The 136,295-nt window shown below is 35.4% G+C and overlaps 2 protein-coding genes, 1 long non-coding RNA gene and 2 pseudogenes across 4 annotated transcripts in view; 3 read left to right on the top strand and 2 right to left on the bottom strand.

The window, feature by feature from the left end:
* Window positions 1-17,300: 17,300 nt before the first annotated feature.
* LOC125920403 (ferritin light chain-like) lies at window positions 17,301-17,949 on the bottom strand (annotated as a pseudogene).
* A 37,394-nt stretch (window positions 17,950-55,343) lies between these two features.
* ABCD2 (ATP binding cassette subfamily D member 2) lies at window positions 55,344-121,443 on the bottom strand. Its single transcript, XM_049625282.1, has 10 exons — window positions 120,166-121,443; window positions 118,417-118,597; window positions 107,663-107,784; window positions 104,167-104,335; window positions 103,432-103,526; window positions 99,170-99,315; window positions 75,496-75,641; window positions 68,512-68,596; window positions 64,442-64,567; window positions 55,344-58,918 (listed from the first exon to the last, which is right to left on the bottom strand). The coding sequence occupies exons 1-10, from the start codon at window positions 121,102-121,104 to the stop codon at window positions 58,699-58,701; spliced, it is 2,229 nt and encodes a 742-aa protein (XP_049481239.1). The 5' UTR covers window positions 121,105-121,443; the 3' UTR covers window positions 55,344-58,698.
* Window positions 60,660-63,356, top strand: LOC125918959 (uncharacterized). The gene is made up of 2 exons (XR_007456639.1): window positions 60,660-60,841; window positions 62,714-63,356. It is a non-coding gene; the product is annotated as an uncharacterized LOC125918959 (long non-coding RNA).
* On the top strand, window positions 83,161-83,240 carry LOC125920598 (uncharacterized; annotated as a pseudogene).
* Window positions 121,444-125,615: 4,172 nt separating the features above from the next.
* Window positions 125,616-136,295, top strand: part of CB4H12orf40 (chromosome B4 C12orf40 homolog) — a 101,960-nt gene continuing 91,280 nt past the window's right edge. For both annotated transcript variants that reach the window (XM_049625283.1, XM_049625284.1), the window contains exon 1: window positions 125,616-125,768. In XM_049625283.1, coding sequence (XP_049481240.1) covers window positions 125,746-125,768 — 23 coding nt within the window. In that variant the 5' untranslated portion in view covers window positions 125,616-125,745. The remainder of the gene's footprint in view (window positions 125,769-136,295) is intronic.

A 136,295-nucleotide genomic window follows, 5' to 3' on the forward strand; every position in this document is an offset into this window, starting at 1 on the left:
AGGTAAAAACAAGTCTCATTGTGTTTTTGATTTGCATTTCTCTAATGGCTAATAATGCTGAACATTGTTTTATGTACTTATTAGCCATTTGTATATGTCTTTGGAGAAATGTCTATTTAGATACTTTGCCCATTTTTAATTGGGTTATTTGTCTTTTTATTGTTGAATTGGAAAAGTTCTTTATATATTCTACATGTAAGTGCCTTGTGCTATATATAATTTATACATATTTTCTCCCATTCTATGGGTTGTCTTTTCACTTTCTTTATGATGTCCTTTGAAATACAAATTTTCTTAATTTTGATGAGATTCTATATTTCTGTTTTTTCTTTTGTTGCATGTGCTTTTTTCTCTGCCTCTGTTTATACACAAATGCAATCATACCATACCCATTATTCCTCAACTTGCTTTTTTTAAATAATAATTCTTTGGCATCTTTCCACATCTTTCTCTCTCCCTCTCTCATATCTATCTATACTATATATCATTTTATAGCAGCATAGTATGCTATTTTATGTAGGTAAATAACAAGTTCTCCATTGATAAATATTTAGGTTTTTAAAGCTTTTTGCTATTATAGTGCCAAAGTGAACACTCTGAGAATATATCTTTATATACATATGTTAGTATACCCACACTGTACATTTCTAATTGTGAGTGTTGGCTTAAAGAATATTTGTATTTGAAATTTTGAGAGATATTACCAAATTATCTTCAATGATGTTATATATCATCCTCTAGTAGTATTTGAGAATGTTTTGCATCCACAGGGTACTACCAAACGTCTTAGCTTTACCCATCTAAGTTGCTTTGCCTTTGTTTGTGTTTGAAGTTGACTACGTTTTATATGGTTATTGGACATTTTTATTTCATTTTGTATAAAGTGTTCCTTTATAGCCTTTGCCCATTTTTCTAGTGGGTTATTTGTCTTTTTATTGAATTTTCAGAGCCTTTTGTATATTAAGAAATTTTATTTTTTCTCAGTTATATAAGTTGTAATATTTTTCTTATTTTGTTATTTTCTTTTGAATTTCCTTCTGGAGTTTTTGATGTACATAGGTTTAAGGGGCTTTTGTAGTTGAATTTACTACTCTTTTTTCTTATGAACTTTAGCAAGTCTTTTTTTCCCTTTTTCTTAATTTTTTTTCTAAGGACTTTCTCCTATTCTTCAAATTTTGGAGAATCTGAAATCATTGGCTATTCTTTTCCTTGACTTAATTATAAAAACCACTGCACACAATTCTTTGAAAATTTAATTATTACCTAGAATAGTGGCATGTACATAAGCCCATTGAATAAATATTATTAATAAAACTTTCAAATTCATATTCAAATTTTACACTTTTTCCATTCAAGACTATTTAAATATTTTTTTTTAAGTCAAAGCTTAAAATAAAATTGGTTTGGCATATCCCTTTACCAAATAAAGCCAACGCAAAATAAAGTTTTAAGCATAACAAATTTACATTCCATAGAACACTTGCCATCTTACCAACGAAGTTAAGTGGTTTGTTCTTGTTCTTGTTGTTCACACTGGTAGATAGCAGTTGCTTCCTGAGGGGCTGAGAAGTAACAACAGACATTTGAGCCCTTTGTATTTGGAGAGAACCCCTTTGTTCAGTCCAGAAGCCCTAAAGGTTCCCAGGCACCAGTCAGAAGGGGTGTTTCCCAACCCTGAGTGACACCTGAATACATGTCATCCACAACAAAAGTAGAGTTTCAATGTGTTCAGGCAGGAGATTAAACAGAGAGTCTTTTCAGAAATGAACAGAAGTGCCTGCAATTTAGAGTTCAATTCATTTAACCTGTTACCATAAGTCTGCTAACTTTCTTGTTTTCTGTTCCAAGTCATATCTGCAACAATTGTGACAAGAATAATTAAAGTCAGCCATTGTTTCTGTGATCTTGATCATATATCCAAACTCCTGTAATTATGCTTACAAAAATGCAAGTCTTGAATTTTGTTAATAATGACATTTTGAGTTGCATAGGAAGTTAGTGATATTATTTTTCAGAATTTTGCTTTTAAAATTAAATAAATATATTAAAGGCATATAATTATAAAAATATTCACAGCAAAAAAAAAAACTTACAAATGAAACTATAAGGGAAGTCCACATAAAAATATACAACTAAGAACTAAATAATGAAAAACATTTTCAAAATTGTTATAGGAAATCTGTATAGAATAGAGTGAGGAAGCTGAACTGGAAAACTTCTGAGCTGATGCTCTATAACTTTTTTTCATCTCAAGAAGACTTTATAGAAAGAATAGGATTCAGCCTATGTAAAGGGATAGTTGAGATTTATACACATAAAAAGTTACAAGGAAAACATCAGCTCAGAATATAACTAAAAAGTACAAAGTGTGTGTTTGGAAGAGGAGGAGTGTTAACAGAGATTATAAAAAGATATTGGCAGGTCACTGGTGTTTATTGGACAGAGCTGTAGACGCTGGCAGGAAACTGGTTACCCAAAGCTTTGAGGTTGAAACCAAGATCAGAATCTGATCTGCATGACCCAAACTGGATGATATCTGGGAAAACAAATTTGATTATGTCACACCCAATCTTACATTTCTTTTATCATTCTTCACTGTCTAAAAAGTAAGTCCAAACCCCATAATAAAGTCTGGCAATGCCCTTCATGTTCTGAACAGAAGTCACATTACTATATTTATCTTCCAACCCTAAGAAAGTCTGCACTCCATCCTTTCCAAATTTGCCTCGTGCTCTGTCCATGCTATGTTCTTTTTATTCCTCCATATCTGTCCTGCATGGTTTGTATGTGTGTTTTCTTCATCTCACTTAACCATCTTGCAAACTTCTATTCATCAAACTCAACCTTAATGGCTTCTCTTAGGAAGTCTAGCTATTCTCTTAGAGATAGCATTCCCTCTTCTATTATTTTGTGACATTGTTCATTCTAGTAGGAATTATAGATATTCTTCCCCTGATAGTTGGAGCTACTCAAACTGAAAGACCACCTCATATTTATGTTTGTATTTGAATGGGTTTAAAATCCAAGTCATCTGATAGAAAGAGCTCTATATTAATATTCATAACACTTCATCTTAAAAATAAATACCTGAGAAATTAGATTAATCCATGAGAAGCTGTATTTATCATTTGGATTCTGTAGAAGTAAGCCTCAAAGGTGGGACCTGCTATCTTCTGCCAGTGTAACGGCACAATCACTCTTCATTATAAAAATCTAATTTGCAATGATGTTATGGGCAAATTACATAATGGAGTTGTAATTTATAATTTATTCTTTTTCCCAGCTTCTTTGAGATATAACTGACATATAACATTGTGTAAATTTAAGGTTTACAATGTGATCCTTTGATACATGTGTATATTGCAAAATGTTTACCACAATAAGATTACTTACCACATTCTTTACCTTACATAATTACCATTTTATTGTTGTTATTACAATGAGAACATTAAAGCTCTATTCTCAGAGCAACTTTTTACTAAGATCTGTATATGTTATTAAGATTATTGACTTGGGGGTTTATAAAATTTGTGATTATTTCTTCCAATATTGTAATTTTCAAATTATTTGAGAATATTCAATTACGGTCAAAAGGCAAGAAAACAAATGGTATGAGTAAAACTCATAAAAAAAGTGTAAAGCATAGATAGTAAATAAACTATTAAGTTATGACATATAGTTTAAGTCTACAGAAGGTAAGTGTAGATAATGAGTAAACAAGTAGCATGTAGAACATAAGCAAACTTAAAATATATATGAAATATCAAGAATGAATTACTAATCTTTAACATATACCAAAGATAGATAAAATTGATAGAAATTGTGATGGGAAAAAAAGTGTTAAAGACAGAAAAAAAAGCATAAAGACCAGTTCATGATCATGACAACCCCTAGATAATAATAACACATAACAATCCCATTTTGGTCCCAAGTGTTCTTTTCTCAATCCAAGAAACACAAATAAGAACCATAGTGGCTCAACAAACTAATTGGCCTGAGTTTTCTGATAGAAGAAATGTGTATTGTTGCCGCAGACACATCCTATCTGTGGGCACCTTGTTCAAATCTCAGCTATGATTCTCATAATCACATTGTAAACCAGGAGATCTAATGCAACTGAGACGCAGGACATATGAACTTTGCATAAGGAATTCAGATAGTTAGTATTCTCACTCACAACCTTTTCTAAGGGCATTAATGTAATCAACCTCTTTTTTTATGGTTTCATGCTGGTATCTTTAAATGATTTAATAAACTATAATTTGAACACCTTAATTTTGTCAGTAAATCTTTCTGTTCCATGGCCCCTGGGATAGGCTGCTTGGTAGTATACTTGGAGGCTACCATCACATCAAGGTAATTCCCCATGTGATCAGTAAAACTGTAGATTCTACTGGATTTTATGGAATCACATAGCTGAAGTTAAGAGACTAAATAAAAGAGTAAATGACACAGCCAAGAAAATGATCTTTTCAATCAAGAATAAAATATTTATGCTAGCTAAATAATCATGAAACATTTTTTTTAAAAAGTCATTGTGATTGAGGAAATAATTTCCCTGTTACATACTAAGAGCTATGAGCCCTATTGAAAACAGTCAAAAAGGAAATGGTAGAGTGGAATTGGTGAATCCCTAACCTGGGGAGCAAAACATGAACTCTAATCTGGCTTCTGCCACTTCTTAAATGGGAGACTGACTTGAGTTACTTAACTTTCCCGAGCCATGGTTTCCTCATATGACAAGTGAGAAAAAATAAAATAAAAAGAACCCAAGAAGGTATTTTGTAGATGTGATTAACATCTACAATCAGTTGACTTTAAGTAAAGAAGATTACACTTGATGGCACAAAAATAGACACATAGCTCAATGGAACAGGATAGAAAGCCCAGAAACAAACCCATGAATATATGGTCAATTAATCTTTGAGAAAAGAGGCAAGAATATGTAATAGGAAAAAGATAGACCCTTCCACAAATAGCGTTGGAAAAATTGGACAGCTACATGCAAAAGAATGAAACTGGACCAGTTTCTTACACCATACCCAAGAATAAATTCAAAATAGATTAAATACCTGAATGTGAGACCTGAAACCATAAAAATCCTAGAGGAGAGCACAGGCAATCATTTCTCTGAAACTGGCTATAGCAATATTTTTCTAGAATTGTCTCCTAAGGCAAAGGAAATAAAAGCAAAAATAAACTGTTGGAACTGTGTCAAAATAAAAAGCTTTTGCAAAGCCAAGGAAACAACAAAACTAAAAGACAACCTACTGAATGGGAGAAGATACTTGCAAATGACATATCTGATCAAAGGTTTGTATTCAAAATACATAAAGAACTCATACAACGCAACACCCCAAAAACAAATAATCCAATTTAAAATGGGCAGAAGAGAGGCGCCTGGGTGGTTCGGTCGGTTGAGCGTCCGACTTCGGCTCAGGTCATGATCTCACGGTGCGTGAGTTCGAGCCCCACGTCGGGCTCTGTGCGGACAGCTCAGAGCCTGGAGCCTGTTTCAGATTCTGTGTCTCCCTCTCTCTCTGCCCCTCCCCTGTTCATGCTCTGTCTCTCTCTGTCTCAAAAATAAATAAACGTTAAAAAAATTTTTTTAAATAAAAAAAAGAAAAAATAAAATGGGCAGAAGACATGAACAGACATTTCTCCAAAGAAGACATACAATTGGCCAACAGACACATGAAGAGATGCTCAACATCACTCATCATCAGGGAAATACAAACTAAAACTACCTCACACCTGTCAGAATGGCTAAAATCAAAAACACAAGAAACAAATGTTGACAAGGATGTGGGGAAAAAGGAACCCTCATGTACTGTTGATGGGAATGCAAACTGGTACAGCCACTCTGGAAAACAGTATGGAAGTGCCTCAAAAAATTAAAAATAGAACTACCCTATGATCCAGTAATCATACTACTAGATATTTACCCAAAGAATACAAAAACACTAATTCAAAAGGATATATGCCTTTCTATGTTTATTGCAGCATTATTTACAATAGCCAAGATAATGGAAGCAGCCCAAGTATCCATCTGTTGATGAATGAATAAAGAAGTGGCAGTTTATATATATATATATAATATACATACACACACACACACACACACACACACACACACTAGAATATTATTGAGCCATAAAAAAGGATGAAATCTTGCCATTTGCAACAACATGGATGGAACTAGAGAGTATAATGCTAAGGGAAATAAGTACATCAGAGAAAGACAAATACCATATGACTTCACTCATTTATGGAATTTAAGAAACAAAACAAAGGAACAAAGTGGGGAAAGGAGAGAGAGACAAACTAAGAAATAGACTCTTAATTATAGAGAACAAACTGATGGTCGCCAGAGGGGAGGTGGGTGGGTGATGGGTGGAATAGGTGAAGGGGATTAAGAGTATACTCACCAAGATGAGTACCAAGTAATGTATAGAATTGTTGAACCACTCACTATATTGTACACATGAAAGTAATATAACACTGTATGTTAACTATACTGGAATTAAAAATTTAAACTTATATAAAAAAAAGATTATACTTGATGATGTGGGTGGGCTTTACCCAATCAATTGAAGGCCATGAGTGTAAAACCCAAGATTTCTCTGAAAAGAAAGAATTCTACCTCAAGACATAAAAATCCTGCCTGAGTTTCCAGCCTGTCAGCCTGTCCTACAAATTTTAAGCTTGCCATTCCCCATAATTGTGCGTGCCAATTCCTTAACCTTAATCTATCTACCTACGTCTATTATCTATCTATCTATCTATCTATCTATCTATCTATCTACCTATCTATCTATCCATGCAATCTATCCCCTGCTCGTCTGTTTTTCTGGAGAACCCTAACTGATACACCTTTCCTACTTCTATGCCACAGAAATGGGAAAGTAATTTGAAAACTTCAAAGTGCTATGCCAATTTAATGTATTATTATCCCAAATGTAACTCAAGTTTGTATTTTATTTTATTTTATCTTATGTTTATTTATTTTTGAGACAGAGACAGACTGAGTGGGAGAAAGGCAGAGATAGAGGGAGACACAGAATTTGAAGCAGGCTCCAGGCTCTGAGTTGTCAGCACAGAGCCCGACGTGGGGCTCGAACCCACAAACCACAATATCATGACTTGAGCCAAAGTCAGACACTTAACCAACTGAACCACCCAGGCGCCCCTCAAGTATAATGACTGCAAATGTATTTATTATATGTTTCTGAAAAGTTCTTCTTGTTTTTACAAAAATATACCTTAATTGATAGTTTGAGCAGAAATGCCAGTTTTCAAAAGGGAAGACAGTTGGGAGTATTTGAATGATGCCTGTGAACGATTGGTTTAATTACTTATTTTGTGAATCTTAATTTAATAACATAGGTGAAAGGGGGAAGAACAGTGTCATGATTTATTGGTCCTCATCATTCAATATAATTGAGTAAACTATCTATTTTGATTTTAACATAAAGCTTTCGGTCTCAAACCTTTCAGTAAAAATGAAATTTTAGGTTATTCATTTAATCTAAAAATACACAGAACCTTTCCCTATATCACCATAATCCCCATTTTTCTCTTTGCTCTTTGTCCCTCCATAAAACTTACCGTTTTGGTTAGTCCAGTTCAGACAAGTAGGATTGCTCCACCTGAGTGAGTATGTCCTCAAATAAAAGCTCAACTATGAATTCGACTGTTTGTTCTGCAGAGTTCACCATGAATGTGTTACTCTTCCACCATCAGTTAGTAATCTAGCTGATCACCCACTTAGCATTATCCAAGCAAATCATTGTGCAACATGCCTCTCCTATCATCACTCCTCCACTTTCCATAAGTCTCATATCAGAGTTAGTTGTATTACTTTAGGGACAGCTCATTTTGGATTATAAGCAATCTTTCTTGTTTATAAGACTTGGCTTGATGATTTTAGCTTTACTGCAAAAATTAAACCACCCTTAAAGGGAAAGTTTCACGAGCAGTAAATGTTCAAAAATACAATTCAGAGTTGGAAAGCCATTCCCAAATGAGCATCTCTAAAATTATTTGTAACAGTAACGTTAATACATTAAATAATTGGGCTTGATGCTATACAGTGATCATGTGAAAAAGAATAATGCATATTGGAATGTTTATATTATGATAGGGTCATTTAAGAAAACTCAACCTAATAACCATACCTCATTATTCATTGATTTTAAAAGAATATATATTCTTGGGGCATGTGGGTGGCTCAGTTAGTTAAGCATCTGACTTCAGCTCAGGTCATAATCTCATGGTTCATGAATTCAAGCCCCGCGTCAGGCTCTGTGCTGACAGCTCAGAGCCTTGGAGCCTGCTTTGGATTCTGTGTTTCCCTCTCTCTCTGCTCTTCCCCCATTCATGCTCTGTCTCTATCTCTCTCAAAAGTAAATAAACATTAAAAATTTTTTTTAAAAAGAATATATATTCTTTTTGTATATCCCAGAGTCTATGGACAGTACAGAACAATTCATCTGTTAGACGCTTACAGATGTAATAAAAAAAAAAAAAAGCAAATTGTGTTCAGAACAAATATTAACTACTAGTTGAGTGAACTTGCACAGAGTTAAAATCCAATTTTCTTCTCTAGTCTTTATAAAATGTTCATTAACTTAGAGTTATGACAAAAATGAAACATCTATTTACTGTTTGGAACAATAATAAAAAAAAAACTTTTCTACAAGTTTTTGTTTTCTATCTTTGTTCTTGGTCCTTAATTCTCAATATCCTTCCTTGAATTATCAAGCCTGTTAGTGTCACATCTCAAAAGATACAATTTCTCATTGTCAGACTTTTCCCATAAAGTGCATTCTTCTGGGTAAAGTCTTGATAAACCTTGAAAATCTTGCAACAGACAGAAAATTTAAGTTTTAATCTCTAGAAATTTTTTGAATATTAACTCTGCCTAAATTCTAATAAGTCTTCCTTAATTATGTGTTATTATGTGTTATTTTTTAAATGCTATAAAAACTGTCAAGATAAATTGAGATGTACCTCAATCTACCTCTCTCTGCATTTTGCTATGTAGCCTTATCCTCAATATTTTTCTCTCCAAAGAGCTCATTACTCAAAACTAAAAATATAAAGATAGCAGCAAGAACTGTTATGCCTGGATAATTTGGGGCAGATAGTTGCAGGGTATTCTTGGTTTGTTTTTGTTTAGTTTTGCTTTTACAAATTCCTGGAAATCTGAAGTTTCTGCATTATGTATGAATTGCTAGAATTGAAACCTATAAGGATGGGGGCCGTGTTCTTCCCTGTCCCAGCATTCCACCCAGACCTCTGGAAATTAGAGAATGAATTAAAAGGAAAGAATATATATATTTTTTTTTTATCAAAACTTGGTCTGATTCTGTATGAAGGCCTAGAATTCATAGACCACATCTATCTTACTTTCATTGCCTCTTATATGGCATCAATAGGACATCTCCGGAGTCATAGGTTACAGGAAGGTCCTTCTGTAAAATATCTTCACTTCTCTCTCTCTCCTTCTCTTTTTTTAATGTTTATTTATTTTTGAGAGAAAGAGAGAGTGAGTGAATGCAAGCAGGGGAGGGGCAGAGAGAGAGAGGGAGACACAGAATCCAAAGCAGGTTCCAGGCTCTGAGCCGTCAACACAGAGCCTCACTCAGCGCTTGAACTCACGAACCGTGAGATCATGACCTGCACCAAAGTCAGACACTTAACTGACTGAGCCACACAGGTGCCCCCACGTGTCTTGATTTCTTTTTATATGCGCTCCTAGAGGACTTTAAGGTACTGATTAAGATTATGAGGTTCTAGAGTTGATAGACCCAAGTTTCAACACAGTTTTATCATTTATTGCAAGTGTGACTATGGACAAGTTACTAAACTTCCCTCTATTCAATTTACTCATTTATAAAATAATAATCCCTATTCCAGAGATGATTAAATGAAATAATTTATCTAAGACATTTAGTGCTAGTTGGCACCATAGGAATCATTCAATAAATGTTAGGCATTATCATTATTATTACTACTGCTATAATTATATTTCTATTTAACTTATAAGCTCCATGACAGCAATAATCACCCTTTTTTAAGCTTTTTGCTTCCAATACTTAGCATAGTATTTGATATGTGTTTTTTGAACTGAACTACTTTGATGATCTACAGAGACAAATGTAAAAAAAACAAATACTCTTCTTTTTTCCTGGTTGGGCATGGGTTAGGGAAGAGGTAATATACAATACTCTTAGCTTATGAATCACAAACAGTGATTGCCTGATCTATATTTCTAAACTAAAACTCAAATGCCCAGATTTTAAAGGGGGAGAAAGATTGGCTTATAACTTTAAACTGAGAAAAGAGAAATTTGAGCAAAAGCTAATAAGTTGCTTAAATGTTTGTGTTCTGCTTTTTTGTTGCATATGCTGCTTGGTTTTTAAAAGCAACACAGGTGGAGTACCTGACTAGCTGAGTCGTTAGAGCATGCGACTCAATCTGGGGTCATAAAAGCAAGACAGGTAAAGCAAGAGATGACCAAAAAGAGAGGAGAAAGTGCCAGAGAAACATTAAGTTTATTTACTGTATTTCACCCTATTATTATTATGTTGAGGGAATATTCCAGTTGTCTGTTTACAAAGTAATTTCCCCCACCCACATAGAAAAGTTTGGTGATTCTTCAACCATGGCTAAATGTCAACCTTTCCATATTACTTGGAAAAAGTTTCCAAGAAGGCTTCCTTAAAGGAATTCACCATGTAAATGCATGATGATAAAAAGAATTGTAAGATCATTAGGGCTTCCTCCTCATTGAGAATTTCTTGCTAAGTAAAACTTTATCGTGTGTCTGCATGCTTTTTTTTTAAATTTTGTAATGTTTATTTACTTTTGAAGGAGAGAAACAGAGTATGAGCAGGGGAGAGGCAGAGAGAGGGGGTCATAGAATCCGAAGCAGGCTCCAGGCTCTGAGCTATCAGCACAGAGCCCGAGGTGGAGCTCGAACTCATGAACCATGAGATCATGACCTAAGCTGAAGTCAGACAGTCAGTCACCTGAGCCATCCAGATGCCCCTGTGTGTCTGCCTGTTTTACACAGCACACACCTTGCCATAGTAAGCACCATAAGTGGGGAGAGATAGTGCTATTTTTCATTTGGAATACATTGGAATGTTGGTTTTTCCAAATTCCTCATGCAGCATAATAAAAGGATTTAAAATCTCATATATAGGCCACTTTGAGCACTTCTCTTGGTGCTGTCAGCCCAGAAATCAACTGATAAAATGATTCCACCAGACAAGGTGAGGCCTATTAAAACATTACATCATTTTGTATGCACCGAGCCAAGGAAGGATCTTCTCATATGGCACTTCCATGAAGAGCTTGTCCAGTGAACATTTCAGTGACTCAAGTGGTTATGATTCTACCCTTGCTTGAGAAAATATTTTGTAAGTTACTCATCCTGCTCTTAGGAAATTTAGACATATAGAGCGAGCCATACAAAACATTTGAGATCACCAAATCCAACCCTCTTGTTTTTGAAATTCATCTAAGATCTAACTGGTGGAAAACTGGAAATAAACCCAGGTCTCCTTTTCACTACCTCACACTGATTCCTAGTTATTTAATGTAAAAATAACTAATTTTATTTTAGGAGCACTCTTCTGTTCCTTCTGTAGTATAATTAAGGATGTATTTTCCAAGCAACGGTTCTCATGCCAGAAAGTTTCTCGATTTCATATTTATGTTCTTGATGTTATAGTATCTATTTAATTTTGTAAAATATATAAGCAAAACATTTAGGATTTCTCTCTTTCAGAGAAATTGTAACTTGGTAAAAATGTATTACATTTAAGTTTTTCAAAATTGTAAAACTAAGTGAAGTTAGTGCCACTTGGTGAAAAATGTCAGTTATTCATTTTGGGAATATAGCTTAACACCCATATTTAAAAAAATTTTTTTTTAAGTTTATTTATTTATTTTGGACGGGGTGGAGCAGAGAGAGAGGGAGAGAGAGAATCCCAAGCAGAGTCCACACTATTAGCACAGAGTCTGACATGGGGCTCAATCTCATGAACCGTGAGATCAAGACCTGAGCCAAAATCAAGACTTGGACGCTTAACTGAGTGAGTCACCCAGGCACCCAAGATTTTTTTATTTTTAAGTAATCTCTACACCCATCAGGGGGTGGGGCTCAAAACGTGGGGCTCAAAATCACAACCCCGAGATCAAGAATTGCATGCTTCGCCAACTGAACCAGCCAGGCTTCCCAAGACCTATATTTTCATCACAGGTAACTGTTTCATTGTGCAGTGAGCTAACAACTCCATACTTCTACAATGTAAATATAATTTCATTCCTTTTAAGCAGTTCCTGCTGCATTAGCTATTAGATGAGTTACTATGTTATTTCTCAAAACTGTTCATATCGAGTCCAATATTTTTCATGTGACTGTCATAACAGGAATTCATGAGGGCCACAAGTCTTTCTCTGCTTTGGGGAAGTTGGCTCTTGAAGTTACTCTTTCTTTTATCAAGTATTTAAAAAAAATTTCTAATGTTTATTTTTGAGAGAGAGAGAGAGAGACAGAGTGCAGGAAGGAGAGGGGCAGAGAGAAAGGGGGAGACATAGAATCCAAAGCAGCCTCCAGGTTCTGAGCTGTTAGCACAGAGCCTAACATGGGGCTCAAACTCACGAACCGTGAGATCATGACCTGAGCCGAAGTTGGACACCCAACCGACCGAGCCACCCAGGTGCCCCGAATTTACTCTCTTTCTTTTGAAATTCTCTAGGACTCTTCACTTAGGAACAAAATCTGACTACTCAGCCTAAGAGACAAAATGTCACTGAAGAAAACTTCCAGGGAATTAATTGTCTTCTTTATGCTTAGCCATCATCAAACAAGTTCTCTTAGAATAATATCAAGACCTAGACTGGCTCATATCCCTGTAACCTAGAGTGACAACTACAGGGTTTTTAAATCTGTGTTTAAACCCTAACTCTGCCACTGAACAATAGCTCTATCACCTTGGGCAAATTAAGGAACCTTGCAGTGCCACTGTTTGCTTATGTGTTAAGACAATAATTCCTACCTTTCAGTGGTGTTGTAATGATTGGATAAAGTTATATATCTATCTATATCTATCTATATCTATATCTATATCTATATCTATATCTATATATATCTATATATAGATATAGATATAGATATAGATATAGATATAGATATAGATATAGATATATGTAAATTGCCTCCAGAGAATGCCTAAAACATAGTAGGATTTGAATAAAAGGTACTACTTACAGTATTACCCTTCAAACAAGAAGTCATTCCTGCCCTGTAATTCTTTAGGTACTTACAGATTCTCATATTTCAAATGACCAAAACCAATGCTGATTGCTAGGTGGTCATATTTTCTCAGTATAACTTCTTAGGCTAATTTATCTTCCTTTTCAATTTTTGTATGTAACCCATAGTTATCACATTTCTGGCATGTGCTCATTATGGTTAGACTTTCCAGCTTAGTGCTTTCCCTCCCTAGAAGATCAGAACCCTTAATTATGCACTTTTCCCCTAGCCACATAGCCAGGGATTTAGAGCTCCTTAAGAAGATTAATTAAAACTGCTGCCATTCCTATAGCAAAGCTTCCTTTATTTTGGACTGCTGAACTGAGGGTTAAGTGCTTTATCACAGAGCAAATCAATGGCAACACTGGATGTGGAAGCCAACAAGCTAGATTACCAGCTCTTTGTGCCACTGAAAGAACACTTCCATTGACTGATTTTTTTCTTCTGTGGGATTTCAACAATACCTTAGTGAGAATCTGCCTAGAGACAAGAGCACCTTCCTGTACTGTGATATGATATATCCGCACACTCAAAGACAATTCCCCATTGATCTTAACTGTAGAAAAGGGAAGCCTGGCACACTACTTAAGAAGGGCAAGTCAACCTAATTAACAATTGCACTTACTCCCAGCTTTTTTACATCAACAGTGCTTTGTCTATGTTGCTTAACCCTTGAATTCTTACAGGTGGGTTTCCTGCTTACAAATAACTAGCCAATATTTATCTAACTTAGGTTTATTAGATAATTTAATTTTGTCTATTTTTCCAGATCATTCGTATAATAAGTAGTCTGGCTCAAATATCAATGTATTGCTCCTTGACACATAAATGAGAATACCTCCATATTCTTTGGTACATAGCATTTGTTTGTTTGTTTGTTTCCTCATGGAAACTGAAAGCAAGAGAAAATATATCCTTTTAATAAGAAATGCTTTGTGCTTTGCTTTTATAAAAATTTTTGTGCCAAAGCCCAGAATGAATTTACCTTATAAACCAATCTCTGAAATTATGAATTTAATTGTTTTAAAAGTTGATTGTTATTAATAAGAGTGATAGAGAAGAGATTTGAATAAAGAAAAATTCTCAAAATTATCAAGTATAGCATGTATAACATATAAGATACATGCAACTATTACCTGGAATGTGATGTGTGTGTGTGTGTGTGTGTGTGTGTGTGTGTGTGTAAAAGACACTGCTGAGGTAAATTTTGAATCAAAGCAAAATGTAATCCTAATGTATAGACTGCTTATAAAGATATCTTACCAGTGAGAGTTTATACACCATTTTTATGGTATTTTGATTTGGACTCTTCAATAATTAAAAATATTTTCCCCCTCAATATGAGCTCAGTTATTAAGTACAGTATTTTAAAAATGGAAGACACAAATAGAAAAATAAACCATAGGTTGTACTGTTCAACCATCATTATGTGCTACCTCAAATCTTCATCTTGATGAGCACCTTTGCTTTACAAAATCCTTCAAACACTCTAGTATGTGTATCTTCAGTTTTGGAATAAAAAGGAAAATGTAATTGAAAAATAACAGAGTTTATGTTTAGCAATTTGGAGATTTTGGATTACCCATTCTAATATATCAATTTCAGTTCATATTTCACTCTTTCTCATTGCCAGGTAGTATTCCATTGTGTATAGAAACCACAATTTCTTTATCCATTCATCAGTTGATGGACATTTAGGCTCTTTCCATAATTTGGCTATTGTTGAAAGTGCTGCTATAAACGTTGGGGTACAAGTGCGCCTATGCATCAGCACTCCTGTGTCCCTTGGGTAAATTCCTAACAGTGCTATTGCTGGGTCATAGGGTAGATCTATTTTTAATTTTTTGAGGAACCTCCACACTGTTTTCCAGAGTGGCTGCACCAATTTGCATTCCCACCAACAGTGCAAGAGGGTTCCCATTTCTCCACATCCTCTCCAGCATCTATAGTCTCCTGATTTGTTCATTTTAGCCTTTTGTAGCAACGTGGATGGAACTGGAGAGTATTATGCTAAGTGAAATAAGTCATACAGAGAAAGACAGAAACCATATGTTTTCACTCCTATGTGGATCCTGAGAAACTTAACAGAAGACCATGGGGGAGGGGAAGGAAAAAAAAAAGTTAGAGAGGGAGAGAGCCAAACCATAAGAGACTCTTAAAAACTGAGAACAAGCTGAGGGTTGATGGGGGGTGGGAGGGTGGGGAGGGTGGGTGATGGGCATTGAGGAGGGCACCTGTTGGAATGAGCACTGGGTGTTGTATGGAAACCAATTTGACAATAATTTTCACATTAAAAAATAAAATAAAATAATAAAAAAATTAAAAATATATTCGTTCATATTTAATAATAAACCTGCAGAATTCCTGTGGCTGTTTATTCTTTGTGATGAAATTCAAGATAGATTGTACCAGAAACAGTTTTCTTGACTATTCATATATATTGAGGGTGAGAAAAAAGATTAAGTTGAAATAGAGTTCTTTACAGTTCATGTTTCTTCTCATCTAATGATGGCAAACTGTGAAAACATTACCCAAGAGCATGGTTTTCTAGCTAGTAAACCATGTTCAGAAATGTTTCCCAGTTTAATACAAATACATTCATTCAGAAAAGGAAATTGCTGCGTTGATATGTCCCAGGCAGATTGTTTCCTGTTTTGGAAACCACTGTGTTCAGTTATTCAGAGCTGAGATGGTTCTATTCATCCTCCATAAGGGGAATTGGCCAGCTCAGTGAGAATGACTTCCAAATATTTCAGTAGAATTAAAGCTTAAATTCAGTAGAATTTAAGACTCACTGGATAACTAAATATAAAACTTTTTTTCCCTATAAATTAAAAATGTTTAGGGCGCCTGGGTGGCTCAGTTGGTTAAGCATCCAACTTCAGTTCAGGTCATGATCTCATGGTTCGTGAGTTCAAGCCCCATGTCGGGCTCTGTGCTGATAGCTCAGAGCCTGGAGCCTGCTTTGGATTCTGTGTATCCCTCTCTCTCTGCCCTTCCCCTGCTCACGTTCTGTCTCTCCCTCTCTCTCAAAAATAAAGAAACAAAATGTTTTTTAATGTTTATTTTTATATGCTATGATCTTTTATTTTTTTCATACTTTGTATCTGCATGCCAAAAGAATTTGGAGTTTCAATTTAAATCCCCATTTATGCTATCAATCTCATGAAATCTCTTCTGGTAAGAAGAGACATAATTTTATAGTTAGAGGAAATTCTTAGCTACTCCCATTAGAGAGGCACAAAGTTTTGGAAATTATGTATTAGCCAGTAACTCCATTTTTCCCAATCACATTTTCCATATAACCTGCTACTAACAAGTAAAGTAATTGATCTAAATTTTATATTACTCCCAAATTTTACTATGTTAATCACTTTGTGCACCCAACACTTTAAACTCCCTTCCTTTGGTGCATGTACCATAATCTTTTTTCCCCCCACCTTCTGTATAACTTTTGCCCTGGCCACCTGTTTAAAGTAGGAGTTTGCAAAGGTATTACCACCTCCAGTTCCAGTGATTGGACCAAGCCAGGCTAATAGCAGGCATTCCCAAGATTTTTCTAATTTGATGAGGGAAGGGACCAAATGAAAGGAGGTATTTGTTTACTAGATGTATTAACTAATTTGGGATTTATTTGTGGTCATTTATTTAGTGTTTTTATAAATTGATTTAAAAATTCCTCCTTACAAAACAAAAATAGAGAGTAACCTATTGTTACATTTGGATCATATAGTAATATGGAGTTTAACATTTTTAGGTAGCCAAACATGTTTTATTCTATCACTGTTTTTCAAAAATTTTTTAAGTACAGTTGACGTACAATGTTATATTAGTTTCAGGAGTATAACATAGTGATTCAACAATTCTATACATTACTTAATGCTCACTATGATAAGTGTAGTTTACCATACAATGTTATTATAATATTACAATATTATTTTGCTGCTAAAAGCTTTATTGTTTCCATTTGATCCATGCCTTGGGAGGGCTCCAAGATGGTTAAAAACCTACTTAGTGACTGCAGAGAGAGGCTCAGGCATAAGCCCTGGCACCAGAGGGACGCCAGAGGGGCCTCTCAAAGGCTTCTGGGCTTCAGAGGCTTCTAGTCATGCTTGAGGGTGAGCCTTTCAGAGACATACTCACCCAGCCCAGCCTGGGGGCCAGCTGGCCTGTGGAGGTTAATCAGATGGTCGCCCATCTTCTTGATGAGTTTCACCTCCTGATCTAGGAAGTGGTTCTCCCTGAAGTCACAGAGATGGAAGTCTGTGTGGCAGAACCCTGACCATGCATATCCAAAAGGGCCTGGTTCAGGTTCTTCTCCAGGACCATGGTGGCTTCCTTGGTGTTCAGGGTTTTACCCCACTCATCTTATGATGGCTTCTGCATGTCCTGGAGGAGAGAGCAGTTGCAGCACTGGTTTTGCACCTTTAAGAGACATTCAGCTCCCTCACACTTCTCCTCAACCAACTCGTAGATGGAATGGCTCACTCTCTCCAGAGCCACTGGAAATAGAAGCCCAGAGAGAGGTAGGTGTAGGAGGCCAGCAGATGCATGTTGACCAGATGTTTGACAGTGTCTCCCACGTCGGTGAAATAATTCTGACAAATATGGGAGCTCATGGGTAATCAGTAATAAGGAGTTATGTTCAACATAGGGTGTTGGCTGGTCCTAGAGGCAGACTGGCTGAGAATATGGCTCCAAAGTTTGTGACTGGAAAAAAGGTTGGAAAAAAGTTTGGATGCTGGTAGGAGGCTGACAGAAGGGGCATTCCTGGGTCTGTACGGTTCAAATACTGTTGAAGCAAGAAACAGATCTGCAGGACCCTGGACACACAGCCTATTATAGTATTATTGACTATATTCCCTATGATGTTCTTTTTTTTTAAAGCTTATTTATTTATTTTGAGAGAGAGAGAGAGAAAAAACAAGTGGGGGAGAGCAGAGAGATCTGAAGGGAGACAGGAAGACAGAGGATCTGAAGCAGGCTCTGTGCTGACAGCAGAGAGCCCAATGTGGGGCTTGAACTCACAAACCACGAGATCACAACCTGAGCAGAAGTTGGATGCTTAACCAACTGAGACACCCAGGTGCCCCCCCCCACCCCCTGGGCTGTACTTTTCATCTCCATTTATTTTATAACTGTAAGCCTATACTTCCCAATTCCCTTCACCTATTTTGCCCATCCCCCACACACCTCTTCTCCGTCAGTCACTAGTTTGTTCTCTGTATATAAGACTCTTCTTGTTTTTCCTTTGTTTGTTTTGTTTTTTAGATTCCACATATGAATGAACTTATATGGTATTTGTTGTTCTCTGCCTGGTATATTTTACTTAGCATAATACCCTCTAGGTCCATCCATGTTGTTGGAAATGACAAGATCTCATCATTTTTTATGGCTGAGTAATATTTCATCGTATATATATGTATGTATATATACATCTTTTTTATCCATTCATCTGTCAGTGGGCACTTGGGTTGCTATCATATCTCAGCTATTGTAAATAAAGCTATAATGAACATAGAGGTATGTATGTATCTTTTTGAATTGGTGTTTTCATTCTCTATTGGTAAATACCCAGTAGTGGAATTACTGGATCATATGGCATTTCTATTTTTAATTTTTTGAGGAATCACACTGTTTAATTTTTTGAGGAATCACACTGTTTTCCACAGTGATTGCACCAATTTACTTTCCTACAATAGCACACCAGGTTCCTTTTTCTCCCCATTCTTGCCAATATTTGTTGTTTCTTGTCTTTTTGATAATAGCCATTCTGACTGTGTGAGATGATATCTCATTGTGGTTTTGATTTACATCTCCCTGATGATTAGTGATGTTGAACATCTTTTCGTGTGTTTGTTAGCCATCTGTATGTCTTCTTCAGAAAAAATGTCTATTCAGGTACTCTGCTCATATTTAAATCAGATTGTTTGGTTTTTGGTGTTGAGTTGTAAAAGTTCTTTATATATTTTGGATATTAATCCCTATCAGATATATCATTTGCAAATATCTTCTTGCATTCAGTAGGTTGCCTTTTTGTTTGGTGGATGGTTTCCTTTGCTGTGCAAAAGCTTTTTGTTTTGGTTTAGTCCCAATGGTTTATTTCTGCTTGTGTTTCCATTGCCTGAGGAGACATATCCATAAATATGTTCCTAAGCTCTTGCTGTTCCTGTTTGTAGTCTCCTTGCTCTAGTGTTTGATTAATGCTCTCAATAGTACATCACACAATTACTTTCCGAGTTTTGAGCATTTGCTCACTACTTTTGCCAAGCCTATCATGTGCTTAACCTCTGCAATGATAGAGAATGGCAATTGTTTTGCTGAATTAACTCTGGAAAGTGACCATTCCTAATAAGCAGAATTAAATGACAAGGAGATAATTTCTTTGCTGCTTTGTTTTGTTTAAGGCTTAGGACCACCTACTGAGTGGATGGGGGTGGGAAGGCTATTTGCAATTATTTTTAAAAAGGAAAAAGAATCTGTGCACCTGTCACACAGCTGTAGTGACAGCCAAATAGGGACAAAGCATGCTGGGAGTGTGCTCAGCAGTTATTTCTCTTACATGAGGTGTAAATGCTTTGCTGTTTCAGGAATTCCTATGAAAAGCATCAGGCCTAACAGTATCCTCAATGAATTATTTTGTGAGAGATTCTCTATCCTGATTTCATTTTAATTTGTAGAAAGTGATGAAGAGTAGCTTATTTGCAAAGGCAGTAAACTTTATAGAATATCTCATAGAACGAAAAATTTTAAAAGGGAAAAACTGAGATGAAAAGAGAGTGATTTTTGAGCCATTTCCATTATCACAGAAAGCTCTGTTGAGCAATGTTGCTCTGGAGATCCCTATTCTATAAAAATACAGTTTCATATAAAATTTTGGATACAATTATCAGGTTCACACCAAACTGCATTTATCTTAGGTCTGTTTTTTTTTAATGTTTATTTATTTTTTGAGAGAGGGAGTGTGACTGGGGGAAGAGCAGAGAGAGAGGGGGAACAGAGGATCCAAAACAGGCTCTGTGCTGACAGCAGCCAGTTCAACGTGGGCCTCGAACTCATGAACCCCAAGATCACGACCTGAGCCAAAGTTGGTTGCTTAACCAACCGAGCCACCCAGGCACCCTCTTTTTTTTTTTTTTTAAAGTTTATTTATTTTGAGAGACAGAGAGGGTGAGAACAGGGGGAGGGACAGAGAGAGAGAGGAGAATCTCAAGCAGGCTCCACACTGTCAGCACAGAGCCCAACATGGGGCTCAAACTCACAAAACTGTAAGATCATGACCTGAGCCAAAATCAAGAGTCAGAGCTTAACTGACGGTGCACCCAGGTGCCCCTACCTTTACCTTAGGTCTTAAAACTATATATATACATATACCTATACGTATACATATATGTATATATATAAAGTTATTATCATAAAATCATAATAATGGTTATATCTAAAGGAAAGGGGGGAGGATACACTCTTTTAGGCATACATGGGTGCACTTCTAGGTTGCCAGCAGTGTTCTATTTCCTAATATGTGAGGTGGTAACATTTGCATTTTTCTATAGATTCTCCTCAATGTGTTATATTTTGCAGTAAATATGGGCTAAAAATCACTGTCACAATTAATTGCATATGCCTACATCTTTGAAAAAATCAAATCATTTTTCAACTGATACCACTGAGAGATTATTCATAACTGCATGGAATCTAGATGAGTGTACAAGCTACATTGTTACCTTTTAGTAATGAGAGGAAATTGTTAATTGCAAAATGTTGGCAGTAGATTGTGGTAGACACACTTAAACAAAATAACATCACTTTTTTATTCCTTGGGGGTATGCATAAACTAGATGGCATATTTTTATTCTTCAAATAGCTGGATATTTTAAATATCTTTGCTGAGTTTGCTGTCATTTTGTTCTAGATATCATGTCAAATAAAAGATTAATGGAGGTGTTTATAGATTTAGAAGTTGATACTGATACTGAAGCAGTTATTAAGGACAAGTTAGCACAAACATTTTCCTACTGCCACTAAATCCAGACTAGGTTCAAAAATTTCAGTTGAAAATGTTTCAAATATTCAAAACAATCTCTTATGCTATTATAAATTGGACAGGTTTATAAGCTTTATCTTCAGATACTTGTACGGCAAGAAGGATAATTCATACTCAATTATTCCTAGAACCTGGGGTTGTTGTTTATAAAGTGATAAACATGGACAAATATCAGACTGCTATAATCTGGAGTCTGACTACACCTCCTAATTAATATCTTTTCTAATTATTAATGTCATTCCAACTTAATGCTCTGCCCCTCTCCGAGTCTCACTACAGAGTTAAGCTTCTTGAGGTTTTTTATCTCCATGCTTTCAATTGTGTGAAGAGTCTTTTGATTACTAGTTACAAAAATCAATACAAGCTAGGTTAAGAAAAACAAAAAAATTTTTGAACTTAAAAAAAAAAACAAAAAGAAATTAAATACTAACTATACAATTTCAAACCCAGAAGAAGGAAGTACTATTACAATTTGGCTGTCAGGGGCACCTGGGTGACTCAGTCGGTTGAGCATCCGACTTCAGCTCAGGTCATGATCTCACAGTCTGTGGGTTTGAGCCCCGCGTCGGGCTCTGGGCTGATGGCTCAGAGCCTGGAGCCTGCTTCCGATTCTGTGTCTCCCTCTCTCTCTGCCCCTCCCCTGCTCATGCTCTGTCTCTCTCTGTCGCAAAAATTAAAAAAAAAAAAAAAAACACATTAAAAAAATTTTAAAAATTTTGGCTGTCAGTCATTTCAAATTTTATGCATACCTGCACAGAAATTTTTTTCTTCACATGAGATGATACTATCCATATAACTCTTCCAGTGCCTTTTTTTTTCATTTAATGAATAATCTTGCAAAATAGTATTAAAGAGTAAATTAGAGTGCTTCCCAATTTTGCAATGGCTGCATTATGTTAAATATTTAGAATATTTCCAATTTAAACAAGAATTTATGGACATTATGCTGGGACCATGAGTATAATCTGCCATACAGAATCCAAGGAAAAGTCTAATAACCATTCACAGGAATGGAGGAAACAAGGCAATTCTACAACAGGTATCCTTTGACTTTCCTTCCAGAGCTCTGTGATTAATATGTCTCTCAAGTTTAAATTCTCCAGAGAGTGTATCAGATTGGTCCCGCAGGAGTCAGGTACTACATTTGGTCCAATTAGCTTTGACCAAGGGGCCAAGATCAGGTAAGAAAAAACATGGCTGCCAAGAAACAACCTTGGTTTGTGGGATGCACAGCCCATGTCATATTTGATTTTGTCTTTCTGGTGCTTATGCAGTGTCTTACCGTCTCCACAGAAAGAGTTGTGACAAAGTAGTTCTCTGTAATAAGTTGTCTTCCTCTCATTTTCCCCCTTTATTTTCGTATTATACTGACATTACATGCTAAGTTAAAAGATGATTTGTGTGACAGGCCCTAAGTGAAGTTCAGGTCCAGTGGGGCCAGCCCCATGGAGGTACAATGAAAGGAGGAAAAGGAAGTCTGTGTGAGACCTGAGTCACAGATCCCTTGCCTTCAGTATCCAATGCACATGACCCCATGCTTGCTTTCTCTAGGTCCAGAATTGCATATCTAGCTGCTTAGCAACAATTCCATCTAGACATCCATTGGACACTTCAAATCAGCATTTCCAACACTGAATTTACATTCTTCTCACAGACTTCCACTTGTTCTGGCTTACCTTAATTAATAGCATCTCACCCTGTTTTCCAGTCAGTCACCAACTTCTGTCAGCTCTTCCTTTAAGTTCTCTCAAATCATTCCATTGTTTTCCAATCCACTGCCACTGCCCTGGCTTAGGCTACCATCTTCTCTAGCCTGCACAACTGCAAACTAATTCATGAAACTTCTCTTTTGCCTCTAGTCTTTTTTTTTTTTTAAGAGAGAGTGCACACACATGGGAGCTGGGGGGGAACAGAGAGAGGGAGAGAGAAAGAATCCCAAGCAGGCTCTACACTGTCAGCACACGGCCCCATGTGGGTCTCAATCCAACAATCAGCAAGACCATGACCTGAGCCAAAATCAAGTGTTGGATGCCCAACCGACTAAGCCACCCAGATGCCCTTTCCTGCCTCTAGAATTACTTTTACAGTCAGTTTTTGACCCTGCACCCAGTGAAAGCAACACCTTTCCTTGCAACTATTCTCTGTTCAGAATAAAGCCTGAAGTCCTTAGCATAGTTCAGCACAGGATAGCACTGCACAGCCTGCTAGGCGTTTCGTGAATTGTCCATTTCTTCCATCTTAGCCACTCTATCCTCCTTACCCATTTCCTTTTCTCTTTGTTTTCTTGCAGCTCCCCGATTTCTTGCCTGCAGAACAATAGTTTTGAACCTTGAATGTACATTAGAATCATCTGGAGAACTATAAAAAATCCCATTAGTCTAGGCATCCCAGACCAATTAAATCAGAACTCTGGGGGTGGGACCCAGGGCTAGGGATCAATATGTTTTTAAGCTCCCCAGATGATTCCAATGTACAGCCAAGTTTGGGAGCCTCAGCAAAACTTTGCGTAGGTTCATTTCCTCTCCTTGACCTAATCCCTATCCCCACTTTGTTTATTCTTCACTCCTTCTTCAAGATGCCTAGCTCATACTCATCCTATTTATCTGACAAACATATATACAAGGAAACCTTTCCTGACCACATAATATAAATTATGTGAATAGATGCAGAATTTTGAATGATGGGACTCTCAAGATCTCTGAATTCATATCTCTAATTATCCTTTGGACCTTTGATATCTATATAATAAACATCTGGAAGATGTAACTGTGTTTGTCAGGCTAATAATATACATTCATTCATTAACTACCACTGTCAGAATTTGTGCTAGTTGTTTGTCTAATTATCTTGTTTCATCCTTTCAGTAATTTTTAGGAAGTATTCAGATCCCGTTTTACTGCTAAGAAAGCTAAAGCTTAGACAGTTTAACAAAAATGGACTAAATATAAATTTGTATATATTATATATACATATAATATATTAATTATTATATATTTTAAACATAATTACTATATGTATTATAATTGTAATTATATATTATTTAGTATATAGTATATATATTAATATATATACTAAATATGTAATATATACTAAAGCTAAAGTACAGATACTAGTATGAATCAAACCAAACAGAATATGAAATATTCCCCAAGTTCTTTTTTTTTAATCAGCATTATAAACAAAAAGTTTTGAAATCCTTTAAACAAGAAACTGTTTGGAAATGTATGTTTTAAATTCTGCAGATGCTTATGGAAAGAACTATTCAGCAGCATAGCAGAAATTAAAAAATTGGAAATATCAACAAATGGTTTTGTGCAAACAATAGTTTCCAATCAGCACATAAAGATTCAGATAAGAGAAATGGCAAATTACTTTATTTTGCTTTAAATTGGAAAATAGTTCTTTGACAATTCTAGTGTATATTTAAGAGAATACATTTCAAAAGCAACAGTTAGGAACAAAAGCTTAAAGGGGATTTCTAGTAGTTTCAATGCTACAGAGATCTTTATATCTACTGCATGGTTGACAGATACTAAGGTTTCAGAATCAGAACATACACCACACCCTTTTTGTTCACTATCCCTTTATCTCTTCACTTCTCCCCTCCCATCCCCTCAAATCACAACCTCTCTTTATTTTTCCAGCTTGCACTGTGTTCATTCACTTCCTGTGTAATTACCATAAATAATCAGCAAGATAGGACCTGTGTGGTACAAATGCCACACCTTGGTTGTTTTGTGAGCAACCACTTGAAATGGTGGCAACCTAAACATTTGCACACTTTTTAAAGCCACAATGTCCTGTGTTTAAGTATTTCACAAGTAAGTCTTTTAACACCCAATAGGTAAAATATCTGAATGTTGTTCCACTGTTAATACCTGACCCAAAAGTCACCTTTTGGCTGGCCACAACACTTGACTCTACATGCCTGGGATGGGTGTTGACTGCAGCTCAGAATGATTCCTACAAATTAAAAACAAAACACAAAAAAACAATTGTTCTTCCCTATTAAGAACTGAGCAGGGGAAAACAAAAGGCTTTGTTCAGTTGTAAATCATGTAAAAGCAGGGGTATGTTACCTGCTTCTGCCAAGACTAAAGTAAAGCAATCAGCAACATGACTTCAGGGATTGTAAAATTCCAGAAAATGACTATTATGGTACTTTATTGAGTCAGATATTAGTGACATTTATTAGGAAAAATAAAATAAAATAATAATAAAATACAATAAAAAAAAAGAAGTTCCCAAGAAATAATAAGATAGGTAGGAAAAAGTCCCCTTATGGGTTCCTTTGGCCCATCCCTTCTTCGCTGCCAGACTCAGCCTCCAATAAGTATTACTTTTCCCTCGGGCTTAGTTGTGTGCTCTGTGGGTCTTACCAGCTTCAAGACAATTTTTCATCCCCATCTTCCCAAAGAAAGTATGAGGTTATTTAGCATGTAATAATGAGTCCTCAGTTTTGGAGAGTTACAAAACTCTGATTTCCAAATCACAAATACCACTTCCTGCCCAGCCCCTTACATATATGGGGCCTGAGGTGTGCAAAAAAACAAAATTATACCATTAGATGGTACTGTAAAAACCAGTCCATTTCCGTAACTTAAAAGTGAAGAAACTGAGAGTCAGAAAGAATTCTTTTGTTCAAATTCACACTAGTTATTGGCAAACTAAAATAGAATTCAAATCTCATGAGTTCCAGTCAAGCATATTTTCTTATACCTAATTATCTGTCTTTAGTAAGTTTATTTTGCTTACAAAATTTCACAACACTCTTTCAGATAGCTGGAGATACCTGGAGTATCATAAAACTAAGTGGGATCATCACCAAAGAGAAGCATAGAATTTAATTGAAATTCCTAAACATTCATTTTGTAGTCTACTTAATCACAAAGTTCACAGATGCCAGATTTTTTATTTCAGTTATCTGGCTTTTGCTAGCACAATCTCCCCTGGGTAATCTGTTTCTTATCATAATTTTGCAACGTAATTTTAACTGTTGCCTTTTCCTTTGATTTCGCACTGTCATCCTTTCCAATATTGACTAACCATTGCACGTTGTTTTCAAACAAGATGGTACAGCTTTTCTGAAGGAACTAGTGAGAAAATTGAGACAGATTAGCTGCTCTAAGATAGCTGCTTCTTAACTCTGTGTTTTATGCAGCTTTCCTTCTCGACCTAGGTAGGTGGCTTCTGGGATGAGCTCAACTCAGCCAAAACCATTCTGATAACTTGTCTTAAGAGATCTTGTATCAGGTTTACTTCTCACTCACTAGCCAAACATCAAATAAGTCTCTTTTTCTCCTCTTCTTCAGGTGCTCCAATGACCAATGAATTTACATATAAACTTCATGAAGTCAAGGCATAATTGTTCTTACTTAGTAGCACTTAGTTCAGTAACATAGCCATGATATGCCATTAAGTGCTAATTCTTTAAGCACATGTGATTCATCACCTAAATGCAATTGTAAGATACAATCCTAGGTTCTTCAGGGTCCAGGGCACCCAGACATTACAACCTGTTACTTAGCTGCAGACTGTGCTCAGGCCAATTCTGCTACTTCTTCAATCCCAACTTAAGCTTTATATTGGAAACTATATTTACCATTTCTCCCCATTTCTAAGTTTAGATAGAACTAAAAATATTGCATGTGCATCTTTCAGACTGTGAGCCCCTTCTGGGCAATGACCATGAAGTATTTAATGTTGACTTCCCAGTGACTAATTGCCTGATTCTTCATGGTTATTTAGTAAATGTTTAATCAATAAATGAATGAATGAATAAGAAATGAATGAATGTGCTCCAAATCCTTCCCATACAAATATAATGCTGTTGAGACTGTACATTAAGGTCAATTTTCTCTATTGTGATCAACGTTTCCTTGCCCTTTCCCTAACTGCAACTCCTTTTCTTCATCTCTGCCTCAAAAGAAACTATCCCTTTTCTGCTATGGCCCAAGATTATAGGGAATTGCAAAGATTGCAGAAGATGCTGATCTCATATATCAAAGTAACAGGATACTCATTGGCATGTCCCAGTACATTATTGGATATTTATTGGGGACAATGATCAGATTCCAGTTTATAAGCAAAACTGACACCATCTATTAAGAAATTATCTGACGCCTGGGGTGCCTGGGTAGCTCAGTTGGTTGAGCCTCCAAATCTTGGTTTAGGCTCAGATCACCATCCCAGGGTTGTGGGATCAAGTCCTGTGTCAGACTCGCCACCAAGAGTGGAGCCTGCTTAGGACTATATTTCTCCCTCTGCTCCCTGCTCCACTTGTGCTTGCTCTTGCTCTCTCTCTCTCTCTAAAATCAAATTAAGGAAAAAAAAATGGGGGGTGCTTGGGTGGCTCAGTTGGTTGAGTTTCTGACTTCAGCTCAAGTGGTGATCTTGCTGTTCCCAAGTTCGAGCCTCACGTCGGGCTCTGTGATGACAGCTCAGAGCCTAGAGCCTGTTTCTGTGTCTCCCTCTCTGTCTCTGCCCCTGCTCCACTCTTGCTCTGTCTCTCAAAATTATCTGTATTTTCTGGGGCCTGAACGTTGAAAGGGAACACACCACTTCAAAGTCCAGAGGCTAGACTGGAACTCAGCAAGGAAAGGAATTGGAAGAGTAGGAAGAAAGTATAAAACCAGCTGGTGCTAAAATAGACATGAGCTTCTGAATGCAACCACAGAAGCAGTTCATACCTTCTCCACCCCAACCCCCTGCAATGAGCCCTGGATTGTTGACAGTTGTTCAGCAACTATGCATCTTTCCACTATCTTTCAACTATCTCAGTTGCTTCTAAAGGATTTGTGACTTTTTTTTTTTTTTTGCCTTTACCTTGTAGGACTGTCTTTAATAGTCAGTTATTAATCACATTTCAAACGTCAGCAAGTGTACTATTTGTTCTAAAGTCTGAACCCTACTCAAGACAGCCCATTTACTACAGAGAGTTCTGTGTCACTGACCCCACAGACTAATCGCTAAGGCAGCATGTTTTAAATATACAAATCCTTTATCACTGATTCCACTTCTAAGAATTTAACCTAACAAAATATTCGTAAATGTGCTGATATTTATCCCTTCTTTACAATGTCAAAAAAAACTGGGTTTCAAGTTATACATGAGAGATTGGTTAAGTAAATAATGATACATCCATATAATGGATACCTTCAGTTAAAAATCAAGTTGTAATGGGATATCAACATTATTAATATTACCATGAAAATGAGTTCATCATATATTCTTTTAAAGTACATGCTGTTTAGCTATTTTTATGTATGTAATTATGTGCACAAGAAGAGTAAAATGTTACTGTTTTACTCTCAACAAAGAGCTATCTGGATGTATTCTTTAGAAAAATGTCTGTACAGGGAGGTGAGTGGGGTGGGGAGTGAATGGGCTAAATGGGTGATGGACTTTAAGGAGGGCACTTGTTGGGATAAGCAACAAGTTATATGTTATATGCAAGTGATGAATCACTAAATTCTACTCCTGAAACCATTATTATACTCTATGTTAAGTAACTTGGATTTAAATTTTAAAAAAAGAAGAGAAATGTCTGTTCATGTCTTATGCCCATTTCTTAACTGGATTATTTGGTTTTTGGGTGTTGAGTTTGATAAGTTCTTTATAGATTTTGGATACTAATCCTTTATCCAATATGTCATTTTCAAATATCTTCTCTCATTCTATAGACTAACTTTTAGTTTTATTGATTATTTCCTTTGCTGTGCAGAAGGTTTTTATCTTGATGAAGTCCCATTAGTTCATTTTTGCCTTTCTTTTCCTTGCCTCCAGTCATGTCTAGTAAGAAGTTGCTACAGCCAAGGTCAAAGAGGTTGATGTCTATGTTCTCCTCTAGGTTTTTGAAGATCTCCCATTAGGACTTTTATTCATTTTTTATTTGTTTTTGTGTATGGTATAAGAAAGTAGTCCAGTTTCATTCTTCTGCATATCACTGTATAGTTTTCCCACACCATTTGTTGAAAAGACCGTTTTCCATTGGATCTTATTTTTTGCTTTGTTGAAGATTAGTTGACCACAGTGTTGTGAGTCCATTTCTAGCTTCTCTATTCTCTTCTATTGATCTATGTGTTTGTTTTTGTGCCAGTACCAACTGTCTTGATGACTACAGCTTTGTAATATATCTTGAAGTCCAGAATTGTAATGCCTCCAGCTTTCCTTTCTTCTTCAGGATTACTTTGGCTATTCAGGGAACTTTGTGGCTCCATACAAATTTTAGAATTATTTGTTCTAGCTCTGTAAAAAAATGCTCGTGTTATTTTGATAGAGATTGCAATGAATGTGTAGATTGCTTTAGGTAGTATAGACATTTTAACAATATTTGTTCTTCCAATCCATGAGCATGGAATGTGTTTCCATTTCTTTGTGTCTTCTTCAATTTCTTTCATAAGTGTTCTATAGTTTTCAGCTACAGATCTCTTTTACCTCTTTGGTTACATTTATTCCTAGGAATCTTATGATTTTTGGTGCAATTGTAAATGGGATTGATTCCTTGATTTCTCCTTCTGCTGCTTCATTATTTGTGTATAGAAATGCAACAGGTTTCAGGGCACCTGGGTGGCTCAGTCAGGTAAGTGTCCGACTTCAGCTCGGGTCATGATCTCATGGTTCATGAGTTTGAGCCCCGCATCAGGCTCTGTGCTGACAGCTTAGAGCCTGGAGCCTGCTTTGGATTCTGTGTCTCCCTCTCTCTCTGCCCCAACCCCACTTATGCTCTGTCTCTCTCTCAAAAATAAATAAACGTTAAAAAAATTTTTTTTAAAAGAAATGCAACAGGTTTCTGTACATTGATTTTATATCCTATAATTTTGTTGAATTCATGTGTCAGTTCTAGCAATTTTTTTTTTTTGGAGTCTTTTGGGTTTTCTACAGAGTATCATGTCATCTGTAAAGAGGGAAAGTTTGACCTCTTCTTTGTTGATTTGTATGCTTTTTATTTCTTTTTGTTGCCTGATTGCTGAGGACTTCTAGGGCTATGTTAAGCAACAGTGGTGAGAGTGGACATCACTGTCATGTTCCTGACCTTAGGGGAAATGCTCTCAGTTTTTCCCCATTGAGGATGATATTATCTGTGGGTCTTTTGTATATGGCTTTTATGATGTGAAGGTAGGTTCCTTTTATCCCTACTTTCTTGAACATGGATGCTGTATTTTGTCAAATGCTTTTTCTGTACCTATTGAGAGGATCATATGGTTCTTATCCTTTCTTTTATTAATGTGGTGTATTACACTGATTGACTTACAGATATTGAACCATCTCTCTAGGCCAGGAATAAATTCCATTTGATTGTGAATTAGCATACTGTTAAATTCAATTTGCTAGTATCTTGTTGAGAATTTTTGTATTCATGTTCATCAGGGATATTGGTCTGTAATTCTTCTTTTTAATGGTGTCTTTGGTTTTGGAATCAAGGTAATACTGGCCTCATAAAATCAGTTTGGAAGTTTTGCTATCATTTCTATTTTTGGAACAGTTTGAGAAGACTAGGTATTACCTCTTCATTAGATGTCTGGTCAAATTCCCCTGGGAAGCCATTTGACCCTGGACTTTTGTTTGTTGGGAGATTTTTGATTACTGATTCAATTTCTTTGTGGCTATGGGTCTGTTCAAATTTTCTATTTCTTCCTGTTTCATTTTGGTAGTTTGTATCTTTATAGGATTTTGTCCATCTCTTCCAGATTGCTCAGTTTGTTGGCATATATTTATAATATTCTGTTATAATTCTGTTTGTATTTCTGTGGTGTTGGTTGTGATCTCACCTCTTTCATTCATGATTTTATTTATTTGGGTCCTCTCTCTTTTATTTTTGATAAATCTGGCTAGAGGTTTATCAATTTGTTTATTCTTTCAAAGAACCAGCTCTTAGTTTCATTGATCTGTTCTACTGTTTTTTTTTTCTTTCTATATCATTTATTTCTGCTTTAATCTTTATTATTTCCCTTCTTCTGCTGGCTCTATGCTTTATTTGCTGTTCCTTTTCCTGTTCATTTAGGTGTAAGGTTAGTTTGTGTATTTGAGAGTTTTCTTGGTTCTTAATATAGGCCTGTATTGCCATCTACTTCCCTCTTGTGACTGCCTTTGCTGCATTCTGAAGGTTTTGGGCTGTCATGTTTTCATGTTCATTTGCTTCCATTTACTTTTTTATTTTTTTTTAATGATTATTTATTTTTGAGAGAGACAGAGACAGAATGTGAGTGGGTTAGGGGCAGAGAGAGCAGGAGACACAGAATCCAAAGCAGGCTCCAGGCTCCCAGCTGTCAGCACAGAGGCCAACGCAGGGCTCGCACTCACGAGCTGTGAGATCATGATCTGAGCAGAAGTTGGACGCTCAACCGACTGAATCACCCAGGTGCCCCCATTTACTTTTTTATTTCCTCTTTGATTTTCTGGTTAACCCATTCATGCTTTAGTAGGATGGATGCTCTTTAACTTCCATGTACTTATGATCTTTCCAATTTTTTTCTTTTGGTTGACTTCAAGTTTCATAGTGTTGTGGTCAGAAAATATGCATGGTATGATCTCAATCTTTTTGTACTTGTTGAGGCCTGATTTGTGACCCAGTTTGTGATCTACTCTGGAGAATGTTCCACTTGAAAAGAATGTGTATTCTGCTGCTTTAGGATGAAATGCTCTGAATACATCTGTTAAGTCCATCTGTTCCAGTGTTATTCAAAGCCATTGTTTCCTTATTGGTCTTCTGCTTAGATAATCTGTCCATTGCTATAAGTCAGGCGTTAAAGTTTCCTTCTGTTATGGTATTATTATCAATGAGTTTCTTTATGTTGATTATTAATTGTTTTATGTATTTGAGTGCTCTCAAGTTGGGGGCATAAATGTTTACAGTTGTTAGATCTTGATAGATAGACCCCTTAATTATGATGTAATGCTCTTTTTCATGTCTTGTTACAACCTTTAGTTTAAAATCTAGTTTGTCCAGGTGTCTGGGTGGCTCAGTCAGTTAAGCATATGACTTCTGCTAAGGTCATGATCTCACAGTTCATGAGTTTAAGCCCTGCATTGGGTTCTGCCCTGGCAGTGTGGCAGTGGGAAGCCTGCTTGGGATTCTCTTTCTTAACTTCTCTCTCTGCCAAAATAAATAAATAAATTAATTAATTAAATATATTTATTTACCAAATATAATAATAATAAATATAATAATATGTTATATATTATATATAATAACATAACAATAATAAATATTCTAAATATATATATTTATTTATTTACCAAAAACTAGAATGGAGGCCTTGACATTTTTTTTTTAAATTTTTTAATATATGAAATTTACTGTCAAATTGGTTTCCATACAACACCCAGTGCTCATCCCAAAAGGTGCCCTCCTCAATACCCATCACCCACCCTCCCCTCCCTCCCACCCCCCATCAACCCTCAGTTTGTTCTCAGTTTTTAACAGTCTCTCATGCTTTGGCTCTCTCCCACTCTAACCTCTTTTTTTTTTTTTTTCCTTCCCCTCCCCCATGGGTTGCTGTTACGTTTCTCAGGATCCACATAAGAGTGAAACCATATGGTATCTGTCTTTCTCTGTATGGCTTATTTCAGTTAGCATCACACTCTCCAGTTCCATCCACGTTGCTACAAAAGGCCATATTTCATTTTTTCTCATTGCCACGTAGTATTCCATTGTGTATATAAACCACAATTTCTTTATCCATTCATCAGTTGATGGACATTTAGGCTCTTTCCATAATTTGGCTATTGTTGAGAGTGCTGCTATAAACATTGGGGTACAAGTGCCCCTATGCATCAATACTCCTGTATCCCTTGGATAAATTCCTAGCAGTGCTATTGCTGGGTCATAGGGTAGGTCTATTTTTAATTTTCTGAGGAACCTCCACACTGCTTTCCAGAGTGGCTGCACCAATTTGCATTCCTACCAACAGTGCAAGAGGGTTCCCGTTTCTCCACATCCTCTCCAGCATCTATAGTGTCCTGATTTCTTCATTTTGAGGCCTTGACATTTAAAGCAGCTTTTTCTTTGCTATTTGCTGAAATGACTACTTTTTTTTTTTTTTTTTTTTTTTGTCTCTTGTTCTACTGGGATGAGATTGTATCATTGGATTTACACTAATTAATGTATTCTGTTCCTGTGTATAAGGAATAACAGTTTGGAGTTATAAAGTAAATAAGTATATGGAAAAAATCAAAATATGCCACTCCTTTATCTATTTATTGTAGTCCTTGATTATTAAATGCAAAATAAAAAGTACAAAGTTGTGTTCTTTTTTAATGATTTAACTTATTTGACAAATAATACAAAAGTAGAACTTAATTGTAATGTTTGTCACTCATATATCCATAAATATTTTTTACCTAAGAGAATAAATAGTTAAGGAGAGCTGAGGGTCATGAAAGTGAGGATGGAAAGGACGTTTTCCCATCTAAAAGAAGTTTTCACTGATACAATGGGCCTTACTATCACAGCAGCCAAACCTACTATTTCATTGCTGTCAGAATTCTGTTGAACTCACATATTGGAAGGACCACAATGAGAAACAAATATTCCAGTCATTAAAATGGTACACAAAAAAGATAATTTTAAAATTCTTACTCTATATGTATTTGTATATGTGTGTGTTTCCTTTTTTAAAAATCTGGAACCAGCATTTGATTTTTAATTCTAGAAAATGAAGCAAAAAGTTTAAGAATTATCATATTACCTTTGGCTTATAATATAATTTGTTAAGTGGGAGAGTTTTTGAGATCAGATTTAAGCCTCTTTCAAGACCCAGTAGAGCAGATTAGTAAATATCAGTGACTAACATTTAGACTTTAATCATGATCATGACAGTTTCAGGTAACCTTTATTAATCATTTCTATTGTAACTCTCAAAGCAAAGAATCTGAGTTTCAGTGCCACTTAGAAAAAAATGTTTTATTTTTGCTTCAACATTGACACACAGAAAATGAAAGCATTATGTGTGAGACTTTTAAATACATTAGTCAAATGAGTGTATGAATCAGTTACACTTGGAAAACTGGGGAAAAGGGTGCACATGAAAAAACTCTGAGTTGGAGTAGACTGACAGTAAAAATAATGCAATTAAGTAAAATAAGTTTTGTCAATTCAAAAAAAACGGTCTATTTCCAAGTTTTGGGAGATGTTTTCTGAGGTAAAGGGCATTTAAAAAATTGCTTTCAACACGTTTTTGGAATGTTTACAAAACTTCTTGGAAAAGCCAAGCTTGTGTTTCATAAGCAAGGAACAGGAAGGAAAATAAGGGACGTAGAAAGACTGTTGAAAAAAAATTTTTGTGGAGAGTCAAGTATGAGGTATTATCAAAGGGAAAGACTGGAGTTGGACAGATCAGGTTTGAATCCTAGCTCCGCCATTTCGTGTCTGTGTTATTTAATCTCTTCATTCTTCAGTTTCCATATTGCTACATGGATAAAATACTCTCCAGGATTTTAAGTATTAAATGAAAAAGAACTTGGCATAGCACATGGCATTTAACAAACTGTCAATGAATGGTGATGATGGTGTTGATGATGAAGATAATGATGATACTATTTTGAGGAAAGTAGGCAAGAGTAGAGCAGTGTTTCCTATAACTGGCTTATCAGTGCTTAGGCTGCAGCACAGATCTTCAGGGGTTGGGGCCCAGAAATATATATTTTTAAAAATCCCTGGTGACTGTGTTAATAAGCTGATTTTAAGGACCACTGAAATTCAGCAAAAGTTGCTGCCATTTTAGTGACTTTTGTGGTGTGAAGGAAGGAAACCACAATCCTGTGATATCTAAAAGTAACCAAGAAAAGAACTGTGAGTGAATTCTTAAGTGAGCTTACATCCTTTATACCTCTGTGATCTCCAGACCTCACGTGAGACTACCCTCCAGCTACCTGTAATGCTAGCATGCTAGTTTAAATAATCTCTTCAATTAAAAAATAAGTAAATAAACAGATGTTGATAATCTCTGTAAGACTGATAAATCCATTGAAAAAGCAAATAGCTAAACTTATGTTGATCCATAAACAATATCTCTAAATTCTGAAGGTATCAGCTATGGATTGTTTGGGACTCAAGTGAGACCTGAGGCAGAATTTCCAAACTCTATTTGCATTCCTGTTCCTATTAGTGGTTCTCTAATCCTATTTCAGAAAGTGAGATGTCACCGTGGGGTACAACCCTGATTCTGATTCCACAGTTTTCTACTCTGAAAAGTAAGATGGACCCATGATACTTCTCTGTATCCTTAAGTTGGTAAGACAAAAGCTAGAGAAATAAGTGCTAGTAAGGGTGTGGAGAAAAGAGAACACTTTTGTACTATGGTGGGAATATAAATTGGTGTAGCCACTATGGAAAAAATATGGAGGTTCCTCAAAAATTAAAAATAGAGCTGCCATAATGATAATCCAGCAATCCCACTTTGGGAATATATCCACTTTAGGGAATATATTCAAAGAATATAAAACCAGGATTCAAAGAGATATCTGTACTCCACGTTCATTGCAGCATTATTCACAATAACCAAGATGTGGAAATAACCTAAGTGTCTTTAATGAATGAATAAATAAAGAAGATGTGACATATATATACACACACACATACAATGGAGTAATGGAGTATTACTTAGCCATGAGAGTGAAAGAAATCCTGACAGTTGCAACAACTTGGATGAAACTTGAGGGCATTATGCTAAGTGTACAAATCAGGCAGAGAAACACAAATACTGTATGATATTACTTATATGTGGAATCTAAAAAAAATCGAACTAAGGGAAACAGTAAAGTGGTGGTTATGAGGGGCTGGGTGTGGGGGAAATGGGAGATATTAGTCAAAAGGTACTAACTTCCTGTTATAAGATTAACAAGTTCTGGAGATCTAATGTATAGCATAGTGATTAGAGATAATAATGCTAAGTTATGTACTTGAAAGTGCCAAGAAAGTAAATCTTAAATGTTCTCACCACAAAAATGGAATGATAATTATGTAACAGGATGGTGATGTTAGCTAATGCTATCACAGTGATCATTTTGCAACATATAAATATATCAAATCAGCAGGTTGTACACCTTAAACTTACACAATGTTATTTCAGTTATACCTCAATATAACTGAGGTAGAAAAAAAATATGAAGCTCTGGGATACCAATGGATGTTAAGCGGATGGTAGAGAAAGCAAATGAAATTTCTTCACTTATTAAAAATGACTGAGAGGATTTCCTGAAATCTATACATTTACTTTCCTTCTTGAGTCCATGAAATGTATTTATTTAGGTACTTTTTGCAATAATTTGTATTCCCTGGACTCGTTAGTCACATGTTCTGAGATATAATCTATACAGGAGCATTAGCTACTGTGATATGCTCAAGTTTATCACCTAGGACATTATATGACACAATTTTTCAGTATGACCCCTGGGAAACTGACAGGGAAATAGACAATAACCCTTTAAGCAGCACTTTTTGGAAAGTATCAAAGGCAAGACAGTAATAATAATAATAATAATAATAATAATGCAACATTTATGTAACACTTTAAAACTTAGAAAAGGCTTAGCAAATACTGTTAAATTTTAAGTTTTGAGAAACTTTATTTTATTTAGTTTGATTTTTGTAGTCAAAATAAAATAAAAAGAGAGTAACAAGAAGGAATTACTTGCCCAAATATAAACAGACGCTAACTGCGGAAGTTAGAGTTTTTGTTCCAATGCTTTTTCACTGAATGATATTCATGACTTCAAGTCTACTATTCTCACTGTAAAAAGCTGATTTGATCACAATTTATATGTAGTAAAGAAATACTGGCTCATTGCAATTTTTGGTGTTGATTCTAAAATTAAGTACAATAGTTCCTTTACAGAAGTTGTTACTAATTGTGTCAAGGAGCTAATTTATTGACTCCTCAGGCAGAAAATGACCTCCTATTGTAGTCCTTAGTCTTTCATAATATCTTCTGGGTCCACACAGTATTCTTCATTGTTTCAATAGTCCTTCTTTAACAGATAGTTAGAAAAAGAGAGCTACTATATTTACCACAGAGATATATTTCAAAGTTTCTTTTATGAGGAATAAGGTAGAGGAAATGGGAAGCCTTATATAAAATCTGCAGCCATAATTAAAGGGGTAATAATAAAACTCTCATTGGATTACATAGGATGAGACTCAGACCAAATAACAATTATGCAGTGTGTTTTAATAACACTCTACAATCACTAGATAGTCCAAACATCTTCCCTATGAGGTAGGATGAATATTGTCATTCCTTTTTTGCCTATGAGGAAATAAAAACGCAGAATGGTTCCATGACGTACGTGTCCAGAGTCATACAGGTGAGTCATGGTTAAGCTGAGATTAGAATCCAGAGCTCTGTTATTCCTACAACTTACTATTCTTCTTTCACAGGTTAATGCTAAAATATTGTTCTGTATGGTTTGGGATTATCATTTCTGCTTAAATGTTTTCATAAAAATAATGCTACCTCATTGCATTTATAGCTTGTTTCTTTTTTCTAATTTAAAGAATTTGATAGACATTCATTAGGCTGTCTGTCATGGTCTTATAGCCATGTGTCCATTGCCTGATAGGTATGGAGGTGAATAAAGGAGATAACAGGACAGGTGTAGAGAAAATGAGATTTACACTATAGGGTATGTATACATATATAAATGTTTGGGTGGGTATGTACACCTATCCTAAATCATGAAAACACATATTCACATGTATACATACCCTGGGTAACCCATAAGGTCTCTCAGAATGGCCAGTTTGAACTGAAATTGTTAAGAACTAAAATGGAGGCACCCAAAAATATTTATAGAAATGAATTAGATAAGAAATAGCAGCTACCTTAGACTGAACTAGATAGAACAGAAAATCAATTTTGGTCTTAGTTTCATTGTTAGCACAGTCATTTAGCCCCAACAAGCCCCCCTTTATGCACTTGAACCAAATGTGAAATAGTCACATTTCCTGGATTTTGAGTGTAATTTCACCCTTCTCTTCCTTTTGTCATATTGTCTTTTACTCATTATTCTATCAGCAAAAGCATAGTCATCCTTCAAAACCCAACTTAAACATTACCTTGCCCATAAATGCTTCCTGAATAATTCCAATCAGGATTATTTAGTGACTGTTCATTTCTATATATGTTGCTTTTATCTTTTTATGTTTTTTATTTGATTCTGGTACATGTAGTTGTTTACATATTTATCGTATGCCTTTCACTAGATAGTGAACTGGAGATCAGAGCTATGTCTTTTTCATCTTTGAGTTTTTGTCTCAAAGATGGAACACAGCACCATGCCTTGAATACATCTTCTAAAATGTATTCCCTTTTACTTATTTTACAGCACCCTATTCATTTTTTCTTTATTGATTATCATAAGTTGTAGTTATTTTCTCTATTTATATACAAACTTACTATCTGAATCCTTCACGAGAATACAAAGTCCACAAGGGAAGCGATCATGTCTATCCAATTCATCATTGTTTCTCTAGATGAAATGGGAGCTAATCAATAACTTCTTGCTTTTGGGTAAATTCCGCCTCTAGATTGTCACTTCCTTGAAATTATGGACTAATGCACAACTCATCTTTAGATTATTCCCTAATGTATAGTAAATAAACACTAATTGAAAATTAGCTGTAAATTATGTTTAAAATGTATAGATGTCATCAAAAGGAAAAATACATAAACAAAAGTAGTTCTTAGATAAGAAATTTGTGGAGAGTAGTTTTTTAAAATTTATTAAATTTTAATAAATTTTTTTATTTATTTTTTTGAGTTCTCCCAGGTGTTTTTGGGAAGTAAAAATTCAGAAGAATGAAATATGGTAATTTCAATGTTCAGAAAGATTTACACAGTCTTACTTCTAATTCCCATAAATTAGATAGTACATTTCCAAATGTCTGAATGGAGGGGCAGCTGGGTGGTTCAGATGGTTAAGCATCTGACTTTGGCTTAGGTCATTATCTTGTGGTTTGTGAGTTTGAGCTCCATGTCAGGCTCTGTGCTGACAGCTTGGTGCCTGAGCCTGCTTCTGATTCTGTGTCTCCCTCTCTCTTGACCCTTTCCCTGCTCATGCTCTGTCTCTCTCTCAAGAATAAATAAACATTAAAATTTTTTTAATTAAAAAATAGAAATAAATAAATAAATGTCTGAACATAAACCTCAAAATAGTTTAAAGAATAATCACTTTCATATATATTCTTTATGTAAATAGTTATAAGTGACTTAACTTATAACTTCAGACTATAAGCTTTTATAATATGAAAATAATAACATAATGTAATGTTATTTATCCACATTGAGAAGTACCAAATAGTGTAACTTTCAAAATAGCATTTTAATTATTTTGAATCATTATTAGTTAGGCCTCCAAAGGCAAAGTTGTATAAAAGAGGAAAAATAATTTTGTGGCTTCTACTGATTCAAAAGAAATCTAAATTAACTAATTCACCTTAATACAGTCTTTGTCTTCATTATCTAGAAAATTGGTCTACTCTTCACTGATATAGTCACATTAATATTTACTAAAATATCTTTAAGTTAAAAATTATTTTTGAGGGGCACTTAAGTGGCTTATTTGGTCCAGGTGAAGGGGGTAATGATGTATAAAGACAAAAAGGATCGGATACAATAAATGGAAGCTAAAACAATTATAACTGAAAGGAATTCTTATTTCTGTAATTAAGGAGAGAAGAAATAACTCTACCTAATTTTGAGGAGAAGAAAAATTTCAGTACAACGTTGATGCATTTTTTTATGTTGATGTATTCTCTATGAAGATTAAAAATGTCCTTAAAATCCATTGTTTATCTAGACTTTCTATGGAAACGTGAGTTCTACCTAATCCCTTTCCAAGGAAAAGCAGGAAAAGGAATTTCCTCAATAATAAATTCTTCAGGGGCGTCTGGGTGGCTCAGTCGGTTGAGCGCCCGACTTCGGCTCAGGTCGTGATCTCGCGTCTGTGAGTTTGAGCCCCGCCTCCGGCTCTGTGCTGACAGCGCAGAGCTTGGAGCCTGTTTCAGATTCTGTGTCTCTCTCTCTCTCTGTCTCTCTGACCCTCTCCCCATTCATGCTCTGTCTCTCTCTGTCTCAAAAATAAACGTTAAAAAAAATTTTTTTTTAAATAATAATAAATTCTTCAGGTGGAATATGAAACAGAAGAGGGCGTTTATGATTAATTATGATAATGTTACATAAAATTTATGCATTTTATGGTATTTTAAAAATTATCCTTAGATTTAGTGAAGCTCTTTGTGAAAATTATAACCTCAGCTGTTCTATGGAAAACCAAAGTGAAGGGGTTATCATGTTCATATTTAACTAGACGTTCCCCAAAGAGAAAGAGAAGCAGTTTATTTTGTGGGCTTCAAGTATGGCAGAAGTATCAAGAGAAAGAAGTTTTGAAACAGCTGAACACTGCCAGTCATATTTTTAAACAGTATCTAGTTTATGTAGGAACTGTTTTTTTTTGTTTTTTGTGTGTTTTTTTTTGTTTTTGGCCTATAATCAAAACTTTATTGAAAAACTGGGACAGCAAAATAGGAGATCCCTGTTGTATACCTTACAAAATGAAACATAATTACATTATCCTATTACATTAACTAGAATTACTGAACTGATAAAGCTTTCTGTGATAGAACACAAATTCAGGAAGTTATATGGATGATTAGTATTGCTTTCTTGTAAATAAACACCCTGCAAAGGAAGCATGAGAGTGTATTTAACACAAATGTACTGTATACCTGGTATAGTTTTAATGACAAAAAGTGCTTTTTAAGTAAAAAATTCAGGTTTTAGGAATATTAGACTCATATTCATATATAGGTTTTTCCCTTTTATACCAGAAATTTGCTATTACAAATCTTGCATAATTGAATTTATTCTGATGTGACTACAACTGTCAATCTTGTTTCTTAAATGTTGTAATGGGGTCTCTTTAAGACCATGAGCCTGACTGAGTTCAACAGTTAAAACTCTAATGAAAGCTGTCAAAAAATGCAATCTTAATTGCAATCTTCTTAAATGCAATCTTAGGAGCTATTCTGAGTTACTTTCCTAAGAATGTAATTTTGATTAGAGTTATTTTCTGATCTACTAGGAATACTCTGGTACAGAAGTACCCTATTAATCATCTGTCAGCACATGAGCACAAAATTCCAAGATCATGGCATGTTATAAAGATATCAGAAATCTGATGCAGGAGTTTTTAATCTGGGCTCCATAAATGGGCTTGAGGGGTCAGCAGAAACCTATAAATCATAAAAAAAATTTATGTACATCTGCATTCGTCTTTTTAATTTAAATTATTGAGGGGGGTTGGTATACGTTAACTAGGGCCACTATTTATATTTTAATTGGGACAGTACTTCTTTATAAGGGACTGTTCCAGATATGAAGAACATATGACATCCCTTGGAAACATTTCCATTAAATGCCAGTAATGACTCATTAGTCTTTGTGACAACTCAAACCAATCTCCAAGTTCCCATCCACTCCCTGAGTCCTTCTTGGATTGAAAAATCACTGGATGTTATATAATCTCCCCCAAAACCAAGAAGCATTGCTTTCTGAAGCTTTGATTGCCTCACATTTGGAAAAGTGTTTCTTGCTTGTGTATGATGATCTTGCAAATATCTAATTGACTGGAAGCCTCAGTTAGATGAATTGACAGGTATTGTGGGAATATCTGAGAAAGAGACATGAAAGAGTAGAAAGAAGGCAGTAGTCAGAATGAGATGTCTGAATTTAAGTTCAGAAGTTCAAGTAGTTCCAGATAATGACAAGTTCATTTGTGTCCATGGAAGTGGATGGCTTACGTGGGTGGAGGTGAATATCATTAAAGATGAAGAGTTCAGTGTTGGTTCCCAGGCCTCTGGCGAGCTTTCCTGGTGCAATCTGAAACTGTACTCTGTATGTGGAGGACAGGGAGAGACCAAAGAAAGAGGCTGGTAAGTGGTAGTTTTAATAATAACAAAGAGAACTAACATACAAGGCTGGTCTGAGGCAGCAGCAAGACAAATGAATTCCCGCACCTCCTTCCCGCCCCCCCTCCCCCCCGCCACAATCTTAAAAGTTTATAAAGAGGCCCTGACAGGCTCAGTAAGGTAAATACTGTGTGGGTGTTTTCAACACCACAATGCCATCTCAAAGTTATGTCCTTCGAACAACCTTTGGGAGCAGGAAAGGTACGCAGAACCCACATTCCAAAGACAAGGGAGGGGGTGAGGAGCCCCTGAGTACCCAAGTCCAGTTCACAGGTCAATCAGTGGTCATGTATTTTTGATGATGTTTTTCAACAGTCAAGGAACAAAATGGCCATGTTCTTGAATGAGTTTTTCACATGTACATTGTCAAGACTCAGGTTAGTGGTAGGAGTTGGGCTGAGGGGTGTTAGGTAACAGAGCTTTAAAAAGGGAACTTGACATTTGACTTTTGAAAAGATAATTTGACATCTCTAATAGTCAGGAAGAAGCAAATTAGAAAATTAATTGGGTACTATTTTTCACCAGTTTGACAAATATTAAAAGATTGATAATATTCAGCACTGGAGACTGAACAGGCAAACAGATATTCTTATGTATCCCTAAAGGGAATGCTACTATCTTTTTGGTTAGAGATTTGGAAATATCTATTAATTCCTCCATCCTGCTCTTGAGAAGCTATTCTGCAGGAACTTAGCTATCAATATAGAAGGCCAAATGCACAAATCTGTTTATTGTAGTATTGTTGATAGTGTTAAAAAACCTAGTAACAAAATATCTATTTTGTGGAACAGTGGAACAGTGCATTTATAGTATGGAATGTGTTGCATCTACTGAAATAGAAACAAATTAGAAATAAATGTTGTAAGAGAAGATATCTATAATATGTAAAAAAAAATTCAAGTTATAGAATTATACGCAAAGTAAGCAATAAAAAGAAACCAAATCCTATATTTGTTGGTATGAAAATAGAAAAAGTGTGGAAGACTACCCACCAATTTGTTCACATGTGATATATCATGAGATAGGAATGGAAGGGGGAAGACAGAGATTATGAGTGCTTTTCTCATACACTTTGACTTTTTTGACTTGCTTAAGTAGGATTACTTTTACCATTAAAAACAAAACTATCGTGATGAGCAAAATAATCTATTTACTCAAAAGAAATGATAATCTTGAAAGGGATAAGAGAAGTATGCAAATAGCATTAAGAGGCAGAACAATAGATGTGTCTTGAAAGATCAACAAATTATATATATATATTATATATATATACTACTAATATATATATAATATATATAACTACTACTAATATATATATAACAAAGGGAACAAATTATATTATATAATTATATTAATATATATTATGTATTTAAATGTTTATTTATTTTGAGAGAGAGAGAGAGAGAATGAGCAGGAGAGGGGCAGAGAAGGAGGGAGAGAGAATCCCAAGCAGGCTCCGCATGTCAGCGCAGAGCCAGACGAGGGGCTCAAACTCACAAACTGCGAGATCATGACCTAAGCAGAAATCCAGAGCCAGACACTTGACCAACTGAGCCACCACCCAGGAGCCCATACCTAATAATATTTTTAAGAAAAAGATCGACCTACTCAAATTTTAAATTCAGATAGTCATGTGAATTTTACTATAATGAGAACTACCATATAGGAAATTTTCTTCTTTATATATGCTGGGGGTTCATTAAAATATGTATATTTTAAATTACTTTAAAAAGTAGTAATCTCTACTTTTGTAACAACTGACAAATAGTATTGAGTATTTAACAGGTAGTACTCCTTGACACATGTCTTGTTTCCTCTCCTGCAACACAATGTCTCTAGATATTGCCTGGAACTAGTATAATGTTTTACCAAACACAGCCCATCCCTAGCCTTTGGCTATAGATACAGTATTACATATCATGAAAATAGATAAAGAAAAATAAGAAGCAGCAGGCATTTATGAAACATGAAGTCTATTATCTCTCTTAACGTCATGCTGCATGTGAACACTGTTGTGCAGAATGGGGATAAAGAAACTGTTTCTTTAGCTTAATTTGTCATAGTATTGCTGTTTTTCTTTCCCCCTCCACCCTTTTGAGCTAATGCATTATGGTTAGAGTATGAGCCTGGGCATCATCAGTGAACTCCACCCCTTACTTCCAGTTCCACAAGAACCCTAGGTAGGTGGATAGGTGTGTGTGATAGGGTGGTGCCCCTGTCACATTCATCCATCATACTCCTGTTGATCTAGTTGTTGAGCCAACAGGAAGTTGCAACCCCATAAGGAATGAAGGAAAACTTCCATCCAACTCATCTTCAATGTTTCCAACTTCACTTGATATTTAAGGGCATGGATTTTGGAATCAAATTCCACCTCTCTAGTCCCTAATTGTGTGATTTGGGCAGTTATTTCTTTTATCCTCTGAGCCTCAGTTTCTTTGCCTGTAGAATAAGGATTGTATCCATAGAGTCTTTGTGAAGATAAAGTGAGAAAATACACAAAAATTTTCTAAAACCACATCTGCTCAGAAAATATTGACTCCTTATGTCCTCATCTCCCTATTTCACAATGCTAACTTTGACCTTTCATTTAATTTTCCTTTCACTGTCTGTCACCTACTTTCTGCCCTTTCTCGCCCTTTTCCTTCTCTAAATGGATGGTCTTCTTTCTGGAAGAATTGGGATTCTTTTTTTTTTTCCCCCCTTAATATTGTGCCCCTTTTAAGTTTTAGCCACTAGAGGGCTACATACTAGGATACAATTCCACTCTGACAGTGCTAGGAAATCAGAGAATAAAATCTAAGAAAGAAGAGTCAAATAATAATAGTTCTGAAGAGATATTAGAAAACATTTAATATAAAATTATTTTAAGTATGAGGGAACTAGATATTTAAACAAATACAAACACAGGTAATTGTTATGGTTTTCAAATCACTACTTCTACAAATCTATAGTTAATAGATAAATCTCATTTTCTTCTGAAAGTTTTCTAACTTTTAAATCATTTTATGGAAAAAAAAAAGAAGATACATGTAAGGGCAAATAAACCTCCTTTAGCAACAAAGCCATTTTCTTTATTTTCTTTAATTATTTTCTTTAATTCACTTCAAATAATTTAAAATGCAAAGTAAATCCACACATACAATTAAAAATGTAAAATATCTAGGGGCACCTGGGTGGCTTAGTCAATTAAGTGTCTGACTTCAGCTCAGGTCATGATCTCATGGTTGGTAAGTTTGAGCCCCGCATCGGGCTCTGTGCCGACAGCTCAGAACCTGGAACCTGCTTCAGATTCTGTATCTCCCTCTCTCTCTCTGTTCCTCCCCACTTGTACTCTGTCTCTCTCAAAAATAAATAAAGATTTTTAAAAATTAAAAAAAAAAGATTTTCAAAAAATGTAAAGTATCTATATTTGAAATATCTCAGGTAGATTTTAATTTTTGCTTTAATATTCAACAAATTAAAATTAGTCCGTACTTAGATATCCAAGTAACTTAAAGCATTAAGGCAATCTCTTAATGCTGAATACCCACTCATTCTAAAATATAAAAAAAAAAAAAAATCCCGGGGTGCCTGGGTGGCTCAGTTGGTTAAGCAGCCGACTTCAGTCAGGTCATGATCTCGCGGTCCGTGAGTTCGAGCCCCGCGTTGGGCTCTGTGCTGACCGCTCAGAGCCTGGAGCCTGTTTCAGATTCTGTGTCTCCATCTCTCTCTGACCTTCCCCCATTCATGCTCTGTCTCTTTCTGTCTCAAAAATGAATAAACATTAAAAAAAAAAAATTTTTTTTTAAAAATCCCAAAAAGTATTCATACATACCTAGACCTACCTAGAAGCTAATAGAAGTTATGATGCTATCATTGAAAAATGGACTTAAGCAAAAGTCCTATACTATTAAAAGCATCACATAAAAATGCAAACAATTAAATAAAGAAATGAAAAATCCATGTAAACTATCCAACCCAGATGGTACCCTTTATATTTATTCATCTACTTTTCACACATCTACCCATAGTCCTTATGTCTGGGAAAGTACTTTGTATTTCTGTTTGTTATTTTTTCATTATTCTTTCATTTAAAAAAAATGTTGCTCTGTACTTTTGAGCATAAACCAGACCCCACAGAATTCCACTATAGACATGCTAGCAGTGATGAGAGTTGTCTTTGTGCCTCAGAGCTGCACTGGAGCGAAGTAAATAACCAGAAGGCCCGTAATTAACATTTCATCAATATGGAAGTGTTTAAATATATCCTCATCCTTAAGTTATATTTTAAGAAAAGACAGTTACAAATCTGCCCATAAAATGCTATCTACAATTGGCAAAATTAAACTAACACTTGTATACATGTGAAACAAGCCAAATCCTGACTTTAAGTGAGGCTGATGAACATGGTGACAGATTCTTGACATTAGAAAAATAGAGAAGAGTTTTGTTGCTGTTGTTTTAATAATCCTCTCACAAAATGATTAGTGACCCCAACAGCAATTCTTTGATACTCGACCTTCATTCAGGTAGCCCTTACTCATAATGACTAGTGGTAATTTGATTCATTCATTCGTTCATTGGACACATATTTATGGAGTTCTTACTATAGGCCAGGCAGAAGTCTAGGGTGAAAGCTAGAACCAAACCAGACAAACAAACAAAAAACAATCACAAGCAAGTTCCATAGTCCTTATCCTCTTGAAACTGATGACCTAGTGTATGTTGGGGAAGGGAGGGAGAGGTGCCGAATGGATATAGATGTTAATCAAAGAAAGATAAAAGTACAAATGTGACAAATGATAAGAAGTTCACATCTGACATTAAGAAAATTAAACCGGAGAGGAAGGTTAGAGAAAGCTTCCCTCTGGGGCTGAAGACAGGGTTGAGATCTGAAGAAAAAATAAGGGAGCTAGGTAAAGAGGCAGAAGAGTAGTTATCTGGGCAAGGGGAAGAAACTGTAAAAGATCCCATGATGTTTCCCATTTCAGGAAAGGAAATAAGAACATGGAGCAGAAGAAGGCAAGGTTTGAGAAAAGGCTGTGCAAGGAGAGAATCCATATTATGTGGGGTTTTGCAGACCAAATGAAGGATTTTAGTTTTTCCCAAGAATAACCGAAAATCATTGAAAGAATAATACGATCAGATTTGCATTAGGAAAGGTCACTGTAGCTATTATGACTAGCATGGATGGGTCCAAGAGAAATGTGTGCACATTTGTAGCACAAGACATGTATAACAATGTTCATAGCAGTTTGCTGTTCTTAATAGCCCTAATCCAGAAGCAATCTAAATGTTTATCAAGAGTGGGATTAGGGGCGACTGGGTGGCTTATTCGGTTAAGCAACCAACTCTTGATTTCAGCTCAGGCCATGATCTCATGGTTTGTGAGATTGAGCCCCGCATTGGGCTCTTGTTCTCCTAGTGAGGAGCCTGCTTCGGATTCTCTCTCCCCTCTCTCTGACACTCCCTCATTCGTGCTCTCTCTCACTCTCAAAATAAATCAATAAACTTAACAAAGAGTAAAATTAATAACTGTGCTGTAAGTATACAAGAGACTGCTATATAAAAATGAGAATGAACAAACTATGATTTTACACTGCAACATGGATAAACTTCATGCACATGATCTTGAATGAAAGAAGCCACACTTAGAAAGATACATACAGTATGATCCTACTTGCATAAAGTTAAAAGCAGGCAAAACTAATGTGTAGTGCTAGAAGTCAGGATAGTGGTTATACTAGGAGGGGGAAGAGGAGCTAGTTATTAGAAAGTGGTTTAGATAGGCTTCAGGGCTGGCAATGCCCTATTAACTTGGGTGGTGGTTAAACTGGTATTCAGTTTGTGATAACATAGTGTGTATACACTGTATATTTATGTTTTGTGAAGTTTTTGGTATTTGTATAATATCACACTTAAAAACATTTTTTAAAGTTTGTGTTTGCTTTTTTTTTTTAATGTTTATTTTTGAGAGAAAGAGACAGAATGTGAGCAGGGAGGGGCAGAGAGAGAGGAAGACACAGAATCTGAAGAAGGCTCCAGGCTCTGAGCTGTCAGCACAGAGCTCGACACTCGGCTCAAACTCACGAGCTGTGAGATCATGACTTGAGCTGAAGTCAGACGCTTAACCCACTGAGCCATCCAGGTGCCCCTGTTTTTTAAAAAAAAAAAATTTTTTTAAGGTTTTATTTATTTTTGAGACAGAGAGAGACAGAGCATGAACGGGGGAGGGGCAGAGAGAGAGAGGGAGACACAGAATCGGAAGCAGGCTCCAGGCTCTGAGCCGTCAGCCCAGAGCCCGACGCGGGGCTCGAACTCACGGACCGCGAGATCGTGACCTGAGCTGAAGTTGGATGCTTAACCGACTGAGCCACCCAGGCGCCCCTGGGTGCCCCTGTTTTTAAGAATAGATTGATGGAGGGCATCTGTTTGTCTCAGTCTGAGCTCTTCAGTCATGGAGCATGAGACTCTTGGTCTGGGGGTTGTGGGTTTGAGCCCCATGTGTAGAGATTACTTAAAAATAATTTTTGTAAAAGTGAATAGATACATGGAGTTATTGGATGGATACAGTAAGATCAGTCAGGAAGCAATGGCAGTAGACCCAGTAGGAGATTTCTACTTGAACCTTGTTAACATGGCAAAGATGGAAAAGGGACTGATTTGAAAGCACTTACTTAGAAGGCAAAATGAACAGGATTTGTTGGTGAATTAGATATGGAGTGTGAGGGGGGCGCCTGGGTGGCTCAGTCGGTTAGGCATCCGACTTCAGCTCAGGTCACGATCTCGGGGTCCGTGAGTTCGAGCCCCGCGTCGGGCTCTGTGCTGATGGCTCAGAGCCTGGAGCCTGCTTCCGATTCTGTGTCTTCCTCTCTCTCTGCCCCTCCCCCGTTCATGCTATCTCTCTCTGTCCTAAAAATAAATAAACGTTAAAAAAAAAAAGTTTAGATATGGAGTGTGAGGGGTGAGAAGGTAGCAGTGGTGATTCCTAGGAGCCACCAATTTAGCAAACAAGAGAAGCAGACCTCTGTGTGTCAGAAGGGACAGGGTCAAATGGGTGTGGTTGAGGATAAGTTGTCACCTTTGGTAGTAGAAAGGTAAAGAAAGGGTCAGTCAGAGACCAGCTGTGAGAAAAAGAGAAGGAGGGAGAGTTGGACTTGTTCAGAGAGCAGAGAAAATAGTTGTGGAGAATGGAAAAGTGAGTGAACTAAGGAATATAGTGGGATTACTGAGTGCTACTGAGACGTCTTTGGTGACCACAAATTTATAGTGAACATTTTACTTTGACGAGTGACTTGTCAGTATTGTTCAGCCACTCTTGTCCAGGCATGAAGAGACTTGGTCACACATGATTAGAGTTTTTCCAGATGGGTGTGATCAGTATAGTTTTGGGGCATTAAAATAATTCAAAATAGATCAGTCGGATGTTGTGACAAACCTCAATTTTCCATCTTCATCATAAAGGAGGAAGGTCTTCAATGGGCACCTGTTCTAAAGTTCCGTGGGAATGTGGGCATTCTCCTCTTGAGAAGGTAAGAGAGAAGATGAGGGAAGTGGGTGTAACAAGGGTACTAGGTCTCCAGGATTACGCTCTTCTCTCTAGGCATACTTTCCAACGTCACTGCCACCACAGTCACATAGTACCATTTCCTCTCTATCTTTCTCTTCATTTTTCTTTTTCTCCAATTCCCTTTTGGGGATTGTGTGGAAGAAATAAGCATGAAGTAGACACACTGAAGTGGAGGGACCCTGGCAGATGTGGGACGGGACATTCTAAGAAGAAAATTAGTTTCACCTTATAGGGCACAGCAGTGTATACATAGTTTCAGGCTTCAGTAACTAATGGACCCATTGCGAAGATGGCATGTCCACACGATTTCAGTGATATGCCAGCTAGCATTGGCATGAGGCAAAATTGCAGTTTTATCTTTGGCATGTGCCTATCTCCCTTTCTCTTTCTTCTGCCAACGCCTCACCTATTTATTCATTCAGTCATTCAGTCATTTATTTCACAAACATATTTTGAGTAACCACCCTTCAACATAAGCTGAGCTTCTTGTCTGCTAGCACCTCACACTTGTGGTTTCTCACCCCCAAAGTATCACCCCTCCCCCTAAATTAGCCCTCTGTCTTCCATGACTCTCAAAATCAACCATTTCTGGAAGGATGCTGATTAGATATTTACTTAAATAACTCATAGCAGTAATATGTGTAAATGGTAATAGCTGTAAACATAAGTCAGGCTCTCTCCTAAGCACTTTATAAGGGTGAATACATTTAATCCTCACAACATACTACCAAGTAAGTACCATTATTATCTTCTTGTTAAAAATTAGAAACCTAAGGCATGGAAAGGTGAAGCAACAGGTTCAGCAGGGAGTGACAGAGGTAGGACTCAACCAAGCAGTCTTTCTTCACAGCCTGTGTTCCTAATCTCTGCCCCTCATGGCCTACACCTGAGGCTTGTGGTAAGGGTTGGGGAGGAACAATTTCTTCTGCCCTTCAAGGTCCTGCTGGCTGGACTAAAAATCAAGTTGGCATGGGGGTGCCTGGGTGGCTCAGTCAGTTAAGTGTCTGACTTCGGCTCAGGTCATGATCTCACAGTTTGTGAGTTTGAGCCCTGCATCAGGCTCTGTGCTGACAGCTCAGATCCTGAAGCCTGTTTCAGAGTCTGTGTCTCCCTCTTGCTCTCTGCCCCTCCCCTGCTCATGCTCTGTCACTCTCAAAAATAATAAAATAAACATTAAATTAAAAAAAAAATCAAGTTGGCATGAGACAGATTAACAGGAGAAAATAAAATTTAGTAACATATTTGTGGGGAATTCATACAGACATGGAAATTCCAAAGGCAGTCAGGCAACATGACGCTTACTTGAGCTAAGGAGAGGGGAGAGGGGTCTGAGGATACAAAGGGGAGAAAGACCATTAACAAGAAGGTGAAAGGAGGTGTTTGAAAAACAAAGGTTACCTTATTATGTAGATAAGTTTCTTACGTAAAGAGGAATATGTTAATAGCTCTCTTCCCTATATAAGCAAGCAGTTCAGGGGGAGGTAAAAAGCTTTTCCTGAATCTGCTGGGTTTTAATTGCTTTTAACTCAAAATAATGTTCACACCAAAGTTGTCCATTTTTGGACGGCCTACCCTTTGCTCTCAGTGAGGCAAGAAGAGATGCTGTGTTCTTACAGGCTCTATTGTGGGTTGGAATTGAAATTTGCTTTCTGCTTTGAATTGACCCCTTTGTTCTTACCATCAGAAGTCCAGTGGTCATTAGGTAGGGTAAGGTTGTTCTCTTGGTACTGAATTTTATATAAACATTAAAGAAGGTAAAAGTCAATTCATGACTAATTTGAGGAAAGACTTCATCTTATTTATTTAATGAGGGTATAGGATCTTTGAACCTGGAGGGGTATTGAGACCTATCCAGGGAAGCAGAAAGAGGAAGGATGTACACTTGTGGTCCCAGAGAGAGAAAACGTGAAGCAGTTAGAGAGGCCATCCAGTTAGATAGTTAATGGGATATCTAATTTCTATTGAATCAGTGAATTAGAAGAAATGTTTGTGAAAATTTTATAATCAGCATCCTGTCGGGAAGATTAAAACCAGAGTATCACTTCTTGACTTATGGTGGAGAGGAGGAGAGAAAGTGGATGAGGCAAATACTAGGTAATCCCCAAGATGCTCAATTTTTCTTTCAGGAGACGAAACCCCCCGCACTTTAGAGTTTTACCTAGCAGTATGGGCTTAATATACAAGAATATGCACTGTTGAAAGAAATGTAAATTTGTGCAGCGACTTATGGAAAATAGTATGGAGGTTCCTGAAAAACTTAAAAACAGTGCTACCATACAATCCAGCAATACACTTCTGGGTATATATCCAGAAGAATCGACAGCAGAGTCTCAAGGAGACAGCTACACACCCATGTTCATAGCAGTATTATTCACAATAGCCGAAAGGTAGACGCAACCTGCTCTATCAATGGAAGAATGGATAAACTAAATGTGGTATCAACATACGATGGCTTTTATTCAGCCTTAAAGAAGAAGATAATCCTGTCACATGCCACAATATGGATGAAGCTTAAGGACATTATGCTAAATGAAATAAGCCAGTCACAAAACGACAAATTCTGTTTGGTTCTACTCACATGAAGTACCTAACATAGTCAAATTCATAGAAACAGAAAGTAGAATGATGGTTACTAGGGACTGGAGAGGGGGAGAAAGAGGAGTTATTGTTTAGTGGATATAGAGTTTCCAATTTGTAAGATGATATGTTTCACAATGAGAATGTACTTAACATTCTGAACCCTAACTTGAAAATGGTTAAGATGGTAAACTTTGTTATGTTTTTTATCACAATAGAAAAATATTTTTTTCACTACTTAAGTCTCAAAATAATTACGCTGTTTTATATCAAACTTCTAGAATGTGTGTGTGTGTGTGTGTGTGTGTGTGTGAGAGAGAGAGAGAGAGAGAGAGACAGACAGACAGACAGACAGAGAGATACAGAGAGAGAGAGAGACAGAGAGAGAGAGAGAGAGAGACAGAGAAGTTGCAGGACAATATATGTATCTGCTTGGATCTACATTAACCTCCCTTATGTAAACCCCATGTTTGTGGATCTTGGAAAACTGTTGCATGGAGCCACAAGTTAACCCGAACAAGGGGACTTTGACATTTACTCCCTCAGTCTTTATCACTCTTGAGTTATCAATATCTGCATGTTGCAAAAGGCCACTTTCTATTAGCTTTCCGAAAAGATGGCATCTTATCTAGGACCTCTTTTACCTCATCCTTATGTGAGTCCCTAGGCACTACAAACTTCTGTTGTTTTATACATTTACATGATTTTTAGGCCCAATTCATTTTTTTTTCATATAGAAATTGATTGAACTTTATTGAGACTTGTTATGTGGCCTGATATGTGATCAAATTTGCAAATGTTCCATTTGGGATTTAAAACATGTGCATTCTATTTTTGTGTGTGCACAACTTCATATGTACATATATATTTACATTCATTTTATATATATTCATTAGAATAAACTTTTCTATTTTTTAATTAGTAAAGGATTTATAGGCCCAATAAATTTTAATTAAGTTTAATACATTCAATAGGTAAAAGTTGAATAATATATTTGGTATATAAGGTTGCCTCCTATTTTGTATGGATTAACTCACTATAATTAGATGATTTGGCAAGTGAATATTTAGTGTTTAATATTTCATTGTTTCATAGTTGCATTATCTATATTATAGGTATTAAATCACATAAGAACATGTAAGGTAAATATTTAATCACTTTATCTTCTACATTGGGTAACAAGTACTGAGATAGAACATATAATTTTAATTGTACTTCATTTTAGAAGACTTGTGTATTCACTTTTACAATTATTATTTATTTTAAATTTAATTTTTGCTCTTTAGAATTATCCTGCTACAGTTATCTGTATTTTGTGTTAACACAAGAGCAGTACTTTTCATGGTACCCAACTGGTTCACTTTACATGACCTGAACTTGAGAAGCTGTTTCTCAGGTTTCAAGAAAACATGCTAAATGCATGGGAGCACCTACTGGTGAAGGATGATATAGTCCTGCAGGCAGACTGGTTTTATTGGACCTTGTCATTTAGACCAAGTTAGAGGGCATGAGGATTATGAAGCCTTTAAATGTGTAATCAAGGGAATGTTGCTGCCAGAAAATGCTTATTGCTTAAATGTTGCAACAGAGCTGTCCTAGGCTGGAAATACAAGAATTGAGAAGATACTACAAAACAAATGTGCCATTTAGATGGGAACATAACATCTAACAGGCATACAATTGTTTACTATTGATGTACTAAAATGTTTCATGAGGACTGAGACCAGGTCTGTGTTGTTCACTTAAAATCGCTAGCACAATAAATGGTACCTTGAATGTGTCAATAAATATTTACTGAATGAATGAATGAATGAATGTTAACCGGTTTGGACATTTCTTCTTCAAAACATTTGAAAATTTGCCTTTTGTTCTCTTTCTCCCATAGGACTGCATCCAACATTTATAATAAAAACAGTGAAAATTCAATTTAAGTGACAAATTTCTGTCTTAGATGAAAAAAAAAATGCATGTTTGATTAACCAGAAACCTTGAGCCAGTTAAAAATATACTTATAACTTAAGAGTTTAAAAGTTTAGAGTTTAAAACAATGATAATGACAAATTGACCTAAACTAATTAAAAAGGAGGTGATGGGAGTTACATGGCTTTGGAATCCAATATTGCTAGGTTCAAATTTCAGCTCTATAGCTGTAGCTGTATGAGGTTGGATGAATTACTTAACCTGTCCTCACTTTCTACTTTTATTGAATTAGTTTTGTGAAGATGTAATAAGTCAATATGTATCAATGCTTTGTGCCTTCTTGGTAAATAATAAATAGTAGCTCTTGAGTTTTTCTCTCAGGGTACTCATTTTCCTAATTTTCAATGAACGGTAAGCTTCTTTGTACAGGGACCATATTTTATTTATTTCTAGAACCTAGCACAGTGCCTGGCATAGGCTGGTACTTAATAAGTAAGTATGTGTTGAATTAATAAAGAAAATAAATATTTAAGCAACTATTTGGGGACTATTGTTCATAGCACTCCATACAGTTGTACACCACACAACTTGTAAATGAGGTGTATATAGACACGCTCAGCAAAGTCATTTAAAATATAGAAATAAGGTGTTTTCTACCACTGGAATAATTTGTAATTCCTTTGATTAATCAAACGTTTTTTAATGATTATTAAGGAATTCACAAGAAATGTTGAGCTCAAGCAACTGCACATTGGAGACTGTATCATAGAGCATTCACAAATAGCCACATTCTAGATTAGCTACATAGTTTTTTTTACCATTAAGGACATTTTTCTCACTTGCTTTCATTAACACAAGCCCTGTGTATAAGTATAGGCAACTGGTTTTGAACATTTCACAATAAAAACTGTAAAGCAGTTTTGTATTTGGTAATCAAGAAAGGCACCAACAATGAAGAAGGAATTTGCTTTTAATAAAAATATTTTTTGCATCCATCTGAAAGTTCTCATGTGGCAAACATGACAAGTACAGCTCTAAAACATATTCGACATACCTAAGGGTATATCAGCAGAAATGTAAATACCCTGGGGTCTATGGAAGTACTTCACATTTCTAAATGAGACCCATATTTGCCCATAACGTAATTCTTTCAAAGGTATCTCTTTTAATCAATGGTTTGATCATCATTACCATATTCTGCACACCTCAGAAGTGTGTAATATTCTCTGGATTTTGGGTTCCAATGTGTCACAAATTTTTCTAGGCTTATGGAATCAAAAACTATTCCAAGAAGATTTTAATAGGCGATACCTATCGCCAAATATGAAATTATACTTGGAACCAAAGTCTCAAATAAAAAACTAACATGTTCATTTATACATTTACTGGAAAAGCATAATTTGAAACAAAACCCAAATTACTGTCGAGGAAAAACTTCCCATTGTAAACAAATGTAAACTTGGGCTGAATATCGGGATATGTCATCGTCCTTGAGATTACCGGAGAGGGATTTTTAAACATTATCTTGTTTACAAGAACGCACACAATTTTAGATTCATGCTTGGCCTAACACTACATGCTGGAGAAATAAAATGCAACATTTTTATAGAATGCAACTTATTTTCCAAGTTGGAAGTTAGCCAAAAATTGCACATTTAAAAATCAATCTCCATAAACTTACAGCTTTCTTTGACAAAAAAACCAAAAAACCCAGAAGTCAAAAGTTTGGGTAAATAGATAACCTGGTAAAAGTAGTAAAAGTAAAAGTAGTAAAGTAGTTTGAAAATTGAAATATCCTTTCTTTTTCTTTTCATCTACCCTTTGCTGTATTCAAAGATGGCTATTTGATATCTTAATCTTGTTCATGTTTTTTTGTAAAATGTAACTATAAGAATAGCAAAATATGGTATACCCATTGGACCATTTTGGAAACAGTTAGATGGTACATCAACACAAACTGAAATCACAGATTTTTTCCCCTCCAAGTTGGAGGATATTGGTCCTTGATGAAAATTCAGAAAATAAATAGGCACAAAAAGCTCATGTAAACCATGTTTCTCTTAGAATTTTAACATTTAAATTACAGTGTGTACAGTTGTTAGTACAGAATTTTAAACATCCTTGAATCCTGTACATTATAAATAATGAATCTTACTTACTTCAGCTCATTGATAGGATGTATCAAATAAGGGCTAATTACAAATCTAATATTTGTTTTGGCATTCATTTCTAGGTTTCAAAACAATATATCAGGTCCTAAATGCTTTATATTTCAAATTGTGAAAATTAAGGCATGGAAATTACGCACATATTTCAAATGAGGACTTTTCATTTTCTTCCTGTACCTTTAAGAGTTAACAAGACACTTGCCTCCAACTGTTTCCTACAGCAGGATAAACTGAATAACCACTAAACAGAAGTTAAGATTAATGGATGATTTTTATCAAGTTTAAATTTTGGGTCCATGCATTTTTTTGAAACTTTGACACTTGCCTCACTGAGTACCTGAAGATACTAACAGAAAAACCTAGACAGATGTACTGATTATGATTTTCTACTGACTTCCTTCATACAAGATGGTTACATTTGTTGATAACTAAAAATGTCTTGATTAGCATGGAAGAATTGCAAATGTGAACACGTCATGATGTTCTACTACAGTGATCATGGATGACTTCTGGGTACTCTACCGCCTGATAAAGTCTGAGAATCACTGACTTAGCATCTCTTATGATTGTGTCTAAATATGTAAATAAAATCCAAAACCTCTAACAACTGATCACTCTCATTTTTCCTGGCCTGTCAATGTGGTGGCATAGGCAGTACGAGATTAAAATGCCAGTTCTGGATTTTGTATTTCCAACTTCAGGGCACATGAATAGATAAGCTTTATTTCACATGGACTATTCCATGCTGATTCTTTCTCATTATATTCAATAAATATTAAAATTTATAACACAACTAATTTCCCTTCTGATTGTTGGCTATAGAGGTACATCGATATTGAGTATGAGTGTATAGTTGCTGAAAAATTTGCTAACTTTCTTGGTTCATTTTAAACCACAGACCAATGACCTTTCCACTTTGTATTTAATTTCCATGTCTTGTAAACAATAACCACATAGTAACAGCCCTATCATTACCAAATTTATTTTCTTTTCAACATCTCATCTAACTTTTATTGATATTATAGTCCAGTTACATTTCAAGGATAATAGTAGAAAGTGGAAATAGCAATGATCAAGGAATCAGGAGAACTTTATTTGATTCTTGGATCTGTCCCTAAATAAATTGCATAATTAAGGCAAGTCTGAGTGTCAATTTCCGCAAACGCGAAGTAGGCAAAGAATATTTGCCTCAATAGATTGCCATAAGAATTAAAGTGAAATGATATAAACGAGGATTGTAAATTCTAAAGTGCTATTTCAAGTGTGCTATTACTACTGTGATTTTGAGAACCCCTATATTCCATGATAGCGCTATTATTTAAAAATGTGGTGGACTCCTCCTCTGAGCCCAAAAACAAGCTGAGTATTTCTAGACAGAAGTTGCAGTAGAAAATGCTGCCAAGCAAAGTAACAGGCTGAGACATACGTTGTTTGGATACTCCTTTTCTGTATTGGCCATTCTCTTTTTAAAACGAAAGGGTTTATTAACAAATATGTAAGATTCTCATTAAGACTAATTTGTTATGTGTCCACATTAAGATGCTGAAAATCTAAAATTTAAAGATATGGCACTTTACACACGTACAGCCATGCTTCTTTCTTTCAACCACTGCCATTAAAATAATTTTTTTTCATATTGACATTATTTATCAAACTGTCAGCTATTTTGTATGCAGGTTTAGTTGACCACTAGCAATGATGAACATGAATTCTAGCTATTAAACCTAATAACCATAAATGGACTGAGACATTACTCAAACTTCTAATTTTATGCACCTGTTTTCAAACCAAATAATGTTAAGTTGTTCCATTCTCAAGATATCTCCCATGTTTGTTAAGAACTTCAGATGCATCACATACACATAGCAAATCTGGTATTCATCATAAATTCACCTAGAAAATCTTGTTTTACAGGTGAACTAGGCCGTCACTAGGAATTAGTATAAGCGAGAATGACTAATCTCACATAATGCATTTGTTTATTTTCCTCTGAAAAGTCAGATCATATATTTCCTTGATGCTAAAGTCTTATAAAACATTCCTTCCTTTTTCTCTGTGCTTAAACACAATGCATGCAACATAACAGAGTGTCTCTGAGCCTTTACCTAAAAATTAACTTTTAAAACACGTCAAAACAAATTAGGATGTCTCATCTTCGGTTTTGATTGTTTTCAGCACTGAGTCTTCTCCCAAAATTTTACATAGTTCATTGAGTCTCTGCTGCATTTTGGGAATTCCAGCTAGCTGAGATTCTAGCTTTTGTTTTTCTTCACTGAGTGTTAAACGGATAGCAGTATCCAATTGTTCAAAGCGCCAGCCTCCTTCACCATCAAACTGTAATAAATGAGTGTGGTATTTCCTGCATGATCAAAATGAAATAATATTATTAGCAATAATTGTGAAAAGCCATTTTAGGTTTATCATTCCAGTTGGTATCCAAAGGCAAATTTTAAGTAAGGTGACTGTTATACATTTGATTTTCAAGAATCCCTCATGAGGTTAAATATTATAATCTTTTTAATTTCAAAAGTCATTAATCTCTTAGGAATTCCATTGCTTATATTTATTTTATATTCTGAATATATACGAACTTCAAAGGAAGATATGCTGTTTGTATCTATTTATCTTCAGAACCCAGTATGGCCCCTAAATAAATATCAAAGCTTAGTTAGAATGGGAATAAGGAAAGCAAGCTGAGAGAAGAAAGTAAACTTTTAAAGTTATACAGGGGAAAAAAACTAAGAAAAATAAGGGAAATACAATATCAATTCATTAATATACTACCTTTTCGGAATGAATTATTCTACATAAGTAAAAAGTCCTCACTAATAAAGTTTTAAAACATTTTTTTAAGAGAAAGAGAGAGAGCGTGCATGTGTGCAAGCTGGGGAGGGGCAGAGGGAGAGGGAGAGAGAGAGAATCTTAAGCAGGGTGCACATCTAGCCGGGAGCCCAATGCGGGACTCCATCTCACAACCATGAGATCGTGACCTGAGCCCAAATCAAGAGTCAGACACTTACCCTCCTGGGCCCCCCCAAGCGCCCCAGTTTTAAAACATTAAAAAAAATGAACTCTTTGATAGAAATCTTTGAAAGATACTTCCATGCCTTCATACAGTTTAACATCCTTTCTCATGGCTCTGGTTCATAATTAGAAACTTCAGACAAGTATAGAGATTATTTTATTGATGACACAGGAGATAATCCATGTTGTCCTAAAAAGAGGCTAAGATTATTGGTTTCTGGAATTTGTGGGGGATGTGTGGAGAGAATAATGCTAGCAGAGTTGGCCTTGCATTGCTGTGTCCCTGCATTTTGTCACTTTCCTGACGTGGCGCATACTCCTATGTGTCCCTCAGTTTTCCTGTCTTTTCCTTCCAGTTTTTGTTGCTTCTTGATCCCCTTTAAGCACTCATCTGTCATTATTTACTATAATCAGTGGGCTTATTTCAAGTAAATTCACTTCCTTTTTTAAACTTGAGATATGATTCACATAACACAAACTCATCCTTTTAAGTGTAAAATTCAGTGATTTTTAGTTTATTCAGAAGCTCATGTGACCATCACTACTATCCAATTCCAGAATATTTTCTTTACCGCCAAAAGAAACCCCACACCTATTAGCGGTCCTTCCCTTTTCCCTGCTCTGCTCAACCCCTCCCAACCATCAATTTTCTTTCTGTGTCTCTGGATTTGTCTATTCTAGACATTTCATATACATACAATCATATAATACATGGCTTTTTGTGACTGACTTCTTTCACTCAAAATGATTTCAAAGTTCATCTAAGTTGGAGCATATATTAGTACTTCCTTCATTTTTATGGCTGAATAATATTCCATTGTATGGATTTGCACATTTTGTTGATCTATTCATCAATTGTAGGACCTGTGGTTTCATCTCATTTTGATTAGATGGTTTTATCATGCTGTAAGATGAGGAAATTAACCTGGGTTAAACTGTGTCTAAAAGAATAAAATCACTCTCAAGATGAAGGTTGAAAGTTCATATGCTTGATAACATATGACAGAGATTAATGATCTTTGTGTGTATATATATATATATATATATATATATATATATATATATATATTCCTGGGCTTTTCCTAACTTTGGATGTACAGCTGGGAGCAATTTCAGGATGCAGTAGTTCTGATCTTGGGCAACTTTTATCTTCAAGGTATAATGAAGGTTTGGCTCGTCCCTCCAGTCTCACAACATCATTTGATTTCTACATGGGAGGAAGAAAATGTATGGGTGTTTCATTACCTGAGATTCAAAGGTGTGTCCTACATAATGGGCTAAATAGTATTTCAGGGTTTGCTTAAGAGGATTTTACAGGAAACTACTATATTAACTGAGACTCAGAGATAATCTACAGACTTCCTGCACAAATCGAGTCAAGCTTAGGAAAGTGGTAGATATAAAGCTATAATTCTATCCAGGAATCAAATAATTTAATAAGCTCTTATCATTTTTGACCTTTTTATATACTGATATTGATTTTAATCTTTACAATCAATAATTACTACTTTGCTGTCTTGGGGAAAATGTAATACAGTTTTCCCTCATCTGGTATCTTTTCAGGGAAAATAAGAATTTCATCTAGGGAGAAAGGTTAATCAGAAATGATAGATTTCTTCAACCTAAAATGCCTAAATTAATTCATACTGCAGAAGTAACATAATTTTTAGTTTTATGGGGAAATGTACTATGAATAGCTACAATTAAAAACATGTTTTTCTCATTAAAAGGCATAAAATTACAGATTTTGTTATTAGCTTAAAAAAATATCTGTCCTCTATACACCTATTAGAATGGGCAAAATCCAGGACCCTGATATCACCAAGTGCCAACAAGGCTGTGGAGCAACAGAAACTCTCATTCATTGCTTGTTGGGATGCAAAATGGTACAGCCACTTTGGCAGACAATTTTTCAGTTTCCTACCGAACTAAACACACTCTTATCATATGATCCAGCAATTGCACTCCTTGATATTACCCGAAGGAGTTGAGAAAACTTGTGTCCACCTAAAAACCCTCATATGAATGTTTACAGCAGGTTTATTCATAATTTCCCAAACTGGAAGCAACCAAGATGTCCTTTAGTAGGTGAATGGATAAATAAACTGTCTACATCCAAACAATGGAATATTAGTGCTAAAAAGAAATGAGGTTTCAAGCGATAAAAAGACATGGAGGAAACTTCAATGAGTACTACTAAGTGAAAGAAGCCAAACTGAAAAGGCTACATACTGTATGATTCCAGCCATATGACATTCTGAAAAAAGCAAAACTATGGAGGCATTAAAGATCAATGGTTTCCAGAGCTTGAGGAAAGAGAGGGATGAATAGGCAGAGCACAGAAAATTTTTAGAGCAGTTAAAATCCTCTATACAATACTGTAATGATGGATATATGCAACTAAAAATTTGTTCCAACCCACAGACTGTACATCACCAAGAGTGACCCTAATGTAAATTATGGACTTTGGGTCATAATGATGTGTCAGTGTAGGTTCATTAATCATAACAAATGTTTCATTCTATTGTGTATAGCTATGCATATGTAGGGGCAGAGTATATGGGATATTTCTGTCTCTTCCTGTCAGTTTATTGTAACATACTAAATTACTCTAAATAAAGTATTTAAAATCACAGCAACCAAAACCTATTTGTTCCTTCAATTGAGAAAAAAATAAATGAGTGAATATGTTTCCAATGCCTTTTTAGGCTTCTCGAATAAGGAACTGAGTGACATAATAACATGATAAATTAATTGATAGAGGTCAGAAAATTACCAGAACTAAGACATAACTCCATGTTATCCTAACATGTGATCAATTAGGAAGCATGTCTGGAAATGACAAGTGTATACCAGAAAGGGTTCAAGAGTTCTGGCGTGGTTCTATGCCATCGCTGATACAGGGATTTATAGACAAATGTCATAATTGTTCTGGAGATCCAGTCCTGCTGGTTTTCTCCAGGGAAAAGTCAGAGGAATCACATTCATTGCCATGTACTCATCCTGGACTAGATCCAGACTGCTTCTGGAGAGATTTTATCACTCCAGATGCTAATTAGTTCTTAATGACAGAGAGACAAACCACAAAGTTCTATAGAAAGGGTCATTTCATGAAATGCTCTATTTTCAGGTTAACTCTCTGCAGGGAAAATTATGAAAAATCTGAATGTTTAAATGAAGACAAAACAGGTTATTATCTTCTCAATAGAAGTACAGAATCAAAGAATTTTCAACAATGAAAGCCTCATCTAAACTGAATACTCAGTTTACTCACAATTTTAAGGTAAGTATTCTCTATACAGTGGAAGTTCTAGAATGCCTTCTAGGATTAACTCAAATAAAGCTGGTTACTTAGCCTAGGTTTGAAGTCACCTACATGATGGAGGCTTTGGCACAGAATGTGATTAGCCACCTGCTACAGAATACTCCAGCTAGAGAGAGAGGAAAAGTCCTGCCTGTCCCTTGGGAAATAGGCTAAAGCATATAGAATCCACTGTAGTAACTAATATGTCAAAAGAAAAGATTTTGATTGATGAAACAAATACCAAAGTAGTGGAGTATAGTATAAATGAACAGTGTTTTTATGGCTTATATATAAGGTGCATTTTGAGCTCCTTATACTAACTAGAGCAGCATACTATAGTATAGAGTGATCATGGTAAGTTACTTTTCTCATTTTTCTAGTTCTCAGCTTCTTAATCATAAAATGGGAATAATTAGACTATCTATACTCTCTATAGGGTTGTTATGAGACTTGAATAAAATGAGCCTGGACCAGAATAGGTGCTGAATCTGCACTATCAACTATTATTATGGTTATCAATCAATGGGAAAAGTAGGGGAATGGTAAAAATAGTGTTGCCATTTCTTTAAATATGGGAAATCCCATTAGGTTTAATGGGATAATATTTAGAAAATATTTTGAATTTTCCTTAAAACAAAAGCAAAAAAAAAAAAAAAAGCTTTTTTTCCCCTTGTGTTTTCTCCAACTTAATCATCTGTAGGAATAGTATGTTGTGCAGGTTTTTTCCTGGATTTTGAAAAAAGGGGTAAAAAGATGATATAAAATTACACAAATATATTCATTCCTAGTACACGCTATGGATTATGAATATTTTCAGTTAAACACACTTGATTTTTCCACTTTTTTTCAGAATTATTGGAATGTGATAATAGTTTTTAAATAGCACATATATGTTACGATGTGAGGTTTGGGATATCTCTACTACTAGTGTGCAACTTAACAGAAATACACGTAGAATAAGTGAAGTATCTGATGCTCTATAGTGAAAGTTTAGGCAAAGTTGCTCTTTAAAAAATTTTTTTTTTAATTTATTTATTTTGAGAGAGAGAATACACACACATGTGTATGCACATGAACTGGGGAGGAGCAGAGAGAGCGAGAGAAAGAATCTCAAGCAGTCTCCGCACTGTCAGTGCCAAGCCTGACATGGGGCTCGATATCATGAACTGAGAAATCATGACCTGTGCTGAAATCAAGAGTTGGTTGCCAATCGACTGAGCTACCTAAGCACCCCTAGGCAAAGCTACTATTTAAGAAATATAGAGGGTTGCCTGAGTGGCTTAGTTGGTTGAGCATCCAACTCTTGATTTTGGCTCAGGTCATGATCCTAGGTTGTGAGATCCAGCCTTAGGTCATGCTCCAGGCTGATTATGGAGCCTGCTTGAGATTCTCTCTCTCTCTCTCTCTCTCTCTCTCTCTCTCTCTCTCCCTATTCCTTTGCCCCTCTCCCCTGCTTGCATGATCTCTCTCTTTCTCTCTCCCTAAACAAAAGAAAAAAAAGAAAGAAATATAAAGAAAAACCATCTATTGCAAATTAGCATTGGAAACACTTACCATAGAGAAGGCCTGTGCGTTATAGATAGTAAGGAAATTCCAGCCCCTTTTGCAGCCTGAAATATCTTTCCTTCAACATCAATGCTGACAGCACTGGTACATTCATCCAGTAATGCATATTTTGGTCTTGAAAAAAAAATTAACACAAATAAATTAATGGCTTTCCTATTTGAATTATATATCTTTACATGGACAATATGAGTTGCAACGTTAACTTTATTTTTTAATTGTTTAAGCTCTATGCCCAATGTGGAGCTTGAACTCAAGACCCTGAGATCAAGAGTAGCATGCTCTATCTACCAACTGAGCCAGCCAGGTGCCCTGCAATGTTAACTTTAAAGGAGCAAAAGAGTATACGAAATTAGTAAAGGTGACAAATGATAAAGTAAAAGAGGGGTCACCCTCCCTCTTTGGATTAGGACATTATATTGTTCTTAAATTTTAAATAGATTTCCTGATGCCTACTCACTATACAATAAGCTTTATTGTTATGCAAATGGGTGAATCATGGGTATGAGACATAGGAAAGATGAGGCAGGTCACTGAGTGCATTTTCCCATAGAAGGCAAGTTCATTCCTGGTGACAGGTTCTGACTAATTACATGAAAAATGCATTACAGTAGCTAATTATCAAAAAGGCCAAGGCCCTGTTAGCAAAGATTTATTGAGAAGATAACTTTATCAACAATGTCAGTACCAAAACACTATTAATGGAATTTCATTGCTACTAAATTCTGCAAAAGTAGTATGCCTAATCGGACAAATTTACACTGGCATTTAACCTGGTAATACTGAGACCATGCTTTGCAAATTCTTAAGGGAAAAAAATCAGTAACTATTTTCTCATTACACTCAGTTAATTACTTTTTCTAGCTCAATTTTTACTTTGGAAAGGACTGTCTACCACTATCAGAGGTACCTATCATTGGATACCATTTCCTTCTATTTATTCTCGTCCTTTCATCTCACCCCCTGCTCTTATCTTTCTTTCTTTCCCCTTCCCTGTCTTCTTTCAAGAAGGAGACAGGGTCATCTGGACTTTGGGTATATATTTGGTACTTAACAACATGACTTAGCTTGGTCAATGGGACCAAAGGTCAACTCATGCACTGTCATTTATTATTTATTTTAGAGCTGAAAACCAGTATTAAGTATTTTTCCAGGACACTGTCCTCCATGAAGATATTCTGATCTTTAAAAATAAATGACACTGAAAAGATAAACGTTGAAACCAGTAGTAATTTCTTCTTCAGTATAATTATTTAGTACTTTAAATTGTTTTTCTATGATCTTATTAATAGGATCTTTTTATTTATTCCAGGATGGGTAGACAAGGCTAATAGATATAGGAGTCAACTTAACTTTAACACCCCATTTGACTTTAACAACTGCTTTCCATGCAAAGAACTTAAGGATCACTGGAGATTCCCCATGACATTAACAGAAATAGTTGTGCTGGGTGGTTTTTGGTTACTGTTCCGGTTTAAGTATTAAGCATTACATTTTTGTCTCAGAGTTGATTACTGTTTTGTGGATAATTTTTTTTAAGTAAAAAAGAGGAAGAAGAAAAGGAAGTATAAAAGAGAGATAAACTTTTCTTTTTCTGTGTGAATCTCCTTCTAGTAATTTAGTTACTTATTGTACTGTGTCGCTTTTTGAGCTAAACAGAGAAGAGATGCCATCTTAGAATCAGAAATAAAGTATATGTCTTACATTCAGTTGTCATAGCAATCCTTAGTCTAGCAGATGTAAGATAGACTGTGTACTTTTGTTTTCTTGGCAGAACTGGGGTATGTGTGTATGTGTATGTGTGTGCATGTGTGTGTGTATTTAAATTAAGCAATAGCTGGAATCTGGGCTGATATAACCAAGTGAAACATTATGTAATATTGTTTCTCAGATTTTCCATTCTTTTTGTTTTGATGTATCATCAGAGGAGGCAGCTTTGTGAAGGATCTACTCTATCCCCTTAAGACAGAACTCTTCGGATCATTCTTTAAACATTAAAATTAAAATCCTCTCCAAAAGAGTATACTACTGTGATACTTAGTACTCCCTGCCAATGTTCTCCATTTTAGTTAGTTCAGGTCTTTCATACTGCATTCAAATATTGATATTAATCCTTTGGGAACAAGGGAAGGCAGTTTCTCATAATTATTCTTTTCCTTCACTGGATTTGAAATTTCTATTTAATTTTGTTTTTTCTCAACAGATTCTGCTTTCCAACAACTTGCTCATCTTCACTGATCTTTCTATACAGATCACTAATTTTCCTTCTAGTGATGTTTGTAACCTGAGCTTATTTAGTCTCACATTATATCCAAAATATTTTAGATACCAAGTATCAACTATTGATTTCTAGTTACAAGTGTTTACAGATCTCTTTGGGTTTAGATTAATGCCTCTTGCTCTTTGTTACAGGGTTTATTTTATTAACACACTGACACAGTGAGAAATTTATGGTCACATTTTACATTCCACCATATTATATTTCACCAGCTATGCTGGTGATCATGTTACTGAATATTTATGGACAAGGCTCAAACAGATTCAGGGTGATAGTGGCTAACAGCTGGTCATAAATGTCAAACAGAAAACTTTACCCTTGAATCTCACCACATCATCTGAGAAAGGGACATTTTAAAATACTGAACTAAAAGTTCTGAGTTAGCAAATTTTGGTTTGTATTTTTTTTTAGTTCACCATATTCTTTTTTTTTAAGTTTTTATTTAAATTCCTGTTAGTTAACACACAGTGTAATATTTGTTTCAGGTGTACAATTAGTGATTCAACACCTCTATACATCACCAGGTGCTCATCACAAGTGCAGTCCTTGATCTACATCACCTATTTAACCCATACCCCCAACCCACCTCCCTTCTGGTAACCATCAGTTTGTTCTCTATAGTTAAGAGTCTGTTTCTTGGTTTGCCTCTCTCTCTTTCTCTCTTTTTTTCCCTTTGCTCATTTATTTTGTTTCTTAAATTCCACATATGAGTGAAATCATATGGTATTTGTCTTTCTCTGACTGACTTAATTTTGCTTAGCATAATCCTCTCTAGCTCCATCCATGTTGTTGCAAATTAGCTTGCCATATTCTTGAACTAACCATGTACATTATTACAAATACCATGTTATTGGGGAACCTGGGCGGCTCAGTCAGTTAAGCATCTGACTTTGGCTCAGGTCATGATCTCACGGTTTGTGGGTTGGAGCCCTACATCGGGCTCTGTGCTGACAGCTCAGAGCCTGGAGCCTGCTTCGGATTCTGTGTCTCCCTCTCTTTCTGCCCCTCCCCTGCTCATATTCTGTCTATCTCTATACATGAAAATTTAATTTTGTCATCTAGCATTACTCAACATAAGAAATACAAAAAAAGTACTGACAGACTTCTGACACATGAAAAAAATTACTTAAGAAGCGTAAAACCTATATATTCTAAGGATTAGTTTTTCTTTCTTTTTCTTTTCTTTCTTTTTTATTTTAGTTGACACACGTGTTGACATTAGTTTCAGGTGTACAACATAGTGATTAGACAAGTTTACATATTATGCTATGTTAACCACAAGTGTAGCTAACATGTCACTATACAGTGCTACTACGATATCATTGACTGTATTCCTTATACTGTGCCTTTTTATTTCTATGAGTTATTCATTCCCTAACTGGAAGCTTGTATCTCCCAATCTCCTTCACCCATTTTGCCCATCCCTCTATTCCCCAGGAAGATATTTCTATGTTTCAAATGTTTATTTATTTATTTTGAGAGAGAGAAAGAGAGAGAGAGAGAGTGAGCATGAGTGGGTGAGGAGCAGAGAGAGACGGAAAGAGAGAATCCCAAGCAGGGTCTGCACTGTCAGCACCAAGCCCATTGTTGGGCTTGATTCCACAAACTGCAGAATCATGAGCTGAGCCAAAATCAAGAGTCAGACACTTAACTGAATGAGCCACCCAGGAGCTCCAAGGAGTAAGATATTTTTAAAGATGAGGGCATCGAATCATGTTCAAAGTTTTTTTTTTTTTTTTTTAGTTACAATAATGAACTAGTTTCCTGAGTATAGCCTACTTACCTATGATAAAACATGCGAGCCATGCCCATTCTTTGCTTTTCTCCTCCTGACAGAACATCTTTCCAGTCCATAACAGCATCCCATCCTTAAAAATATATAAAAACATATATTTTTATAAGGCATTTGTTTGTTACCATTTTTACCCCAGACAAGTGATTCCTGGCAAGTTTAAGTTATTAACACAAAGTACCTGGTATTAAAAAAAATTTTTTTTTTAATGTTTATTTTTGAGACACAGAGAGAGAAACAGAGCACAAGCAGGGGTAGGAGCAGAGAGAGAGGGAGACACATAATCTGAAGCAGCTCCAGACTCTGAGCTGTCATCACAGAGACCAATGTGGGGCTCGAAGTCACAAACCATGAGATTATGACCTGAGCTGAAGTCGGATGCTTAACTGACTGAGCCACCTTGGCATCCCAAAGTACCTGATATTTTACAGAACATATGCTTGGATAAACTAGAGAGCCTCATGTATAAACATTTTGTTTTAGATTTCATGTTTTTTTTAATAGTAATAATTCCTTATGCTGACAAAACATCTTCTAAGATTCTAAATACTGGCACTTAAAAAATTTGTTTGTTTCTGAATATCTCCAAAAAGTTGGTACACTTATACTTATTTGGGAGGGTGGTAGGAGAAAAGACCAACAATTTGCATAGGCCTATTGCCCAATCTACAAAGAGTAAAACAGAAACTAACTTAAATGGCTTCCATGTGCCTGGCACTTTATCTGAGTTTTCTCATTATATATTCATATATAATTCTCATTATATATCCATATATAATTCTCATTATATATCCATAACCTTATGAGTTAGATCTTATTGTTGCATTTTATAAGTGGGTGAGCTGAAATCCATAGAGGAGTTGACATGTTTAAGTTTACACAGCTAAAGATCAGAGCTAGGATTCATATGTAGGTCTATATCCACACCATCTCTTACAACATCTGGGTTTTATTTAGTTTTAAGTTGTTTTTTTTTTTTTTAAAGTTTATTTATTTATTTTGGGAGAGAGAACAGGGGAGGGGCAGAGAGGGAGGGAGAGAGAGAATTCCAAACAGGCTCTGTGCTGTCAGTGCAGAGCTGACACAGGGCTGGATCCCATGAACCATGAGACCATAACCTGAACTGAAATCAAAAGTTGTACACTTTACTGAGCCACCCAGGATCTGCTCTCTTACATCTTCACTACTGACTTTCTGTTGGATATTTATACAAAAAGCAATGCTTCTATATATTAAAAAATTGGTTACATCTATACATACTGATGTAGAAATGTACTTGGAACATCTTTGTATGAAAAATCAAGTTGCAGAATTGTGTGTATGTATAGATATAGACATACACATACACATTTATATAAACTATGACTGCATTTCTATAAACACACACATAGCTCACACCCCACAGGAATGGAATTATGAGACTTTTACTTTCTAAGTTACACATTTTTATAATATTGGGAAATGTAATGATTTTTATTATTTTTATGGTTTATCTTTATTTTGTAACAAAAGAAGTGTACTCCAAAATAAAACTAGGGGCTCCTGGGTAGCTCAGTTGGTTAAACATCCAACTTAAGCTCAAGTCATGATCTCATGGTTCATGGGTTTGAGCCCCACATCAGGCTCTGTGCTGACAGCTCAGAGCCTGGAGCCTCTTCAGATGTGTCTCCCTCTCTCTCTCTGTTCCTCCCTCACTTGCGTGCTCTCTCTCTTTCTCGCTCAAAATAAATAAATAAATATTTAAAAGGAAAAAAGAAAGAAAACAAAACCATGAGGCCTAAGAGAGAGAGGGCCATATCAAATATTTATTCATGGAAATGTCAGAAAATAATAGAGCAGAGTAGGCAAAGTCTGATTTTCAAAGAGCAAAATTACTGCCAAAACTTGCCACATACACTTAGGACAACAGTTCCAAATCCCAAGTGTTCAAGGCGTAATTTTCCCATGTAGAAAAAATTCAGGCTCTTTGGCCTCTTCTTTCTCTGTCAGCTGAATTTTCACCTTTATTAAACTTTAAATAAACTGGGTCAAAGGAAAAGAAAATAGGGAGTAGAGTCGTTGTTGTTTTCTGTGCAGTGGATTGAATAGATTTTCCCTGTTTCCCAATGATACTCCCCAGTAGGGAACCACTGTTCATTTTCTTGGATAAACTTTCAGGAATTTTCTGTTCATTTAAAAATATAGCTTGGGGTGCCTGGGTGGCTCAGTTGGTTAAGCGTCCGACTTCAGTTCAGGTCATGATCTCACAGTTTGTGAGTTTGAGCCCTGCGTCAGGCTCTGTGCTGACAGCTCAGAGCCCGGAGCCTGCTTCAGATTCTGTGTCCCCCTCTCTCTCTGCCCCACCCCAGCTTGTGCTCTGTCTCTCTCTGTCTTTCAAAAATGAATAAACATAAAAAAAATTTTAAATATAGCCTTAAAATTTTATGTTAAGAGAAAAATCTCCAAATGCCATCTGATTTCAAGTTCTTGCTTCTAGTGAAAACTGTCGAAATATAATTTTTCTCGATAACTGAATTTTATAACATTTATGAAACATAAGCAAGGATTTGAAAAATAAGCTCAGATTGCTTCATAGTGGAGAAATATTTGGGGCTTAAAAATTTGTTGCTCCTGCCAACTGAGAAGGGGCAAGAGAAAAGTATTTGGGTCAAAGGAAACTTTAGCTTTACATATTTAAATAAATCATGTCTTCTGTCCCACTAAACCCAGAAGTTTTAATAGGCAATACTGCTTGATCACAGAACATATAAATCAAACCTCTGAGTTATAATATCATCTCTGATGCTGAGTAAGTGAGACTACGCCAGCTGAGGACAGTTTTCCTGCTTCCTTGAGAGGTACATGTTAATTTAGTTCATGTTAACATTTGGTAACACTTTTGGTAACATTTGGTAACACTTTTACTCTTTTCTATTTTCTAATCTCTTTTCGTGGAATGAAACATAGTTTTTCATTCCATCTTTTACTAGAGCAAAGCATTTCTCTAAGCAAAGTATTAGCTAGTCTAAATAGAACCTCAGTACACTTCTTCCAAAGTAAGTGACGTCCTTGCAAATTTAGATGCTTTTCAGCTTGGCTTAAAAACATGCTTCGTGTTTTAAGGATGAAGCAAGTAGAGTAGGTTTCCTTGGAATTGTTTTATGCGTAAGGATATAACAATTCTTATTAGTGTCTAAGAAGCTAGTAGATTGCATAGCACAGTGGCATAGCCTACTATAGAACATTGACTTTCAAGTGAGATCTTTATTTGAATCCCTGTCATAACATTTGCTGTGGGCCCCTGAGGAAGTTACTAAAATTCTGAATTTCACCTGTAAAATGGGGTTAGTAAAACCCCCATCATAAGACAGTTTTAAATATTAAATAAGATGACAATGTGCATTGCTTAATATATTCTGCACAGTAGGCACTCAATAAACCATAATTACTGTTACATTATTAAGGTAAGAACATTCTTAAAAACAGTTCTTAAACTTCTCAATGACTTCTGAAAGAATAGAATAGCCCATGTTTATTGTAAATTTCTATTTGGATTATTGGATTTCAAACCTACCCAAGATTAACATGTAGCATTTATTCTGCTTCCCCGGTGTTTTAAAACGGTGAAGGAGATGATCATATGAAACAAAAAGATAATCTGCTTTCCATATTTTTAGTACTTATGAATTGTGATTATAAACACCATAAAAATAAGTGTAATAATACCTCTCCTGTCTGCCTCATTTGCTTATTATAGGGATCAAATGAAACAACGTATATGAAATTGCCATGTAATATACCAAGTACTGGCACACAAAGACAAAATATCATAGTATCAATATTACAAGTAGTAATGTTACCATTAGCTACTAATTATTGTGTATTCACTATGTGCCACTGTTACAAATGCTCTTTAGAGAGCATTTCTTTAAGTTTTCATTTTAATTCCAGTTAGTTAATATACAGTGCTGTATTAGTTTCAGGTGTACAATATAGAGATTCAAAAATTCCATACATTACCCAGTGCTCATTATAAGTCACTCCTTAATCCCCAGCACCTCTTTCACCCAACTCCTCACCCACTCCCCTCTGGTGACCGTCAGTTTGTTCTCTAGAGTTGAGTCTGTTTCTTGACTTGTCTCGGTCTCTTTTTTTCTCCCCTTTGCTCATTTGTTTTGTTTCTTAAATTCCACATATGAGTGAAATCACATGGTATTTGTCTTTCTCTGACTTATTTAGCTCAGCATAGTATTCTCTAGCTCCGTCCATGTCTTTGCAAATGGCAAGACTTAATTCTTTTTTATAGCTGAGTAATACTCTGTTATATCCATATATATATATATATATATATATATATACACACACACACACATACATACCACCTCTTCTTAATCCATTCCTCAATAAGTGGACACTTCTGGCTGCTTCCATATCTTGGCTATTGTAAATAATGCTGCAATAAAAACAGGGATGTATCTATGTTTTCGAATTAGTGTCTTTGTATTCTTTGAGTAAATATCCTGCTGGATCACAGGGTAGTTCTATTTTTAACTTTTTGAGGAACCTCCATATTGTTTCCATAGTGGCTGCATCAGTTTTCATCCCCAACAGCAGTACAAGAGGTTTGGTTGCTTTTTATCCACATCCTTGCCAACACTTGTTTTTTGTGTTTTTGACTTTAGCCATTCTGTCAGGTGTAAGGAGATATCTCATTGTAGTTTTGATTTGCATTTCCCTGATAGTAAGTGATGATGAACACCTTTTCATGTCTGTTGGCCGTCTGGATGTCTTCTTTGGAGAAATGTCTGTTCATGTCTTCTGCCTATTTTTAATTGGATTATTTGGTTTTTGGTATCTGTTTATACCCCAAAACATTGTATTTTGGATACTAATCCTTCTTGAGATATGTCATTTGCAAATATCTTCTCCCATTTGGTAAGTTGTCTTTTAGTTTTGTTGATTGTTTCCTTCACTGTGCAGAAGCTTTTTATTTTGGTAAGTCCCAATAGTTTATTTTTGCTTCTGTTTCCCTTGCCTCAGGTGACATATCTAGATAAAAGTTGCTATGGCTCATGTCAAAGAGGTTACTGCCTGTGTTCTCTTCTAGGATTTTTATGGTTTCAGGTCTCACATTTAGGTCTTTAATCTATTTTGAATTTATTTTTATGTATGGTGTAAGAAAGTGGTCCAGTTTTATTCTTTTTCGTGTTGCTGTCCAGTTTTCCCAACACCATGTGTTGAAGAAACTTTCCTTTTTCTATTGGATATTCTTTCCTGCTTTGTTGAAGATTAATTGACCATATAGTTGGTGACTCTGCAGAGTCTTATTTAATATTCACAGAATCCTTATAGGTAGATATTTATCCCCATTTTAGAACTGAAGACACAGAACAGTGCTAATTATATTTGAGTCCAGAACTCTGACTTCAAAGCTCACATTCTTAATCACTGTATTTCTGATAGGTAAATGCGCTAGGAAGTAAAAGATAAAATCTATGCAAAATTAAACCTAGAATTCTAGCTTGTTATTTCACTACTTTTTCTAGGCTATCAAATTATGTTACAAGTTATTTGAAAGTGTGACTATTAGAAAATAATTCTTTTTTAAGCTCATATGTGTAACTGTTATTTCTACTCTTTCAAAAATGCCTTATTCATAAAGAAATTGTGGTTTATATATACAATGGAGTACTACGTGGCAATGAGAAAGAATGAAATATGGTCCTTTGTAGCAACGTGGATGGAATTGGAGAGTGTGATGCTAAGTGAAATAAACCATACAGAGAAAGACAGATACCATATGTTTTCACTCTTATGTGGATCCTGAGAAACTTAACAGAAACCCATGGGGGAGGGGAAGGAAAAAAAAAAAAAAGAGGTTAGAGTGGGAGAGAGCCAAAGCATAAGAGACTCTTAAAAACTGAGAACAAACTGAGGGTTGATGGGGGGTGGGAGGGAGGGGAGGGTAGATGATGGGCATTGAAGAGGGCATCTTTTGGGATGAGCACTGGGTGTTGTATGGAAACCAATTTGACAATCAATTTCATATATTTAAAAAAAATGCCTTGTTCATAAAACACACAGCACAGAAGTTCCTGGGGCACCTGGGTGGCACAGTCGGGTAAATGTCCATCCCTTGATTTCAGCTCAGGTCATGATCTCACAGTTCATGAGTTCGAGCCCCACATCAGGCTCTGCACTGGCAGCATGGAACCTGCTTGGAATTCTGTCTCCCTCTTTCCCCACCACCACTTTTCAAAAAATAAATAAATAAACATTAAAAAATACTTAAAAAAATAAGTTTCTATATCTTATCTAATTCTCTATGTGCTGCTTGACAGAGGGAAAAAATGTATTGGTAAGACTGTGGGTCTGAAAACAAAAAAGAAGTTCTGTGATACCACTCTTCAAATTATTAAGTTTAATGTAAGTTGAGAACTTGACAGGAGGATATTTCTGCCACAGATTTTACATGCATCTAGATTAATGATGGCCTCAGAGACACTTGTATATTCAAATATGAAGAAAAAAACCCTTTTCATTTAAAAAAAAATGTGTTTTTTTAATGTTTATTTTTGAGAGAGAGAGACAGAACACGAGCGGGGGAGGGGCAGAAAGAGGGAGACCCAGAATCAGAAGCAGCCTCCAGGCTCTGAGCTGTCAGCACAGAGCCCAACACGGCGCTCAAACTCACCAACCATGAGATCATGACCTCAGCCAAAGTCGGCACTTAACTGACTGAGCCACCCAGGCGCCCCTCCCAAAAAACTGTTTTCAAATGCTAGCAGCAGACAATAAAAAATCCTGGTGTGCTGTAGGAAATACAACCCTAGCAGAAGACAGGACGTCAAGAATGGAAAATCAATAAATGCTGTGAAGTCCATGTGTGTGTTTATGTTCCAATGATAGCATATGTTCAAATTAAAATAGGGATGATTTACATAAGTTTAGTTTTTGAAACAAAGTTAAATGCATTTAGAAAATGGTAGACTTTACCTCCTTCTCTTTGAACTATGTGATAGAGGTGGACATTGTGTAGAATACATTCCAGGTCATGGTCTGTGTGGCCTTTGTCACGCATGTCATCCACCGAATCAGGGTAGATGACTTGATCGCGAAGACTCCCAAGAGACATGTATGGCCTATAAAACACCAACCACATAAGAATCCTCGTACAAAGCCATTTTAGTTTACTCAGTGTGACGTTCTTGTGGTCTGAAAGCTCGAGAGCACGTTTTAAATACTGTATTTCTAGAATTACATTTATTACCTGGTGACGAGTATTTCTCTCTCAGGCATGACAGGATAATACTCTGTTATGTTCATGTAAAAATTTATTGAGACATAGCCACAAAGAAAAGTTTCCTCAAGGAATAGTTGGATACTTTCACACAGAAACACCTATCTTGTTTCACTGTATTTTATAAACATTGCTTCTGTAATCCGTCTAAAATTATTTGAGTTAAATATTATAAAATTTGAGGTTTTGGCCCAGAGACGTGCCCAAGCAAAACTTAAAAAAAAAAATACCATTAATTAGGGGCACCTGGGTGGCTCAGTTGGTTAAGTGTCCAACTCTTGACTTCGGCTCAGGTTGTGATCTCAAGACTGTGAGATCGAGCCCCACATTAGGCTCCACACCCAGCTTGAGATTCTCTCTTCCCCTCTCCCTTTGTTCCTCCCCTGCTTACCCTCTATCCCTCTCTCTAAAAGAGAGAGACAGAGACAGAGAAATGCCATTAATAATAAAATGAGTGCAAATTAAAACTACACTGGGCTTCTTAGTTTTCAGATGGTAAAAGTTCAAAAACTTGACAACTTACTCAACTAGCAACCTATGGAGAAACAGGTAGTCTCAAACACTGGTGACAGTGAAAAAATGTACAACGTTTTGGAGGGGATTTGGCAAACCATCATATATTTTGGCCTTCGAACCACTTCTGGCAATTTATTCTAAAGATATACTTCAAAAATTACAAAGATAGAAGTGTGTAAGGCTATCCATCACAGCATTATCTATAATTGCAAAATATTGAAAACAACCTAAATGCACATACAAAGGAGACTGAATAAACTACAGCATCTACACTGTGGAGCTGTAAAACAGGATGTGGACCATCTTTACAGAGTGATTTTCCAAAACATAGTTTTATGTTGAAAATCAAAGTGCAGAAGTAGATGTATAGCAGGGTTTCTCAACAGCAGCATTATGGATAAATGAAACCAGTAATTCTTTGTTGTTGAGGGCTTTTTTTTTTTTAACATTTATTTATTTTTGAGACAGAGAGAGAGCATGAACGGGGGAGGGTCAGAGAGAGAGGGAGACACAGAATCTGAAACAGGCGTCAGGCTCTGAGCTGCAGCACAGAGCCTGACGCGGGGCTCGAACTCACGGACTGTGAGATCATGACCTGAGCCGAAGTTGGACGCTCAACCGACTGAGCCACCCAGACGCCCCTGTTGAGGGCTATCTTATGTATTCTAAATGTTTAGCAGCCTACCTGGTCTCCACCCACTAGATGCCCCTCCCCCAATAAAGAGTCTCCAGACATTACCCCCTGCACCAAACCATCCCCATTTGAGAACCACTAATATACAATATACTACCTTTATACAAAATGAAAGCGAAATGAGAAAGTATACATTTATCTGCTTATATTCATAAAAGGAAACAAAGTAAACCAGAAACTAGTAAAATTGGTTACCTACTAGAGATTGGAGAAACAAGGCAGAATGGATAGGGGAGGGAGTGGCCTAAGTATCCTTTCTATATATTTTTACTTTTAGAATCATGTTAAAATGTCATTGTTCAAAAAAATAGCATTAAACCAATAAGGGTGAAGGAGGAAACCTTAACATTAAGTACAAACAGAAACACATGAACTGAATAGTATATCAAATGAATAACAACCACACGGAAGGGGGAGGAGGTAGTGATCCATGGAACCTGTGCATGGCTACACTATTTCAGTTGAAGGCCAAAAGAACCACAAAGAAATCTTGAACCTTATTTGGCAAGTTTCTTGTTGGTAATCATATAGATGTAGCAATTCTGAAATTGTTTTACCCATGTTGCAGGATTGACCAAAGAAGTAAACATTTTAATAATATTAGGAGGTAGGGTTCTCACTCCTGAAGAAAGAAGATATAAATACAGAAGGTGAGAAGGAAAGAACTGTAATATTTAATTTGAATTAGAGTGTCCATATAAATCCATGCTTTAAAAAAAAAAATCTATTTTCTGTTCTGTCTATATTTGGTATGTCCTGATGTTATCCTCTGAGAAGGACACAACATCATTTACATACTGTAGTGGGTTGAACTGCAGACCCAAGAAGATATGCCCAAGTCCTAAACCCTCGGTACCTGTGAATGTGACCTTATTTGGAAAAAAAATGGGTCTTCTCAGATGTAACTGCGCTAGGGATCTCCAGGTGAGATTATCCTGGATTAACCAGATGGGCCCTAAATCCAATAATTGCCCTTATAAGCAGAAGAGAAACACAGGGAAGAAAGTCATGTGAAGACGCAGGCAGAGATTGGGGTTATGTTGTCACAGGCAGAGGAATGCCTGAAACTGCCAGGAACTGGAAGAGGCAAGAAAAGATTCTACCCTAGAGCTTAGGGGGTTTAGACCTACCAAGACCTTGATTTTGAATTCCTGACCTCCAGAACTATGAAAGAATACATTTATGTTGTTTTAAACTGCCAAGCTTTTGGTTACCCAGCAGATCTTGGAAATAGGTAGTATTCTTGCACTAAAAAAAAAAAAAAAAAAATGTAACCTGAATCATAGCATCAGGAAACTACCAATCAAAACTAATTCCAGGGACTTTCTTAAAATAATAACAACAGTTCTGCACTCTATGCATATAAATGTCATAAAAAAGAAAAAACAACAACAAAGAGAAGCTGAGGAGGTGAGATTAAAAGAAACTAGAGTAACATGGCATCTTAGATGCAAATGAATTGAGAAAAAGTAGTTATTATAAAGGATAGCATTATGATAATTGGAAATTTAAAAATAGAAAATTTAAATATGGGAAGTTGTTGGGGCTCATTTGAAGGACACGACTGCCAGTTGACCATGAGCTGGACTGGGACAATCGAAGGCTCCTCACCCCCTCGCACATGCTTGGAATGTATGCTCTGCCTACCATTCCCACAGCTGGAACCGTTTCCAAGGAAGCAGAGTGAGAGAGCATGGTGTTATTGGGACCGTCTGGATGCTATATGTGACTGAATCCAGTTAAGGCCTCTATACAAACTTAAGATTCTGGTGGGCGAGTGCAGAGATCCACTCACCTTGTAGCTGCCCAGGACAAGCCTCATATGGTAAGTTCCCTTGCTTATTACCACCTGCCACCTGCCAAATAGGAATGGTCTCTTCTGTCTACTTTTGCCTCCAGGGACAGGGGCCAGTTTGGGAACCAAAAGCGTGTTTAGATAATAATACCAATGTGAATTTTCATGAATTTGATCATTGTACTGTGGTTATGCTAAAGAATATCTTTGCTCTTTGGAAACACACCCTAAAGTAGTTACGGATGAAGATTTATGATTACTGCAACTTACTTTTTAAAGGGGAAGGGTGTGAGAGAAAGAGAGAGAGAAAGTTGAAGGTTTTAAATATAAATATATTTTTGTAGGTCACTCGTCTGCCTATTTTCCCATAACGTGCAAATGATTTAGTTGGAGCACAGATAACACAAGGTTATTTTACAACAGGTTTAACTAATATTTGAAAATAAAAGTATTTGTATTTTAATGAGATATATATACATTCCTGTAAAGATTTTCAATGGGGTCTTTAAAAATATGGGAATCCCTGGCCATATTTTAAAAATTGATATATAATTCACATATCATAAAATCCACCCTAGTAAAGTACACAATACTTTTTGAATGATTTTTTTATTATATTCACAAGCTCATATAACCATTGCCACTATCTAATTCCATAACATTTTCTTCACATCAAAAAGAAGCTTCATACCCAATAGCAGACACTCCCCATTCTTCCCTCCTCCCCGTCACTGCCAATCACTGATATACTTTCTGTGTCCATGGATTTGCCTATTCTGGACATTTCATATACACGAAATCACACAATATGTGGTCTTTTGTGATGGCCCTTCTGTTAGCATAATGTTTTCAGGTTTGTTCATGTTGTAGCATGTCATAGTATTTCATTCTTTTTCATGGTTGAATAATATTCCACTGTATGAATATGCCACATTTTGGTAATTCATTCATAAGTTGATGGATGTTCCAGTTGTTTTCGCTATTTGACTATTAGAAACAGTGGGAACACACCTAAGAGTGGAATTTCTGGGGCATATGATAATTCTTTGTTTGCTCTTTGAGGAACCACCCAACTGTTTTCTGAAGTGACTACACCATTTCTGGTCACATTTCTTCTACCATGTCCCTATATCTTCCTCTCTTCTATATGTCTTCTATATCTTCTGTCTTATTCTTTATCTTTCCTTCTCCAGTCTAACCGTAATTTTTTAAAAAAATCAGAATTAGGATGCATAATTATTTGTTTACATTATATTAAGCATTCATCTAACGTGACAGTATCCTAAGTTAATATCTGGTAATAATATTAGTAGCATAAAATAGAAACTGACTATCAGAGTCAATGAGTAGTTTTTCAGCTGGTACTCAGACAAGTTAAGGAAGAAATCCAAGGAAACCTTAGTAGGTAGTACTTTTGCTAATTTCCAAAGTAAATTAGAAGCACAGATATATTCTATACCTTAGTATAAACCTCAGATATAATTTGATCTGTAGAACAGCCATGACACAATATATAAGGGAGACTACAATGAATAAAATACACCTGAACATTCATTTCACAAGTGTTTCTATAGGATTCTACCATAAGACTTGATTAACTGGTAATATTGGATGAAATCATATTTTATATCTACATTTCAGGGAAGACAGTATAGAGTCATAGTTGTGATAATAGGCTCTGGGCTGAAATTCCAATCCCACTATGTACTAGCAATGTGACCCAAATTCTGAACTAGAACTACCTCATTTTTAGAGTAACTTACTTTATTGCATTTGTTATGAAAACTAAATGAAGCAGTGGGTTTATATAAATCTTAAATGAAGCAATGTAGTCAGAACACTTAGTATAGTATAGGCACATAGTAGGCACTCAATAAACTGTTACACACAAAAAAATCACCTCTACTTAGGCTTAAGTTCTCTACCTATGTGAAGAAGCAACATCTTAAAAAAAAAAAAAAAAAAAAAAAAAACAGATGCAAAGGAATTCCTATTTAACCAGCTAAGATACTTGTGATTTTATACCACATAGCAAATTTTTATTATTTTCACAAAATTAATAAATAACAAGTACATAATTATGTAAATTTTAGAAATCGTATTCTGTTAAACACTCAAGAAACCATCTTGGGTTTACCTAGAAGTACTTCTCTTAGTAACTGGAGTACCACTTAGTTCACTGGAGCAACTTATAAGGGCCTCGAAGGTATTAATGCATGTAAGGCTTCCTTCCATGTGCTTTCTTTGTAAGAAGAACTTGGAGCTCTGAGAAAAACTCTGTAACTTCTTTAAAAGGCTAATTTACATTATTTATGATTTTGCTACGCTTTTTGAAATATGTCAGTTCTCTTTGATGAATAGATAGGGAAATTCATTTCAAAATGGCTCTTCATTATAAGGCAAAGTAAATATGTTTTTGCAATGCTGAAGTTTTTATTGGGTTTATAAGTCTAATAACATTTTGAATAAGCACTCTTGAAATAAAAGTCAAAACAAAACAAAACAAACATGGTGTTTAGCCACAAAGTATTTAAAATTCAATCAACGTGAGATTTAAGCAAAATGCCAAATCATAAACATATTATGATGCAAAATGAGGAACAGCAAATATGTCCACATAACTTATTATTTGAGCTATTTGCTAATCAAATGATGTAATAGAATAGAATATGAAAACTGCTAGTTTGAAAATTTATGTAAAGGGAATACAGATGAAATTATAAAAAAATTTATAAAATTTTATATTTATAAGGACTCAACAAATATTGCTTTATTAAAGTCCCATTTTCTCTCAATTATTGTTTAAAAATCATGTAAAATGGTAAAAACAACACATTCTATATGTGTCCAATGAGGTACATGGCAACTAAGGATATTTTGATAGGTTTTATTAATATACGCATTTAAAAATATTATGAAGCCACCACCAAACTCTCTGGAAAAGCTATATCCAGAGAAGTTGGGATGATACTGAGTGTCTTCGGAAACATAACAGATGAGGACCTTATACCCAATGTTTATGTGATTAATTTGCATGTGATCCTTTCCAGCTCATAGGCCTGAAGTTTAACGTTTTAAGCTAGCTCAAGTTCCTCTGGTCCTACTAGAGTTTTACAGAATTGATAAGCACTTAAAGTACCCTCTACTGAACTTTCCTTTCTAGACATATAGACCTATTCAGATCATCTTCTAAATATTTCAGGTAGACCAGTTACCATGTCAGAATGTTATTAGCTTACTTGCTCTGGCCCATCAGAGAGGGGATCCTGCAACATACCTACTACAAGCAACAAAATAAATAGATTGCTTATAATTAGCAGATATCAAAGAAGAAGCACTAACTAGTTTCAATTTACTCTTCTCTAAGTAACATTTAGAATCACCACTATTTGCTGTGGAAAAGATATTGGAATAAATTCATAGGTATCACATTATAATTTAAATAATAATTATTATTTAAACAATTATCATAATTGTTTTTCTTTGTAATCTGGGATGACTTCAAATGCATCTATATTTAAAACTATTAGTTATAATAGTAAAATTAAAATTATTTCAGATCAAGTCAATTCGCAGTGATTATGGCTTTTTATATTTATATTACAAATGTCTCAGGGTACACTTATAATTTGTATTCTACTCCCACTTTTCTGTGTTAACATTTAAAAATCTGACAGTTTATGATTGCTTTGGTAAAATGTATTAACATTTCTTAGGGTTTATACTCATGGTATCTCTATTTTTTTCTTTAATAGAGACAAAAGTAGAAAGAAGGAGAAAGTGTTGAGAAATGTTGGCTCTGTCTCTTGTGCTTGGAGTCTGGAATGATCACCCAAAATGTGAAATGTTTCATAGTCATCTGGAATTTAATTTTCAACAATGGTTATAAAAATTTCACAGCAATATTAACTAGATTTAAACATGATATGTGTTAAATTTAAGAATAAGGTACTGCTAAGTACTGCTGTGTAACCATAGTGATAAGAAGTTAGCAATCTGAAAGCCATAAGGTCTAGCTATTAATAATTCATATAAATGTACACACTGGGACCAATCATGTCATCTGATTTTTCTCATGAATAGCAAGAATTAAATTTGAGTCCTCAATGCATAAGTCATTCCTAATATTCTTTAAATAAATATGTAGCAAAAAGAAGAAATACTCAACTAAGGAGATATGAACTATTATCGAAATTATATTTTTAGAATGTTATTCCTAGGCACCAAAGGAGAGATGTGCACTGCCCCCTGAAGAGCAGGGACTATATTTATTTCCAAGTAATAAGAATAATGTAGTGGAATAATCAAAGTATGGCTAACCTGATGAGAATGCAAACTTCTTAAAAGTCAACTTTAATCGCTTCTCGGCCTTTTGGCTAAGATCAAGTGTAAAAGTCAACTTTAAGAATATTTATCATTATATTAGATTACCATTTGAAATCCCTATTATTTGACTTTTTGACCTACAAAAATTCTAATTCCATATGGTGCAACCTAATAATTGGCTCATAAATTGAGGAAAACTTTTAGAAGCAAAGGAAGATTATTTCCATTATTATTTTCATAAATTAACCCATAGAAGAGTTAAATGTGAAAAAAATTATCCTAAATATTTTCCCAAGCAAAAGAAAGCTATAGGAAATTGTTTACATTTATAGATTCTTTAAGAGAGTTTTAAAAAACTGAACTGTACCAACTACTACACAGGAAGTACCAAAATGTATACTTTCAATTGTCAGCCAATTGCCCAAAGATATTTATGCAAAGTTTACTTGCTTTTAGTCTAATAGTTATAAAGCAAAGGAAAAGAAGTGAATTAGCTACAGCCATATAACTGAGCCTTCTTCATGGCAAAAATCATTTCTTTTACAAGGGACATGTGAAGTGGCAAATATCATAAAGAGGATTACGTGACATATCTAGTGCATGCAGCAAAATAAATAGTTTGCTTCCTAATTAGTATATGGAGCCAGACTGATTTGGCAGTAGAAACCAAATCTATGGAGATGTTCATCCACTCATTTATTCAATCATTCATCAGGTGTTCATTGCACTGTTATAATATACTATTCTTTAGATTCAGTAGGTACCACCAGTGACATACAGATATGCAGATGCCCTTTCTAGCTTATATTCTATAAAGATTTGTTCAATAGTAACTCAACATGGGCAAAGTCTGTTCTAGTAATAACTCTTACTCCCTAAGCCCAGATTTGTCTAATTGGGGGGCAGCAAGACCAGTGTATGTGTAACCAACTGGGTATGGGGCTCCATGAGTAGCCCTGAATTAAGCATATCACATTCTTCCTTTATTCCAGCAACCCTTTCAGACCAACATTCCACTCAGGCAATGGTCCGGGTAGCCTGCATCTTACTTAAATAAGCACATTCTTTGTCCTTCAGAGGCTCTCCCTATTTTTTTTTTTTTTTTTTTTTGCACTTAGAGATTCATTAAGAATCAAAAAGTCTGAAAGCTAGAAACCCAGAGGAAAATGGTAATTGAGATATTTAACTTGTATTCCCCTATATTCTTACTTAGGTCCTTTTCCAAGCCACATCCTCATTTTTAAATCTGACATCTGAGGCAAAAGAAAGGAAAAAGAAAAAAAAAAAAAAAAAAGCAAAGCAAAGGAAAGGAAAGCAAGGATCTCACTGAAAATACTTTATTGACTATGAGGGTACTCTGTCTGCCATGGAGAGAGGAGGCAAACTAGGTCTTCTAACCTCCCTCCTGATCTCACATGCTCCTGGTTCTCTAATAGTCATTCTCTGGTTTTATATGTGTGGCTTAAATGATGGTCTACTGTAACATAGTTCTTCTATCCCTCCAAATAGGAAATCCTGGATTTGGGACGTATTTATATAGAAACAATTCAAAGGAATGTGCAGATTTTTTTTAAAAAACGATTTTTTAATGTTTATTTATTTTTGAGAGACAGAGACAGAGACTGAACAGGGGAGAGGCATAGAGAGAGGGAGACACAGAATCTGAAGCTGGCTCCAGGCTCCGAGCTGTCAGCACAGAGCCCAATGTGGGGCTTCAACCCACGAACCAGGAGATCATGACTTGAGCTGAAGTTGGATGCTTAACCAACTGAACCACCCAGGTGCCCTAGGATGTTCAGATTTTTAAGTATCTACAAAACTCATTTGACACATACACATCTTGGCCTGCAATGCAGTTTGTCAATGTGGGTGCTTTTGGTGTTATTTAAGTGTTTTGTTCATTCTGTTGAACTACTTAAACCAAAAATCTTGCACTGTTGCAGAATACAGTCTCTTTTTTTGACAACATAAAGGTTAAATAATGATTTTTAACGCCATAATCCATTGTTAAAATTAAGATTTGCTTGTTTTATATCTCTTCAGGAAGACTGATTTTAAATTAAGGGAATATTTTTAGGGATTTTTTAAAACTTTATAGATAAGTGGGTTTTAGAAGAATACGAAAGAATAGAGAACATATTCTAATCTGAAAGTGATCTGAACATAGTTTAAAGGAATTTCAATGTTACACAAGAATATAGTTTCCTTCACATTAACATAAATGAATGACAGGCAGTACTATGCTAAAATTGCCTGGGATTGCCATGTTCCCCTAGCATTGTATGGACCTCTGCTTCTGAACAATAGCTTAATATTAATACAGATTTAGCATACCAAACAACCCTAGATGGTGATACTTGCAAGGTCAGGCAAGAGAGTAGTAATTTTTTAGAGAAATATGCCCTGCTGCTAGCAATACCCAAGTGAAAATGACTTTAGAGTCAGACACACGTAAGTTCAAATGTTAGCTGTAGTCAGCTGCTTGACTTCAACCTAAGTTTTCTCACCTATAAAATAGGAATACTAATGCCAACTTTATGTGTTTTCATACAGAAAAATTAAGAACATATAATATGTGTAGAATAGTGACTAATGCATAATAATTAGTGTATTTTAAATTAACAAAAAGCAAAACAAAACAAAAAACAAAGTAGTAAGTCCAGAGATACTTAACCCTTGCTAAAGATGCCTCAGGATCCATCAATTATTTCAAGAGGTCATAAGATTCTCAACTAAAAATCAATATTAACTCACTTTATGGTAAAGAATAACATAGGCTAGTCAACTATACTTCAGTTAAAAAAAAAAAAAAGTAAAAATGCATAGGCTAAATCATTAAAGGCATGAGTGGAAATGCCATCCCAGAAAGCATGGATTAAATGCTGGCACTGTTAAAAGAAGAAGTTTCATGTCATAAGCTCATCTAACTAAGAAAAACAATTGAAAAAAGACAGAAATTTTTGAAAGTGAATGCAAACTATAAAAGAATCATAGTTTGTTATTCCCCATAAATCTGGGACAGCGCTCAAGAAGATTTAATTACTATGATTGTCTGAGAAAACATTTAAGGTCAAACAGTGGTTTATTTTTTCTTTTCAATCACAGGTAGATGTTTTTAATGTGATTATTTTGTTAATCTGAAAATAAGAGGCAGTGAATGCAGAGGGATTTATATCCAGAGATTTGATGAACTCTAACTTCGGGCTCTGAAATGCTATGTAACTCAAAGTATTAAAGTCTCTAATCTCTTTGAACTCCAATTTAATTATTCAAAATATTCTATTTAGCATGACTTATGCAGAGCATAATCAGTAAGTGCTGTTTATACATTAAAAGATAGTCAGAGGTAACTATCTATATTTAATTTTCTTTACAATCTTTTTAATCATGCTATCATTCTTACATACAATCAAATTTAGGATTTTTCTCTTTCATTTAACTTAAAAATGTGGTTCATAACTACTTTATTAAGCAGTATTTACATTTAGTCTAGAAGATTAAGCTACATGGTACTTGAATATACTCTCCTGGAATGAAGTAGTAAACAATTACTGAACTGATAAATAAAATGTTTTTTTTTTATAATTTCAGAATATCTGCTGACAAAAGAGAATGAGAAGTAATGATTATAATAGAAGTTATGTCATCTTTTATATTTCTCAAGGAGCATTAACAGACTAAAATTTAACATATAAGCTTATATTACATATATAAGGAAAATGTACCATTTACTTATAAAGAGGAGACAAGTTCCTTAGGTGGAAATTAGACAAATGCCAGACAGACCCACAAAGTACCAAAAATTTTTAAAAACTCAAAGAGGGGTGCCTGGGTGGCTCAGTCAGTGGAGCATCTGACTTCAGCTCAGGTCATGATCTCACGGTTTGTAAGTTCAAGCCCTGCATCAGGCTCACTGCTGTCAGCACAGAGCCCGCTTTGGATCCTCTGCCCCTCCTCTGCTTACTCTCTCTCTCAAAAATAAACAAACAAATGTTTAAACTTTTATTAAAAAAAAAAAAAGTAATTCAAAGAACTTCAGCATGAAGAACACTTTAGCACTGCTTAAGGACCTAGGGGATGGGTACTGTTATTTCCGGGATATATCAATGACATAATATTAGTGGAGGTGAGTCTAATAAATGTTTGCTTTTCTCAGAGTGGTGTATTAGAGGAAAGGTGGATAGGGCAACCTTGCTTAGAAGTGTCCAAAAAGAAAAACAATAATTGTATGTGTACTTGAATCTGAGGCATTTCTGATCTATTTAGTCATGGGAGAAACATCTAATTCATGACAACTGTTAAAATCCTAATTAACTTTCAAAACCTGGGTCAAATGACACACTGTTATATCATGGTTTTCCTCCTTTTGAACATCTACAGCATTTCTTGCTTTTCTTGAGGCACTTTTTCCTACTTTTATTGAAGTTGATTGCATGTTTTTGTTTATAACCAAATTTAACATAAGCTCTACATTGAGAGTGATTATGTCTTACTGTCTATCCTACATAGTATCTTATAGCAGGGCTTTAATAAACACTTAAAATTTAAAAAAAAAGAGTACTGACAAAAAATAATATACATTAATGTTCCCAAGATATGAAGTATAATATCCTGGCCATTCTATGCCTCTTTTTCCTCCTTTTGTTTTTTTCTGTTGTCTGTTTCTTTTACAAAATGTTTAGTCAAATTTAATTCAACCCTTATAATACAGTCCTCTCACTTTCCTAACCTTTTACTTCTCAACCCCCAAAGTCAAAGATAGACAAAAATTTGCACAAGTTTTCTTTTCATACACAATTATGGGAAGTCTGAATCTATTTCAGATCTGTTGAATGTTAAGTATTAAGGCATAAGGATTGAGTAGTAACAACATCATGGTTAAAATTTCTGTCCCAAGATATTTCTACCAAGGAAGGGTAGTGAGAGCAAGAGCTCTGGGAACAGAATTACATAGTGAGTTGGTGACCAACTGGAGACTGTTGCTGAGGAGAAATATGTGAAGTATACAAATGGTCCTCTGGATGATTAAAAAGAAGAAAAAGTAATATGAAAGACCCAAGATTTTGCTACCTTTTGTTAATAAACACCTATTTCTTACGTCTTTCTTCCTTCCCTCCCTTCTTTCCATTCCTTCCCTCTTTGTTCCTTCCCCACTCTCTCCTTCCCTCTCCTCACTCTCTGTGCCCCCAAACCCCACCAAAATGTTTCAATTCCCCATTTAGGTGAATGTTAGCATATAATAATGTTTTGTTAGCAGGTGAACTAAACAAGTAAAAGATTGGACTTTTGAGGTTTAATGGCTGAAGAACTACAACATGACTAATGGGTCATAAATTAGTGGATTAGTGAATGCAAAAGCAGATCACAAATCTACCCTTGGGTAGTTGGGAAGACAGAGAAACTGCACCAAGAATTGACAAAAGAAATTCGGGATCTGTATTCAAGTGGAAAACTTTTCCTAAGGGTCAAGATGGCTAACAGTAGGGAACAATGAGTTTCAGTCATCAGTTTGAAGATTACAATACAGTCACATTATTCAGGAATTTCAGTCTCCAATAGCCTAAAATTGCCAAAATATTTTTTAAAGTTACATCTGAGCAAAACAAAACATTTCACCATATATCATCCCATAGATTTAGAGTACTAAATCTACATTAGAGGTAACATTTTTCTTTGCTAAAACGTATCAAATGTTCTAGTAGTTATTGTATCCAATCATTAATGAAATAGGATGAGAGGAAGCTGTTTTGAAACTAATTTATCTAGCACAATATTTATTTCTATTGAACTAAGGCCCAGATTTTCTTTTATCTGGTTCTCATTATTAACATTGTTTAAGTATTAGAAGACAGTATCTGGGCTGATATTGAGGAGATTTCACAATTTCTTAGGAATTCAGGTTTCCCAGCTTGCAAAGTGAGCCACAGCAACACTCTCTGAAGATGTGATTTAAAATGTAAGTGTCGGGGCGCCTGGGTGGCTCAGTCGGTTAAGTGTCCGACTTTGGCTCAGGTCATGATCTTGCACTCCGTGAGTTCGAGCCCCGCGTCGGGCTCTGTGCTGACCGCTCAGAGCCTGGAGCCTGTTTCAGATTCTGTGTCTCCCACTCTCTCTGACCCTCCCCCGTTCATGCTCTGTCTCTCTCTGTCTCAAAAATAAATAAACGTTAAAAATAATTAAAATAAAATAAAATGTAAGTGTCCCAATTTGCTTAATTAGAACATTTATTTTCCTCAGTTCACTTTTTTCTTTTGAATACAAATGATATTATTAGATATGCACCTTAACAAAATCCACTCCTTTTCCCCCATGAAAATAACAATGAGATCCACCCTCTATCAAGAAGTCTTTCAGTCATAAAAAGTGAAAACAGGGAGATTTTAATAAAGTCTGTTAGTGACTGATGAAATTTATTCTGTAGGTACATAAAACTCGATCCTGTATTCACTTTACAGTTTTTGTTTCTGCCAAAGTAGTACTTAATCAATATTCTGCTTCCCTAAATTAATGCAATAAACCATTAGATAATAATTCTCATTAATACGAATATTTGAAGAAGAAATGTTTATTGGCAAATATTTTGAAGTAGGTTGTCACAGCTTTTTTTGAAATCATAAACACTTATGAGATTATTTTCAAATGTTCTTGAAAAAAATCAGCAGTGTTTAGGATATAAGAAATAAATACTACATTTAGTCTCTCTTGGTTTACATATACATTTATGTACATTCTATGCTTTTTTGCATATTATTTTGCATATGAGATATTTGTCTTATAAAATTTTAAATATAAATACAAATTTTCATATTTCTAGAAGCTATATAATGAAGATAAAATGACTTTTAACAGTAATTATTTTAAAACACATTTAGCCTTAAAAAACAGAGTTTCAGTCTCATTTCTTCTTAACTAAGTTGCAGTTGACCTTTTGCTTAGCCAACAGTAAATTTCATAACTAAAAACAGGTTTCTCAGTGATTTAGGTTCATTGCAAAATAACATAGGTCTCTCTGAGGGCAAACACTGGGATTTATGTACTTTCTTTATTTTCCCACTTTTTAAAGATTTGGTAAAATACATGTGGCATAAAATTTGCCATTTTAACCATTTTTATGTGTACAGCCCAGTGGCATTATTTTGGTTTTTTTTTTTCAGTTTTACTGAAATAAAATTGACATACAACATTGCATAAGTTTAAGATATAAAAATGTTGATTTGATGTACTTATATATAGCAAAATGATCACTGAAATGTTACCTGATGACTTTATCACTTCACATATTTATCATTACTTTATTATGGTGAGAACATTTTAGATTTACTCTCTCAACAACTTCCAAGTGTATGTTATTGTTAACGGTCATCATGACACTGTGCATTAGATTCCCTGAACTTAATCATCTTCTAACTAGAATTTTGTGCTCCTGACCAACATCTTCCCATTTCCTCTACTCTCTGGCTCCTGGTAACCACCGTTCTATTCTCTGTTTCTATAAGTTTGGCTTTTTTAGATTCTACATGTAGGTGTTATATAGTATTCATCTTTCTTTGTCAGATATTTCACTTAGCATAATGCCCTCAAGATCCATTCATGTTGTCATAGATACCAGGATTTCCTTCTTTCTCTTGGCTGAAGAAGTTTCCTGTGTGTGTGTGTGTGTGTGTGTGTGTGTGTGTGTGTACTATATCTTCTCTTGCCATTCAACTGTTGATGGACACTGAGGTTGTTTTCATATTTTGGCTATTGCAAATAATGCTGCAATGAACATGGGAATACAGATATCTCTTCAAGATCCTGTTTTCATTTCCTTTAGTTATATATACCCAGAAGTGGTATTGCTGGATCATATGATAGTTCTTTTTAATTTTTTGTGGAGCTTCCATACTGTTTTCCATAATGGCTAAACCAATTTACATTCCCACTAACAGTGCACAAGGATCCCCTTTTCTCTACATCCTTGCCAACACTTGTTATCTTTTGTCTTGTTGATACCAGTCATTCTCACAAGTGTTAGGTGATATCTCATTGTCGATATGGTTTGCATTTAGTGATGTTACCATCTTTTCATGTACCCGTTGGCCATTTGTCTTTGAAAAAAGTGTCTATTCAATTCTCTGCCCATTTTTAAATCAGACTGTTTGAGTTTTTGCTAATGAGCTGTATGTGTTCTTTATATTTTTTGGATATTAAACCCTTACTAGATATAAGATTTGCAAATATTTTCTCCCCTTCTATATGTTGATGTAGTCCCACTTATTGATTTTTGCTTTTGCTGTTTGTGCTTTCGGTGTTATATCCAAAAAATCATTGCCAAGACCAATGCCAAGGAGCTTTTCCCCTACTTTCTTCTAGGACTTTTATGGTTTCAGGTCTCACATTCAAGTTTTCAATCCATCTCAAGTTCATTTTTTGTGAGTGGTGTAAATACAGTTCCAATTTCATTTTTCTACCTGTGGTCATCTAGTTTTTTTTTTTTTTAAACCTTTATTAAAGAGACTATCCTTTCCTCATTGTATAGTCATGGCTCCCTTGTCAAATATGCAGGGGTTTATTTAATAATAATAATTAAATAATAATTTAATAATAAACCTCTGATCATATGCAGGGGTTTATTTCTGGTCTTTTGATTCTATTCCACTGGTCTATGTCTATTTTTATGCTAGCATCATACTGTTTTGGTGACTATAGGTTTGCAGTATAGCTGAAATCAGAAGTTAATGCTTCCAGCTTTGTTCTTTCTCAGGATTGCTTTCTCTATTCAGGTCAGTTTGTGGCTCCACACAATTTTTAGGATTGTTTTTTTTTCTATTTCTGTAAAAAATGCCATTGAGATTTTGACCAGAATTGCATTGAATCTATAGACAGCTTTGGGTAGTTTGGACATTTTAGTAATATTAATTCTTCCAATCCATGAACTTGGGATGTCTTTCCATTTGTGTCTTCTTTAGTTTCTTTCATCAAAGTCATATAGTTTCAATATACAGATCTCTCACCCCCTTGGTCAAATTTATATCTAAGTACTTTATGGTTTTCAATGGTATTGTAAATAAGATTATTTTACTTCTTTTTCAGATACTTTGTTGTTAGTGTATAGAAATGCAGTTAATTTCTGTATGTTGGTTTTGTATCCTACAACTTCATTTAATTCATTGATTTGTCCTGAATGTTTTGGTGGAGCCTTCAGGCTTTTCTATATATATGTAAGATCATACCATCTACTAACAAAGACAATTTACTTCTTCCCTTTTGATTTGGATGTCTTTTATTTCTTTATATTGCCTAATTGCTCTGGCTAGAAATTCTAGTACTATGTTGAATAACAGTGGTCAGATTAGGCACTCTTGTCTTGTTCTTGAGATCTTAGATAAAAAGCTTTCACTTTCAACTTTTCACTGTTGAGTATTATGTTAGCTGTGCGTTTGTCATATATGGCCTTTTATAATGTTGAGGTATGTTCCTTACATACCCACCTTATTGGGAGATTTTGTCATGAGAGCATGTTGTATTTTTTCAAATGCTTTTTCTTCATCTATTGAGATAATCATACGATTTTTATTCTATTCATGTGGTGCATCACATTTATTGATTTGCATATGTTGAACACATCCCAGGAATAAATCTTCCTTAATCATAGAATGATTCTTTTAATGAGCTGTTAAATTTGGTTTGTTAGTTTTGTTGAGAATTTTTACATCTATATTTATCTCGGATATTGGTCTATAGTTTTCTTATTTTGTAGAGTCCTTATCTTGCTTTGTTATCAGGGTAGTGCTGGCCTCATAAAATAAGTTTGGGAGTGCTCTCTCCTCTTTGATTTTTTGGAAGAATTTAAGAAGACTGACGTTAATTCTTCTTTAAATGTTTGTTAGAAATTAACCAGTGAAACCAACTGGTTTTGGCTTTTCTTTCCTGGAAGGTTTTTCATTACTAATTTAATCTCCTTTCTTGTTATTGGTCTTTTCATATTTTCTTTCTTCATAATTCAGTCTTGGTAAATTGGTTATTTCTAGGCAGTCATCCATTTCTTCTAGTTTATCCAATTTATTAGTATAACATTGTTCACAATAGTTTTTTAAGAACGTATATATTTTAGATGTATCAGTTGTAATATCTCCCCTTTCATTTCTAATTTTATTCATGAGTCTTCTTTCTTTTTCCCTTAGTCTAGCTGAAGGTTTATCAATATTGTTTATCTTTTCAAATTATTAGCTCTTAGGTTTGTTGATCTTTTTTATTGTTCTTTTGGTCTCTATTTCATTTATTTTTGCTCTGATATTAGTTATGTCCTTCCTTCTGTTAACTGTGGGCTTTATTTTTTCTTCTTTTTCTAGTTCTTTGAGGCATGAAGTTAAGTTTATTAGAAACATCTTTTTTCATTTTTAATACAGGCATTTATTGATATAAATGATCGCCTTAGAACTGCTATTGTAGCATCCCATATGTTTAGTTTCCATTTTCATTTGTTTCAAGATTTTTAAATTTCTCTTTTGATTTCTTTTTTGACCCATATTGGTTGCTCAGGAGCGTGTTATTTAATTTTCACATATTTGTAAATTTTCCAGCTTTCCTCCTATTATTGATACTAGTTTCACACTATTATAATGAAAAAAAAATACTTGGTATGATTTCAATCTTCTTAAATTTGCTAAGACTAGTTTTGTGTTATATGTCAGACAATGTTCCATGCGTGCTTGAGAAAAATATGTAGTTTACTGCTTTTGGATAGAATATCTGTATATGTCTGTTAGGTCCATTTGGTGTAAAGTATGGTTTGAGTCCAATGTTTCTTGTTAATTTTCTGTCTGAATGATCTATCTGTTGTTGAAAGTAGGATACTGAAGTCCCCAACTATTCATGTATTGTGTAACTTCCTTCATATTTGTTAGTATTTGCTTAATATGCACCCATATTTAATATTTGTTAGTATTTGCTTATATATGCACCCAACTCCACTGTTGGGTGCATATATATTACAATTATTGTACCTTCTTGACACATTGGACACATTATCATTATATAATGACCTTGTTTGTCTCTTGTTACCATTTTTCACCAGAAGTGTGTTTTGTCTGATATAAGCATGGCTACTCCTGGTGTCTTTTGGTTTCCATTTACATGGAATATCTTTTTTCATCCCTTCACTTTCAATCTATTTGTGTCCTTAAAGCTGAAGTGAGTCTCTTGTAAGCAGCATATAGTTGGGTCTTGTTTTGTTTTTTTTGTTGTTGTTTTTTTGTTTTTTGTTTTTTGTTTTTATCCATCCGTCCTGTCTATGCCTTTTGATTGGAGAATTCAATCCATTTACATTTAGAGTAAGTGTTAATAGGCAAGGACTTACTAATACTGGCTTATTGTTTTCTGGCTTTTTTTGTAGTTCTCTGACTTCTTTCTTCCTCTTCACAGCCCTCCTTTGTGAATTGCTGATTTTCTTTTTTCTTTTTTCTTTTTTTCTTTTCTTTTTTCTTTTTCTCTTTTTATTTTTTTTAATTTTATTTTTTTTAATTTACATCCAAATTAGTTAGCATATAGTGCAACAATGATTTCGGGAGTAGATTCCTTAGTGCCCCTTACCCATTTAGCCCATCCCCCCTCCCAAAACCCCTTCCAGTAACCCTCTGTTTGTTCTCCATATTTATGAGTCTCTTATGTTTTGTCCCCCTCCCTGTTTTTATATTAGTTTTGTTTCCCTTCCCTTATGTTCATCTGTTTTGTCTCTTAAAGTCCGCATATGAGTGAAGTCATATGATATTTGTCTTTCTCTGACTGACTGATTTCACTTAGCATAATACCCTCCAGTTCCATTCACATAGTTGCAAATGGCAAGATTTCATTCTTTTTGATTGCCAAGTAATACTCCGTATATACCACATCTTCTTTATCCATTAATCCATCGATGGACATTTGGGCTCTTTCCATACTTTGGCTATTGTTGATAGTGCTGCTATAAACACTGGGGTGCATGTATCCCTTCGAAACACACCTGTATCCCTTGGATAAATGCCTAGTAGTGCATTTTCTGGGTTGTAGGGTAGTTCTATTTTTAGTTTTTTGAGGAACCTCCATACTGTTTTCCAGAGTGACTGCACCAGCTTGCATTCCTACCAACAATACAAAAGAGATCATCTTTCTCCACATCCTTGCCAACTTCTGTTGTTGCCTGAGTTGTTAATGTTAGCCATTCTGACAGGTTTAAGGTGGTATCTCATTGTGGTTTTGATTTGTATTTCCCTGATGATGAGTGATGTTGAGCATTTTTTTCATGTGTCGGTTGGCCATCTGGATGTCTTCTTTGGAGAAGTGTCTATTCATGTCTTTTGCCCCTTTCTTCACTGGATTCTATATTTTTTGGGGTGTTGAGTTGGATAAGTTCTTTATAGATTTTGGATACTAACCCTGTATCTGATATGTCATTTGCAAATATTTTCTCCCATTCTGTCGGTTGCCTTTTAATTTTGCTGATTGTTTCCTTCGCTGTGCAGAAGTTTTTTATTTTGATGAGATCCCAGTAGTTCATATTTGCTTTTGTTTCTCTTGCCTCCAGAGACGCATTGAGTAAGAAGTTGCTGTGGCCAAGATCAAAGAGGTTTTGCCTGTTTTCTCCTCAAGGATTTTGATGGCTTCCTGTCTTACATTGAGGTCTTTCATCCATTTTGAGTTTATTTTTGTGTATGGTGTAAGAAAGTGGTCCAGGTTCATTCTTCTGCCTGTCGCTGTCCAGTTTTCTCAGCACCACTTGCTGAAGAGACTGTCTTTATTCCATTGGATATTCTTTCCTGCTTTGTAAACGTTTAGTTCGCCATACATTTGTGGGTCCATTTCTGGGTTCTCTATTCTGTTCCATTGATCTGAGTGTCTGTTCTTGTGCCAGTACGATACTGTCTTGATGATTACAGCTTTGTAGTATAGTTTGAAGTCCAGGATTGTGATGCCTTCTGCTTTGGTTTTCTTTTTCAAGATTGCTCTGGCTCTTTGGGGTCTTTTCTGGTTCCATACAATTTTAGGATTATTTGTTCTAGTTCTGTGAAGAATGGTGGTGTTATTTTGATAGGGATTGCATTGAATATGTAGATTGCTTTGGGTAGTATCGACATTTTAACAATATTTGTTCTTCCTATCCAGGAGCATGGAATCTTTTTCCATTTTTTTGTGTCTTCTTCAATTTCTTTCATAGGCTGTCCATAGTTTTCCGTGTATAGATTTTTCACCTTTTTGGTTAGATTTATTCCTAGGTATTTTATGGCTTTTGGTGCAATTGTAAATGGGATAGATTCCTTGATTTCTCTTTCTGTTGTTTCATTGTTGGTGTATAGGAATGCGACCGATTTCTGTGTGTTGGTTTTATATCCTGCAACTTTGCTGAATTCATGAATCAGTTCTAGCAGATTTTTTTGGTGGAATCTTTAGGGTTTTCCAAATAGTATCATGTCATCTACAAAGAGTGAAAGTTTGACCTCCTCCTGGCCAATTTGGATGCCTTTTATTTCTTTGAGTGAATTGGTGATTTTATGTGGTAGTATGCTGATTCCCTTGTTTTTATCTATGAATCTACTATAGGTTTTCACTTTGTGGTAACAACCTAACTTCAATTGCATATAAAAGCTCTACTCTGGGGTGCCTAAGTGACTCAATCAGTTGAGGATCCAACTTAGGCTCAGGTCATGATCTCACAGTTCATGGGTTCAAGCCCTGTGTCAGGCTCTGTGCTGACAGCTCAGAGCCTGGAAACTGCTTCGGATTCTGTGCCACCCTTTCTCTCTGCCCCCTCCCCTGCTCATGCTCTGTCTCTCTCTGTCTCTCAAAAATGAATGATCATTATATTTTTTTTAAAAAACTCGACCCTTTCTTTTATGTTCTTAATATCACAATTTATCTCTTTTTATATTGTGTATCACTTAAAAGTTACACGAGTTGTAGTGATTTTTAGTACTCTGTCCTCTAACTTTCATACTAATATTTAAGTGGTTAACATACCATCTTATTACAGTATTAGAATATTCTGAATTTGACTATATATTTACCTTTACTAGTGTTGTATATGTTCATATGTTTTCATGTTACTAGCTAGCTTCATTTCAGTTTCAAGAACTCCCTTCAGCATTTCAGGCAGGTCTAGTAGTGATGGATTCCCTCAGCTTTTGTTTGTCTGGGAAAGTCTTTATTTTTCCTTAATTTCTGAAGGATGATTTTGCTTGATTATGCACTTTTGTATGCCTTGGAAATGTCTTGTGTTGTTCAGGTTACAGCTATATTCAAGATCTGTACCTTTCTGGGGTGCCTGGGTGGCTCAGTCGGTTTAGCCTCCAACTTTGGCTCAGGTCATGATCTCACGGCACATGAGTTCGGGCCCCACGTAGGGCTCTGTGCTGACAGTTCACAGCCTGGAGCCTGCTTTGGATTCTGTGTCTCCCTCTCTCTCTGCCCCTAACCCACTCGCATTCTGTCTCTGTCTCTCTCAAAAATAATAAAAAAAAAATTAAAAAAAAAAAACGAACTGTACCTTTTATATTATTTAGGAAATCTAAAATAGCTTAAAATATAAAATTTATATATATATATATATGATTTTATTTGAATTGAGAGTAGAATTCTATGATAGAATATTTTCCTCATGATTCTATGCCTTATAACCTAAATTAAAAATTAAAAATCCATTTACTTAACACATTAGTGTCTGAAACTTAAGCTTTGGCAGGATAATTTAGTTGTCAGATTCAGAAGATCTCCCAAGAAACTTTAAATCATATAGAGAAAGAGAAGGATTCTGGTGTCACAAGATGTTATCTATTTTGTGGTAAACATAAGAATTCATGACACTGCTCACATCCAATATTTTCTTATTGCTAACGCATTTCTTAATTCTCTTATACTTCAAGTAGCTTTCCACTGCTAACATAATTCTTACTTTAAAAAAAAATTGTTTTTAATGTTTATTTATTTTTGAGACAGAGAGAGACAGACCATGAACTGGGGAGGGGCAGAGAGAGAGGGAGACACAGAATCGGAAGCAGGCTCCAGGCTCTGAGCCATCAGCCCAGAGCTCGACGCGGGGCTGGAACTCACGGACTGCGAGATCGTGACCTGAACTGGAGTCGGACGCTTAACCGACTGAGCCACGCAGGCGCCCCATAAGTCTTACTTTAAAGCAAAGAACCCCACATAACTTCATCTGCCTAACTACAACATGCGGTCTAAAAATTAGACCAGAGGGCAGGAAGGTGCAAGCACTTTATGACAAAAGAAAAGGAGCAAGACAGACATGTGATAGCACCATACTTGATATAAATTTCACATTTGCTCTGGTTCTATACCTCCAGCCTAAGTGCTCTTTTAGGTTCCACAGAAGAATGTTCTAACACAATAGGAGTAAGTACTCTGTGATGTCTACCTAACCCAGGGTGATGACAGATGGAAAAGATGAGCAGGAATAAATATTCCAAATTCTCACGTATGACTTTGTATTCAGATATTTCTAAATGCCTATGAGGAAAGATGGCTAAAGACTTCAAAAGAAACAATGTTCCTTTTAAATATTTCTATGCTTACTTTACACTCATTCTTAGAGTAAAATTTTAATTAAGGTAGTTTCAAATCATTAATAATATAGCATAACAGTAATAGAGACTATTTTATAAAGGCTCTTAAAATATAAGTGAACAATTTTAGAACATATGAATGTATACAGCTTGATGAAGAGATTAGTATACTATCCAGGTAATATTTTTTCTGTGAGAAGAGATAAGTTGACATCTAAAGCAATCAAATTATTCCTTCAACTAGCTTGCTATTCCTTGAGATTAACATCTGTAGTCTTTGAGTGCTCATTATATCTAGATAGATGTGAAAATAAAAAGAAGTGGTATTGTCCCGGAAACTTCTAATCAAAGCAATAATAAAACTTTTTGGATAACTAAATTTTTATTTCCTTAATAGCTGCTCTGAGTGAAAACTTGTTTAAAGATGACAAACTGAGGAGCCTAAGGAAATCAATATAATTCAAAAGAAAAATGAAATGTTCTTGTGATATAAAATATGTACGTACCTTTGTGGAATGTAGAACATATGTTGGGGAGGTGGTTTATAGAGGACTCCTTCATACACAGGCCAGAGCCCACTTAAAATTCTGAAGAGAGAACTTTTTCCACAACCATTGGGCCCAGTTATCAAAAGGTGCATTCCTTCTTGTACCTAGAGTAAGAAATAGAATTATAAACTGCAATATTTAAAAGTGATTTCATTTGGCAGCATTTAAAAGCAATTCTTTGCAAATTTTGAAACACATGATAACCTAGGATTAGCAAGGATTCAAAAAATATATATATCACAACTGAGAACATCAAATTTGGCTTTGACTTTGCTCTGAGGCTAATAGCATGATAAGATAATCCAACTCCAAAGGAAATAGACCTTCTTGGAATGAGCACTGGATTTCTAAAATTTTAATTGAGGTCCTGTCATCAGATGTTATACATATATGTAGAAACAAAACCACATGGGAAATAAGAAAGTATAAAATTTTAAATTAACATATATTAAATTTGACTTTATTTATATTAATATTTGACTAAATTTATACTGAATTCAAATACAACTTTGTTGTATTTGTCAGTTGGAGTTATTAGCTATAAAGCAAAGTTTATTCTAAGATCCAGATGGTTGGTTTAATTTTCTATTTCAGCAGTCTGAAATGTTACACAATCACAAAAGCTCATCAGAGAGATGAAATGATTCTAATTCTGTTTTGTTCACAGATGGGGAAAATACATTTACCAAGCCAAGAGAGAGGAAAGCAAGAAGACTATAATTTAGTCTTATGTCTAGGAATGGATTAAAACATATATATATGTATATATATATATATACATATATATGTCATATATGTTATATATATGTTATATGTGTTATATATATGTTACATATGTTGTATATGTATAATATACAATTCTAGGAATGAATTAAAACATATATGTATATATATATATAAAATAAGTTATTTATCCATTATCAGTTGGATGCTTCTCTTTAGAATCTTCCATCTTATTTATCATTTAAATTTAAACAGTTAAGTTTCATGAATTCCCATTCCACCCAATAGAATCAGGAAGTTGTCTTAGTGTGGTATTTAAAAGGCATTGTAAAAAACAAGGAAAAAGAACAGCATTTAAAAATTTGCCTTAAGAACACTGATAAGAACATTTCTAAGAACAAATGATATTTTGTAATCAGTACTAAAAAGTGAATAGAGCATCAACGTATGAAAGGCAGAAATCTGTATGCTTGTAGATACAGTTTTGTATAATAGGGACACAAATATCTAAGTATCAGTGATATAGAATATGTCATATTTAAAACTCAGTGATGAAGGAGCGCCTGGGTGGCTCAGTCTGTTAAGGGTTTGACTCTTGATTTTGGCTCAGGTCATGATCTCACAGTTTTTGAGATTGAGCACCGAGGTTCTGTGCTGTTAGCCTGCACAGAGCTTGCTTGGGATTCACTCTCTCTTCCATTCTCTCTACCCCCCTCACCCAATAAATAAATAAATAAATAAATAAATAAATAAATAAATAAACTTAAAAAAAAGAAAACTCAAAGGTGAAAAAACACTATATTATTTGCATTATGTCAGTATAAGGGATCACTTCCATGTCTACATATTGTGTATAACATAAGCTGGAATCTTCTTGTTGAAAGAAGGTGGTGGGAAGAGGAAGGAAGGGAAGGAAAAAAGGGAAGGATTGGGAAGGAGGTTAAGATAAAGGAGCTAGGGATGTATACAATAAGTATATGTAAAGCCAAAATGGTTCAGATTTATGTTCTGTCTAAATAATTAGATTTCCTTAGTAAACACTGATTGGATATCTACCATGTGCCAGACATTCCTCTAGGCACAAGGGCTACAGTGCTACCCAAGACACATTTCTGTTTTCATAGAGCTTATATTCCAATGGGAAAGACGGCAAGAAACATGTGAACAAAAATTAAGCAGTGATAAATACTTTTATAATGGCAAAACAAGAAAGATTCATTTGGGAAAGAACGCCAATGCCAATGGTGGCATTGTGGGGTTGGAGGTGGTAGGGGGATGCTTCTTTTGAATGGGTGGACAGGAAAATCCTCTTTGAGGAGGTAACGTTTAGGCTGAGCCTGCGTGACAAGAAACAGCCAGTCAGAGCAGGAGAAAGAACATTTCAAGCACTGAAGGCAGCTACCACAAGGACATAAGACAGCAGTGAGCTTGAGTCTAAACATTTTACTATAGATATTTTTTCTCCCTAATTGTAGCCAACTGAAAAGTTATTTTGATAGAATAAAGTTTGAAGAAAATCCTGGGAAGAACCCAGAAAGAATTAATTTTGTGATTTGCTGCACTCTGTCACTAGAGAGAGGGTTAAGGAAGTTTAATTTTGTAGAAGCATAAATACCTCCTAAATGATTTTTTTAAAGGTATGTGGCATGGCAAAAGGCATATTCACAAAATATTTTAATAGCATCATTCTCTATTAGGAATTCTCAGAAATTTAACACATTTGAGTCATAATAGAAGCCTTTTCTATATTCGTATTATTTTATTAGCATAAGTTTTCTTATGTTTAACAGTGAGTGTGAAGCAAAAATAATTCCCACATCATTGAATTTTCTTTATCAAATAGTTTTTTAATCCCATAATGGATAAGAACCTTTTCCTCTAGAAACCTGTTTGTCAATGTATATATAGGAAACAGAATTTTCATTATATTTTAGGGACCTGACACTTTTTAAATAAAACTCCCCGAGTCAGAAACAAAGCCAACTATCATAAAGTATACTATATTAACATATATCTTTGTAGAACTTCAAAATTGATGACATTTCATTAGATTAAGTATTTTTAAATTCATTTTGTATAAAAAACAAACTGAGCCCTGAATTTTTTTACAGAAAGAGTGTGATGTGTCCACAATAATGTAGTTAGTAGGTGGTATAATTCAAGACTCTTAATACTATTTAATAAATGGAACAAGAATTGATACTACAAAACATAACCTGACAAACTCTGTATAACAAGTCATAAATAAAAAATTGCTAAACTATTAATAAATAATTAAACATTCCATATATGCCCCTTCAAATGTTTTATTTCAAATCTACTTAAGATTATGGTGCATCATTAGCACCTAATTGGTACTCATGATCATATCCAAGTAATTAAATCATTCTGTAAGTCTATAAATGGAAAAATAAAGCCTAACCAAATTGTAATTTAAATACAATTTCTCAGGCATCTGGGTGGCTTGGTCGATTAAGCATCCGACTCTTGATTTCAGCTCAGGTCATGATCCCAGGGTCATGGGATTAATCCCTAAATCAGCCTCTACACTGAGGAGCCTGCTTAAGAGTCTCTCTCTCTGCCCCTCCCCCCACTCATTCTCTCTCTCAAAACAAACACAATTTCTCCTATATTTATTAACACAGAATTTTCCCATGTTCAGTACTTATCATCTTCCAGAACGCTTATTCATTTGCAAGCACATCTGTAATAATTAAACTTAGACTGAGGTCCATGCTGAAATCATTAGTATGTGTGTTGTCATGTTTGTAATTCTGTTACCAAGTCCAATCATGTCTTTGTAAATTTAGATGCCTTCATTGTAGTCATTAATGCTTATCAGAGAATTATTGTGTGCTTGAATTCCAAAAATGTTTGTTCAAATTTTACAATGCTTTAAATTAGGGCCTCTGGTTTACTAAGCAATTTTCACTTCTTGGTTTTTGTTACCAAGACATAGAATAATAAATAACAACTCTTAATCTCAACAAAATTAAACACTAAATTCCAATCCATGAATCTTCTGATTATTTCTTCCTATGGAAGAGGTGATTATTGGAAATATAAATTATATTTAGAGAATATATAATAGCAGAAGTAAACTTGCTAATGACCTCTTCCTTATATTTTAGTAGATACATTACAACATAGGCTTGTATATTTTGAGTAATCCCTATAAGGAAAAAATTAAAATCTTTTTTCCAGATATTAATTTCTGAGGAATTTCTCTATTATTCCCAAAAGTTACCTTGTATGGGCCCTCAGTGCACTGAGAAATTTTGATTTTCATCCCAGCAAAAAAGCAGTAGAAATCAAATTTCTCTTTCTCTTTGCTTTCTGAGGAACTGCTTCTGTAATTGAGCCACTATGCATACCTTTCTTGATTTCCCCTCCTTTCCATATGCTCCTCCAAGTACTTAACATAAGGTACATGAATTCTGAGTTGTTTTGTATTAGTGTGATGGCAACAATCAGAAGATTCTTGAATATCATCTTACTTTGAAGTTTAGCCTGGAAGCCACCACTTCTCCCGTTGGTGTAATTATGGGAACATTTTCACAAATAATTCCATGATCCACATCAATAACTCTTCCTAAAAGTTAAGGAATAGTTTAAGTTATAAAAGCTAGTATATGTTGTATCTACATCTCAAAAGAGGTTTAATGTAAATTTGGACATTCTGACACATAAATTTGGAAAATATTTCTCAGAAACATTATATAATAATCTAATGTCAACATCATAATGAGAGCATAATGAGATAAACTCTATCTGATATAACCTAGCTATATTCTTTATAATTGTTTATTTCACTAAATTAACCTTCCCTACAGAAAAAATACAATGCTGCAATAAGAGAATTAAGGTGTGGAATAACACAATTTTTTAAAATGTGATAATTAAAGTTAAGTTAAAAAATATAGAATAATGAAGAACAATAAAATGTTAGCTCTAATTCTGTATTTGAATTTTAAAAGCAAACAATTCATCCTGCCATATGTTCAGTTTCTAAAAATAATTCTAGAAATTTGTTCTAAATAAAATAGCATAATTTTCTCTTGGTAATGTTAGTCACCACTCCTCAAACTGTGACACTAACTTTAGGAATAGTTGTTTAAATAAGTAAATATTAGCTCTTGGTAACTAATAACAGTGATCTTCTAAAAAATTTTGGTTCTGTTGATAAAGTAAGCATTTCAAAATAGGAAAATATAAAACATTTGCTTTAATACCTTTGATTTCCAATGTGTCACTGAGGGGTAATTCTATGTTAACTCCATTCTTGCTATGGTTTTCAGACTCTTGCATGACAGCAGCTCTCTTATAAATGCCTCTTTTTACTTCATCAAAGACCCAAAACATATTGTACACTCGAGCAGTATAGCCTGCTAATTCTGTGATCTAAAATCAGCACAGAGATAAAATAGAGTTAATATACTCCAGATAGACTTTTAAATAAATATGCGATCTATTAGCTTCTTGATTTAATATTAAAGATCTTATTTCATAATACATGAAAAAAATAATACATCTGTTAATGATAAAAAATAACAGAAAAGGCTTACCAAGAGAACAAAATAACACAGTGTCAATGTAAATTTGATTGGAATTATAAAACCCATAAAAATTATTCATTCAAATGAGTGTTCAAAATAAAATGTAAAGATTTCAGAATGTTAGTGAGGCTTAAATTCTTTCAATCAAATTTCTGATTTGGCTCCTGTTTGCATGACAAATTTTATTTCCAGAAAATTAGAAATTTTGTGAAAAGCTTAACGTCATTCAATGAAATAACAATCCTTTGTTTTGATATCTTTTTTCAATTTAAAATGGAAGATTTTAAATATAAGAAAAATAGGGTTTTTTTCCTTATTATGAAATGAATGTTTTTAAGTCAAATTGATTGTCAAAATTCCTAAGCTTCGCCAAAGAAAACACTCCTGTCAGAGGATATCAATACTGGAAGTGAGCTCAGTGAAAAGCTTCAAATCCTTTTCAGTCCAAATCCCATAGTTCAGCTTCTTTTCCAGCCAAACATGATTTACATGCCCAAAGAAAAACATTAAATCTGACTTTTATTCTGGGTGAGATCAAAAATGAGATAAATCTCTGTTTTAGTCCCTAAGGCTCAGTAGAATGGTGTCTTGCTCTTATTCTGCCAGTTGTCCAATTTAGGTTGAATCCCTTGCTGTTTTTCTATTAAAATAACACCTTGTTGTTATCAGGGTAATGTGAAAGGTGACTCATCTCCTGTCAAGACCATCTTTCTCAGTGAAAAGAAAAGCACAAAAACCATTCCCTTATGGGAATATTTACTAGGAAATTGGTACCAATAAGCAAGGCATGTCACTAATAAATTGTGGGATAATACAACAATGCTGACATTTGTGTAAGATTTATGTGTGTGCAAAACCTAAGCCGTAAATGAGTATGTATAGTTATCAATAGCCTTCTAGCACACGTCTCACTATGTGAGACGTCTGTATTTAGTATTTCATTTCTGTATATTAATGTTGTAACTCTTTAATCGGTAATTTCTAAAATGTTATCTACAAGAATCCCTTGAGTCCCCAAGTGGAGCAAAACAGAGCCAAGAATTAACAACATACAGATTCAAAAGAAACTCAGGTAAATGTATTTGCATAGAGGAAAAAATCCAAAATGAAATGTATGGGTCCAAAATGAAATGTATGGGTCAGTTAAAGAAAGGCAAGAGGCAATGAGTTAATATGCTAGAATGCAAGGTGGAGTAGGCAGAGTGAGCATATGACTGTTGACAAATTACTTTGGGATACAAGGCAGGGAGTTTTCCCTAGGACTCTTACTCTAGAGAGGAATCTTGTTTCTTCTGGAACCAGCAGAGAGAACGCATGGTTCTTGCTTGTGCTGTTACAGCAATGGTAAGATTCTTTAGATGTGAACATTCTATGATCCCAAGTATATTCAGGGAAAATAAAGCAAAATTAAATTATTTCTTGTATTGGATACAATGTAGAAAAAACTAGTCGATTTCTTTCTGTGACTTAGGTAGCAAAGTATTTTAATATGAGATGCGTAAAACTTTGATTTGTCATTTAATTTTAATAAATGATTTATTACATCAAAAACCTATCTTAAAAACGATGTACACATTATCAAAATTATTATTTGAAGAAAAATTTATAGCTGAGTTGTTTTGGTATATGACCCTAAACAATCGGTTTTACTTTAAAAAAAAAAAAAAATCCTTTCAATAAATCAGTTGTTGAATGACACTGAAAACTTTTGTCAGCAAATCACAAACTTTCTTACTCTTTTATATGGTCTATTCAAGGCTGATTTAATAGGCAGATAAATTTATAATGATGGTCTGGTGATTCATATTGATACAAAAGCCAAAAGAGTAAATTAATGGTGAAAATGATTAATCATGGGAATATTATATAATATCTGAAATAAATAATTTCTAATTTTAACACTGTGACATCTTCAGGTCTTAATACCATTCTTTCAGCAAATATTTCTTGACCACATACAATATTCCAAGTATTAAAATGATTAGGACTGCAAAGATGAGTAAGTTGCTGCTTTCCACTCAAGGTCTGGTGAGCAGACAGACAATTGTAATGTGGTAAAGCATCAGATTTACTGGGACATGGAGAAGGAAGACCCAGACTCTGCAAGGAAGGTGGGGAAGAAGGTGGAATCACAAGAGGATTTTATATGCAGTTGGTGAGGCTTGACTTGTCATGAACGATGAGTACAAGTTTGAAAGTATATAAATGATATTATTGGCTAGCGGTGATTGAATTCCTTAATATGTGTTGTTTTTATAATTATTATGATTTTTTTAATGTTTATTTATTTTTGAGAGAGACAGAGAGAGACAGAGAGTGAGCAGGGGAGGGACAGAGAGAGAGAGAGGGAGACACAGAATCCAAAGCAGGCTCCAGGCTCCGAGCTGTCAGCAAGAGCCCCACACGGGGTTTGAACTCACAAACCATGAGATCATGACCTAAGCCAAAGCTTGGATGCTTAACCGACTGAGCCACCCAGATGCCCCTGTTGTTTTAAATATTCTACATGCATTGACTCACAACAACCCTACAAAATCAATGCCGTCATTATCCCCACTTCACATATGAGGAAACAAATGCAGATAGGTTAAGGAACTTGATCAAGTTCACATAATTTGTAAATACTGGAGTAAGCTTTTAAATGTAGGTTCTCTGGTTCCAGAATCCACACCTAATAGACTTTTTTTTTTTTTTTTTAAACAGATATGTCATACTAGGGGCACCTCTGCGGCTCAGTCAGTTGAGCACCCTGCTCTTGATTTGGGCTCAGTTCATGATTTCACTGTTCTTGAGATCAAGCCCTTAAGTCAGGCTCTAGCTGATAGGGCTGGGGCTGCTTAGGATTCTCACTCTCCCTCTCTCTCTCTGCCCCTCCCCTCCTTGTGCACTTACTCGCTCTGTCTCAAAATAAACAAAAAAACATTAAAAAAAAAAAAAGAAAGAAAAGAAAACTATACACCGAAAAAGGGGAGTTTCAATTGAGAGTGTAAAACTCAAATACTATTAGCATCAAAACACTTAGGAGTTGCTGCCCTTTATCTTGATTACAGTTTTAGGAATTTATAGTAGAGAAAAGATGCTTTCAAAATGCTAAGTATATCTGATAATTTACATCTTTCTTGATTTTCAAATATTTTATTTTAATCAAATTGAAAACAAGATATGCAAGTACCTCTTTGTATGACGACATAATCCTTTCGATAGCATCAGCTCCAGAGGCCAATAAATTTCGAGCAGTAGTAAAGGCTTCTGTCCGTTCACTAACCATAGCTTGTTTTTGGCCATCTTCTAGATCTAAAAGCCAATTACAAAACTATTGAGTTTTTTCAAGTAACTGTTTCATTTTTACAAATGAAATGGTGACTAAAAAACCCACGTGTAAATTTTTCATTAATATCAGCAATTTTCTATAAATTTAATGAATTATTGAAAATACAGTATTTGTACCTGATTTTATTTAAAGCTTCCTTTCATTATTTTTTTAGGAGAGAGTTAGAGCAATTAAATTACCAATTAAGACTATTTTCATTTAGCATTTTTTCAAACCTTTCCAAATTCAACATTCAGCCCTTCTTACAGTTATGCAATAAAATGCTAGTGATTTGTTCAATAAACTAGTAATAACTGGAATATAAGCAAGTATTTCTAGGGTGATTCCTTCAATAGAAATGTAAATTAGCTGATCTTCATAATCTAGACTTAGTTTATATGTTTCACCCAAACTGTACCTACAGCACTTCAAACATACAATATTCCATTCACCTCAAGCATACAAAATTCTGTTTATCCTTTGGTATTTGCATATATCATTTCCTTGAAATGGCATATATACCATTAATATATATACTTACTACACTTCCCTTCCTTTTTTTGCCTAGCTCTTTAAGAAAGTCAACTCGTTAGAAGAGATTTCCCTGGAAACCCTCGTCTGCCTTTTCTAATAATCTATAGGCTCCTTAAGAGTCAAGACTGTTTTTGACTCTTTATTCCCAGTACTCAGCAGAGTGTCCAGCACAGAGTACACCTCAATGTGTATTGAATGCATGGATGAATAAATGGATACATGGATGAACATCCTAAATTACTGTCAAAGCAGAATTACGGTCAAGAGTAGGAGGTAGACTAGGTTTGAATGCAGGCTCTACTACTTAATGACAAATGGTAAGAGAAATAAAACAAGCCAATGACCTTCTTCATGCCTATTTTCTCATGTGTAAATGAGGGAATTCATACTACTATCTTAAACAATTGTATCTCAAAGGATTGTTGTGAGGTTTAAAGGTGAGATACAAATGAAGTATTAGTCAAATCCATGGCTGATAATAAGTGCTCTAAGTGTTAGCGGTGATTACTTTCTTTGGTTATTATTGCGTATGTACTCAATTTAGTCTTATTCTTCTAAATTATTCTCCCCAGTCATTACTTTATATTTCCCATCGTCTATAGGATTTTCAACATGGTTCTCCCATAAATTATCTCCAAAGTTCTAAATTAAATACTATAAATTAATGAAAGTATTAGAATGCTATAGATAGCCATAGGCCCGTTTTGATATATATTTCTCTCTGTTTTATCTCAGTGTAAAGTGTTTTTTCGTTTGTTTGTTTCGTTTTTTGTGTTTTGTTTTCTACAACAGTGCAAATATTTAACTTGTGCCCTGCTAGGACTACCAAATACTTTTACCTTTACTTGCTCATAGACAGCTCAGCTGAGTTTGAAAGGGTTCCATGCATAATATAAGGTAAAATTCACTCAGCAGATATTTACTAAACAACTAGATGTGTTAAGAAATTAGGCACAGTATTATATGACATGCAAGGATAAATGTGATTTTCAGACTCTTTCCTTGGGGGACTTACAGTCTGGTAGGAGACAGAAGACAAGTTCCTAAATTACGCAGGGTAGCCTATGACAAGAGTTAGTGTGAGGTGTTTGGAGAGGGCAAAAATCAATTCTTGCTGCAAGACACAGGAAATGTTTCACGGAGCAGCCGACTGTGACAGAGGCCTTGAAGACTATGTACAATTAAGAAATCACAAGTACAGCATAAGTAATGGCACAGAGAAGGGAAATTTCAAGCAATGCCAATTGGATGATAAACAGCCTGCTCATGTTACAGAATGGGTGGTGGCAGGCACAGATTTCACTTGAATATCAGAATCACCATGTGTCCATGGAGACATTTTATGATAATCCACTATGGTCCCTCCTGGCCCTACTGTTAATCACTGCTTTACAGAACTACCATTAGTCCCTTGAAGTTAGTTTCCTTGAAGAATGAAAAAAGAAAGGCTTTGAGTGCTGGTAGAAGTGAGGAGTGAAGGATGTGATTGGATAAATAGACTGGGAACAGAATGTAGATATTCTTAACACATTTAAATGTGATAAAATTTAGATAGTCACAAAAAAATTACAGAAGGGTTCTCAGCAAGCTACAAAAATAATGAATTGCTGTATCAGTTAAAGTTCTAAGAATAGGTTTGGCTCATAGAGAATCTGGCTGATGATCTAAAATAATTATGGAATTTTATGAATTTAGGTTAAAAGGGGTTTGAGTAGCAGCTTTCATCAACAGCCTCTGTTAACAAGGAAAAACACTAGCACAGATGGATTTGTGCTTGATACGGCATGGTACTTTCCATGTTGCTCTGGCAGATTAGTGCTTACTGGGTTTTCTTCATGCTTTTAGCAACAAAATTACAAATAGCTGTGGACCGATTTCATTTGACTTTTATTCTATTGGTTGTTTTTTGGCAGGTACTATGAGGACAGTGCCAGTAGTATTTTGTCATGCATATAACAGCCAACTGCATAACTTCTATGAAAAAGCCAAATTCCTTAGTGGCAGAATATAAATTCATGACCTAGGGCACTCACGTATTTTGTATCATAGGTCAACACATTTTATTTTCCTCACCAAATAGTTTAAATATTTTGTCAAATGTTTCTCATTTAAGGATGTAATATTTAACATTATTTGCTCATTTTACTTCAACCTTTCAGCTCTGCTAATAAAAAGTATATATTGAAAGATGGTGACATCTGTTATTCACTGCAAAGGTGAGAAAAAATTTAAAAACTAAGGTTATGTCATGATGCACTTGTCAAAAACCCTACAGCTGTACAATGCAAAGAATAAATCCTAATGTAAACTATGCACTTCAGTTAATAATGTGTGCATATTGGTTCATCAGTTGTAACAAATGTACCACACTAATACAAGATGTAAATAATAGGGGAAGCTGTGAGGGAAACTGGATATTTATTTGGAACTCTTTGTACTTCCTGCTCAATTTTTCTGTACACCTAAAACTGCTCTAAGAAAATTAAGTCTATTAATTTTTTGTTTAAGTAGGCTTCATGCCCAGCACAGAACCTCAAAGCAGGGTTTCAACTCACGAGCCTAAGATTCAGACCTGAGCTGAGATCAAGAATTGGACTCTCAGCAGGTGACTCTGAGCCACCGAGGCACCCTAAGTCTATTAATTTTTTAAGAATTAAAATAGTAGGTTATTCCTCCGTACTTTTTTCTTTGGACTTATAATCTGAGTTTATTTCTTTGCACTTGAATTTTATCTTTATCACATTGACAAATCTCAGCAAAACCTTATGGTCTTTCCCTACCTCACGCTGTATAAAATATCAATTCTAATTGGATTGAAGATCTCAATGTGAAATGAAAAACCAATAATTTTCTAGAAGATAAAGTAGGAGAATATCTTCATGGCCTTGGATTAGGCAAATATTTCTTGAATAAGACATAAAACCACTAACCATACACGCAAAAATGATTGATAAACTGAACTGTTAAAATGAACTTCTCTTACACACTATTAAGAGACTGAAAAGGTAAGAATAGAGTGGGAAAAGATATTTAAGATTGTGTGTGTGTGTGTGTCTGACAAAAGTCACATTATAGAGTACATAAGAATTTTTACAAATCAATAAGAAAAAAACAGAAAAGTCCATTTAAAAGTGAGCAAAAAACTTATTGGCGCTTCATAAGAAAAGCTATCTGGGGTGCCTGGGTGGCTCAGTTGGTTAGGTGTCCGACTTCAGCTCAGGTCATGATCTCGAGGTTTGTGAGTTCGAGCCCTGCGTTGGGCCCCACACTGGGCTCTGTGCTGACAGCTCAGAGCCTGGAGCCTGCTTTGGATTCTGTGTCTCCCTCTCTTTCTCTGCCTCTCCCCTACTTGTGCTCTGTCTCTCTCTTTCTCTCTCTCTCTCAAAAATAAACATTAAAGAAACAAGAAAAGAAAAGAATAATAATTAAAATGAAAAAAACCAAAGTAACTTATTCATGAGTTGGGAGCCCAGTGTCAGGCTCTGTGTTGGCAGCTCAGAGCCTGGAACCTGCTTCAGATTCTGTGTCTCCCTTTCTCCCTGCCCCTCCCCCAACTCATGAGCGCGCTCTCTCTCTCTCAAAAATAAACACTAAAAAATTGTTTTAAAAAGAAAAGCTATCCAAATGGCCAATAAACAAATAAAAAGTGCTTAATCTCTTGGGGCCTGGGTGGCTCAGTCAGTTGAGCATCTGACTTAGGCTCAGGTCATGATCTCGCGTTTTGTGAGTTCGAGCCCTGCCTCCGGCTCTCTGCTGACAGCTGGAGCCTGGAGCCTGCTTCGGATTCTGTGTCTCCTCCTCTCTCTGCCTCTCCCCTGCACATGCTCTGTCTCTCTCTGTCTCTCAATAATAGATAAATGTTAAAAAAAAAATTGCTTAATTTCATTAGTCATCAGAGAAATGCAAACTAAGGCCACAGTGATTTACCACTATGCCTAAAATGAAAAAGACTGACATCAAACATCGACAAAGATGTGGAGCAACTAGAACTCCTATGTGTACTGTATGATACTATTTATACAAGTTTCAAACCCAGCAAACACTAATGAATGGTCAGTAGAATAATTACCTTTACTGGGGCATACTGGGAACGGGAGTAAGGGGGACAGGGGGCTGAAGATGGGAATAAAACTAGCAAGGAGCATGGGGGATTCTGGGATGTAGGTAAGTTTCTATTTCTTGGGAGTGGTAATTATTTATATTTGTTAACTTTGTGACAGTTCATTGAGTGGTACACTAATGATCGGGTCCTTTACTGCATGTATGTTATACTTTAAAAATTATAGCTATGTAATAGGCATAGCTAATTACAGCTAAAAAAGTATGTCTTTCATATGTTTTGGTAATTATTGTTACAATAAATTGGTCAACAGGAGATGAATTACATCCAAATTGACCCATGATATAAAATTATATTCCAATGATTTGACATTAGGATATGAGACACTAACACAACAGGAGTTATAACTATGATTTTGTGGGAGGTACCTTTTAGGAATAAAAAACATCACCCATGTTACTAGGTGATGATAGAGTTTAGTTCAATTCTTAAGCGCAGTATCTGTCAGTTACTATTTCTGCTCTGCCGCCTTACACTAGCAGACCACCAACAGGCAGGTACTACCTGTAGTGCTAGCAGCTTAGAAGCTTGCTTCCCTGTTACATGCCTGTGATAAGATCTGGTAGGAGAGAACTAAAGTAGCTTTCTTTGGCCTTGCCCAGAACTGTTCTTGATATGAACAGAAGAAAAGGGGCCTATAACATTAAAAAATTGAGATGATACCAGGTAGCCAACAGACATATGAAAAGATGCTCAAAAATCACTCATCATGGAGGAAATGCAAGTCCAAACTACAATGAGATATCACATCGTACCCATCAGAGTGGCTAAAATCCAAACACAAGAAACAGCAAGTGTTGGCAAGGATGTGGAAAAAAGGAACCCTTTTATACTATTGGGGGGATGCAAACTGGCGCAGTCACAATGGACAACAGTATGGAGGTTCCTCAAAAAACCGAAAATAGAACTACCCTATAATCCAGTAATTGTACTCCTGGGTATTTACCCAAACAATACAAAAACACTAATTTAAAGGGATACATGCATCCCTATGTTTAGCAGCATTATTTACAATAACCAAATCATGGAAGCAGCCCAAGTATCCATTGATTAATGACTGGATGTGGTATGTACACCCAATGGAATATTATTCAGCCATAAGAGAAGAATGAAATCCTGCCACTTGCAACAATATGGATGGAGCTAGAGAGTAAAATGCTAAGCGAAATAAGTCAGAGAAAGACAAGTACTGTATGATTTCACTCATATGTGAATTTAAGAAATTAAATAAATGAGCAAAGGTAAAAAAAAAAAAAAAAGAGAGAGAGACAAACCATGAAACAAACTCTTAACTATAGAGAACAAAGTGATGGTTACCAGAGGGGAGGTGGTTGGGGGGGATGGGTGAAATAGGTGCTGGGGATTAAGGAGTGCACTTGTCATAACGAGCCCTGGGTGATGTATGAAATTGTTGAATCACAATATTGTACACATGAAACTAATATAACACTGTATGTTAACTACATTGGAAGTTAAAATAAAAAAAATTTCGAGATTTTCTTCATAGCATTTCAATCTCTCTTTTGACACCAGATAAAAGTAATATCCTCTAAAAAATAAAATAGAAAATATACATAATTAACTATATCAGTGCTTCTTTTTCAACCATATGGTCACATGATTACTTAGTGTCAAACTAAGTTAAATCGCTTCTAGAGCAAGTTCCAGTATCTAATATGGAGGCCACATGGTGACGGGGGAAAACATAGCGCACTAGGAATTATGTGGTGCCTTCCATCCTTAGTGCTTCCACTAACCATTTGTGTGAATGTAGGCAATTCTGGGGCTCCAGAATAGATGACTTGGAAGCTCCTCTTCTGATGTGAAAATAGCATGATTCTGTATGCAATTTTGTAATGGGAACTTGAACATAAACATAATCCTGCCCTTACCAGAAGATTTCACTTAAAGCTGTAGGTAAATGGTATAACAAAACTACTACAGAACTATTTTCCTTTTCTCCTCCAAAAAAAAAAAAAAAAAAAAAGGAAAGAAAGGAAGAAAGAAAAATTGTGCATGCTCCTATACTTCTGATTTCCTAATCATTTCCAAATGCTTTGCTCCTTTAACTATGAGAACCATGCCAGCAAACATCTATTGACCATTTCTTATGAGGCAGGGAATATTCTAAGTTTTACGTATGTCAGTTTTAATCCTCATAACAACCCTGCTATAATTTCCCCCATTTTGGAAATGAGAAAATTGAAGCACAAAAAAGTTAAATGATTTTCCTGTAGTCACAGCTTTACCTAGTAAGCAAAAGGGCCAGCATTTGAACCCAGAAAATCTGACTCCAGTGCCCACATGTTAAGAATATAATAAATATTAACAGTTGCTTCCACCTAAGCTTTTACTATTTGCCAAGGACTGTTTCTTTTTTTTTTTCTTTTAATTTTCTTTTTTTAATTTACATCCAAATTAGTTAGCATATAGTGCAACAATGATTTCAGGAGTAGATTCCTTAATTCCCCTTACCCATTTAGCCCATCCCCCCTCCCACAACCGTTCCAGTAACCCTCTGTTTGTTGCCAAGGACTGTTTCAAAGCACATTAAATACTTTACATATAATTCCATAACAATTCTGTAAGATATATATTCTTATCCCTATAGTTAAGATGAGAAAACTGGGACATAGAAAGCTTATGTAACTTTCTCAAGGATGGTTAAGTATTAAACAGCAGAGTGAAAATTTGAGCAGTGGCCTGCTTCTTTCTTCATTCTATCTTTTCTCTATCCTACTTTTTCTCCTTTTCTCTTTGTCATTCCTCTCTTTTTATAAAAAGTTTATTTATTTTGAGAGAGAGAGAGAGCACAAGTGAGTGAGAGAAGGGTAGAGAGAGAGGGAGAGAGAGAATCCCCAGCAGGCTCTGTGCTGTCAGCACAGAGCCCAACTTGGGGCTCGATCCCATGAACTCTGAGATCATGACGTGAGCTGAAATCAAGAGCCAGATGCTTAACCGACAGACAGTTAGGCACGCCTGCCATTCCTCTCTTAATCACCCATTTCTTTTCATGTCTTTTTGTCTTAAAATATACAGTATCATGTACTTAATTCATCTCTAACATAAAGGGCAATGCAGGGCATAAGTGTAAATTAAGATTAAAGACAAGAGTAGAATATAGGGTATGTAATTCCAAGACCTAAGGGCTCAAAGATATGTCATTATCTAAAAAAATAAATAAATAGGGGCGCCTGGGTGGCTAAGTCAGGTAAGCATCTGACTTCGGCCCAGGTCATGACTCATGGTTCATGAGTTCGAGCCGCGCGTTGGGCTCTGTGCTAACAGCTCAGAGCCTGGAGCCTGCTTCAGATTCTGTGTCTCCCTTTCTCTCTGCCCATGCCCCACTCGCACTCTGTCTCTATCAAAAATAAATAAACATTAAAAAAATAGATAAATAATTTTGTCTGAGTAAAATGGTAAGCTAATATTTTTGTGTGTTAAATCATTGTAGGTCAAGTACATTTAGTAAAAATATACATATAAACATTATAAGCATCATACAGTAACTTTAGAAGTTACAGAAAATATTGAAGCATACTTTTTTTTTCATTTTTTTTTCAATATATGAAGTTTATTGTCAAATTGGTTTCCATACAACACCCAGTGGAAGCATACTCTTATAATGTTGATCTGTGAATTCATTTTTTGTCTATTTAATTGCCATATTGCTTCTCTTTGTATAAAATTTTCTTTTAAAAGAAACTTTAAGGGGCACCTGGGTGGCTCAGTCGGTTAAGCGTCCGACTTCAGCTCACGTCCTGATCTCATGGTTTGTGAGTTCAAGCCCTGCATTGGGCTCTGGGCTGATAACTTGGAGCCTGGAGCCTGTTTCAGATTCTGTGTCTCCCTGTCTCTCTCTGCCCCTCCCCTGCTCATGTTCTGTCTTTCTCTGTCTCAAAAATAAATAAGCATTAAAAAAAAATTTGAAAAGAAGCTTTGAGAATTACTTTGTTCATTTGCATAAATGTAATCATTATCATAATTTCTATTTAAAATTTTAATGTTGTTTCTTTAGTTTAATAAGGCATTTTTTAGAATTTATAGGGTCTATTTTTAAATATCTTATTACATCACCTATGAAAGTAAGATTGTTAGATTCTTTGCATACATTGTTTACTTCCAACTGGTCTCTGTAGGGTTAATTTGTCACCCACTAATAGCTGCATTTTCTCTGTTCTTTGTTGAATACTCCAGGGTTTTCTAATAAGACCAATGCTTCTAAGGACTAATAGAACTACACCATTATCTCATCATTGGGGTTGTCTCTAATATTCCTCATATATGAAACCTTAAAAATACCCCTACATTTAAAGAGACTTACTACAAATATCTGATAATTTTGTCAAGTTTCTTAGTAAAACTAATCTTAAGACCATAGGTTTTGAAGTGTCTTTTTTTTCTCTAATACTCTTTTGAAAAGTAATTTATTTCATTACAGAAGGATTAAGTCTAAAAATATTATTACTAACAATACCTTTTTCAATATAAACTTATTAAAATGATTTTTTTAATAAAATTTTAAAACAGATAAAAGTCACTTTCCCTAGCAGTCTAAATGCACTGGCTATTAGACAGTTAAGTTGTGGAGTTTATTGGTATATGTATAGCACACATCACAAGGAATTGACGAATCTAAATTTACTAAAGTGAACAATTTTAGGTTAAGAATGACCCAAATTTGACAAATATTTTTGTAAGAATTGGTTAAAGCATTGAAGCACTGTTTCAAAACATTAAAGAAAAGGTAATTTTGTACTTGTTTTTATTAGACGACTTCCAACGAATAGCTATTGATTCTCAATTCCATACCAAAAATAACTGTAACTATTCTGTTACACTATATTCTGTTATACTATTCTTAGTGTTGCCTTTTGTTTTCTAGGTAATAATTATCACCATGTATCAAGAACATCAAGAGTATGCTCTGTACTGTAAAAACATTATTTTACTAAAGTCTCACAATTCTCTGAAGTAGTCCTTCTGATTTTCATTTTATAGATGAGAAAATTGAGTTTTAGAATGTTTAATTAACATGACTAAGAGGATGCAGGCAAGAAGAGGGAAAGCCAAGAGTTGTCTTACTAGAAGCCCACGCTTTTCTCTAGTGCCTTCAACACCAAGGCCCATTTTGGTCGAGTGGTTTCTAAAGAGGAAGGGGAATATTTTATATCAGTGGAAGAGCAGAAAATGATACTTCTTTAATTAATTCCCTCCTGTCCCTGCCAATTACAACCCAAACTCCCATCTTAGGTATTACACAACATTTTAATGTTGTCCTTCTTGCCCTTATATTTTTCATTTATTCCAAAGGATGACAATGTTGGCAAAAACCATTGAGATGGTGATAGAGTAGAATTAGATGCCTGCAACTTGCCAACCCCTACTTCCACAATGCCACTAAATCATGCTACCGAGGAAATTATCTACATTACCTACAAGTAGAGAAGACCTTGCTCTATGGCCTGAAACACTCCTTGAAACAATATTCCTGGTTCCTTCATGTAGTCAACCAGTTCTTCAAATCACAAATCAGGACTAATCCAGTTATAGAATATCTACAGACTAAACGCATAGGATGTTCAGAACTGAAGTTTACAACACACGCGGAAAACTTGTATAATACTCTTTTTGAAGGTATTAATTTGCTTTGAATTTAAATGCAAACTAGGGAATCATTTTGTATTAGGTAGAATAATTAAGATTGCTCAAGGTCAACTTCCAGAAACACTGCATCAGGGATCTCTGAAATATCTCAGAACTAGAAAGGTGTTTTGAGACACTTCTTTTCATATTGCTGGTCTCATTATTGGATGTTGCAAAGTCTGCCGTTGTTTCTGACCAATAAATGACCATAGAACAATGACTATATACACAGTTTCACTCACACCAAACCAGCAGTGACACCTTCAAGAGAAATAATCTTAAACATATAGTTGAGATGGAGCATAAATGCCATTACCACCATCGGCAAAGCCAGTTGCAGTGATAATAGGTACAGCCACCATAATTAGTCCACTGCTGCTCCAAACATACTTCATCAAGAATTGCTCTATCATGATATACCACAAACGTTTGGATAAGATGAGGTTCATTTGATCTGCTAAAGCTTTGTAACTTTTCTGGAGTTGCTTCATTTCTACCTATGGAGGCAAACAGAGATAAGAATTAACTCAGCATGAGCTATAAAATTAAATACTGTACGTTTGAGGACTTTTTAAAAAGATAAGTACATATTATTTTGTTTTAATTAGGATATTATTATCTACGATCTAACAATGAATAAATATAGATCACTATCAGAATTAGTCATTATTTTTTAATTTTGGTCACACCTGTATTATTTTTAAAAAACCATGATACTCAGTCAATAGAATAGTAAGTATAAAATACACATAACTGATTTACAATTATGATTTCAAAATTATATATATAAGATGTTAAGATTAAATAATATCCTGTAAGACATGAATAAGCAATGTTAGAACCTTATCTTTCTTGATCACACCAAAAATACCTAAAAATAAAGATGTGACACGTATACGTGTAATTAGACTCCATTTTTGAACTAACTCAATTTACTGGATTTTGTCTTAAATGCAAGAAGCCTACAACATGCTATAATTTACATCACTGAGTTCAATGATTCAAGAGGAATGACCAATCAGTATGATTAATATAACGCATGAGACCAATTTTCAAGTGGAAGTAAAAGTCCTAAATTTGCTTTAAATTTTCTTCTTCAGGTTGCTGTTACTTTAAAAGTATTTTGATAATTGATGATGCTTCAAAAATTAAATAATACTGCTTGGTAATTAAAATACCATCTTCAATTTTAGAATTCCTTAATATTTCATTTGTGAAGTCATTTGTGTTAAGATTTCAGATTCATCACCTTAAAAATTTCCATCATACTTAATATTCTGAAGTTACTTTAATGCACTGCCTGCTTATGTAATTAGGCTAACTATTTTAGGGATCTGCTTCATGTTGAAAATCTTTAATATTTAAAAATAACATTCTGGAACTCTTTTTCTCATCCTCATTTCTTCTCTAATCTTAGCTTTTCCCTGAAAGCTAGACAAAATTTCATTTCACTGCCTCTTTTTATTTGTGTCAAAATATGGTACTGAACAGTAACCAATAGTAATGCAAATACTATTTGTGAGACACATTCTCCTGCAATTCTTAGGACTGAAGTCAGTCCATTGACCAGGCAGGCAAAATTGTCAAACTTGTCTTTCATGTAAAAGCATCGGGTTTGTTTTTCTTTCCCCTTCTTGAAAAACAAAAGAACAACAACAACAAGAATACCATCCTAAATTTTCCATCCCAGTGGAAACGTGTTTACTTAGTTTCCAAACAAACATTTTCTTCTAATGCTCTAGGACTAGTTAGAATTTTAGTTTTAAGAAAATGCTTTAGAGAAACTTCTGAGCATATTTGGGTACCTGAGGCTAAGCAGGCTGTTTTTCAGATTGTTGGATATCGTATTCTTATGACACTTTAGAAAAGTTTGCACTCCATAGTTCTTTAACAGCTTGTAATCGGAAAGGTAAGGAAGCATATACTTCAATACAGGTTTAGACGTCATAGAAATCTAAAACGCTAAAGAAGTGGGTCCATCGACAGTACAACAGATGCTATCTAGCACTGCAGTGGCAGCTGGAAGAGTCTCACATTTCACCCATCACCTTAATTTCTATCTTACCTTATGTCCTCTGTAAAAGGCAATTTCTTCAACATTGGCTATAATTCTGGAGTGCACATACCGCAAATAGCCTTTTCTGTGAGCTTCTTCAGCCACCAATTTGCCAAATTTGGGAGAGCAAGCTTTCAAAACTTTAGCAGTGGCATATACCACAAGTCCTGCTAATAGGGTGGGCCCAATTGGGCTCGCTCCTCTGGATGTAGCAGTCTGGATAAGCGTATAGGAGGTCAAGATTACATCTAAAATAGGCTTGGTCAGATTGGAGTACAAGTGAGCCACAGACTGGGAGAACATCATAATATCCTCAGTAAGAGACTGGTCAGGGTTTGCCAGCCTCCCATCCATATTGATCACCTTATAATAAGTCTGATTTGTAAAATAGGTCTCATAGGCATGGTCTACCAGGCGAGTTCTGAAGGCCAAAGCCAATTTGCACTCCAGGTACCTTATTGCACTGTTAACAAAGGTGGCAGGGATGGCAATCATAAGCCATTTGATTAATTTGATGATGAAAGTTCGAGGCTTCTTTTCCACAATGCTTTTCACGATTTTTCCATCCAGACCAGCCACATAGATCGATAGAAAGGTTCTTGAGATTAGAGCCACTGAGTGAAGGCAGAGCCAGCCTGTTTCAGTGGTCACAAGTTTTGGAAAGAGAATTTTACGAAGTTCTAGTAGCTGTTTGAAAAAATCTGCATTCACTCCAGGACAAGGTTTTTTACAAGTGTTCTCGGTGCAATGCAGTATTTCTCTGTTCTCTGCAGCCGGGTAAACTGCTTCTTTTTTCTTCCTGTGGCCAGATTGCTTTAAACGCTTGCCAATGACGGGATAGAGTGTTTTCAGAGCATATGCCGCAGCCACCAGGCAGGCAGCCCTTTTAGCAGCACTCGATCTGGTCCATTTCACCCGATCAGCTGCTGCATTTAGCATATTTGTCATTTTCCCAGTTACCCAAACCGGCTTCAAAAAGAATTGGTTTTAAAAGATCATGCTCCGCGGGAATCCCCAGCAAATGTTTCAGAAAGTCCTACAGCGTTCCATAGTCTGCAGCATTTCTCCTCTTCTGTTGTTTTTGTTTTTGTTTTTGTTTTTGTTTTAATTTTGTTCTGCTGTGACAGATGCAGCAGACCTCAGACTCCACTGCATCTACGGGGATGAATCTCTCAGAAGCTCAAGCTGCACCAAGCCGCCCCAGGCTCCTCCCTCTCAGGCTCCTCATTGGCTGGCAGAGCGGTGGGACCTTGGAATCCTCGCTGCCTCCCTTTGAACCTTGAAAATGAGGAGAGAGCAAAACGAATTACATCTTTACCCGGGAGTTCAAAGAGTTAAATGTCTATTTTTGGAGAGGTCGAATCAGGGCAGCTGCTGGCAACAAAACCTGCCCTTGCTACTGAGCATGCTCAGCGTCACTTAGAAACCCACAGAAGTTTCAGGATATACGTCTCTTCTCTAAGGTTTTAGTGGATACCACAAGGGGAAGAGCAAAAAGGAAGGGAGATTTTTCAAGAGCTGTAAAACGAGATGAGGGAGAAGGAACGAGGGAAATGGGGGAGGAGGGACAAGAGTGTCAACATAAAGAGTCTGAAAAGAGTATTGAATGAATCTAAAATGGAGAGAAAAGAAAGTGACAAGTATGGAGGCCACTGGAAAAAACAAAGTATCAAATACTTAGATATGATCTTTGGTGCCGCTGCCCCAACCCCCATTTTGTTTTTTTCTGTGGTTCCACATGAAGTCCTAGAACCTATCAGACAAGTTGTAATTGAGGATATTCCTTTTTGTGGGTTTTTTGTTTTGTTTTGTTTTGTTTTGGGGGGGGTGTTTGTTTGTTTGTTTTTGGTAAATAGAAGTCTTCTGTAGTATAAAAAATAATTATTTGCTATACTCCCATCCGTATATTTACTTGTCCTTATAGTAAAAATCTTCCAACTCCATAACGGCTATTTTTAGCAATGGAGCATATTTATTTACAATGTAACTATTAAATAAACGAGTGCAAGGTTTCACTTCTATCTCCTTCCTTGTGTCCTTTAGATAGTTGTTACTTGGAGGTATGTGACTCTATAATCAAAAGTTAACCATTTGGGAATCCAACCCCAGTTAGATGGTAGAAATAGCTTCTCGAGAACCTTATTTTTAAGAGATTTTGTTTGTTTGTTTGTTTGTCTTTTTCTAGCTTTTGTTAAGGCTTTGAGATAATTTGATTACTTCCCACTTCCATTTTTGTTATTTGATAATAACCAAGAGCATTAAAAAAATTCTCTACATCACGAATGGAGGACTTAAACTGCTAAATAGCCAAGCAAAATTTTGCATATTTAAAAAAAATGTAAAGGGCCTTTTTTTTTTTTTTTTTTTTTTGGTAAGGATGAGTATATTCTTGAATATGCAAAAACATTTTTGCTTCCCCATCCACCCCCATACACAACATACATACACATTTCTAGTCATCTGGAAGCCTGGGAAAATATGCATTAAACTAAAATGGAGGTTGGCAAATTACAACCCAAGCAGTGAGCCAAATTTGGCCCTTGAGCCAAGAACAGTTTTTACATTTTAAAGTGGTCAAAAATACATCAAAAGAAGAATAATATTTTGTGATGTGAGACTTTTATGAGGTTTTTATTTCAGCATCCAGAAATAAAGTTTTATTGGAACACAGTCATACCCATTTATTTATTGTTTCTGGTTTTTAAGCTACAGTGACAGAATGGGGTAGATAAAACAGAGCTTAAATATTTACTATCTGACCCCCTTCGGAAGAAGTTTCCCAACCTCTGTGATAGAATATATAACCTGTCTCAGTGTTGAATGATTTTCATTTTCATTTTACTATGAGTAAAGAACTATTCTGACTTTTATAAGTAACAATATTCTTAACTTTCCCATCTACCTATATTAATTCCAAGAATCATCACAGGTCTCTTTTCATTTGTTTGCATTCAATTCAGCAAATTTACTAACATGTGAGTGGCAAAGTCATGCAAGTCTCTTTGATAGCTGGCCATATTAGCAGCACAATCATTTCATTAAAATTTACAAAGTCTGTATGTAGAGATTGTAGTGTTAAGGTGTTTATTTTCAACATCTTTTACTCCTAATCTCATGCTTTTCATGTGTCAAAATGAGGCTGTCTTACATTTATAAATTTTAATTCTTTATATCACATCTCCTGACTGTGACAGGAGAAGTGGAGGGCCAGGGTAACCTTAAATGGAAGTGACAGGAGGATGTTCAGCCAGGCAGAATATGCTACACAGAGGGATGTGTAGGTCAGAAAGCAGCCGGCAATCGAGGCAAGTGGCTTACATCACTGGAGGCCAAGCCATTGTATAGAAGGAGCAGTGCAGGGGGAGTCTAGAAGCATAGAACATTAGAGATCCAAATGGGCCCACACTTAATTGTAGGTAGGTCAGTTTACCAACTGATACTGACGCTGAGGTGCAGGAACAAGTTTTTAATGTCTTGGAGCAAAAGACTAGGTATGAGGAAAATAAGATAGAAATTTGGTTGCTAGAATTGTGGTATAAGGAAGGTTGAAAGCCAGTTACTAGAACTGGGGAAAAGGTCAATGTGAGATATGACTTGATGTTGAGCCCCTTAAGTACAGATCTAATTAAAACCATTTAAATTCTACTCCCATGCTTATATATATTCAAGGATATATACAAAACATATAAAACTATATGCTTTAAAAGTGTAAAACATCAGAAATGATTTTTATAATAAAGACATCTACACATAAATAACAATATATATTGTAGATTATATATATGTTGTATGTTTATATAGTAAATCACCAGAAAGTAAGTAATTTTTAGTAACAAAGATAAATTAAGGTTTAAGAATTTTAGATGGATTTCCTTTCAACAAATGGTAAGTAGTATTTCATCTGTGCTGTATTCCTTTCTTGAACTGTTTACTGACCCAAGAGATTACCTAATTGCCCTACTGGCCCTAAAATAGCACTGTGTTTGACTCATTATCTATTGATCATGCTAGTCTTATTCATGTGAGGTATAAAACAACACTGAAGATGAGATCTTAGGTCAACATTTCAGCTGTTATAAATAACCACCTAATAATTAGTTCATGAGGAAATGTCTTTTGCTGTGAAGGAAAACCCAGAAAATATCTTGTCTGAAGATGTGTCTCCTAGATTAATTTTTCCTTAGCGTAATTCACCACATCTACTGCCTCCCTGTGACTGACTGGAAGGAAAGCAGTAACTTTAGTCAGGGAGAAGAGATGTTTATATCCAGCTCCCAGTTCTTGATTTTTTTAGTAAATTGGTTAACCTCTCCTTTATGTCCTTTCCACATACAATAATATACCAAAAGTCAGTTAATCTTTTAGCAAGTTATTTTACCCTTTTAGTCAATTTGTTCCTGTTCAAAAAATGTTAAAAGTAGGAAAAGCTAATAACATTGGGTCGTTGCTTCTAACTTAACTGTATGGTTTAGTTACTGAGAATGACCAGCTATACAATGTGGAAGATTGATTTGTTCTGAAATTTGTTCTGAAATATTCACTTGGTCTAATTCAAACCAATAATAGATATACTTTGATGAATTTTTATTATAAAAATTGGTATTTATATCATTAAACAAGATATCTACCCTGGGAGGTAATCCTATTTAAATATTTATTCCCAATGACTTAATAGAAGATATTTTATATTTGAAATTATGAGATATTCCCTAGGTTAAATTCTGGGAAACGATCTTGACAATTGGGGAACGGGTGGAATTACTTTGTGCATTTTTGGGGGGACAAGAGATTTCTAGTTTCCAGCCAAAATATCATAGAGCAGGTTGTAGGATAAATGTTTTATGAAGATATACAAACATAACACAGAAATGAATAGCAAAATTCAATTTTTGTTTCGAGATTTTTTTTTCGTTAAGAAGTTGAGAGTCTTTGGGCCTTTACAGCTTAAATAAAATTTTGATCACTCTCAGAAACTTATAAAAATGTACCGAAGAGTAAATCACCAACGTGCAAGGTTTCTAATAAACAACTGTTTACGGAATATTAAAACCGTATGTGAAAGATATTTAAAGGAACTGGATACAGAGTGATAAGCGGGGAATGCAAACATTATCGTTAGGATTAGGAATCTTATAACTTTCTCTTTGCCTTCTTTTTCTCCCCCAAGTCTGATCTTTGATCTGAAAAAGAAGGCTGAGACCAATATAGAACTAAATGAAATTATGGTGGCGGTGGCTTGAAACTCTAACCCTGTGGCCACAGTCCGAAACTTCATTTACTTAGGCTTCCCCTGCCTGAGCGGTTAAAACTGCTGAATCCTCTTCCCTTAGGCGGACTGGCTGCTTTCCCACAGGGTCCCTTGCCGCCCTATCAGGCCACTGTCTCCGCAGAAACCGCAGAGGCTTTCGGGAGGCTAACAAGCAGCCAGCCTGGGCGCAGAGGCTGTCGGGAGGGTGGGCCGTCGGCCCTGGGGCGGGGCGGAAGTAGGTGGCCGAGGCCTAATAAATTGGCTGAGGCTGAAGAAGTGGTTCCGTACACAACCCAGGCATCTGAGCTTCCAGCCTCTGGGGCCTCAGACGTTTCAGGGAGATGAACTGGGTCGGGGGATCCCGGTGAGTTGTGTTGCTGGAGCTTGAGACTGGAGACCTTGAGTCCCTGGACGTTCATTCCCATAATGGCGCCTCTTTCCTAGGCCGTCGAGGGGCGGGGATAGCTTTAGCTGGGGAGAACTTGTAGGCGTGGGGCTTTTCATCGGGAGCCAGGAAGGGCGACCCTAGCCACCACGTCTCTGTTCTTAAGCCAAAAGCAAGTGGGCTTCTCCCCGCTGGCTCTTCAAAGGCTTCGCGTGTGGAGCCGCCCACCGTGGGTGAAGCTCTCGGCTCTCCCTCCCAGGTGTCTCACATCTTCCTTCTCTAACGAGGCGTCTCACCACCTGAGCCCTCTTCTACCTTCTTCCCGCTCCTGCCCCTCTCACTTGGAATCACTTGGAAAAGGTTTTCTTTCTAGGACTGTATATATTTTTTTCATGAATTTGGACCGTGTTGTGGAAAAGACCATTTCCTGCTGCCCCTAAGTTCCTCGGTGGGGAGAGGGGCGGCAGTATCAATCGTATATTTAGTTTGTTTTTTAAAGGGAGGTAAGGTGAACAGTTTCTAATGGCAATAACTCACAAGATAATTTGCGATTTGTTTTGTATTTAGCATTAATCATCTAAAGCGTGATGGGTTGGCAATTTAGTTTTATATATAACATGTTCATTCCTATTGGCCTAAAGTCCACTAGGATGGAAATAATGTAGGCCTGTAATTTCATTTGATGAAAAGAATTGTTTTGATTGAAACACTAAGCCATTGAATACAATTTTTTTGGTCACAGGTGGACCCAGGTGATGTGGTTAGAATGTAACACATTTACATTCTAAGGAATTTTGTAAGGAGAAAGACAGCTTTTGTGTTCACCAAGTATTGTTAATTATGCCCGGTAATTTTAGCAGGAGCATTTATCCTATTGAAGAATATGTTAGCATTGTATGTTAGAAATTTATCTGAATTATTTCTGGCTGGTGTTCTAGCATCACACTTCCACTTTGGAGGAAACTGAAAATTCACTTATAGGTTTCACAGGATTTTAGTTGATAGATGATTATAATTTGATGTTTTTGAATTTGAAATTCTTCAAAATGTGAATAATAAATGAGATTAAATCATTTTACAAATGCTTAAGTACTGTTACGATGTAGGTGCCATTCTGTCCTATATTTAAAACTTCTGGCTATTCTAGGAGTAATATTTTAGTTGCTATTAGGAGGACACAAAAGCAAAATACTGCAGGAAAATAGTAGTTGTGTTTCTCAAAATGAGGTAGTGCTGTGCCTGGATGTATTAAAGTTTTATTTTATTTATTTTGATAGAGCATGAGAAGGAGAGGGGCAGAGAGAGGGAGGGAGGGAGGGAGAATCCCAAGCAGGCTCCCTGCTGTCAGCGAAGAGCCCCACTTAGGGCTTGAACTCACGAACTGTGAGATCATGATCTGAGCCAAAATCAAAAGTCAGATGCTTAACTGACTGAGCCCCCCAGATGCCCTGAAAATATATTTTTAAACTTAAACACAGATACATTATGGAGTAAAGTGCAAAACTCTTGGAATATTACAATAACATGAAATTTTAGATAAATTTTCTTGGACGAATGGCCTCCTTAGGTCAAACCCTATATTGGTAATGAAACAATGAGTGTCTCCACTTTCTACTATCACAGTAGACAAGGGTGGACAAGATGAGTTGATCATGGTTTATGATCATGAGGCCTGAAGGATCTCAGAATCCACAACAGTGCTCAGTAACCACTTCTAGCTTAATTAGAGCTATTAGAGAATAGACATTTTAATCCATACCCCAGTCCATCTTGAAGTACTTGTTTATTACTCTCTGTTATTAGGATTGGTTTTGGTTGAAAATTTTGAGAACTGTTAAGAACTTATAGATAAATAATTGGAGAACACTTACAAAGCTCCATTAGAACTGCTCCCAAAGAGCATTCAACATTAATTAAACAAATAGATTTTCACATGCCTACCTGTTTAGGACATGGTTAAGCCCTACGTGGGGGAGGGGAGTTCAGAAAAGAAAAAGATATAATTTTGAGCCACAAAAATAATCAGTGGTAGAATGGTGAGAATAGAATTTGGTAAATGACTATTATACTGAAAAGAATAGTTAAATAGCACTTAATAATAAAATGAGCCTTTTTTTTTAAGGTTATTTATTTATTTTGAGAGAGTGAGTGAGCAAGGGAGGGGAAGAGAGATAGAGGGTGAGAGAATCCCAAGCAGGCTCTGAGCTTACAGTGTGAAGGTGCAGGGGTCAATCCCAAGAACTTGATATTATGACCCTATCTGAAACCAAGAGCCAGATGCCCAACTGACTGAGCCACCCAGCTGCCCCAAAATAAGCACTGTTCTAAGTGCTTTTTCAAAACTAGCTCATTTACTCTTAACAAGATCCTAATGAGGTGTATACAAATGCTACCCCCAGTTTACTGATGGGGAAACTTACAAACTGATAAATGTTAAGTGACTTGCCTAAGGTCACCCAGCTAATCTGTGGTAGAGTTAGGATTTGAAAACAAAGTGCTTAACCACTCTGTTATGCTGTGTGGGAACATGAGTATTGTAAAAGTGGCACACATAAAGGGCTGTGGATACTTAGGGAACTGAGAAACAAAATTACATTAAGCCTTGAAAGATAGCAATATTGCACAGAACAAGCATCACAGGGAAACAATGAAGCACAGGTTCTTAAAAGTTGAAAAGTAGGTGAGATAAATAATTAATCAGATTAGAGACCTAGTTTTTAGCAAGGCTTAGAAGAGATGGGTTGAGAGCAGAGGTATTAGAGAAACTGAAAGGATTATTCGTTAGACAGCAGGTGGGTCTGCATTAACACAGGAAAACAGGAAGAAGCTTTACAATGTTGTTAAGGGAATTAAAGAAGCAGGCTATAGCCAAGTTTATGTTTTGCTCGTAGCAATCTGATTGCATACACAAAATAGAAGCAGAATATTCTTGTATATGATAGGAACCTGATATCTGTTAAGTTTAATTGCAGAATCATTTCATGGGAGAATCTTAGGATTGCAAAGGTCTACAATTTTTCTTGGCCTAAAACAAACTTGGCATATGATTTTTTGCTACTCTTCTGTTTAGGGACTCTATTGGTCATACATAAAATATTTTTTTATGTGAAATAAAAAAAGGTAAAGAGTTGGTAGCTATGGAAGAAGTAAGCTTCCCTTATTTTCCTTTTTAAAAAGAATGTTTATTTATTTTTGACAGAGAGTGAGCAGGGTGAGAAGCAGAGTGGAAGGAAAGAGAGAGAATCCCAAGCAGGCTCCTTCACTGTCAGCCCAGAGCCTGAAGTATTCAATCTCATGAACCTGTGAGATCATGAGCTGAGCTGAGATCAGGAGTCAGACACTTAACCAACTGAGCCACCCAGGTGGCTCTTCTCTTCCTTTTTAAAATTAAAATTAGGGGTGCCTTGGTGGCTCAGTCAGTTGCGCGTCCGACTTTAGCTCAGGACATGATCTCACAGTTTGTGAGTTCGAGCCCCATGTCGGGCTCTGTGTTGACGGCTCAGAGCTGGAGCCTGCTTTGGATTCTGTGTCTGCCACTCCCTCTGCCTCTCCCCGACTTGTGCTCTGTCTCTCTCTCTCTCTCTCTCTCTCAAAAAAAAATAAGTAAAATGTAAAAAAAAAAATGAAACGCCCAGAGTCTAAGAGACCCCCAAAAACGAACCACCAGAGTTCAGAGTCAAAGCTAAGCAGCAAGGGTCATTTATTACAGGTTCGAACCTGGACCTCTGCGCCCTCGTTGCGGTGACGTGAGAGGTCCTGAGAGAGGTTTTTACACCCCTTTTATAGACAGGTACAAACAAGTCATGGGGAAATCAGGAATACACGGATGTGCCAAGCAATAATGATTGATCAGACATACACGGATGTGCCAAGTAACAGTGGTTGATCAGAAATACACGGATATGCCAGGCAACTATGATTGATCAGAAATACACGGATGTGCCAAGTAACAATGGTTGATCAGAAATACACGGATATGCCAGGCAACTATGATTGATCAGAAATACACAGATGTGCCAAGTAACAGTGGTTGATCAGAAATACACGGATATGCCAGGCAACTATGATTGATCAGAAATACACGGGCGCGCCAAGCAATTGTACAGAAGCGGAACAAGCTGGTTAAGCTTGGTTAGGTTTCGGTTTCCCATAACTTAAGCTTTTAAGTTTTAATTTTCTTAGGCCTCTCAAAAAAATTGTTTACAATTACTAAAATTGTTTTATTTGGCTTTAATGTTATGGATTGTGGACATTTTTGCAAGATATCATAACATTTCATTTCAAACAATCTCATTTTGGGTAGAGATTTGGTCTAAGCTGAAAGTAATTTACACCTCTATGATCGAAATTCCCAATCAACTTTCTGAAACTTGCTAATCAGTGATAATGTCAGGTTTTTCAATTTAATGGTCTGTTCTTTCTTTTTTCCCAAAATTATATATTTTTTTTATTTTAAAATTAACCCCCTCCCTTCCCCCCCCCCCCGCCCTCACGTCCTTTCTTGACAGAGTTAAAATATCAATGTGAGTCTTGCCAATTTAAAAAAAAAATTTTTTTTTACTCCTCTGGAAATCATTGACCTACAACTCTAATTCTTGTGTTGTATGATTTATACTAAGAGCCTGTATTTTTGTAGTCAGGTTGAAGTGTAAATTTGAGACAGAACAGGTATAACTACTGATATTTTTAAGTTTGGAAACAATTCTATTTTCCTGTTTATTTATCACTGACTTGTTTCACCAAATTCATAACCCCTTAGACATGAAGGTGTTAGGAAGATGGGAGAGGAAGGGAAAATAAAAAGCTGTAGCCAGTCTTTGGGCCACAACATGCCTTTTAGAATGAGCTTGACTGTAGATGGGCTATATAGCACTATATATGAAGTATAAGGGAAAAAATTTTTAATTAGGGGAAGCTTACTTATTTTAAAATAAAACTTTTTTAATGTTTATTTTGAGAGGGAGTGAGAGTGAGCAGGGAAGGGGCAGAGAGAGAGAGAGGGGGGCAGAGAGACCATCCCAAGCAAGCTCTGCACTGTCAGCACAGAGCCTGACACAGGGCTCGATCTCACCAACTGAGATCAGGACCTGAGCCAAAATCAAGAATGAGAGGCTTAACCAACTGAGCCACCCAGGTGCCCCTAGGGGAAGTTTATTTTTGTAACTTAGATTGAATAATGCAACCAGTGTCATAAGAGGAACATAGATAAAATCCTGTTTAAATTTAGGTGAGGGAGAGGTTTGCATTAATAAATGTAGGCCTGGAACATTTGTGCAGAATATTTGTTAAGTGCTGTGGACCAAGCACTGTGCCAGGTGGGCGTGCAAAGTAACAAAATTTAATTGTTTTCTGAGAGATTCGTATTTTATTGGGGGTGGGGATATGACATGCCATTAAGTTTGAAAACATTTAAGATAAGGGGCCAAAATATATGATTTAAAAAATAGATACTCTGAACGATACAATATAGGATAGTTTTAGCTGAAGCTTTGACAGTCAGAAACAAGTTTAGATGGAGAAAACAAAGAAGCAAATAAACATTACATAAGTAGTTGGAGATAAAATTATAATATTTAAATATTTAAAAATGTGTATGGGTCTACTTGATGGTGAGGTTGAAAGCCAGACTGAGAAGTTGAAATTTGATCTGTTAGCTACTGAGTCATACAAATTTGGAAGTAATACAATAAAAATGGTATTTTTATGACTGTAGTATTAGTATTTTGTAGTTTGGAATGCAGTGGGAGAAAAACTCTAAGATAGTGATACCAGTTGGGAATCTGATGGGGGGGAAAAATTAATACTATTTTTCCATATTCTGTGATTCTCCAAATCAACAGCAATCCTAACTCACTTGTATGTTTTGGGGGAGCTGTGTGAATTTGGGTTTGTTACTAAACCTCTCTATACAAGGGCAGATCCAAGTTGTGAGGAACCTTCTGTATGGAAAAATAATGCAAAATCATGACTGCAAAATTAGATACAGGGCTTGGAAGGGACATTTTTATGTTAAGGCACCTGAAGCTTAACCTTAATTAACTTTACAATAAATTATTTTTATAGTAAATTAGTCTCTGAGCATCCTTTTCCTTATCTGTTAATGGGGGATAATACTTAAATGCACAGTGAACATTTCCATTTGACTGGTGCAGTCATGATTTATATTATGGTCCTCGTGGCATGTGCAGTTTAGCATTTGTCTTGGAGTTTTTGTTTTTGTTTTTAACTTTTTAATGTTTATTTTTGAGAGAGAGACAGAGCACGAGTGGGGCAGGGGCAGAGAAAGCGAGACATAGAATCCAAAGCAGGCTCCAGGTTCTGAGCTGTCAGCACAGAGTTGACACGGGCTCGAACCCATGAACCATGAGATCATGACCTGAGTAGAAGTGAGACACTTAATTGATTGAGCCACCCAGGTGCCCTGATGGAGTTTTTGTTTTTTAACTAAAGAAACTACCATTACTATTTCTGTTAAAATGAGCCCACACAGATTCAAGGAATGGCCTATTTTTTTTAACCTCTGGTCTGAATTAGTACATGAGCCACGTGTGCCATGAAGAGATTTCTCACTTTAACATGTGGTTAAATCCAAAGACCTGCACTGATGACCCAGGAAAGACACTTCCCAGATCGAAAAATAACTAACCTCTCCTTTTAAAGATAGTGTGGAGGGCACTAGCTGGTAACGTGCTGGGACACGCGCAGCTAGGGACAATTAATTTACTGGTTGGGGTTGTGAAAGTATTAAATGCTGCTGTCCCTGCTGGCCACTTGTACCAGCTAGTTGTGCTATTGCATGCTAAAGTCTGAGACATGTGTATAGCTGCCATACCTGGGGGTGGGGTCAATATGAAGCTTGGGAAATTTCAGGTTAGGTGTAAGTGAAATACTTGTAAGGAATACAAGGCTAATCAGTCCTGCCAGAGAGCATATTAAGAGTAATAGGAATATTGTTGCTGTGATGCTTTCTGTCAACTTTTTTTTTTTTAATATTGTTTGGTAATGGTTTTGTAATCTTTTTGTAGCAAGGACCTCACATAAAGGAAAATTAATGCTTAATAATAAATTGTGTACTGATACTTTGTTTTCAAATTAAGTTGATGGTGGACTTAGGCACAAAAATTTTACCAACATTTAGCATCTCTTATGTTTTATCATTGAGCACATGACAAACCGAATAAACAAAATCTACTGAAAAAGCATCCAGATTTACTTTCAGATTTAGTAGTTATTTTAAGAGTATCATAGCGGCAAATAATTTGACACGTGTAACTGCAAAACATTGAAGACAAAATTATATCTGCAGTGATACACATTTAATGGGTTATAGCATCATGTGTAAAACAGGATTCATACTAAATATTACAATCTGTGTGACTAATATATACTTGGATTGATTGTGGTTTACATATCCCAAGAAGCTTGATATTTTACCGAACAGAAACTGCAGTTGTCAGAATTTCAAACAATTTTATATATGCACAATTAATATAACTGAATTACAGTTTCTAAGACAATACTAATGTTGAAAAAATACTTTGGCGTGTCATTATAAGCTTTCTCTTTTTGCTGCCTTTCATTAATTGAATTTCATAATCACTTGAGATTTTGAAGAATGACTTTGTAAATTAATGTGTCCTACATTGTTTTGAACATTTTTGTAAGCAAATATCCTAAATTTTGATGACATTTTGTTCAAAAACATCTTTATTCAAAATAAATAAATCTTTATTCTATAAATAGAATGGAAAAACTTCAACTTTAGAAGCTTTAGTGAATTATTGAAAATAAAATTTTTATGATTTAATTGGGAATAGCCTGAAATATACATTTAGGTTGAGGTATCATTCACTTTCCAAAATCTCTTCCACTATGTGATCAGGAGAGGGCTGCTCATGTTTATCATTACAGACTGTGACTGTGAAACAATGTTTTCTTTGTGAAAATACTATAAAAATTCAGTCTGCAAGAACTTATTTAAATTAGGCTGTGTATTTTGAGTATTAGATTTCTGCCTTAATTGATTTGACAATTTTTTTTCAATACCTTACCTTTTATAACTCACACATCTCTAAAAACCTTTTTCTTGTATTATAAGAGAAAAATCTATGTAAAAGCCATAATGTTCTAACATATATCATTACTATTCCTAACACATCAGGTAGACCTGTTTTAGTTTTGTGGAAAGCCAATGTAAGTACTTTTTCTAGGCTAGTTACTGTCCTGAATCTTAATAAGTTTGCTAGCTAACAATGTTGGATTATGATGTTTTAGATTAAATTAGTATCAATGTAACACAAGCCATAAACTATTGTTTTTCATTGGTTAGTTATTGCTCTGTTTATTTTATTTACATTTTACACTTTTAATCACACTTAAGATAATATTATAAGATCTTAACAATTTGGAAAGTTTCCTTTGCATGGCACCATGCCACTAAAAAATAAACTAAGTGGCAAACTAAAAAGCAAAACAAAAGAAACAGAAGCAATTCAATACTGACAAGACATATGACACCCATAGTATTTAATTCATAATGTAGTTTCAATATCTCCTACATCCTCCCATGTAAAATGTGTTAGTGTTGTTTTTTTATCTTTCTTTGTCAACCTTACTGGTTTTTTTTTTAAGGAAGTATTTCTTTAGCCTTTTCCTTTAAATATATTCTTACTAGAAAGAATAGCAAGGGGACGAATACTCATGATAAAAGCATGCTTTTATTTCTTAGTGTGTTTCTGTGTCTCTCTGTCCCCCTTTTCCACCTTCCCCTCCTTCTATCTCTTACCTTCTTTCCCTCCCTTAATCTTTTTACACCTATTTTACTTTCTTCTTTCTTACAAAGAATTATGTAACAAATATCCATATTCCCGCTCTCCAGAATTAATAACCTGTAGAGCGTTGTATGAAGGGTTATGACCTACTACTGATTTTCTTTTAGTATGTAGCTATAAAGGCAACTAATATTGTTCATCCTTTTATTGAAAGAGATGGTTACAATAGCTTTCTTTAAAAGTCTACTTTCTTGAATAAAGTAATGATTGCTATTAAAAAGATGAGCCTCATTTTCACTGCCCCACTTCTAATAACTGGTAATTTAAATTTTAAGGCAAAAACTAGAGAAACTCCTAAAGTTATTTTTTTATAAAGTAGATATAAATTTCATGAAGAAACTTGAATATAATTAAGACCTTGAAGGTATTGAAAGTTTTGAATACAGAAGTGTGGTGGGGAAAAAAATAAGTGTGATGGGAGAAGTGTCCATATATGGAGGAGAAAATTGTATATTTTAATTTGGTTGGGTGTTGGAATACATGAAGTAGAAGAACAGAAACAAGTTTGAAATCTGAGTTGGGAACAGACTATGGAAGTCATGTCCCTAAATGATAAACAGAGATGGGTTTATTGCGATTACCAATGTAGTGAAATGTATTGGAGAACATTTGCATAAAATCCAGGAAACTCTTTAAAATATCATTATAGTAGTTAGCTATATAATATTGCAGTTGTCAAAGCAGCAAATGACTTCTTAGGATTCATAGTTTATATCTGGCATGTTTTATAGTTTATATCTGGCATAGTTTATATCTGGCTGTTTTAATTATGTCCACATTTTTGTCAGGTACAAAATTCTACTTCCCCCTTTATTTAGGGGCTGTGTTTTCCTTTTGCTCTGTTATTTTTTGTTTCTAGCTTTATTGAGATATAATTGACAAATTATTGCTGGCTAGGACTTCCAGTATTAGGTTGAATGAAAGCGGTGAGAGTGGACCTCCTTATCTTGTTCCTGACCTCAGGGAAAAGCTGCTTTTCTCCACTGAAATATGATGTTAGCTGTGCGTTTTTTGTATGTGCCCTTTATATGTTGAGGTATGTTCCCTTTAAACCTACTTTGTTGAGGGTTTTTATCCTGAATGGATGTACCTTGTCCAGTGCTTTTTCTGCATCTATTAAAATGATCATATTGTTTTTATCCTTTCACTTATTGATGTGATTTATCATATTGATTTTGTGAATATTGAACCACTCTTGCATCCCAGGAATAAATCTCACTTGATTATGGTGAATTTTTTTTTCTTTTTTTTTAGTGCAATGTTGGATTCAGTTTGCTAAAATTTTGCTGAGGATTTTTGCAATTATGTTCATCAGAGATATTGGCCTTTAGGTCCCTTTTTTTGGCAGTGTCTTTATCTGGTTTTGGTATAGGGTAATGTTGGAGTCATAGAATGGATTTGAAAGCTTTCCTTCCTCTTCTATTTCTTGGAATAATTTGAGAAGAAATCTCAAATCTTCCTGATTCAGTTTTGGGAGGTTATACATTTCTAGGAATGTATTCATTTTGTCTAGGTTGTCTAATTTGTTGGCATATAATTTTTCAAAATATTAGCCTTCATATATATTTCTTTAAGTTTTATTTATTTATTTATTTATTTATTTATAGCACACAGGAGGAGCCGAGAGAGAGGGAGAGACAGAGAGAGAGGGGGAGAGATAGAGATAGAGAGGGGG

This window comes from Panthera uncia, chromosome B4 (genome assembly GCF_023721935.1).
Source record: "Panthera uncia isolate 11264 chromosome B4, Puncia_PCG_1.0, whole genome shotgun sequence".
NCBI lineage: Eukaryota > Metazoa > Chordata > Mammalia > Carnivora > Felidae > Panthera > Panthera uncia.

Bases quoted from the DNA above. Each gene is read 5' to 3' on its own strand.
- ABCD2 (XM_049625282.1), bottom strand. From the start codon at position 121,104: ATGACAAATATGCTAAATGCAGCAGCTGATCGGGTGAAATGGACCAGA. The intron at 107,785-118,416 runs GTAATGGCATTT...ATTGGCTTTTAG, and splicing joins AACTGGCTTTGCCGATGGTG to ATCTAGAAGATGGCCAAAAA. The intron at 64,568-68,511 runs GTAAGTAGGCTA...TTTTTTTTCAAG, and splicing joins GCTCGCATGTTTTATCATAG to ACCAAAATATGCATTACTGG.